Raw genomic sequence first — 144,179 nt, 5'->3', positions numbered from 1 at the left:
TAGGGAATCTGTCAGATCATAATGGGAAAAGACACAGGTGGAGTCTTGTGCAGGCCTCCTTATGCTCGTACCTCCTGTACAGGCCTCCTTATGCTCATACCTCCTGTGAGAGGTCACGTAGAACATCCTCTTCCTCCAGCAACAAAAATGCAACAATGTGTGTGATGTTTCTGCCTGAGGGAAGCACTTTCTGCCTCAGTTTAGGGTTTCTACTGGGGTTGGCAGCATGAGCACCTTCTGACTATCGTGTACCAAAAATTCAGACTCCCAGAAGGATAGCAGGTGCTCAGTACAAACCACATTGTTTGCATAAACAGTTTAGGGACAGTAAACACCCTTGTCAATTGGGGAATGTTAAGTACCCACCTCCCCCCTGCCATAACCTTCCCCCCACCAAATCTAAGCTCTCAGACAGCAGTCATGGGCCAAGCTTACAAGCAGGCCTTTTTTTTTTTTTTTTTTTTTTAATTATACTTTAAGTTCTGGGATACATGTGCAGAACGTGCAGGTTTGTTACATAGGTATGCACGTTCCATGGTGGTTTGCTGCACCCACCAACCCATCATCTACATTAGGTATTTCTCCTAATGCTATTCCTCCCCTCACCCCCAAACCCTCCACAGGCCCCAGTGTGTGATGTTCCCCTCCCCGTGTCCATGTGTTCCCACTGTTCAACTCCCACTTATGAGTGAGAACATGCAGTGTTTGGTTTTCTGTTCCTGTGTTAGTTTGCTGAGAATGATGCTTTCCAGCTTCATCCACGTCCCTACAAGCAGGACTTTCTAAGTCTTGCCATGTTCACTCTTTCCTGCACAGGAGAGTTGGCTTCGACCTCAGAAAATGGAAACAGAATTACTAAGGAACTTGATGGGATAGAATGATGAGGTGAAACCGACAAGGTGAAGCCTATTAAGGGAAATCAAAAGCCTTGCATTAAAGTCTGAAGGATTGATTAGTAGTATTGGATGGAGAAGACAGAGCTTGACAGCAGTTAATGTGGAAAACACCCAGGTGAGTTTGTTCCTTATTATGAATTAACAATCTTAACTGAGTCATTGGAAAACTAATAGAGTCTTGTTCTAAATTAGTGGGAATGTCGTGCCCAGAACAATGGAGGTAGAACTCCCATGATATTCTGAAATGGTCAAACATCATTTGGAAAGATGTATGTGTTTCTAAGGTCCTTATCCTAATAGAGATATGAATAAATAAGAAACGTGCAGTGGGCAGTGTGGGTTGCAAGGCTGACACTGAAAAGGGAGCAGTCTTAGAATTTTCTTTTTTTAATTTTTAATTTTAATTTTATTTTAATATACACCTATATAGTAGGTGTATATATGCATGAGCTCCATGAGATATTTTGATACAGGCATGCAATGGGTAATAATCACATCATGTAAAATCAGGTATCCATCTCCTCAAGCATTTAACTTTTCTGTTAGAAACAATCCAATTACACTCTTTTAGTTATTTGTAAATGTACAATTAAATTATTATTGAGTATAGTCACCCCATGGTGCTATCAAATACTCGGTCTTATTTATTCTTTCTGCATATTTTTGAGGTTTTGAAAACTTTATTAATGAGTCATAACTATTCTCTTTTGCTCTATTTGAGCAGATCTAGGGCCAGTGGTAGTAGCTTTGGGGAGACAGATACAGAGTCAATATAAAAAGCAATTGAATTAGCTGACTTTGGCAGGAAGGTGTTCTCCAGTACTGGAAGTGTTCGTGCTGCTGGATGAACATTTATCTGTAGACTGGATGAGACATTGAACCTGAAGACCTGTAGATTCTTTCTATACTCTAGAAACCTTGACTCTATGGTTAAGGTAATTTAGACATTTTCTGTTGTTCCTATGGCTTAAACACTGTTCAATGAATAGTCAAAGTCAAACAAGAGTAATCTTTGTCCAGTGTCTTTGATTTTTATTCTGAGTGTTACAGCAGGAACCATCAAAATGCTCGCAAGCACTATGAGCTCATTTTGTAACATTTCCTTATACAAATGGCCCCTAAATTTAGAGACAAAACCTTTCACATTGGTGATACTCATGCTTGAAATTTCCACATTGAAAAAAAAATCTTAAAGGATTATGTGACAAATATCAAAATAGTACCTCAAGGAAGGACACTGTTAAATTTAGGTGTGATTTCAGAGGACATCAGCAAGTTCCTTAGTCCCAGTTGACCAGAACTCCTTGGATAAAACCATCAAAAATTTTTCTTGTGCAAATTGGAAATAAGTTGACTTTCAGAAGTCCCTATTGAAAAAAAGTGTCCTCTAGGGGAGGTAATGCTTCAGAGAATATGATGTAAACCAGGTGTTTCTAAACTTTTTGTATCGCATATATCATCAGCATATATGTGTGTATATATATATACACACACACACATACACACACATACGTATTTGAGTGTGTAACCCCAGTATGTATCTATGCATTTATTTACATATATTTACAACTCTCTTGACTCCCTCTTATTAAAACTTACTTCCTTAAAACAATTACAACTCTAGTCACTCTAGCTCTCTGCCTACTCTGCAGTTGTGCCCTGCTACTGCATTTGACTGGAGAAAAATCCATAACCGTATAGATAGGTCTCTCTTTAAATTCATGCTGCAAACCTCAAATGGGCTCTTCATGTAGCTGGTTTATCAGACTGTTCTTTCCTGATCTATTCATGCTCCTCTAAGTGTATTTCATACTTTAGTGTGCTGTAAACCACTTGGGGATGTTGGTAAATACAATTTCTGATGCTACTGTGGACCCTGAGAACCTGCATTTCTAACAAGCTTCCAGGTGATGCTGACACTGCTGGCCCTTGAGTAACAAGTTCCTGGATGACTGTTTTATACCTTGGCATCTCTGTTCAAAGTTTTAACACCTCCTCCCTCATCCCTATTCTCAGCTACTGTCCTGATTCCTACTGCATTGACAAAGCCTAAGCAATCAGAAGGGGACTTCACAGTCTCCACACTATCTACACACCTGCCAGTTTTTGGACTTGTATATTCTGCCCTTCCACCTGTTAATAAACATTCAAACATAACTTGCCTAAAAGTAAACTTCTGATGCTGTCAATAAAATCTCTTCCACGTCCCATGCACCCATTTCAGTGGATGGCACTGTTATTCTTCCGGTTGCTCAAGTAAGAAGGCTTGAGAAAATCCTCTTCATGTTTCTTTCTTCATGCCCTATATTCAACCTCTTACCTTCACCTTCAACATATATCCACAATCTGACCACTTCTCACCAACTCCACTGTTACCACCTGCTCCAAGTTGCCTGGATCACCAAAATCACCTGCTAAATAGACTCCCTGCTCCTATTCTTGCCCTCTTAGGGTCTATTGTCAACCAGCATGAGAGCAATATTGGTTGTTATACCGTATGCTACTAAGATGCCTTTATTTGTACGACGCAGACTTATTGTATGCATAAGTGACATTGTCATTAAATAAATGATGACACTGCGCCTTAATAAGAGTCTTGCGCAAAGCATCATTTAATCCCACCAGATTCTGTCTGCTTTGAAAATGCTTTCACCAATACCAGGATATATATTTTTTTAACTGCGTCTGGATTCATTGCTTGATTCATTGATAGGCAATCTTTGCACACATATATCAGGAACAAAAGAAAACACAAGTCCATCTACTTGTGGATCTATTTTCCTTAGGCTTTTAAAGCACTTACTTGCTTGTTGCTTTGCACGAAATTACAGGTTTTTAATCATACCTCCAACGAGGAACATTCCCTTCACTAGTACCAGATTTATACCCTACTGCTGTTTCACTGCCTTTCTGTTTCACCTTAACTTTCATTTTAATACCAAATCATTGTATAATTTTTGGATGGCATTTCATAAAGCAAATAAAATTAACAGGTGTGGTACTGATTATGCACAGAATGTGACTGAAGGGAAGAACTAAGAACCTCCCTGAACAAGTTCCTCTGTGCCCAGGCAATGACAGCTATGTCTAAACTAACACGTGACAAACAACCATTTTAAGACGGTTTCTAGGAAGATAATCCCAGCAACTCCAATCTAAGATGTGCAAAATTTAGAAAAATTGTATCTTGTAAGAGGTAAAAGTCGATAAGTCAGGTCATGTCACACTCTCCAGGGCTCCCTATTGAGCTTGTCAGAGTCCTTTTCATGTCCTACAAAGTGCCACATTCATTCCCTGCCCCCACCCGCAGCAACTATGCCTTCGTCACAGAGGAGTTTCGTCATTTGAATCGCCAGGGAGTATTTTAAATCTAGTCAAGAGCATATACCTTCTTTGGATTTCTGAGATGTATTCATGTGCCTCACCACTCTACACAGAGTCAAGCTAGTTCCAGTTTTCCCGGTGTAAGGGGTAGCTTCCAGGAATTCTCCTCTTGCCTATTGTGCTGATGTGAGAATGCAAGGCCTACAGTGTTTGATGAAAAGAACATGTGCTATGGCTCTTGCACCTGGAAGTATGTAGATAGCTAGAGGGAAGGAAACAATCATTGAAGTGTATAGGGCCAGGAGCCAGACTCCGGGAATATCTTCTAATCACCAGACATATAAAATCATGAACAGAGTGGTTGATCCACATCAACGCTTGCCTAAACAGAAGTTCTGTCCTATAAGAGACACACAGGAAAGGCAGCACATCCAATTAAACCCTGCACCATACTTCAGGATTTTTGATGTTTTTTATTTTTTCAGCTTTGTAAAGTGTGTAATTTGTCGCCATTTCTTTTGTCACCTACTTATATATGCACCTAATTTTGTATTTGTACATTTTAATTCTTTCTCTTAAAGAGAAGCCTGAAATTGTGTAAGCCTCAGGCCCTCCAAAACTTGAATCAGCTCTGCTCTGATATTTGTACTATGACCCTACTTCCCCCAATTCCACCCCGTCCCCAGACACACATGCCCTTAGCTCCAACCACATGGCCTCCCTGCTGCTCCCCAGCCAATTTTCACTGGAGCTTGAGATGTATAAAGAGGTTGGTAGAAATGGGAGCTGGAGAGCTATCTCTATGTGGTTGTGAGCCTATGATGAAGGTCGTGCTTGTGCAGCAGAGGGAGAAGCTGACCCTTTGTTCTGTAATTTGGGAGAAGGTGTTGAAAGGTTTTAATCCAGGGAGTGAAATTTTAACATACACTGGCCTCTGCACTGGTGATTCCGTTTGTCTGGAGCCCTCGTCATCCAGACATCTACATTGCTTGCTTCTTCCCCTTTGGAAAGACTTTCCCCAGAATTTACTCTGTTTTAATTTTCTCTTTACTGTAGCATTTTTTACATCGCAAGGTATATAGGTAGGTAGGTAAGCTGATTGATAGATACTATCACTATGTAACCATGCTATTGTGCTTAGAGTTTATTGCCTGTCTCTCCACTAGAAGGTATACAATAAATACTTATTAAGTGAATGAAACGCTCTTCATATCAAAATCTGTAGATTATTCACTTATGTAGCATAGAGATATTTACTCTTCTAAACCAAAGTGAAAACAATTTCTTCTTGGTCCTAAAGGGAACCCTTCACTATGCTTTGAAGAAATTTAAGGTCAACATGATAATCTGAGCCCAGGAATATGCAAGTGTGAAGAAAATGTGAATCCTCAATTGAAAAGCCCCCATGGAAATATTGCAGTGTTCGGTGGTAGCCAGTGGTTGCAGTGGTTGCAGATTCCTACTGCCAGAAAATGGCAGCAGGATTTTTACAGTTGAATGACTGCATGAAAATAGGCACAAGCTGCCTTTAACAGGGAGCTTCTCAGAAGCATAGCTCTGACTTCAGGAAACCACAGTATCCATACTATCTTGGTCCTTATTTACAACAATGAGGAAAATGAGTACAGCAGAAAACGTGGAATGCTATGAGCCTTAAGCCAGGCATTTGAAATGATTGTTTATTAACATCTCTCCTTTCTGGATTTTTAGGGGTTTAATTTTTCCTATTGGGAAGTGGGATCACTTTTCTACATCTTCATGACACAGTTGCGTCAAGGGCTACCTTTCCACCTCAGTGTGGGAGGAGATGGCAACAGGACCCTCACAGATGTTCATTTGGCTTAAGTCTCAGATGTTCACACTTCAGGAAAAGCCTTCTTGCCTTCAGCAAAGTTACAGTTAATGTCTATGTCTCTTTTGTTGGCTTGGCTGCCTGCTGCTTCAAGCAACTTCTGCCACTGTGTGAGAGGCTGGATGAGAGGCCATGTTTCTTTTTTTGTTGAAACAAAAGAAAGATTCAGGCACCATGCTTTCACCTTGGCTTAGCATGTAGACCGAGCGCACCCACATAGTTCGCGTAGATATTCTGTGGAAGCTTTCTTTTCAAGAGCAAGCATCTCCGTGTAATAGGAAAAAAACCCAACTAACTTTTCTCCTACTATACTCTCAACACTCAATACTTTCAGCACACTTCAGTTCTGACACCATACTCAACACGGAACATTTCTGTTAACCAGATGCATGAGTTTTTTCTCAAACTAAGCAATTATTCAACACCAGCTGGGTGCTCCTAAAGTTTGTCTCTATTCTGACACTATCTACCTAGAGATAGTGTTCAGATCCCACAGGTTAAAGGCTCTGTGCCACAATTCTGCTCCCCACTTCATGCGTCAATTGCAAGTAGTGAATTCTCAGGTTACCCACAATTTCTAGCCAACCTGGATACAAATTAGATATTTCCACAACCCCCTTCTTAGGTTCAATCATTTGCTGGAGTGGCTAACAGAACTCAGAGGAACACTTTGCTTATGTTTACTGATTCATTATAAAGGATACAGATGAACAGCTAGATAAAGTGATACATAGGTAAGGTATGTGTGATGGGGTGCAAAGATTCTATGCCCTTTTCGCCATGTCACCCTCTCAGCACTTCCATGTGTTCAGAAACCCAGAAGCTCTCCAAACCCCGTAGTTTAGGGATTTTTACAGAAGCTTTATCACATACACATGACCAATTATTAAGTCAGTCCCTAGCCCCTCTCTCCTTCCTGTGCGATGGGAGATGAAGCTGGACTAACTCTCTAAGTACAGCTTGGTTTTTCTGGTGACCAGTTCCTATCCAGGAGTCCACCATGACTCGCCTTATTAGGACAAAAGGTACTCCTATCACCCTGGAAGTTCCAAGCGATTAGGAACTCTGTGTCAGGAACCAAGGTCAAAGACCAAATATCAGAACAAAAGATGTACCTAGCACTCCTATTAGTCAGGAAATTACAGGGGTTTTGGAGCTCTATTCCAGGAACTGGGGACACAGATGAAATATATATTTCTTATTATATCACAATAACACAATCTCCTGTAAAGATCAGCTGAAAAATGAAATGTGAGCGTCAGCATGGTAAACTATGTCGCTCTTCATTTTAATACAAACATGTTTGTAGCTTTGATTTATGTCTCATCCTGACCCATGGCAATTGTCAGCTAGCTATAGCTGTGTAGTCACAGCTTAGTGGACAGGCAAGGAGGGACTCTGATGGGCACAGGCCCACCTGATGCCTTGTGGGGCAAAGGGAGGGACCACATGTGTCGGGGCTTGTGAGGCTGGTCCTGTTAGGTTTGCTCTTCTGTTCATTCAAGTGAATAAGACATGTGTCTCGCTCCTGCTACCCCTAGCTCTCACAGTCTACTCTCAACACAGCAACCAAAGAAATCCTGTTGAAACTGGAATTAGATCATAATCACTCCACTGATTCACACCCTCACTTGGGTCCTCATTTCACTCAAAGTAAAGGAAAATTCTTCACCATAGCCTGCAAAGCCCTCCTTGATCTGACCCATTACCTGCTCTTACCTAGAACCCACCAGGCATACTTCTTCCTCAGGTGTTTGTATTTGCTCTCCTCACCACCTGGAACTCTCTTCCCACAGATTTCCTTATGGTGCTTTCCCTCATCCTCTACAGGTCTCTTCTCAGAAGTCAGCTTCTCACTGAGGCTTACCCTGACCAGAACTTTTTATTTTGCACCCCCACATAGTTATATACCCAGTTCAACTCTTCCTTCTATGCCTTATTTGTCCGATAGCCTTTTATTACTATCTAACATTTTACAGTACTTTTTTTCTTTATTTTGTTTATTGTCGGTCTTCTCTAGTAAAATGTAAACTCCAAGGGAGCACTAATTTTTGCCTGGTGTGTGCTTTTCTTTCTTTCTTTCTTTCTTTTTTTTTTTTTTTTGAGACAGAGTTTCGCTCTTTTTGCCCAGGCTGGAGTGCAATGGCGCGATCTTGGCTCACCGCAACCTCCACCTCCCAGGTTCAAGCGATTCTCCTGCCTCAGCCTCCCGAGTAGCTGGGATTACAGGCATGTGCCACCACCCCGGCTAATTTTGTATTTTTAGTAGAGACGGGGTTTCTCCATGTTGGTCAGGCTGGTCTTGAACTCCCGACCTCAGGTGATCCACCTGCCTCGGCCTCCCAAAGTGCTGGGATTACAAGCGTGAGCCACCGTGCCCGGCCAGGTGTGTGCTTTTCACTACTCTAATCCAGGCCCCTGGACTATCAGTTGGAATATAGCCAAGATGAGTATTCATACAGATTTGCCAGGACAGTTCCAGTCATGCCTGTTGTTCTGGCAGGATTGTTAATGACAGTCTCTTCTCTGTCCCAAGTGTTTTCGCTTAATTTATGGTCACCCTACACAGAAGAAATGTTCAGTGAATATTTTTCAATTGAGAGACTGCTCCCTCAGGGGTAGAACTTTGTCCTGTTTGGTTCAGGCAAAGAGTTAGTACTAAGAGAGAAGCAAAATTCCTGCTGCTGTGAAGGAGCCAAGACTCAGAAATGGCAGTAGAGAAGAGCAGTTGGCATCTAAAAGGTGAGTCTTTGGACTGCAGTCCATCAGTCTCTGATATTCAGGAGCAGAGTTCCAATCCTCAAGAAAGAGCACAGTGGAGTTGCTGCTGTTGCAAAAAGACATAGGGACTAGAAGGTTGACCGGAGCAGAAATGTAAAATAGAATCCAAAGCAGAAATACAACTTTTGAAGCTGGGGCTAAAGAGGGCAACAGCCAGATAATCACAAATTCAGTTAAAATCCCAGCAACTTGCCCAGCTAATTGTTAAGAATCCCAGGATTCTTAAGACTTTACTCTCTTGAACTTTGGACTCATTACATATATTCAAATCATTCTTTTCTTAATGAATCCTGTGGCTCCTGATAGGGTTCAGCACGTACTACTCCAAAATATGGTACCCAGGCATTTGAGGAAATAGCAGAAGCAAGTAATAAAAGCTAGAAAGAATTCCCCCAGGTTCCTTGTTCCCTAAATCAGGCCATAAAACCTAGCTGAGTTTTCCTTGAAAATAGGTCATAAGACTCTCATTCCAGAGGGGTCCTGCCCTATGCCGCAGGAAAGGAATGTCACACAAGGATGCCAAGAAGAATCTGAACAAACAAGCCTTGCTGAATTTCCACCCTCTAACTCCAAAGTTTATTACCATTAGGTCATACCTTTTTTTTTTCCTGAGGCAGAGTCTCACTCTGTCACGCAGTGGCATGATCTTGGCTCACTGCAACCTCTGTCCCCCCAGGTTCAAGTAATTCTCCTGCCTCAGCCTCCCAAGTAGCTGGGATTACAGGCGCCCACCACCACCCCTGGTTAATTTTTTGTATTTTTAGTAGAGATGGGGTTTCACCATGTCAGCAGGCTGGTCTCGAACTCCTGACCTCAAGTGATCCTCCCACCTCGGCCTCCCAAAGTGCTGGGATTGCAGGCGTGAGCCACCTCGCCTGGCCCCATACCCTCATTTTGTCCAATCATGTTTCTCCACAACTACCCACTTCTTCATTAGACTTAGCGTAAAATATACAGTTTTCTCTGGGTCTTTGAGTCTTCATTTCTGAAGCCTCCCATGTTACATAAAACTTATATTAAATAAGTGTGTATGCTTTTCTTTTGTTAATCTGAGCTATGAACCTTGTAATGGGTAAGGAAAGAAATCTTTTTCCCCCTGTACTCCTCTTCAATTTACCTAGTTACCCTTTTTTCCAAAACATGTTTTTAAATATCTTTTAAAATGTATATTTCACTTTCATTTGTTATTCTCTGTATTAGTTTTCTATGACTGACCTAACAAGTTCCCACAAATTTATCAGCTTTAGAGTATACAAATTTGCTATTTCACAGTTACATAGGTCAAAAGTACAGGTTGGATCAGCAGGTTTCTATGCTTTTGGTCCCAGAAGGCTGAAATCAAGATCATGGCCAGCTTGGACACTTCTATGGAGGCTCTGGGAGATCTGTCAATGTTTCATTCATGGCCCAGGATGTGGAAGGTGCTATTACTGATTTGACTATAGTAGCAAGTGCAGGACAAAAGTAAGAGGCTAAACAGCAACAGTGAGCCCTCTCTACACAGTGAGCTTCTCCTTTAGCTGAATTTGGATGTGAGGCTGGCAATCTGTCCAACCAATCAGAGAGTGAATAAATTCATTGTGGCAGGCATAGGGAAAGAAAGGGGTCAAGGACATGGTTGAACTCATACATCTGCCTGGCCTCTAAAAAGAATCCTTTAGAGTCCTACTATCTCTGCTCTTCCTGTAAATTGTGCTATAAAAAATTGACACATGCTGAGACCCCATCCTTAAATACTAAGGTTGCATTCGTTGTGACAGGGTGATTATTCATGAACATGTGATTAGATTGAAAAATATTCTTTTTTTTTTTGAGACAGAGTCTCGCTCTGTCGCCCAGGCTGGAGTGCAGTGGCGCACGGTCTCTGCTCACTGCAAGCTCCGCCTCCCGAGTTCACACCATTCTCCTGCCTCAGCCTCCTGAGTAGCTGGAACTACAGGTGCCCACCACCATGCCCAGCTAATTTTTTGTATTTTTTTTTTTTCTAGTAGAAACGGGATTTCACCGTGTTAGCCAGAATGGTCTCGATCTCCTGACCTCGTGATCTGCCCGCCTCAGCCTCCCAAAGTGCTGGGATTACAGGCATGAGCCACCGCACCCCACCTTGAAAAATATTCTATTAAACATCCCTAGATGAGCATCTTCTTGTTACTATACTCTGTTTCCTTCAGTACGAATAAGTTTGATTAAATAAAGGACTTGGAGACTTGGGCGGAGCAAGATGGTGGAACAGAAGTTTCCACCAATCATCCCCCCTGCAAGAACACCAATTTAACAACTACTACACAAGAAAAAGCACCTTCATAAGAACCAAAAATCGGGTGAGCACTCACAGTACCTGGTTTTACCTTCATATCATTGAAAGAGGCACTGAAGGGGTAGGAAAATCTGTCTTAAACTGCCTTTGCCACCCTTCCCCCTTCCCCTAGTACTGACAGCATGGTGCAGAAAGCATTTCTGTGTGCTGGAGAGAGAGAGAGCTTAGCAATTGTGAGGCACTGAACTCAGTGATGCCCTGTTATAGCAGAAAACAAAACTACACCAAACTCAGCTGATGCCTGGTATTTAAAGGACCATTTAAACCAGACTTAGCTACAGGGGAATCACTGATCCTAGTGGTTCAAACATGAGTTACTGCAAGCCTCCTGACCACAGGCTAAAGTGCCCTGGGTCCCTAAAGAAACCTGAAAGCACTCTAGGCCACAAGGACTGCCACTCCTATGTAAGTCCTAGTACTGAACTGGGCCCAGAGCCAGTGGATTGGTGGGGGTCACACAACCTACTGAGACCTACAGCCAGGGTGGCTAAGAGACTATTAACATCACCCCTTCCCTAACTCCAGGCTTCACAGCTCATGACTCCAAAAGAGACATTTTCCCTGTGTTTGAGGAGAGGAGAAGGAACAGGGGGAAGGACCTTGTCTTGCATCTTGAATACGAGCTCAATCACAGAAAGATAAGGCACTGGGCAGAGTCGTGAGGTCCCTGTTCCATGTCCTAGCTCTTGGACACCCCTTTTGGCCCAGGTGTGTCTAGAAATGTCTTGAAGGAGGCCGGGCGCGGTGGCTCAAGCCTGTAATCCCAGCACTTTGGGAGGCTGAGACGGGCGGATCACGAGGTCAGGAGATTGAGACCATCCTGGCTAACACGGTGAAACCCTGTCTCTATTAAGAAATACAAAAAACTAGCCGGGCGAGGTGGCGGGCGCCTGTAGTCCCAGCTACTCGGGAGGCGGAGGCAGGAGAATGGCGTGAACCCGGGAGGCGGAGCTTGCAGTGAGCTGAGATCCGGCCACTGCACTCCAGCCTGGTTGACAGCGCGAGACTCCGTCTCAAAAAAAAAAAAAAAAAAAAAGAAATGTCTTGAAGGGAAAGACCCAGTCCTGGTAGGATTCATCATGTTAACGGAAGAGCCCTTGGACCCTGAATAACCAGCAGTAATACCCAGATACTATTTTGAGGGCCTTGGGTGAGGCTTTGAGACTTGCTGACTTCAGGTGAGACTCAGCACATTCCCAGCTGTGGTGGCTATGTGATGAGACTACTTCTGCCTGAGAAAAATGGATGGAAAAGTAAATTGGACTTTGCCTTGCATCTTAGGTATCAGCCACAAGGGAGGTAGAGTACTAAACAGGTTTTGGGGGCACCAATGTCTGGATTTGGCTCTTGGATGGCATTTCTGCACCTGCCCTGGCCCAGATAGGAGCCCACTTTCCTGAAGGGTGAGTCCTAGGCCAGGCAGCATTCACCACAACCTGGCTGAAGGGCTCTTGCACCCTAAAGGAACAAACATTGGCAGTAGTCTGGCAGTATTTCCTGTGGGACTGTGGTTTTGGTGGTCTCAGGGTGAGGCTCCACTGCCTTTGGAAAGGGGAAGGAAGAGCGGCAAGGACTGCATCTTGTGGTTTGAGTGCCATCTCAGCTGTAGCACAATAGATCACCAGAAAAATATCTAAGGTTTTGACTCTAGTCCCTGGCTCTAAGACATCACCTCTGGACCTGCCTGGGGCCTGGGGGAGCTAGCCACCCTGAAAGGAAGGACAGGAGCCTAGCTGGCTATGACATCTGCTGACTGTAGAGCCCCAGGGCCTTGAGCGAACATAGGAAGTAGCCAGGGAGTGGTTATACAAAGCCTTGGGCAAGACCCAGTACTGTGCTGTCTGACCCAGTGCAGTCTGTGTGGTGGTGGCTACAGGGGTGCTTGTGTCACTCCACTCACAGCTCCAGGTAGTTCAGAACAGAGACAGAGAAAGATGCCATTTGTTTGAAAGAAAGCAAGGGAAGAGAACAAAAGTCTTTTCCGGGTCACCCAGAGAATTGGTCCAGATCTTGTCTAAAATCATCAAGGCAGTACCTCAATGAGTCTACAAGAAACACAGCATTACAGGACTTAGAGTGCCCCCTAAAGCAGACACAGCTTAGATCACAACACCTAAGTCCTTCTGAATATCTGAAAAGCCTTTCCAAGAAGGAAAGGTACAAACAAGTCCAGACTAGAAAGTCTACAATAAATACCTAACTCTTCAATGCCCAGACACTGAAGAACATCTACAAGTATCAGAATCATGGAGGAAAATATTTTCTCACCAAATGATCTAAATAAGGCACCAGGGACCAACCCTCAAAAAAACAGAGATATGTGACCTTTCAGACAGAGAATTAAAAATAGCCATTTTCAATAAACTCTAACAAATTCCAGATAACACAGAGAAGAAATTCAGAATTCTGACAAATTTAACAAAAAGGTCGAAATAAAAAGAATCAAGCAGAAATTCTGGAGCTGAAAAATGCAATTGGCATACCGAAGAATCTGAGCCTTTTAAAAGAAGAATTGGTTAAACCAAAGAAATAATTAGTGAGCTTGAAGATAGGCTATTTGAAAATACAGTCAGAGGAGACAAAAGAAAAAAAGGAATAAAAAAACAATGAAGCATGCCTACAATATCTAGTAAATGGCTGAGCAAACAACATTTATTGGCCATAAAGAGGAGACAGAGAAAAACACAGGGGTAGAAAGTTCATTCAAAGGGATAATAGAGAACTTCCAAAACCTAGAGAAAGATATCAGTATCCAAGAACAAGAAGATGATAGAACACCAAGCAGATTTACCTCAGTAAAAAGACTACCTCAATGCATTTGACAATCAACCTCCCAAATGTCAAAGATAAAGAAAGAGTCCTATAAGCAGCAAGAGAAAAGAAGCAAATAAGATACAACGGAGCTCCAGTACATCTGGCAGCAGACTTTTCAGTGGACGCATTACAGGCCAGGAGAGCGTAGCATAACATATTTAAAGTACTGAAGGAAAACCAAAAAACAAAAACAAAAAACTTTTACCCTAAAATAATATATCTGCTAAAAATATCCTTCAAACATGAAGGAGAAGTAAAGACTTTCCTAGACAAACAAAGGTTGAGGGATTTCATCAACACCAGACTGTCCTACAAGAAATGCTAAAGTGAGTACTCCAGTCAAAAAGAAAAGGATGTTAATGAGCAATAAGAAATCCTCTGAAGGTACAGAACTCACTGGTAACAGTAAGCACACAGAAAAACACAAATTAATATAACACTGCAACTTTGATGTGTAAACTACTCTTATCTTAAGTAGAAAGTCTAAATAAAGAACCAATCAAAAATAGTAACTACAAAACTTTGCAAGACATAGACAGTACAATAAGATATAAACAGAAACAACAAAAAGTTAAAAAGCAGAGGGGCAAAGTTAAGGGATAGAGTCTTTATTAATTCTCTTTTGCTTGTTTGTTTATGCAGGCAGTGTTGTTATTAGCTTAAAGTAATGAGTTATAAGATAGTATTTGGAGGCCGGGCGCAGTGGCTCAAGCCTGTAATCCCAGCACTTTGGGAGGCCGAGACGGGCGGATCACGAGGTCAGGAGATCGAGACCATCCTGGCTAACACGGTGAAACCCCGCCTCTACTAAAAAATACAAAAAACTAGCCGGGCAAGGTGGCGGGCGCCTGTAGTCCCAGCTACTCGGGAGGCTGAGAAAGGAGAATGGCGTAAACCCGGGAGGCGGAGCTTGCAGTGAGCTGAGATCCGGCCACTGCACTCCAGCCTGGGCGACAGAGCGAGACTCCGTCTCAAAAAAAAAAAAAAAAAAAAAGATAGTATTTGGAAGCCCCATGGCAATCTCAATGCAAATAACATGAAACAAATACACAAAAAAATAAAAAGCAAGAAACTAAGTCATATCACCAGAGAAAATCACCTTCACTAAAAGGAATACAGGGAGGAAAAAAAAGAGGAAAAGAAGATCACAAAACCAGCAGAAGACAAATAACAAAATGGCGTAAGTCCTTACTTATCAATAATAACACTCCATGTCAATGGACTAAACTCTCCAATAGAAAGACGTAGAGTGGCTGAATGGATAAAAAAGGCCCATTGATTGATTGCCTACAAGAAGTACACCTCACCTATAAAGACACACATAGACCAAAAAAAAAAGGGTTGAGAAAAGTTATACCATGGCAAAGGAAACCAAAAAAGAGAAGGAGTAGCTATACTTATATCAGGCAAAACAAATTTTAAGACAAAAACTATAGAAAGAGACAAAGAAGGCCACTATATAGTGATAAAAGGGTCAACTCAGCAAAAGAATATAACAAATTTAAATATATATACACCTAACGCTGGAGCACCAGCATTAGGTGTATACATAAATATAAAGCAAATATTATTAGCATTAAAGAGACAGATAGACTGCAATATGATAACATCTGGAGATTTCAACACCCAACTTTCCACATTGGAGAGATATCCCAGCCAGAAGAAAATCAACAAAGAAACATCAGACTTAATCTGCATTACAGATCAAATAGACCTAATACATATTTACAGAACATTTCACCCAAGAGCTGCAAAGTACACATTCTTCTCCTCAGCACATGAATCATTTGCAAGGATAGACCATATGTTAGGTCACAAAACAAGTCTTAAAACATTCAAGAAATTGAAATAATACTAAGCATCTCTGATCACAATGGAAAAAAACTAGAAATCAATAACAAGAGGAATTTTGGACACTATACACACACATGGAAAGTAAACAATATGCTCCTGAATGATGAATGGGTCAATGAAGAAATTAAGAAGGAAATTGAAAAATTCTCTGAAACACATCATAATGGAAATACAATATAACAAAACTTATGGAATATAGCAAAAGCGGTACTGAGATGGAAGTTTATAGCTAAAAGTGCCTATTTCAAAAAAGAAGAAAAACTTCAAAGAAAAAACTGGGTGATGCATCTTAAAGAATGATAAAAACGAGAGCAAACCAAACCCAAAATTAGTAGAAGAAAAGAAATAAGAAAAATTAGAGCAGAAATAAATGAACTTGAAATGAAAACAATACAAAAGATCAAGTAAACAAAAAATTGGTTTTTTTGAAAAACTAAATAAAATTGACAAACTGTTAACCAAACAAACTAAGAAAAACAGAAGATCCAAATAAATAACATCAGATGGCCGGGCGCGGTGGCTCAAGCCTGTAATCCCAGCACTTTGGGAGGCCGAGACGGGCGGATCACAAGGTCAGGAGATCAAGACCATCCTGGCCAACACGGTGAAACCCCGTCTCTACTAAAAAATACCAAAAAAAAGCTAGCCGGGCGAGGTGGCGGGCGCCTGTAGTCTCAGCTACTCCGGAGGCTGAAGCAGGAGAATGGCGTGAACCCAGGAGGCGGAGCTTGCAATGAGCTGAGATCCAGCCACTGCACTCCAGCCTGGGCCACAGAGCGAGACTCCGTCTCAAAAAAAAAAACCAAAAAACATCAGATATGAAAAAGGAGACATTACAACTGATACCACAGAAATTCAAAGTATCATTAGTGGCTACTATGAACAACTATATGCCAATAAATTGGGATATCTAGAAGAAATAGACAAATTCCTAGACAGATACAACCTACCAGGATTAAACCATGGAGAAATTTTTAAAAAATGAACACACCAATAACAATTAACAAGGTTGAAGCCATAATAAAAAGTTGTTTAGTAAAGAAAAGCCTGGGCTCCAGTGCTTCATTGCTAAATTCTATCAAACATTTAAAGAAGAATTAATACCAATGCTACTCAAACTATTCCAAAAAATAGAGGAGGAGGGAATACTTTCAAACTCATTCTATGAGGCCAATGTAACCCTGATACCAAAACCAGACAAAGACACAACAACAAACAAAAACTACAGGCCAATATACCTGATGAATATTGTTACAAAAATCTGCAACAAAATACTAGCAATCCAATTTCAACGATACATTAAAAAGATCATTCATAATGACTAAGTGGGGTTTATCCCTGAGATACAAGGATGGTTCAGCCTACACAAATGAATCATATCAAGAGAATGAAGGACAAATCCATATGTTTGTTTCAATGAATGTGGAAAAGCATGTGATAAGATTCAACATTCCTTCACAATAAAAACCCTAAAAAAATTGAGTATGGAAGGAACATACCTCCATGTAATGAAAGCCATATACAACAGACCCACAGCTAGTATCATACTGAATGGGGAAATACTGAAAGCTTTTCCTCTATGTTCTGGTACATGACAAAAACGCCAACTTTCACCACTGTTATTCAACACAGTACTAGAAATCCTGTGAGATTCAATCTACCAGATTGCTCTAGAGCAATCAGAGAAGAGAAAGAAATAAAGGGCATCCAAATTGGAAAAGAATAAATTAAATTATCCTTGTTTGCAGATGATATGATCTCATATTTGGAAAAACCTAACAACTCCACCAAAAAAACTACTAGAACTGATAAACCAATTTAGTAAAGTTGCAGGATACAAAAATCAACATACAAAAATCAATAGTGTTTGTATATGCCAACAATGAACAATCTGAAAAAGAAATAAAAATGTAATCCCATTTACAACAACCACAAATAGAGTTAAGCACCTAGGAATTAACCAAAGAAGTGAATTATCTCTATAATGAAACTTATAAAACACTGATTAAAGAAATTGAAGAGGACATACAAAAAATGAAAAGATACCCCACATTCATGGATTGGAAGAATCAATATTGTTAAAATGTCCACACTACCCAAAGCAACCTACAAATTTAATGCAAGCCTTAACAAAATACCAATGACATTCTTCACAGAAATAGTAAAAGCAATCTTAAAATTTATCTAAAACCACAGAAGGCCCAGAATAACCAGTTATCCAAGCAAAAAGAACAAAACTGGAGGAATCATACTACCTGATGTCAAATTATTCTACACAGCTATAGTAACCAACACAGCATGGTGCTGGCATAAAAACAGATACACAGATCAATGGAACAGAATAGAGAATACAAAAACAAATTCACACACCTACAATAAACTCATTTTAGACAAGGATGCCAAGAACATATATTGGGGAAAAGTTAGTCTCTTCAATAAATGGTGCAGGGAGAACTGTATATATCCATATATAGAAGAATGAAAATAGATTCCTATCTCTCACCATATACAAAAATCAAATCAAAATGGATTAAAAACTTAATTCTGGCCGGGCGTGGTGGCTCAAGCCTGTAATCCCAGCCCTTTGGGAGGCCGAGACGGGCGGATCACGATGTCAGGAGATCAAGACCATCCTGGCTGACACAGTGAAACCCCGTCTCTACTAAAAAATACAAAAAAACTAGCCGGGCGAGGTGGCGGGCGCCTGTAGTCCCAGCTACTCGGGAGGCTGAGGCAGGAGAATGGCGTGAACCCGGGAGGCGGAGCTTGCAGTGAGCCAAGATCACGCCACTGCACTCCAGCCTGGGCGGCAGAGCGAGACTCTGTCTCAAAAAACAAAAAACAAAAAAAAAAAAAAACAAAAAAAAACTTAATTTTGGGAGGCTGAGGCAGGAGAATCGCTTGAACCTGGGAGGCAGATGTTGCGATGAGCCAAGATTGTGGCAATGCACTCCAGCCTGGGCAACAAGAGCGAAACTCTGTCTCAAAAATTTAAAAAAAATTTTTTTTAAATAAAAAAAAACCTTAATTCTAAGACCCAAACCATGAACCTACTACAATAAAACATTGGGGAAACTCTCCAGGACACTGGTATGGGCAAAAACTTCTTGAGTAATACCCCACAAGCACAGGCAACCAATGCAAAAAATGGACAAATGGGATCGCATCAAGTTTAAAAACTTCTACACACTAAAGGAAACCATCAACAGAGTAAACAGACAACCAACTGAATGAGATAATACATTTGCAACTATCCATCTGACAAGGGATTAATAACCAGAATATATAAGGAACTCAAACAACTCTGTAGGGGAAAAAAACCTAATAATCTGATTTTTTTTAATAGGCAAAAGTTTTGAATAGACATTTCTCAAAAGAAGACATACAAATGGCAAACAGGCATATGAAAAGGTGTTCGCCAGGCACAGTGGCTCACGCCTGTAATCCCAGCACTTTGGGAGGTCAAGACGGGTGGATCACGAGGTCAGGAGATCGAGACCATCCTGGCTAACATGGTGAAACCCCGTCTCTACTAAAAATACAAAAATTAGCCAGGCGTGGTGGCGGGCGCCTGTAGTCCCAGCTACAGGGAGGCTGAGGCAGGAGAATGGCATGAACCTGGGAGGCGGAGTTTGCAGTGAGGCAAGATGGTGCCACTGCACTCCAGCCTGGGTGACAGAGCGAGACTCCGTCTCAAAAAAAAAAAAAAAAAAAGAAAAGGTGTTCGACATTACTGATCATCAGAGAAATGCAAATCAAAACTACAATGAGATATCATCTCACCTCTGTTAAAATGGCTTTTATCCAAACGACAGGCAATAGCAAGTGCCGGGAAGAATGTGGAGAAAAGGGTACCCTCGTACACTGTTGGTGGGAATGTAAATTAGTGTCACCAGTATGGAGAACACTTTAGAACTTCTTCCAAAAACTAAAAGTAGAGCTGCCATATGATACAACAATCCCACTGCTGGGTATATACCCAGAAGAAAGGAAAACTATGTAGAAGAGACATCTGCACATTCATGTTTGTTGCAGCACTATTTGCAATAGCCAAAATTTCGAAGTAACCTAAGTGTCTTCCAACAGTTGAACGGATAAAGAAAATGTGGTACTTACACACAATAGAGTAACACTTAGCCATAAACAATAATGAGAGCCTGTCATTTGCAACAACACATATGGACCTGGAGGTCATTATGCTAAGTGAAAAAAGCCAGGCACAGAAAGGCAAACTCTGCATGTTCTCACTTATTTGTGTCATCTGAAAACCAAAACAATTGAACTCAAGACAGACAATAGAAGGATGTTTATCAGGTTGGGAAGGGTAGTGAGGGGGTGAGGATGAGGTGGGGATGGTTAATCAGTGCAAAGAAATAGAAGAATGAATAAGACCTATTATTTGATAGTGTAACCAGGTGACTATATTCAATAATAATTAAATTGTACATTTAAAATGACTAAAAGAGTATAATTGGATTATTTTTAACACAAAGAATAAATGCTTGAGGGGTTGGATACTCCATTTTGCATTATGTGATTATTACACATTGCAAGCCTGTATCAAAACATCTCATGTACCACATAAGTATATATATACCTCTATGTACTTGCAAAAATTAAAATTTCAAAAGGCTCAATAATTTAGATCCACTTTTATTTTTTGTAGAATGAACCTTTTTAATGGCCTGCTTGATTTTTGCTATCCAACCTTTACTCATGGTAATTTTATGAGAAACCATGGCAGTATTTACTTGAATAACAGTGACCCATATACTCAAAATGAATTACTTTAGAAATTGCTATTTTGGGAACAAAACTCTCTAGCCTTCTCTTCAGAAATCTAGAATTATGCTCACCAGAACATGTCTCTAACCTCATTTTTTTTTTTTTTTTTTTGAGACGGAGTCTCACGCTGTTGCCCAGGCTGGAGTGCAGTGGCGCGATCTCGGCTCACTGCAAGCTCCGCCTCCCGGGTTCCCGCCATTCTCCTGCCTCAGCCTCCTGAGTAGCTGGGACTACAGGCGCCCGCCACCGCGCCCGGCTAATTTTTTGTATTTTTTTTTTTTTTTTTTTTTTTTTTGAGACGGAGTCTCGCTCTGTCGCCCAGGCTGGAGTGCAGTGGCCGGATCTCAGCTCACTGCAAGCTCCGCCTCCCGGGTTCACGCCATTCTCCGGCCTCAGCCTCCCGAGTAGCTGGGACTACAGGCGCCCGCCACCTCGCCCGGCTAGTTTTTTGTATTTCTTAATAGAGACGGGGTTTCACCGTGTTAGCCAGGATGGTTTCAATCTCCTGACCTCGTGATCCGCCCGTCTCGGCCTCCCAAAGTGCTGGGATTACAGGCTTGAGCCACCGCGCCCGGCCTCTAACCTCATTTTTATCAAAGTCAGTCACTGGTATAACACAACATAAAACTGTCATTTATGAAGTAAAAATTGCAGACAAAATAATTTTATTTATATATATAAATATATAGATATAGGTATCCATATACAGACAGTGCCTGTTTTCTATGTAATTATAGGATTCTGATCAGAGTTTGTTTTCATGTGAACACAAGTCCTTTCACTGACTCTGGGTCTAAGGATAGATCACATCATTTCCCTGTCTACACTCCTGGAATAGATAGGAGAAGATGTCACAGATTTAATATTTATTTAAAATAACATTTATCTAAAATAATTCTCTCAGGTACTTATCTCCCCTTACCCAGCTGTCTAACTACTTGCAGGTTTGGAGGTAAGTGAAAGGTAGCACAGGAGAAGCATAATTGTGATTTGCTTGAAGGCTTATATAGTGATCTTCTCTTCTTTTGCCGATAAATGCCACATCACAATTTCATCATTTCATTTCGAGTGGTGCTATGCACATGGTTGTATTGTAAAGTTACTGCTAGTCCTGCTAGATTGTTTTACATTGAAGTGGAGAGGAGGGAAAAGAAGACAAGGAGATGAGGAGTACATTCTGAACCTTTTGTAGGATATTTATACACCTTAAATTCAGAAGGATGGTATTTCATCAAAATTTTCATGGCCCTTTTTCTATGTATAAACATCCCATAATGTTTGCTTACATATTGATTTAGTTAGCAAACTTTGTTTCATGCCATTAAACTGTTACATGTTGAAATAATCTGGGTAAATAAACTATATCAATGCCACTTTCATTATTTGTCTAACTTGATTTTATATGTATTTCTGTGATAGAGAAGATTCATTATGAAAGTTAAGATATTGGTTCCGTGGTATTCTCTTTTGCCAGTATTATACCAGGTATAGGCTGCATCTGCAGCTAGGGTAATGTTTAAATACAAACAGTAAAATACCTTTCTTGTACACCGCTGAGATTTCAAGGTTATGGCAGTATGTACTAGACTAATCTCACCATTTACTTTATAAACCAAGTTTTTTGTGAATGGAATTGCATTTTCATTTACTACATTTGTGTTTTTAAAAATCCAATAAAAATAGGCCGGGCGCGGTGGCTCAAGCCTGTAATCCCAGCACTTTGGGAGGCCGAGATGGGCGGATCACGAGGTCAGGAGATCGAGACCATCCTGGCTAACACAGTGAAACCCCGTCTCTACTAAAAAATACAAAAAACTAGCCGGGCGAGGTGGCGGGCGCCTGTAGTCCCAGCTACTCGGGAGGCTGAGGCAGGAGAATGGCGTAAACCCGGGAGGCGGAGCTTGCAGTGAGCTGAGATTCGGCCACTGCACTCCAGCCCGGGCGACAGAGCAAGACTCCCTCTCAAAAAAACAAAAAAAAAATCCAATAAAAATATTTTACTACTGCAATACATAGTCTACCTATTTATATTTTGGATAAAACCAAGTTTATATATAAGATGTAGTTAAACTGCAGTGTACTTATTCAAAAACAGCCTGTAATGGTCAGTAATAATATTTGGATCCAGTTTTAACTACAGTTACTAAAATGAATATTTGAAAAATTCTTTTATTTTTTCCTTTTTGGTTTTGACTTTAGTTTGACTTGACATTAATAAATGTAGTTTCAAATACCGAATAAAAGTCCTCTCATAGACGCTTTAATGGGTACATTAAATCTTTGAAGCCATATTCCAAAAATTGTAAACATTTATAAACTGCTGTTTCAAAAGAAATAATGAAAAGCATTTGATATATACATAATGGAATATTATTCAGCCATAAAATCAAAGAATGAAATCCTGTCATTTGCAGCAACATGGATCGAACTGGAGGTCCTTATGTTAAGTGAAATAAGCCAGGCACAGAAAGAAAAATATTGCATGTTCTCTCCCACTTGTGAAAGCTAAAAAAGTGGATCTTATCCAAGTAGAGGGTAGAATGTTGGTTACCAGAGGCTAGGAAAAGGAGGAGGATGGGGGGAGGATGAAAACAAGTTAATGAAGGGATACAAAACTATGGTTAGAAGGAATAAGTTCTAGTATTTGATATTATAGTAGGGAAACCATAGTTTATAATCATTTATTATATATTTCAAAACAGCTAGAAGATTTGTAATATTCCCAACACAAAGAAAAGATAAATGTTTAAGGTATAATGGTTATCCCAATTACCATGAGTTCATTATTACCCATTGTATACAGGTATCCAAATACCACATGAACCCTAAAAATATGCACAACTCATATATACTTATATATATATATATATGAATTTGATATTTAGCAGTATAAAAAGCAGCAATAAACCTGAAATGAATCATTTCAACCCTGACTGCAAACAATATAAATTTGATTTTTTAGTCTTTACTATTTACATGACTAGTATAGTTTTCCAAAACCATTATCATAAGCAGAATGACCTGATTTTCAGATATTTCTGTTTTCTAAGAGAGAACTGCATAAAAAGGCTAGCTTCATTCCTACTTCAGGAAAATCGACAAGTAGAATTTTTTTTCCTGGGTCGTTTGTATCATCTGAAATTCATAAATATATAATTCCTAAAGTACATTTTTCTATAATGTATTTTGTTCCAGATATTCAAAGTGTGCGTACATGTATTTGTATTGCTTTAATTCAAAGTAACCCCTCAAAAATGTACTTTGACTAGCAAGTATGTTTTTGAGAAAGTCTATAAAGTTTACTAGGTTGCAAGCATGGATTATAGAATTTATTTTAATTAATATGGATAGTACCAGCTATACAACGCAATGTTTGTATTTAAAGCCAACTCTGACTCATCCATGGTCATGAAAAACAATGATCATTACAATAATAATTTCTAAAATGTACTAAGCAAAGACTACCCCTATGTGCTTCATATATTTTTAAAATTTAATCCTTTCAATGCTCAGAAGGAGGAGTTGTTATTTTTCCCCCCATTTTACACATTTGAAGATTGGGGATAGGTTAAAGGACTTACCCAGGGTCACACAGTTAGAAAGTGGCATAGAAAGCACTTAAATTCCCATCTCCCTGGCATCAGAATTGGTATTCATAAATCCCACCCTATTCTCAGGACCAAGTTCCCTTTGTGCGCACCAAGTCTCACAAAATGAAATAGGACAATTTTGATTATCCAGTTGAACTTACTCACCTGGGATTCTTTTTTTTTTTTTTTTTGAGACGGTCTCGCTCTGTCTCCCAGGCTGGAGTGCAATGGTGTGATCTCAGCTCACTGCAAGCTGCTCCTCCCGGGTTCACGCCATTCTCCTGCCTCAGCCTCCCGAGTAGCTGGGACTACAGGCGCCCACCACCGCATCCGGCTAATTTTTTGGAGTTTTTAGTAGAGACAGGGTTTCACCGTGTTAGCCAGGGTGGTCTCAATCTCCTGACCTCGTAATCCACCTGCCTCGGCCTCCCAAAGTGCTGGGATTACAGGCGTGAGCCACTGCACCCGGCCGGGGATTCTTGCATAAATAAAATTTTTAAAGGAGTTACTTAGGGCCAGACAAAATACATCCAAGAAGTAACAGTAGGTATGACTGAGCCTGATATAAAGATCTGCATTTAAAGTATTTAAGTAGTAAGTAGAAGGCTTTCACAAGTTAAAAGAAAAACAAACAATTGTGGTTAATTATAAGTAGGTGAATTCTTAATGTTAAAGGAGAAATAACAATTAAAAAATTAAGTTAAACTGATATGTATACTAAAAACTTGTTTACTAAAATTGAGATGAGCAGCAAAGAATGTGGAGTAGCTTCAACTTGCCTATCAAAAAGTGAACTTCACTATGCCATAAAATTTACAGTAGCCAAAGTGTCATAATCGGATTTTAGTTTTAGTAGGGTCAGAGAGAAATTACATTTTAACTCTGATTAATTCCAACATCTTGTTAATTGCATACTTTGACAATCTAGTTAATGAGACCATTGACAGAAAAATGTAGGATCAATTGTTTTTACTGAAGCTTTTCCAATTCTATTCCCTTCACAAAAATAAACTGATAAATTATATGGGAAAAATCTGTATTTGTAACTAGGAAACAAACTGCTAGGCCAATAACTTTGCTGAGGCAGGTAGCCTGCAGTATAAAGGGCATTTATTTTTAGGTAAACTGTAGGTGTTCAAGAATTACCTATTGGCAAAGGCTACCTTGGTTAGCCACTGTGTAGAAAAGAGTTGAGATACCATGCCTTAGCATTCTATCCTAAGAAACGTCTGCTTGTAACTTTGGCCCTTGGCTGACATCTGTTAACTTGGATTTCAAGAGAGTTCCTACCGTTCCCAGAACTGATAACAGCGGCTCGTTGTGCCAAAACTGTACAACCAATGTGGTTTATGCTGAACCCCTGCTTTCCTTCTGCTTGTCTGGAAATTTGGTACATGATACCTACATGACCAGCCTCCAGTCAAAATCCTGGGTGCTGAGTCCCTAGTGGGCTTCCCTGTGCAGAAACATCACACACATGTTGCTGCATTTTTTTTTTTTTTTTTTTTTTTTGAGATGGAGTCTTGCTCTGTCGCCCAGGCTGGAGTGCAGTGGCCGGATCTCAGCTCACTGCAAGCTCCGCCTCCCGGGTTTACGCCATTCTCCTGCCTCAGCCTCCCGAGTAGCTGGGACTATAGGCGCCCGCCACGTCGCCCGGCTAGTTTTTTTTTTTTTTTTTGTATTTTTTAGTAGAGACGGGGTTTCACCGTGTTAGCCAGGATGGTCTCGATTTCCTGACCTCGTGATCCGCCCGCCTCGGCCTCCCAAAGTGCTGGGATTACAGGCTTGAGCCACCGTGCCCGGCCTTGCTGCATTTTTTTTTTTTTCTGGGGAAGAGTTTGCTCTGAGTGACCCTCATGAGAGGAAGAGAACATGAAGAGGCTAGCACATAGATTTGTCCACATTCTGCCTGAATCTTTTCCCTTTATGATCAGGCTGTGTAATTATACTATTTCTCTAGTAAATCTTCTACATATGTACGACTATTTGCTGAGTCCCACGAGTTTTTCTAATGAATCTCCAAATGTGGTTGTGGTCTCACAGACCTTTGACGCAGGCACTTTCCATAGGCATCTTATTTCCACAGACTTTAATTTAAAAAGCAGTACAGGGTTAATATGTTCCATCAGAAATTTGTGGAGAGACTTGGCATTTGGCGACTGTGCTGATAATATAAATAAACTCCAAATGTATTTGCAATATGTGATTTCAATACATCACTCTGCAATGGGCATTTTACACAGTGAAACGGAAGGAAATCAGGAAGGCAGTGGATGCACACAGCAGAAACAATAGTGGACTTTTAAAGAAAAATAAGCACAAGTGTCATTGTTCTTTTATCCTTAGGGCACAATTATTCTTTGTTCTGAGAAATGTGAGAAAAAAAATCTAAGAAGCCATGTAAAGATCTCTTGTGGACTTCCAAAAATATCAGCTGAGGGAGAAAGTAGGCAGAGATAGAAAGGAATCATGTTATTAATTAATGCTATCTTTCAAAATTACAGAAACCACGTTTGCTACATTGTCAGTGTGTTCTGTCTGCTCTTTTTTTCAGATATAGGAGAGCTGTTATTCATTTGTGAACAAAGGAAGCAAAAATATTCCTACTCTGTTTGGAAATTGAATTGAAAACAGAAAAGAAGAAAGCAGAGTGTTCATACAGATCATCACATCAAAAGAAAATATTCCTGCCATCAAATTAAAATAAAATACCGATTCCATAATAAATATGTCACAAAGAGCTACCGTAACACAGTGTAACATGCTGGAGACAATAATTCCATGTACATCTTTTAAGCATCACTGTAATTCTTTCCTCATCCTTTAAACCAATGTGATTTTTTTTTTTTTTTTTTAGAATGAGTAACATGTAGTGTTATTGTAGCAGGACGAGCGGCAGACAAAACTCCTCAGACACCGAGTTACAGAAGGAAGGGGTTTATTCGGCCGGAGGCATCGGCAAGACTTCAGTCTCAAGAGCAGAGCTCCCCGAGTAACCAATTCCTGTCCGTTTTAAGGGCTCACAACTCTAAGGCGGTGCATGTGAGAGGGTCGTGATTGATAGAGCAAGCAGGCGGTACATGACTGGGGGTTGTGTGTACCGGTAATTAGACTGGAACAAAACAAGATAGGGATTTTCACAGTGCATTTCTATACAATGTCTGTAATCTATAAGATAACAGAACCAATTAGGTCAGGGGTCAATCTTTAACTACCAGGCCCAGGGTGCGGTGCCGGGCTGTCTGTCTGCCTGTGGATTTCATTTCTGCCTTTTAGTTTTTACTTCTTTCTTTGGAGGCAGAAATTGGGCATAAGACAATATGAGGGATGTTCTCCTCTCTTATTATGACAGTGTTGAACACATTTCATGTAGTTTCACAGAGCATTTCCAGAAAATGAGTAGCAATTTAAGACAGATTTAATCTATTGAGAGTATGACTCCAAATTATTTTCCTATTCTTTAAGATTCCTGTGACATTTATGCATCCTTGGCATCTACTCCCTTTGTTTTTCCCCTTTCCATCCACTTACTATGTTATGTCACCTTATTTTTTCCTACAAATTAATGACTTCTTAATAGAGAAGAAGTTATTAACACACTGGCCTTAAGGGGAAATGCAAGAGGGCAGAATTCAAAAAAAGGTAATGAGAATGATAAACAGTTCGAGGACTGTAGATTTTTATCATTATGATACAATTACTCTAATTATAATGGCACGCCTATTAAAATGATCTGTCGTTAAAATTGCAGTGTTGTGGCAAATAATTTTGTCTATCAGATAATTTTAATATTGTCCTAAAATGATACTGATACTGTTTTTTTTTTGTTTTTTTTTTTTTTGAGACGGAGTCTCGCTCTGTAGCCCTGCTGGAGTCCAGTGGCGGGATCTCGGCTCACTGCAAGCTCCGCCTCCCGGGTTTACGCCATTCTCCTGCCTCAGCCTCCCAAGTAGCTGGGACTACAAGCGCCCGCCACCTCGCAGGGCTAGTTTTTTGTATTTTTTTTAGTAGAGACGGGGTTTCACCGTGTTAGCCAGGATGGTCTCGATCTCCTGACCTCGTGATCTGCCCGTCTCGGCCTCCCAAAGTGCTGGGATTACAGGCTTGAGCCACCGTGCCCGGCCAAATGATACTGTTTCAATGCTCTCAGCCCAGTTAGAATATATCAATTATTTATAACAATGATATTTTTGTTTCTGTTACACCCTTCTTAATAAAGTTGTATGGATTTGGCTTCACAAAATTTTGACTTTAAACTCCTTTAAGAAAGGGAAATTAATTCATCACTCTTTGCTGGTACTTTTATCTGAACATTCCCCAACTCTCTTCCCAATGCTTACTCCATAATAGGAATTTGAAAGGGAAAAATGTAGGGGGTTATAGGAATACTTTACTCCTTTTGGTGCTCTGTTATAAAAATTATTTTTCCTTTTTAATTCATAATTGGCAGGAGAACAGCAACTGTAATGATTTCAATTCTAGACTTTCCATTGAGTTCTTCTTTATAGTTCCATTTCTCTGCTGAGATTTCCTGTCCTTATATTTATTGTGAGAGTATTTTTATTTATTTTCCTGGGCATAGTTGAAATAGTTCCTTTAATATCCTTGCCTAACAGTTTAGATAATTGCATCATGTTAGGGTTCATCTCTGTTGATTGCCTTTTCTCCTAAAAATAAAATGGGCCACTTTTTTTGTTTGTTTTATTGAGTAATTTTGGATTTTACCCAGGATATTGTGAATGTTATGTTGTGGAGACTCTAGGTTCTGTTATACCCTCCTGAAGAGTTGATTTTGATTGATGTAGTTTTGTTGGCTTGTTTTTTTTTTTTGAGACGGAGTCTTGCTCTGTTGCCCAGGCTGGAGTGCAGTGGCGCAATCTCGGCTCACTGCAAGCTCTGCCTCCCGGGTTCACGCCATTCTCCTGCCTCAGCCTCCCGAGTAGCTGGGACTACAGGCGCCCGCCACTGCGCCCGGCTAATTTTTTCTATTTTTAGTAGAGACGGGGTTTCACCATGGTCTCGATCTCCTGACCTTGTGATCCGCCCGCCTCGGCCTCCCAAAGTGCTGGGATTACAGGCGTGAGCCACCGCGCCCGGCCTGTTGGCTTGTTTTTTAATCAGGCACAACATTTGGTTGGTCTCAAAGTGCATGATCCAAATTTTCTGAAGCGGCAACAGTTCAAATTTCAGTTTATTTAGATTTAGCTGTGTTAACTTGAGCCTACCTGGCACTATTTGTGGTTCAGTCACAGAAATGAAGAAAGTTTATAGAGAGAACTTGGCACACTCCCCCTGGCACACTCCCCCTCTGTCTCCTTTTCCGTGTCACTCCCTCACTTTCCCTTTCCTGTGGTTTCTCTGAACTCTGAATCTTCAGGCCAGGAATACTACAGGTTTCCTTTTCCTTTTTTTTTTTTTTTTTTTCATTATTATCCTTTAAGTTCTAGGGTACATATCCACAACGTGCAGGTTTGTTACATATGTATACATGTGCCATATTGGTGTGCTGCACCCATTAACTTGTCATTTACATTAGGTATATCTCCTAATGCTATCCCTCCCCCCTCCCCCCACCCCATGACAGGCCCTGGTGTGTGATATTCCCCACCCTGTGTCCAAGTGATCTCATTGTTCAATTCCCACCTATAAGTGAGAACATGTGGTGTTTGGTTTTCTGTCCTTGCAATAGTTTGCTGAGAATGATGGTTTCTAGCTTCATCCATGTCCCTACAAAGGACATGAAGTCATCCTTTTTTATGGCTGCATAGTATTCCATGGTGTATAAGTGCCACATTTTCTTTTTTTTTTTTTTTTTTTTTTTGAGACGGAGTCTCACGCTGTTGCCCAGGCTAGAGTGCAGTGGCGCGATCTCGGCTCACTGCAAGCTCCGCCTCCCGGGTTCCCGCCATTCTCCTGCCTCAGCCTCCTGAGTAGCTGGGACTACAGGCGCCCGCCACTGCGCCTGGCTAATTTTTTGTATTTTTAGTAGAGACGGGGTTTCACTGTGGTCTCGATCTCCTGACCTTGTGATCCGCCCGCCTCGGCCTCCCAAAGTGCTGGGATTACAGGCTTGAGCCACCGCGCCCGGCCGAAGTGCCACATTTTCTTAATCCAATCTGTCATTGATCAACATTTGGGTTGGTTCCAAGTCTTTGCTATGGTGAATAGTGCCGCAATAAATATACATGTGCATATGTCTTTAAGCAGCATGATTTATAATCCTTTGGGTATATACCCAGTAATGGGATGGCTGGGTCAAATGGTATTTCTAGTTCTAGATCCTTGAGGAATCGCCACACTGTCTTCCACAATGGTTGAACTAGTTTACAGTCCCACCAACAGGCACTTCTCAAAAGAAGACATTTATGCAGCCAAGAGACACAAGAAAAAATGCTCATCATCACTGGCCATCAGAGAAATGCAAATAAAACCACAATGAGATACCATCTCACACCAGTTAGAATGGCAATCATTAAAAAGTCAGGAAACAGAAGGTGCTGGAGAGGATGTGTAGAAACAGGAATACTACAGGTTTTCTATCAGAGTTTTAACCACTCTGTGTAGAGCTACCTTTGTTTTGTCCTAACGCTAAAAGGTAAAAAGCTAACCCTATCCCCTGTTCTTTCTTTCAAGTTTCAAGCTTCCTTTTGGATATTTTCTTCCAGAATTTTGTTTTGTTTTGTTTTCTGTGGCAGGGTTGGATCTGGTAGAGCTACTCAGCTATACTATTCATAATAGCCAAACTCTATAGCTATATGTGATTTCAAACAGTACAACTGTAAAATAAACTTTGTGACTGTAAAAGTTTCTATGCTGTTTTTGCTAGTTGCTAGTCAGATGCTATAATAAAATAATTTAAATCGTTAATACAGCTAATAAAGCTAATAAAATTCAGCCTTTCTATAAGCTATTTAAAATTTTAAAACAGAATTTTTCAGAAGACCATAAAGTAACAATAGGAAGTAAATGGAAAAATAATTACCTGGTAATTCACATTATAAATTAAGAATGTTTGAGAGAAGAGTAAGTGGCATTACAGAAGCCATAGGTGAGAAGTAAATAGAAAGACTGTGACCTTGATTCTAAGTCATTGGAGATAAAGACATTGTAACTCAGTGCACATTTTCTCCCTCAAAGTCTGATGTGGGTCGGCAGGGGCTTTCCTACATTTGGTGACTCAGGAATCCAGCTTCCTACCATCTATCTTGTGATGGTGCCATGTAGACATGCTACCTCCATAACCTTTGCTACAGGGGAAAAGAGTGCCAGAGAGTTGTACACAGTCATTTTACAGCTAGACCTGGAAATGTCATGCCACTTCTGCCTACCTCTCATTGGTTAGAACCCAGTGAAATGGCCCTAATGCAACTGCATCTGCAAAAGAGGCTAAAAATGATGTTCTTTTGTGTGTCTAGGAAAAGAAGGTAGTTTGGTAAACAAATAGCATGTCTATGCCACATTCTCCTTTCAATCAAGTCTAGCAGCAGAAGTAAAAAGACATGATTTTTACTCCACATTTCTCTTCTCAGTAAGGGTAGAGATAGTACTTTCTTTCCACAAAAAGAAACTTGCTACTTTTGGGGGCTACTTTTTGGGCAATATTACCAAGAACATTGAGAGAAACAAGATTACTTCAGAAAAAAAGTATTTATGGAGTTTATTTAAAGGGAGCAAAGGAATAAAGAGTAATATCTTTATTTATAGACAGACAATATTTTGGGAGTTTCTGGTGTTTTAAATGTCATTGCTGCTCCCTCTTAGTAGCAGTCTTCTTAGCAACCTGCTCTATGTTACAACAGCAATACAGAATCTGTCGTTGTTGTATAATAAGAGACAAAGGGTTTATGATTTCTGTGTTTTTACAAAGGTAATCTATAGCCTATATGGAGGTTAGGAGCACTGGAGACCTGTCACTGAGAGTTGGTGCAGCTGGGACTATATTCATACTGATTGACCTTTATCCCCAAGGAGGCTGGTGGCCTGCTTTGATCTTTCTCTCTCTCTTGGCATGTAAGAGAGACCTACATGGAATCCATTCAGAAACCTCAAAGCGTCCAAAGTTCTCCATTGATTAGATTACCGGATCTCTCCTTAAAAACATTCCTTGCATTAGATTTTGGACTTATTATGCATCCATTGTTTTATTGTTACAGTTGACTTTATTATTATTTTATTTAGAAGATCTTAGCTAACTTCCATAGAGGTTTATCTGGTTGGTTTCTTTGTTTTAACTGTCTAAACTCTTTTTTCAATTTTATTTAGTCAATACTTAACATATTTAGCTTTATTTTTAAAACTCCTTTCATACACACATACAGAGAGGGAGAGAAGTAGAGAGAGAAAGTAAAAGATATACACAATATGGTATTTTTGTAGAGAAAGTATCAAAAATGATTTTTCCAAAAAAGCCATCGTCTCTTCTACAATAGATAATTTTAGCAAAAAAATTATATTATTTTAAGTATAGTCTACAGTATTTTCTACTATAGAATTTATGTAATATAAAGTACTTGAAAAATAATCCCCAAAAGTCAAAAGATAAACAAACATAACTCATAATCCCATCATTCAATCACTATTTAATATTTAGAAAACTTTTGCAATGAAAATTTAATGATGTTTATAAATGGATATAGAGAGAAAATCCAGTATAAAATCAAGAACAGCTGGTTAGCTGAGTAGGTGGTCCATAGAAATCGAGTGGGAGATTTGAGACATTGACATTAGAAGAGCATAAAGCAACTAAATGATTGAAACAGAGTGAAAATGTTATAAAGATATGGGTTTAAAATATTTAAAAGGAAAAGTAAAGGAAGTAGTAAGCCACAAGCAAACTTCCTTAAATCAAGAAAAATCCCTCCTGCTAGTTCCTTGATGGAAAAAGTTAGAGATAACTTATTAGCTTTCAATATAGAAAAAAATGATGTCACCCCTAAACCAAGTAACATTACCCCTAAGAGCCCACTGGGACTTCAGCCTAGCCAAAGTGAGTCAGAGTTTCTTCCCAACTGAAATAAAGAGCATGAGGTAAAACTAATGAATCTGATTTTATGGTCCAAGTTGGGGAAAGAGCAATCTGACAATTTCCTCACTGGATGCAAGAAAAAGAAGTTATTCTGTTTATTTTTATCTTGGTATTTTATATGTATGTCTAGCATCTTTTTTTCAAACGAGTACTTCCATTTAGGACTGACAACAGAGAAAAATGCACACTCAGGCTAGATTTTACTTATTATTGAGTTCAAAATTGAATAAGAAATGGCTGTAAAAGCTCAAGAACTTACATAGAGTCATTAAATAATATGCAGGGGAGCATAACTGAGAGAAGGCAAGGAAGAAGATAGGGAAGAAGCTGAAAACAAAGGAGGGAAAGAGGGAAGGCATGTGAGAAGTAGGGAGGATTTTTCTTTACAATTCAAATAGATGTTGTTTTGAAAGGAAATGGGCCATGTATGCTACAAGTTCACAAATTCAATCTGAAAATCTCCATTACCAAAGTGTCCGGCCTCTGAGCCCAAGCCAACTCATCGCATCCCCTGTGACTTGCACGTATACGCCTGTGACTTGCACGTCCGCATCTCCTGTGACTTGCACGTCCGCCCGCCCAGATGGCCTGAAGTAACTGAATAATCACAAAAGAAGTGAAAAGGCCCTGCCCCGCCTTAACTGATGACATTCCACCACAAAAGAAGTGAAAATAGCTGGTCCTTGCCTTAAGCGATGACATTACCTTGTGAAATTCCTTTTCCTCGTTCATCCTGGCTCAAAAAGCTCCCCCACTGAGCACCTTGTGACCCCCACTCCTTCCCGCCAGACAACAACCCCCCTTTGACTGTAATTTTCCTTTACCTACCCAAATCCTATAAAATGGCCCCACCTTTATCTCCCTTCGTTGACTCTCTTTTCGGACTCAGCCCGCCTGCACCCAGGTGATTAAAAAGCTTTATTGCTCACACAAAGCCTGTTTGGTGGTCTCTTCACAGGGACGCGCATGACACAAAGTTCTTAAATTGCTTTCAAAAGAGATTACTGCTTATTTTCTCACAGTTTAGGCATTCTAGGTATAATCCCTGCTTAAAATATCAATGTGATTAACTTTTTAGTTTACTTTTGGAAATTTGTCTCTAATTAAGCCAAGTGTAGCAGGCCAAATAATGCCCACTAAAGGTATACATGTCCTAGTCTTTGGAACTTGCAAATGTATTATCTAACATGGAAAAAGGAACTTCACAAATATGATTAAGTTATGGATTTTGAGATGTTAAGATTATACTGGATTTTTCAAATGGGCCTTAAACATAATCAGAAAGATTCTTACAACAAGGAAAAAGAAGAGATTTGGTGACAGAAAAGGAAATGTGACAATGGAAGCAAGAAGTTGGAGTGATGTGAGGAAGAGGATGAAGGGAACCATTAGCTAAGAAATGCTGGCAACTTCCAGAATTTGCAAAAGGCATAGAAGCAAATCATCTGATGAAGCCTCTAGAAGAAATATACTCTGCCAACATCTTAATTTTAGACTTTTTTGGACTTTAAACAGTTCTGAACTCCAGAACTGTGAGATATTAAATATATGTTGTTTTAAGTCTCTAAGTTTGTGGTTATTTGTTACAGCAACAGTAGGAAACAGCAAGTCAATTTGAATAGATCTGAAAGCTTTAAAAAAGGCTATTACATACATATAATATGTATATTACAAGGCTATATATATGTGGAGATATAGATGGATAGATAGATGGAGGCATATCATTATCTATCTGTCTATCTATCTTTAAACTATCTGACATGTTAGATTTTTAATATAAAATGGAAAATAAATACAGTGCTGTAGCACATTCCCCTGGAATCATATGACGGTACTGTTATAATATGCAATATTGCTATACCACTTGTGATAGTGGTAAAACGCAAATGAAATATAAATACGGCAAAAACTGTCTTAACTGACCTTCTCTTAAAGTAGTTGTAGATTAACTGATGATCTCCGTTTCAACTGTAACACATAGAAACTTACGTTCACAGCACCTCGAATATTCTTGGACAATAATACTCCTGCTTACTTCTGATTCCTCCACTTAAGTGCTGTGTTCTAAAAACAGTTGTATTTTATCCCTAAACTATTTACTTTCATTGTACACCTGTAATTTGATCATAACTATTGTGATCCTTTATACACAGTTTTAATTACATAATTTGACTAAATGACAGTCAAATTAAGTAATTTGACTAAAATGATAGATATAAATTAAAAAGAAATTTCTTGTTTCCTTAAAAATGCTTTGGAAAGATTTTTTTTTTTTTTTTTTTTTTGAGGCGGAGTCTCGCTCTGTCGCCCGGGCTGGAGTGCAGTGGCCGGATCTCAGCTCACTGCAAGCTCCGCCTCCCGGGTTTACGCCATTCTCCTGCCTCAGCCTCCCGAGTAGCTGGGACTACAGGCGCCCACCACCACGCCCGGCTAATTTTTTGTATTTTTTAATAGAGACGGGGTTTCACCATGTTAGCCAGGATGGTCTCGATCTCCTGACCTCGTGATCCGCCCGTCTCGGCCTCCCAAAGTGCTGGGATTACAGGCTTGAGCCACCGCGCCCGGCCTGGAAAGATTTAATGCTAATGAATAGCTAATAAAAATTGTTGCTAAAGTATGTATGGGGGAGACAACTTAAAAGTTTTGAAAGTGATCATAAAAATCTGGAAGGGTTCCATAGTTAGATTGCTTCCCAAATGTCTTTAGTTTCTTAAAGTTCCTCCTCTAAAAACATCCAAAATTGGAAGTCAGAGATGCTGTTGTCCTGATTAATAGTACAACTTAAGAGCCAGACATCCTGTGCTTTAATTTTATATCTACCATTTACTAATCATAAATTTTAGGCAAGTTTCTTACCCTCATATGTAAAATGAGGATAATAATAGTTGCTACCTCCAAGAGATACTGGGAGGATTAGTAATAGCTAGTGCATAGTAGTGCTCAATTATTAATATTAATATTATTACTGCTACCATTGATGTGGTTAATTCAAGAATGACTACCTGGAACATTTATTGGTGGAGCCATACTGAAAGAAGAGGCTTGGGCTTTACGTCAAAAAAAAAAAAAAAAACACCTGATAAATAAATGCACATGTTATCTTTATGTTAAATTTTTCTATTCTCTTATTTGGCCAACTTTGCCAATTAACAAACCAGTTCCAGTCCTAATCACTTCTGATGAAGGGTTTTCTTATAGACTGATTTAAATTTCTGTAAATTATTAGCTTAAAAACACATATATAAGACACAAATTTTATGAAAATTCAAAGCTCCTGTGGCATATAAGCATCACTCCATCCAATCTTTTCTTCTCATCCTTGTTTTTTAAGATTAATAGTCTAAAACAACGAAACAATATGCCTGCAGCCCATAACACCCCATCTCACTTTGATTCTTCTCTTCTGTTGTAGCAGGACCAGCGGCAGACAAAACTCCTCAGACACCGAGTTACAGAAGGAAGGGGTTTATTCGGCCGGGGGCATCAGCAAGACTTCAGTCTCAAGAGCAGAGCTCCCCGAGTAACCAATTCCTGTCCCTTTTAAGGGCTCACAACTCTAAGGGGGTGCACGTGAGAGGGTCCTGATTGATTGAGCAAGCAGGGGGTACGTGACTGGGGACTGTTTGCACCGATAATTAGATCGGAACAAAACAAGATAGGGATTTTCACAGTGCATTTCTATACAATGTCTGTAATCTATAGATAACAGAACCAATTAGGTCAGGGGTCGATCTTTAACTACCAGGCCCAGGGTGCGGCGTGCCGGGCTGTCTGCCTGTGGATTTCATTTCTGCCTTTTAGTTTTTACTTCTTCTTTCTTTGGAGGCAGAAATTGGGCACAAGACAATATGAGGGGTGGTCTCCTCCCTTACTGTCTCAATGTACCACTCATCTTATACAAGGCTCAAAGCCCTTTCAAGCTGAAATTGCCTTCTGCTGGACCAAAAGGATTCCCTTTGTATCTGCTTTCAAACATTTCAATGTTGTTGAATCTCTGTTGTTATCTTACCTTACAGAACCATACTGAAATAGATGCTTTTAGAGCTATCATGAGACCTAGCTTGCTGTTTTGCCCGGGATGACTCGGAGATGCCTATTGAACAGAAACAGGAAACAGGAAAGTTACAAAATAAACAGAATTTCTTTTTTCTTCTTTGGGATAATAATAACTACTTATGGTTAGACAATAAAGGGCTGAAGTGAAAAGAGTAGTGGGATCCCAGGTTGCATCTGATAAAATCATCTCAATGTTTTAGTAATTAGGAATTGGGCTTTACTCAAATGTTTTATATTGGAAGTTTGTAATTATTTGGGAACAAATTGTTCCCTACTTTTTGGATTGAATTAGGGCAAAATACCCTAAAGTCTACGGCTGATTATCAAAAGGGAAGGAAGAAAGTATCATCCAAAAATATTTATTAAGGTCAGGCTTTGTTGGGGTTCTTCCCAAGGATTATATGAGACTTGGCTCCTTCTTCCAGCACTAATAGATTTAGGAAAATCAATTCAGATTGTGATGAAATTTAAGATACATTAGAGCTGAAGACAGAATGGCCAACAAACATTCAGACTAAGTAGAAAGAAAAGAGAAAATTACTAAATATTGCCACTTTTTATTTTTGTGTTCTGAAAGCTGGATGTTTGTTTGACTAAAGGAATTCAGGATTCAAATATCTTAGATGAAGAATCACAGCTTTTAGCATTAAAAGTGAAAGTAACGGTTTAGAGGTAATAGCACAAAGTGAGATGTCAGAAGACCTGGATTCTAGTTCCAGCTCCACTATGTATCAAGGTGAAACTTATGAAATCTCTTACTCTTTCAGAGATGAGTTAACTGGGACCAAACATTTATTGGACTTTAATCTAGCACATTAGATGCAGTGCTTATCCTTTCCTAGTTTTGGATTCATTATTTGTAAAATGGGGATAATAATAGAACCAAATTATTATGGGTAGAAGTGATGATGATTAGAAGGAATAATGTATGTAAAGAGCATAGCACCGTGTCTGGCATCTAAACAAATATATTAGCTGTAATTTATTTATCCATTTGTTACAGATGAGGTCAGAGAGACTGACAAAAAAAGAACACATGTCAGAATTGATGGCATTAGGTGATTAAAGGGGAGCAATTGTTAAGTCATTATTTATAATTTTATCAACCTCTGAAGAAATGTTGGTACTCCAGAGCAAGTCCTCGAGTGACTACACCCTAGTCAATCAATCAAATTTCTGATCACAAATCTTACTTTTTTATGTGAAGATCCAGAGTCTGTGACTAGCTTTTTCATAGTACCCATTCTGTCTAATTTTAAACAATTAACCTTGGGAATACAAGAATGTGCAGAAACACAATTTATATGTGTGATTATTATTTTAGCTTTCATTCCAATATTAACTATACTGTATTAATACTAGTTACTATCCCACAACAATTCAGAACTGTTTACCCACCAAGAAGATGATCCAGATTAAATGAGGATTAGAAGAGGTTTCAGGGAATGCTGGAGAAATAACTTCTGTGAAAGGTAAATGGGGGAAGAAGCAGGATTGGGCAGAGAAAGCCTTAAGCCTGAGATGTTGATTTGATACCTTTGAAAGGCAAGTGGGGAGGAAGCAAGTCAAAGAAAACCTCAGACACAGGTGCAAATTTGATAAAGTCTCAGCCAACCCAAGAGAGAGCTCAGGAGCAAAGACTGATGTTAGAGAAGTGCTGCACTAGGCAGAAATGGCCAGGCATCAGTACCTCATGGTGCTCAGTCAGTTGGTGGAAATTGTCCAAAAAGTGTGCATTGGCTTTCAATGCATACTTTGAAGATGGTATCACTGGAGGCTGCCAGCTAATTCTACTCCTTGTAACTAAACAGTAGTTTTCTTTCTTGACGAAAGAGCTGAGTGGTGTACCTGAATGAGTGCCAAAGAGAGTTTCCTGTAATATATATACCTTCAATATATTTTATTAGAATAAGAGTTTTTTCTATTTTTCATACCTGACATAATTTTAAATTTTATAATTTAAAGCATTTATATATTTTCTTGTATATAGTTTACCAAAATCTTGAGTTGTTAATTTTAAATAACAAATTACAAATTAGAGTAGAGGAGTTTAAAATATGTATTTAAAGTTGATTTACTTTATTTTTAAGGCAACTAGGTAATATATTCTTTCCTGTATTCTCAAATATAACAATGGAGTTGGCATTTAAAATGCTGAGATACCAAACCATAACATTTCATCCATATTTTTCATTAAATTAAAATTCATGATTTTGAAATAATATTTTTGTTATTGCAAGCTCATTTTAGATGCAAAACCAACATGTTCTATTAGTTTTCCAGTTGTTTGAGAAGAGAAGTTGTATCTGTATATTCCAAGTATATTCTAAGAAGTTCTATGCTGCAATTGTAATGAACAAAGAATCACTGCACATTTTCAGAATGTGATAAAAGAGTATTTATAGCCGGGCGCGGTGGCTCAAGCCTGTAATCCCAGCACTTTGGGAGGCCGAGACGGGCGGATCACGAGGTCAGGAGATCAAGACCATCCTGGCTAACACGGTGAAACCCCGTCTCTACTAAAAACTACAAAAATCTAGACGGGCGAGGTGGCGGGCGCCTGTAGTCCCAGCTACTCGGGAGGCTGAGGCAGGAGAATGGCGTGAACCCGGGAGGCGGAGCTTGCAGTGAGCTGAGATCCGGCCACTGCACTCCAGCCCGGGCTACAGAGCAAGACTCCGTCTCAAAAAAAAAAAAAAAAAAGAAAGCTGTAATCAAAATGTGCCAGGGACGTTAGAAATGAAAAGCCAGGCCCGGCGCGGTGGCTCAAGCCTGTAATCCCAGCACTTTGGGAGGCCGAGACGGGTGGATCACGAGGTCAGGAGATCGAGACCATCCTGGCTAACACAGTGAAACCCCGTCTCTACTAAAAATACAAAAAACTAGCCCGGCGAGGTGGCGGGTGCCTGTAGTCCCAGCTACTCAGGAGGCTGAGGCAGGAGAATGGCTTAAACCCGGGAGGCAGAGTTTGCAGTGAGCTGAGATCCGGCCACTGCACTCCAGCCTGGGCGACAGAGCGAGACTCCGTCTCAAAAAAAAAAAAAAAAAAAGAAATGAAAAGCCATACTCTGATTATTTATTGTAACAGCAAACCAGAGATATTCTCTCACAAATATTTTTACAGAGACATGTGTACAGATAGATTGATGATACAGATATATACTGGAATTTCAAATTCACTTTAAGACATCTTAAGATATGTGAATATTGGTTCCCTGGATATTCTAAAGATTTAAGAAATTTAATCATTATTTAAATGATGATCATCGTTATTATGTAACTAACTTCTGTATTCTGTAGCCAAAAGAAGTTCCCTGTATTCCGATGAGACTTAGTAAATATGGATAGCAAAAACAGTTCATTTATTTAACATTTCCTAAGTACACCACATTTTGCTCAGTATTTTTCCAACGTTTTACTATAAAATTTTTGAAACATACAGAAAAGTGGGAAGAATTGTATAGTGAACACTCACCACCTATATTCTACAAATAGCATTTAACTTCACTTGTTTTATCACATTTTTCCATCCATATGTCCATTTCTCTATTTCTACATCAGTTCAACTTATTTTTAATGCATCTGAAAGTAGGTTGATAAATCAGTATATTTCTCTTAAAATACCTAAGAATTAACTACAGTTTAATACAATCTGCCCTATGTATCCATGGGTTCTACATCTATTAATTCAATCAACCATGGATCAAAAATTCAGTAATTACCAGGCATGGAAAGGCCAACCTTTTTGTATCTACAGGTTCCACAGGGTCAACAGAGGATCACATGGGTAGATTTCGATATCTGCAGGGATCCTGGAAACAATCTTTGCTGATACTGAGAGACAAAGGAACAACTATATTTATTTGTGTGTGTATGGTTGTGTGGTGGTGGTTTGTTTGTTTGTTTGTTTTGACAAGGTCCCACTTCGTCACCCAGACTGGATTGCAGTGGTGCTATCTGGCTCACTGTAACCTCTGCCCCACCCCCAGGGTCAAGTGATCCTCCCACCTAGGCCTGGGACTACAGGTGCGCACCACCATGCCTGGCTAATTTTTGTATTGTTTGTAGAGACAGGGTTTCACCATGCTGCCGAGGCTGTTCTCAAACTCCTGGCCTCAAGCGATCTGCCCACCTCGTATTTGTGTGTGCGTGTGTGCGTGTGTGTGTGTGTGTGTTTCATTTGAGATAAAATTTTCACACAAAATAATGCATAATGCCTTGAGTGTATCATTCAATGAATTTCTACAAATGAACAAATCTGTATAACCAAAATATAGAATATTGATAATACCCCAGAAAGTTATCTCAAGCCTTTGTACTACTTCCCAGCCAATCTCCCAACACTCCACAGGAAAATATCCCTCTGTTTTTCCCCCTATAGATGATTTTTGCTTGCTCTAGAAATTCCTATTAATAGAACAACACATATTCTCTCATGTAAGGCTTTATTCACTCAATAGTTATTTTCAGATTCATCCACATTATTACTTATTTCAGCAGTTCATTCCTTTTTATTTCTGAGTAGTATCCCTTTGTGTAAAGATATCTGTTTTTTTAATCCATTGTTCTCCAGATTATGGCCTAATATAAATAAACCTGCCACGAACCTTCTTGTACTAGTAATTTTTTGTATGCATTTTTCTTGAGTAAATACTGATAAGGGGAATTGATGGATTTTAAAGTAAGTATATGTGTTGCTTTAGAAAAAAATTTCAGATCTTTCTTCAAAGTAATTGTATGTTTCACTTCCACCAACAACATATAAATGTTCCAATGACTCCTTATCTTCCCCAACATTTGCTGGTGTTAGTCTTTTCAAGTTTAGCCAAACTAGTGAGTGTGCTATGTTAGTTAATTGTGGTTTTATTTTGGATTTCCCTTATGACTAATGATGTTGGACACATTTTCATATATTCATTGGCTGTATCTTTTCCCTTTTGAATTTTCTATCAAAGTTTTTGTTAATTTTTAATTTATTTATGGTTGAGTTGCAAAAATTTTGTATGTATTTTGATACCAGTATTTTATCAGATATATGTTTTGCAAATTTTTCTCCCACCCCGAGGCTTGTTTATTAATTTTCTTAATGGTGTTTTTTGATGAGTAAATATATTAAATTTTTAAGGTTTAATTTTTCATTATTTTTCATTTACAATTATTGCTTTCTTTCTTCTAAAAGACCTTTGTCTATCTCCAAATCACAAAGATAGTCTATGTTTTCATATAAAAGATTCATAGTTTCACTTTTTACATTTAAGTCTATTGTTCTATCTCAAATTAATTTTTGTTTATTGCATGAGGCAGGGATTGAGTTTCATTTCCTTGCATATAGATACCCAGTTGTTCCAGCAGTATTTATGGAAAAGGCTTTTCTGTCCCCAATGGATTGCCTTGGCTATTTTATCAAAAAATCAAATGAACATATAAGTGGAGAGACAATTCTAGTTTCTCTATTCAACTCTATTGATGTTTGTTCATTTTTACACTACACTGTCTTGATTGCCATTACGTTATAGTAGATCTTAAAAGGCAATTATTGCAAATACTCTAAGTTTGTTCTTTTTCAAAATTACTTTGCATAATCTAGGTTCTTCCTTTGTATGTCTATATGCCTTTATTTTCCTATATGCCTTATATCGTTGGTCTATTTCCTTAAAAGTCCACTTGGATTATAATTGGGAATGTGTTGACACTAAAACTAATGTTGGGATTAATGATATATTAATAATATTGAGGCTTTTCATCCATGAACATGATATATTTTTTTCATTTAGTTAGGTCTTGATAAATTTCTCTCATCAGTGTTTTGTGTTTTATAATAAAGAAGTCTTGCATATTTTTATTAAATTGACTTGTAGCCATATTATAGTTTCTGATGTTATTATAAATCAAATTGTTCTGACATTGTTTTGAAATTATTTTCTAATTGTATGCTAGTATATAAAACATGTTTTTTTTTTACATTATTTAGTTTCCAAATATAGGACATTTTTCTAGGTATGATACTGTTACACATTTCTAATTTAATTTCATTGTAGTTAGAGTACATGCTTTTTATTTCAATCTTTTTAAATTTATTACCCTGGTTTTATCATATAATATGTCTTACTACATGAATGTTTACTAAGAATTTTTGAGAAGATACAAAAGAAATACAAAAATTGCCGGGCGCGGTGGCTCAAGCCTGTAATCCCAGCACTTTGGGATGCCGAGACGGGCGGATCACAAGGTCAGGAGATCGAGACCATCCTGGCTAACACGGTGAAACCCCGTCTCTACTAAAAATACAAAAAAAACTTAGCCAGGCGAGGTGGCAGGCGCCTGTAGTCCCAGCTACTCGGGAGGCTGAGGCAGGAGAATGGCGTGAACCCGGGAGGCGGAGCTTGCAGTGAGCTGAGATCCGGCCACTGCACTCCAGCCTGGGTGACAGAGCGAGACTCCGTCTCAAAAAAAAAAAAAAAAAAAAAAAAAAAAGAAATACAAAAATTAAACCCTGCTTTCCTGCAGGTAACCAACCACATGGGAGTTAAAAATGTAAAAGTGCCAAAGAATATATGACATTCAGGAAAGGCTAAAATTACATCATTAGTATGAATTGAATACATAAGTGATTAAAAGTCTGAAAAGAAAAGATTTATCAAAGTAGGGGATCATTCAGAGTATACACCCCTCCAATATTTTTACACATGAGTCTTGAAATGGGTGTTTGGCATAAACTATTGAATTGGAAGTTGGTGAAATGATTAGTAACACAAGGGATTTTAAAAAGCATTGGCAAATCATGAGCAGAAGACAACATGGAGTCTTCTTCTTCCTTCCTTTTGTTCTTTTTTCACAAGATTTTTTTCCAACCCAGTATATGTCATGCTTTGTGATTAACGCTAGAGCTACACTGTCTGTCTCTCCACGCAGAGATCTCTCAGTGAAGAGGAAGATGTAGGCATAAATATATTAAGGCATAAGCCTTAAGAAGGGGGATGCAAGTACAGAGATAGCAAGCAGAGTATCAATAGCTGATTTACTTTGCCTTGAATGGCACCAGGAAGAATTTATGTAGTGGCTGTCTTTGAGCTGGATCTGTAAGAACGTGTCCGCCAGAGAGAGAAAACAGGAAAGTCCTCACAGCACGAAAGTATAAGGCAAATATAGCTAGCAGCTTAGGGTGCATATGATGGGTAGGGGAATGAGTTTGCAAAGGTGCAATGCAGCCAGATAACAAGATTTGATTGTGCTGAAAAAGTTTGTATTTTATGGTAAAGTGGACAGGAGTCATGAAATGTCTTTAACTAGTACAGTGGCTTGATCACATTTGTGTGTATAAAGCTATCTGGCAGAACTGGGAAGGGTGGATTGGATTCGGGAGAAACTAAAGACAGGGAAACCAGCTGGGAGATCATGTGGTAGCTCAGGTGATTGGTGATACATCTGAAGTGAGGCAGGAAAGATGAATTAATATGAGAAACATGTAGGAGGTAGAATGAAGAGAAAACTGAGGACAGAGAAAAACTGGTCATGAGGGATTTACCACTTCTAATGTGTTTGACGGGGTGCATAGTATTTTCATTATGAAGAAAATAAAATGCAAGAAGGAAGGCAGATTTTGGAAGAGAAATTGAGTTTCATTTCTTATACCTCGAGGAGGAATAATCCATTAGCCAGGAAACTAGAGATCTGAAAATCAGGAGAAGGATTAGGGCTAGAGATTTGATTTGCAAGTCATTAATATTGACTTGACATCAGTCAAGAAGAGAACCGGATTTACACCTAACTGGTGTGTCTAAGGGAGACTTGGACTATTGGATGGAGATGAGGCTGAGATAATTTATGAGGCCTCTTCTGGGCTTTTGAGTAACTATAAAGTGAAAGGAGGAGTGGAATAATATGGGGTAACTGGGAGATGGATGCTGGTGAAGTAGACAGAAGACCTGGAATACCAACTCTAAAGTCTGGTTCTTAAGCCTGCCTTATTTATTTAACAAAAAACGTATCAGAAAAAAGTAATTGGAGGAAAGTTAAGCTCTCATCCTATATTAATTAGAATATTTTACAGTGTATGCAAGAGAAACTAACTTGAGCTAGCTTCAGCAAAATAAGATACCTTCTTATGAGGATTCAGTGGTTCCTCACAGAAGCAAATGATAAGAATGCCATTGTAACTATGAGGCAGACAACCATTGAGGATCCAGGCTCAGCTCCACTGTGTCTACCTCTTTCTGTCTCTCTCCTCTTCCATCCAATCCAGATTTGTTTTCCTAAGATTCTCCTTATGTTATAGTTCCTAAATTGACACATTATAGTTTCAGACACCCAGTGTTACCAATTCCCTGCCGCTATTCTAAATCCCCAGGGAAGTTCTCTGGCCCAGAATGGGTCAGAGATGCTCCACCCTGATCCAACTAATTCTGTGTGTGTTTAGAGGGGCCAACGGTCTCCAGGTCAATTAAATAATAATATCTGGGGGTAGGATCCAGATATCAGTAGTTTTTTTTTTTTTTTTTTTTTTTTGAGACAGAGTCTCTCTCTGCCGCCCAGGCTGGAGTGCAATGGCACGATCTCCGCTCACTGCAAGCTCCGCCTCCCGGGTTTACGCCATTCTCCTGCCTCAGCCTCCCGAGTAGCTGGGACTACAGGCGCCCGCCACCTCTCCGGGCTAGTTTTTTGTATTTTTTAGTAGAGACGGGGTTTCACCGTGTTAGCCAGGATGGTCTCGATCTCCTGACCTCGTGATCCGCCCGTCTCGGCCTCCCAAAGTGCTGGGATTACAGGCTTGAGCCACCGCGCCCGGCCTTATCAGTAGTTTTTTTTTTTTACAAGTGTTTCAGTTTCAAAACCAGTGGCTTAGGCTTTGTTACCTTTATGAAAAGAAAGACTGTAGTAGGGATATTAATGTGCCCCAAAAGATATCCATGTGCCAATACCCAGAACCTGTGAAAATATGTTACATGGCAAAAGGGAATTAAAGTTACGGATATAATTAAGGCTGCTAATCATTTGACCTTCAGATAGGGAGACTGTTTCGGATTATCTTAATGTGCCCAATATAATCAGAAAGGTGCTTACGTGTGGAAGAGGTAGGCAGAAGTGTCAGTGTGTCAGAGTAATATTATTGTTGGCTTTGAAAATGGAATAGAGCCGGGAATGAAGGAATGTGGGAAGTCTCTAGAATGTGGAAAAGGCAAGAAAAAAGATTCTCCCAAAAAGTTTCCGTAAAGGAACTCAACTCTGCTAACACCTTGATTTTAGTCCAGTGTGACTCTTGTCAGACTTCCTCCAGGACCATATGATAAATTTGTGTTGTTTTAAGCCATGAAGTTTGTGGTAATTTTTGTAGAGTAGCCACAGAAAACTAATACATAGACACCGTTAACCAGCTTTGTTAATATTTGAATATTTGGGGAGGTAGGGAGAGGGAGAGAAAGAGGGGTCAAAGATAATTCCAAGGCTGTATTCCTTAAATACAGATGTTCTATGGTGGACTTTTTTTTTTTTTTTTTTTTTGGTCTGTCCAATGCCTGTCTCTTCTGAAAATGGCATCTCCCTCTTACTGTTTGTTTTCATTTAGGAATTTTTCTCTTTATTTTTTTTTTCTTTAACCATGTGGTTATACTTGGGTCCCATTCTTGTGTCACATATGCATTTTATTTTCAGGAGTGGTTATGGTACTCAATCCTACCCAATCAGATGCTTTAACTGTTGCTTTAAAAACTGGAAGTGAGAGAAGAGAAATACTTTCTGTCTGGTAGCAACTTGGTAGGTGTGAGCAACTTGTAAGAGGCTATGGTGCCAAACCAGCAGAACATGACTTTGAGATGTTCTGTTAGAATGACCCTGTCTGGACTGAGAGCCTGAGCTGGAATTTGAAGCATTCCTGTTGCTGGTTCCATTCAATCCTATGGCCAATCATAGAACTACCCTTTCACAACTTGGGTTACACAATAACTTCCTCTTTTTGCCCAATCTACTTCAATCTAGTTCTTATCATTTCAACCAAAATATCCTGAAAAATTTAGACAAAAAAGAAAAAATAATAATCAAGTGAAAAGTTTAAAAACAACAACAACACATATACACATCTATTAAGGATGCAAATCTTTTATTAACCCAGAATTTTTTTTTTTTTAAGAACCTGTATGTGAAATATTTTACTAGTGAAATGAATAGGACAAAGTCCTGCTACAGATCTATTAATCGTGCAAAATTTGTGTCTACATTACCAATATACCTTTTGGCAATAGATTTCTCTACATCCTCCCTAGGCTTATTTGACAAGTGCAAGATAGAAATGAGTTCTAGAAAATCTGATTTGTAAAATATATCAATGGAAGACAAGAAAGATTAAATGGAAGAATTTCGGGATATTCAGATCTTTAAGGGCAATTACCAAATTCTCCCATAAAATGTCCCCATCACAGTTAAAATACTTGCTGGGGGAGACTATGGGCGTGGTCCTGTGGCAATTCATTTATTCTTAATAAGCCAAATGTTTCTTAATTCCATCACAATTAAAGTAAAAAGAAGGGGAAGTTAGTTTGGAATAAATCACTTCAGGCCCACAGCCCAATTCACTTTGCATTCACTCAGGTGTGTGTTTATTTTAATAGCTGATCTGAAGACATGTGAGATGCCGCAGCTGAGCAGACTGTAAACAGAAAAGCATACAACTTAAAACCAAGCACGCATGCAGCATGGAATAATAATCAAGCTAGGCTCCTTATGATGCAAAATGCCGGAAAACCTCCAAGCATTAGGTCAAAGTTTACACAATAGCAAAAGCCTTTTATTCTGTTTCTTAGAGGGGCCTGTAGAATTCTAAGGTTCAAGTTCTAAGATAGCTCCAGCTCTACCTAAAAAACGAGATCAAAGATGGGTTTTCTTCTCAAGATATTTGGGTAAGTTTGTACAAGACTTTTTTTTTTTTTTTTTTTTTTAAGAAAAAGCAGATACTTGTCACCAAGAGTTGTCCGGAAACAGTGGCAAGGGAATTATTTCTCAAGGAAAGGGCAATTCTCTGAGCTTTAACAGTGGGCAATGGTCGAATAGTCACCAACCACGATCTGGGCTCACACATAGCAAAGAGGTATATTAACTAGGATGCCCTACACAGGCGGTCTGTGGACGAGAAATCCTTATGTCCCTCACTTCACCAGGGCTGAAGAGTACGCGATGAGGAGAAACGACTAGGAAAAGGAATAATGTGTGGTGAGGTATGTATGCGAAAGAGAAAAAGGCTGGCAGGGACCCGCGGTAGCCAGAAGGAGAGACGTGGCGGCCCGAGAGCTGACTACTTGGGCCCGCGCCGAGCCAGGCTTTCTCCATAGTGCGTGTGGGAGTGCACAGACGGGTCTCGACGGCTTTTCTGTATGTGTTATAAATAAACCCCAAGAGTGGAAAGCTCCAGCAGGATGCCCTGAGCGCTGGTTCTTCCCAGCAGAAGCGGTGGAGGATCCGCCCCTCGTTTCCCACCCTCCGCCCCAGCTCGTTCCCGCCCCTTCTCTCCTAACCCCGCCCCAGCCCAGCCCCCGCCTCTTTCCACCTCCCTTCCAGTCCGCTCCCGGTTCCTGGCTCCGGCTAGGCTCAGCAGAAATAGGAGCGCGCAGGCGCGACGTGCGGATCGCAGAACGCCGAGTAGCGGAGCCGGACCCGCTGTGAGTGTGGTGGCCGCGCTGGGTTCCTAGCTGGGGAAACGTGATCGGGGCGAGGCGCCCCAGGAAGGATTGGGGTGTGTGTGGGTGACTTCTGTTCTGCGAGGAGAAACCCGTCAGATGTGCGGTAGCGTTGGTAGCGACGCTGCCTGTGGGCGTCCGGCCAGGGCCGCGTGGGGAGCGGAGTGCATGGTAGCGGGAGTGGGTGAGGGTGGGTATGACGAGAAAAAAATTGAAGGAATAGGGTTCAGAGGCTGGAAGTCCGCACACAGGCTGGGCAGGACCGCGAGGCTTGCCAACGGTGCTGGAGGGTGTCCCAGCTTCAAGTTCAGTTCCCTGCTTGGTGCCTCTGAGGGACGTCCCAGGCTCATCCCCTCCTCCAGCGCTGCTTTCTCTGGTGCCGAGTTGCTAGAAACATTCCCCGTCGGAGGGGAAAGGATTTGGAGGCGGTGGGCTGTCGGCCCGGGCTAGTCCCAAGGAGGGCGTGGCGTTCGTGTGACTTTCCTTTACCCACCCTCGGGAATGTGTCCCTCTTCTGGTCCATTGTGCCCGTGGACATTTTAACAAAGGCTATGACTGTTTTGTAGGCAGTGGCGGGTGACAGTGGGAGGGGGTGCGTGTGAGGTCGGTGGCGGTGCGGCCCTGGGGGACGGGAGAGCGGGGGGAGGGGGAGGCGGCGTGGGGGGAAGTGGAAGGAAGAGAAGAGTCTTCCTGCTTCAGCTTTTTCCTTCTTCCTGGTCCGCTGAATTTGATCACTGGTAGGAACAGCCCCAAGAGGGATACGACTGGAAGTTAGTGTGTGCGCGTTTGGACTCTGGCTCCAGCCACTGGTTTTTGTGATTGTGCTGTGCATGTATTTTCTACGAGTCCCTTTAGGAGAAAAGCGAAGCTAATGGGATTTGAGAGGAAATAATTGAATGAAAGGATGAAGAGGTGGAGTAACAAAACTTAGAGCTTAATTATTTGTCTGTTGATGGTCATACTATAAAGCCAGACTTTGAAGGATGCGAAGGTGTCCAAGTCAGGGTAAGTGAAAAGTTGGTTAGGCTACTGTTGATTGTTTCAATCAAGAGTGGATTATTGGGCATGTGTGTGGATGTGCTGTCAAGATCTTGGGCCGACTCACTTTAGAACCTTTGAAAATAATATTAAGGATACAAAACACTAGGGCAAATATTGTAATATTGGATAAAGCTCCATATGCTTTCATTTTCAAACTTAGGGACTTCCATGAAAGATAGTATATGTGTTCCCAAGCATAGATGTTGATATTTTTCCTCATTTGTTTTAAGTTAATACAACAAAATAAACTGAACTTCCTCCTCCTCCACCCCTTTCCCTTGATTGTAAATCCTGTTTTATAAACGTTTACTTTCTGAAGTATACTTAAAAACACAATTACCCCCCTAACCCCTACCCCTGCACCAACCCCAGGCATGAGGTGAACAGGATTTCTTCTGGTTTTGTTATGTTATTCTTTCTTAAATTTTCCCAAATTTGGGGCAGGTGGGGGACGGGGAGTGTTAGGGATGCCTTTTCTCTTTTCTAGTGCCTGATGAACTCCTATTCATCCTTCTAGACTTAGCCTAATTCACTTCTCGAAAAATTTTGCCATCTACTCCAGAGTGAATTAATCACACCTTTTTCTGTTAAATTTATATCACTTGCCTTTTTTCTCCATTACTACTAGACCCTCAGTCTTCTATGTTACACTTATACCTAGAGCTGCCTGGCATGTAGTAAGCACCTAATATACTCACTTACAGATATATATTAATAAATGCTGTTAGAAAGGTAGTAATTCATAGGCTGGGCGCAGTGGCTCACTCCTGTAATCCCAGCACTTTGGGAGGCGGAGGCGGGCAGATCACGAGGCCAGGAGATCGAGACCATCCTGGCTAACACGGTGAAACTGCGTCTCTACTAAGAATACAAAAAAATTAGCCGGGCGTGGTGGTGGACGTCTGTAGTCCCAGCTACTCTGAGGCTGAGGCAGGAGAATGGTGTGAACCCGGGAGGTGGAGCTTGCAGTGAGCCGAGATGGCGCCACTGCACTCCAGCCTGGGCAACAGACTCCGTCTCAGAAAAACAAAGAAAAGAAAAGAAAGATAGTAATTCATATTGCGTGAAGTTCATGGGATAATACAAGAAATTCAGAATTCTGAAATTATATTTAATATTTGAGCAGCATTATTTGGAATATGGATAAGCACTGAGTGTGGAAATATGTTCTCATGTATTAGTCATAGTTTATCCTTCTAAAAAGAGGTGCAAAAACTCTACAGATAAAGGGAAAATAGGGATCAGAAAAAGGTGAAGTTTTTAAAAAGGCCAATTTCTGATACTAAAACTAGTGAAGTTAACTATTTGTAGAAAGACACAAATAGGTTGCTGCTGGAATTTAGGAAGTACTGCAAATGAATCAAGTTGCCAGATGGTATTCTCTGAAGGGTGATATAACTAAAACAAGCTGTGACCTAACCAGTTGTATTATACTCCTTTAAAATCTTAAAGTATTTTCAGCCTTTGGCTAATGGGTCTCTTCATGTTATAGTTCCCTGATAGGCTTGGTCTAACCATTTCTGTCAACCTGCCTTTGACATCTCTCTTAACTCCGCCAGGATCACTGGCCTTCCAGTTACCTCCGGCTCCTAACAGGAATTATCTTCCCCCTGCTCCTCACCTCCAGCCTTCTTCTCCTGAGTGGATTTATGTATTTGAGAAAATACCGTGAGCAGATGGTCACTTACTTTATAAAAGAATGGAATTGGTTCTTTAGTTTAAAAATAAGTCAGGATTGGCTACCTGCTTAGTCTAGCCTTCTGTGCATGCAAAGCAGACAGAGAACTATGACCATTAGTAACCCTTATTTTTCTTCATTTTTCCCTTATTCATCTAAATGCAAAAGCACTTTTTAAAAATTTCACTTTTAAAAATAACATTAGTCATTGTTCCCAACACACTTCAAGTTAGTCCCTGTTTTATTTTTTATTTTTTATTTTTTTTGAGACAGAGTCTCTTTCGCCCAGGCTGGAGTGCAGTGGCGCAATCTCAGCTCACTGCAAGCTCCGCCTCCCGGGTTCACGCCATTCTCCTGCCTCAGCCTCCTGAGTAGCTGGGACTACAGGCGCCCGCCACCACACCCGGCTAATTTTTTGTATTTTTGGTAGAGACAGGGTTTCACCGTGTTAGCTAGCCAGGATGGTCTCGATCTCCTGACCTTGTGATCCGCCCGCCTCGGCCTCCCAAAGTGCTGGGATTACAGGCGTCCCTGTTTTTTTGACTAAAACTTAAAACTCGGGGAGGAAGAGTAGCATCCATAAAACTTTTTTTAAAGTTCTGCATCATCTGTGGACCTACTGAATGAAAAAATATTTGAAACCAACCATTGTGATTATGCCTTCCTTCTTAAAACATTCCTCACTTAGACTTCCTCCTCATATTTCTGATTTTTTCCTCTAATTCTTTGACCAGTTAACCTCAGTCACCTCCACAGTCTTCCTAGGGTTCTGTTCAAAACTCTTTTTTTCACTGTATGTACAATAGTCAAGGGCATGGAAATTGGAGGAATCGAAAATTGGAGGCAAGACAAGAATTTACACTCTTCTTTCTGAGCATTAGTTTCCTCACTTGTGAAAATGATAATTATAATACCTGATAATTAATATCAGGTATATAGTGATGTGATGCATAATTACATTTTGGTCAACTATGGACAACATGCATGATGATGGTTTCCATAAGATTATAATGGAGCTGAAAAACCTGGTGACTTTGTAGCCTTTGTAATATCACAGTGCAGTGCATTACAGTATATAGCACTTGATAATAATATTAAATAACTATGCTAATGGTTTATTTACTATACTCTACTTTTTAATTATTATTTTAGAGTGTACTCCTTCTACTTATATAAAGTTAAATGTAAAACAGCCTCAGATAGGTCCTTCAGAAAGGCAAGAAGAAGACATTGTTATCATAGGGGGTGATGTCTCTACGCGTATTATTGCCCCTGAAAACCTTCCAGTGGAACAAGATGTGAAAGTGGAAGAGTGATATTGATGATCCTGACCCTGTGTAGGTCTAGGCTAATGTGTATGTTTGTGTCTTAGTTTTTAATAAAAATGTTTAAAAGGTTAAAAAAATTAAATAGATAAAAACTTATAGAATGAGGATATAAAGAAAGAAAATGTGCCGGGCGCGGTGGCTCAAGCCTGTAATCCCAGCACTTTGGGAGGCCGAGACGGGTGGATCACGAGGTCAGGAGATCGAGACCATCCTGGCTAACACGGTGAAACCCCGTCTCTACTAAGAAATACAAAAAATAGCCGGGCGAGGTGGCAGCGCCTGTAGTCCCAGCTACTCGGGAGGCTGAGGCCGGAGAATGGCGTGAACCCGGGAGGCGGAGCTTGCAGTGAGCTGAGATCCGGCCACTGCACTCCAGCCTGGGCTACAGAGCGAGACTCCGTCTCAAAAAAAAAAAAAAAAAAAAAAAAAAGAAAGAAAATGTTTTTGTACAACTGTCCAGTGTGTGTTTTAAGTTCAGTATTATTACAAAAGAGTCAAAAAGTTTACAACATTAAAAATTTTATGTAGTAAAAAAGTTATAGTAAGTTAAAGTTAATTTATTATTGAGGAAAGAATTACATTTTTTATATGTTTGGTGTAGCCTATGTGGAGAGTGTTTATAAAGACTACAGTAGTGTACAGTAAACGTCCTAGGCCTTCACATCCACTTACCACTCACGCACTGACTTACCCAGAGCAGCTTTCGGTCCTGCAGGCTCTATTCATGGTAAGTGCCCTATACAGGTGTACCATTTTTTATCTTTTATACCTATTTTTACTATATATTTTCTGTGTTTAGATACACAGACATCATTGTGTTATAATTGCCTATTCAGTACAGTAACATGCTGTACAGGATTGTAGCCTAGGAATAATGGGGTATACCATATTGTCTAGGTATATAGTAAGCTATACCATGCAGATATGTGTAAGTACACTCTGTGATGTTGATACAACGACGAAATCACCTAAAGAGGCATTTTTCAGACCATATCCCAGTTGTTAAGTGATGCATGACTGCTAACAGCGTATAATGTGTAGCACATAGAAGTACTCTTAAAATGTTAGCTGTTGTTATTTATGTCTGCTTGTCTGCTGTTTCTTGTGAGCTCCCATTATTTCAGTAGCAATTAACTTCAGAATGTGGATGTATTGATATTTCCCACCCTGTTTGAGCTCCAGTTCTGTATTTGTAGATAACTCCCATGTATTTCCAACAGGTTGCTTAGCACAGTGGTTCTCAAACTTCAGCATGTACAATAATCACAAGATGCATAGATTTCTGGACCCCGTACCCAAAGTTTGTGATGTCTAGGATAGAATCTAAGAATTTCCATTTCTGATAAGTTCATAAATGATGGTGATTCTACTGTCCCTGGGAAAACATTGAGTGGCATTTATCTATATGGCATTCAGACAAGTTGGTGGAGAGGAAGGGAGAGGAGACCAAAAGAGCAAAAATTTATAAAAATTAAGAACAGAGTGCACTTGAAGCTGGTAGTGCTTTTTGTTTGTTAGTTTGTTTAAATTGAGATGGAGTCTCGCTCTGTTGCCCAGGCTAGAGTGCAGTGGCGCGATCTTGGCTCACTGCAAACTCCGCCTCCCGGGTTCACGCCATTCTCCTGCCTCAGCCTTCCGAGTAGCTGGGACTACAGGTGCCCACCACCATGCCCAGCTAATTTTTTTTGTATTTTTAGTAGAGACGGGGTTTCACCATGTTAGCCATGTGGTCTCGATCTCCTGACCTCGTGATCCGCCTGCCTCGGCCTCCCAAAGTGCTGGGATTACAGGTGTGAGCTACCACGCCCGGCCGGTAGTGCTTTTAAGACTGGAGTTTAGAGTGTCCTCTAAAATGTGGAGAGGATAGGACTGACGGAAGATGCTTGGATTTCATGACCACAAGGTTTTCTTTTGTTTTTGGTGTGTTTCGGGTGCAGATTGTTGGTTTAATTATACTTCTCAGTTAGTATTATATAATTATTATTATGACCAGGAGAACATATCACAGGTATTTGTTTGTTTGTTTGTTTGTTTGTTTGTTTGTTTTTGAGACGGAGTCTCGCTGTGTCTCCCAGGCTGGAGTGCAGTGGCGTGATCTCGGCTCACTGCAAGCTCCGCCTCCCGGGTTCACGCCATTCTCCCGCCTCAGCCTCCCAAGTAGCTGAGACTACAGGCGCCCGCCACCACGCCCGGCTATTTTTTTGTATTTTTAGTAGAGACGGGGTTTCACCATGTTAGCCAGGATAGTCTCGATCTCCTGACCTCATGATCCACCCGCCTCGGCCTCCCAAAGTGCTGGGATTACAGGCTTGAGCCACCGCGCCCGGCCTACTTCCTCTTTTCCTAATTGAATACCCTTTATTTCTTTCTCCTGCCTGATTGCCCTGGCCAGAACTCCCAACACTATGTTGAATAGGAGTGGTGAGAGAGGGCATCCCTGTCTTGTGCCACTTTTCAAAGGGAATGCTTCCAGTTTTTGCCCATTCAGTATGATATTGGCTGTGGCTTTGTCATAAATAGCTCTTATTATTTTGAGATACGTTCCATCAATACCGAATTTATTGAGAGTTTTTAGCATGAAGGGCTGTTGAATTTTTTCAAAGACCTTTGCTGCATCTATTGAGATAATCATGTGGTTTTTGTCTTTGGTTCTGTTTATATGCCGAATTATGTTTATTGATTTGCATATGTTGAACCAGCCTTGCATCCCAGGGATGAAGCCCATTTGATCATGGTGGATAAGCTTTTTGATGTGCTGCTGGATTTGTTTGCCAGTATTTTATTGAGGATTTTTGCATCGATGTTCATCAGGGATATTGGTCTAAAATTCTCTTTTTTTTGTTGTGTCTCTGTCAGGCTTTGGTATCAGGATGATGTTAGCCTCATAAAATGAGTTAGGGGGGATTCCCTCTTTTTCTATTGATTGGAATAGTTTCAGAAGGAATGGTGCCAGCTCCTCCTTGTACCTCTGGTAGAATTCAGCTGTGAATCCATCTGGTCCTGGACTTTTTTTGGTTGGTAGACTATTAATTATTGCCTCAATTTCAGAGCCTGTTATTGGTTTATTCAGGGATTCAACTTCTTCCTGGTTTAATCTTGGGAGAGTGTATGTGTCCAGGAATTTATCCATTTCTTCTAGGTTTTCTAGTTTATTTGTGTAGAGGCGTTTATAGTGTTCTCTTATGGTACTTTGTATTTCTTTGTTGTCAGTGGTGATATCCCCTTTATCATTTTTTATTGCATCTATTTGATTCTTCTCTCTTTTCTTATTAGTCTTGCTAGTGGTCTATCAATTTTGTTGATCTTTTCAAAAAACCAGCTCCTGGATTCATTGATTTTTTTTTTTTTTTTTTAAGGGTTTTTCGTGTCTCTATCTCCTTCAGTTCTGCTCTGATCTTAGTTATTTCTTGCCTTCTGCTAGCTTTTGAATGTGTTTGCTCTAGTTATTTTAATTGTGATGTTAGGGTGTTAATTTTAGATCTTTCCTGCTTTCTCTTGTGGGCATTTAGTACTATAAATTTCCCTCTACACACTGCTTTAAATGTGTCCCAGAGATTCTAGTATGTTGTATCTTTGTTCTCATCGGTTTCAAGGAACATCTTTATTTCTGCCTTCATTTCATTATGTACCCAGTAGTCATTCAGGAGCACGTTTTTCAGTTTCCATGTAGTTGAGCGGTTTTGAGTGAGTTTCTTAATCCTGAGTTCTAATTTGATTGTGCTGTGGTCTGAGAGACAGTTTGTTGTGATTTCTATTCTTTTACATTTGCTGAGGATTGCTTTACTTCCAACTATGTGTTCAATTTTGGAAAGTGAGATGTGGTGCTGAGAAGAATGTATATTCTGTTGATTTGGGGTGGAGAGTTTTGTAGATGTCTATTAGGTCCGCTTGGGGCAGACCTGAGTTCAATTCCTGGATATCCTTGTTAACTTTCTGTCTAGTGTTGACAGTGGGGTGTTAAAGTCTCTCATTATTACTGTGTGGGAGTCTAAGTCTGTTTGTAAGTCTCTAAGCACTTGCTTTATGAATCTGGGTGCTCCTGTACTGGGTGCATATATATTTAGGATAGTTAGCTCTTCTTGTTGAATTGATCCCTTTACCATTATGTAATGGCCTTCTTTGTCTCTTTTGATCTTTGTAGACTTAAAGTCTGTTTTATCAGAAACTAGGATTGTAACCCCTGCCTTTTTTTTGTTTTCCATTTGCTTGGTAGATCTTCCTCCATCCTTTAATTTTGAGCCTGTGTGTGTCTCTGCACGTGAGATGGGTCTTGACTCTATCCAGTTTGCCAGTCTAAAACAATCAATTCTTTGGAATTTTTCTACATAGACAATCATGTCATGTGTGAACAAAAACAGTTTTATTTTTTCCTTCCCAATCTGTATACCTTTTGTTTCCTTTCCTTGTCTTATCACATTAGATGGGATTTCCAGTATGATTATGAAAAGGAGTGGTGAGAGGGGACATCCTTGCCTTTTTTCTGAGCTTAGAGGGAATGTTTCAAGTCTTACACCATGAAGTATGATGTCAACTGTAGTGTTTTTATAGATGCCCTTTTCCATTTGAGTGAGTTCCCATCTATTCCTAGTTTGTTGAGAGTTTTTTTTTTTTTTTTTTTTAATTCATGAATCAGTGTTGGATTTTGTTAAGTGCTTTTTCTGCATATATGGATATTATTGTGTATATTTTCCCTTTAGGCCTGTTGATGTTCTGGAGTACATTAATTGGTTTTTGAATATTGAACCACCCTTGCATACTTGTCATATATCTCACTTGATCATAGTGTGTAGTTTTTTTGTATGTGGTTGGTGGATACAATTGATAATATTTTGCTGAGGATTTTTCAATCTGTGTTTATGGTAGATATTGGTCTGTAGTTTTCTTTTCTACTAAGTCTTTGGTTTTGGTTTTAGGGTAATTCTGACCTCATGGTATTGCCTTGGCTTCTAACTTCTGGAGAGATTGTAGAGAACTGGTATAGTTTGTTCCTTAAATGTTTGGTAGAATTCAGTGGTAAACCCATCTGGGTGTGGTGCTTTTTGTTTTGTAGGTTATTATTGTTTCAATTTCTTTAATAAATATAGTCCTTTTCACATTGTCTATTTCTTTCGTGAGTTTTGTCACATTGTCTCTTTCAAGGAATTGGTCCATTTCAAGGAATTGGTCCATTTCATCTAGCTTATCAAATTTGTGGGGATAAAATTGTTAATTATATTCCTTTATTAGCCTTTTAATGTCCATGGGATCTGTAGTGATGTCCTTTCTTTTATTTCTGATAATAATTTGTGTCCCCGCTCTTTTTTTCTTAATTACCCTGGCAAGAAGTTTATTGAATTCATTCATCTTTTCAAAAAACCAGCCTTTGGTTTCATTTATTTTTCCCTATTGATTTTCTGTTTTCAGTTTCACTGATTTCTGCTTTAATTGTATTATTTCTTTTCTCCTATTTACTTCAGGTTTAATTTGCTCTTCTTTTTCTAATTTCCTAGGATGGAAACTTAGATGATTGATTTCAGATCTTTCTTTTTTTCTAATGTGTGCATTCAAGCTATAAATTTCCCTCTAAGCACTACTTTTGCTGCATCCCACAAATTGTGACAAGTTGTATTTTAATTTTCACTTAGTTCAACATATGTTTTTAATTCCTCTTGGGATTTCTTCTTCAATAATCCATGTGTTATTTAAAGGTATGTAGTTTAATCTCTACATATGTGGAGGAATTCCAGCTATCCTTCTGTTAATTGTTTTCTAGTTTAATTACACTATAGTCTGAGAGCTGACATTGCATGATTTCTATTCTTTTAAATTTGCTGAGATATGTCTTATGTCCCAGAATGTGATCTGTCTTGGTGAATATTCCACGTGAGCTTGAGAAAAATGTGCAATGTCTATTGTTGGATGAAGTAGTTTATATATATCAGTAATATCCAGTTAATTGATGGTACTATCGAAGCTGTTGAGTTCAGCCGTTTCCTTACTGCTTGTCTTCAAATAACACTATACCCCTTCATAGGTACAACCTCTTTGTATTGCAACACCTTTCCTACAATGGCAAAGTGATTTGGTTATCCTGAAAACCTGAGGGACCATAGAAATAATGTTATCATTGCAAGTTGCCTTTTGAATCTCCTAAGAAAATAACTGTATGTCAAACCTTAGTTCAGCATTTACTGAACACCTTTGGCATGCAAGGGGTGTGTGTGCTAGCTTTACCTTTTGTAAATTAGCGACATAATTACTTCTCAAGATGTCATTGGGAATAATGAAATGAGAATCAAAGTGCCACAGGGTTGGGGTAATCATAGCTCTTAAAAATGGTCAAAGCCAGGCACGGTGGCTCACGCCTGTAATCCCAGCACTTTGGGAGGCCAAGGTAGGCAGATCACGAGGTCAGGAGATCGAGACCATCCTGGCTAACACAGTGAAACCCTGTCTCTACTAAAAATACAAAAAATTAGCTGGGCGTGGTGGTGGATGACTGTAGTCCCAGCTACTGAGGAGGCTGAGGCAGGAGAATGGCGTGAACCCGTGAGACAGAGCTTGCAGTGAGCCGAGATTGCGCCACTGCACTCCAGCCTGGGTGACAGAGCGAGACTCTGTCTCAAAAAAAAAAAAAAAAAAAAAGCTCAATAATTGCTTTGCTTTCTCCATTATTGTGTGGTAATAATTGGTATAGTTATTTTCTTTTTTTTCTTTTTTCTTTTTTTTTTTGAGACGGAGTCTCGCTCTGTCGCCCAGGCTGGAGTGCAGTGGCGCGATCTCGGCTCACTGCAAGCTCCGCCTCCCGGGTTCACGCCATTCTCCTGCCTCAGCCTCCCGAGTAGCTGGGACTACAGGCGCCGCCACCACGCCCGGCTAATTTTTTTGTATTTTTAGTGGAGACGGGGTTTCATTGTGTTAGCCAGGATGGTCTCCATCTCCTGACCTCGTGATCCGCCTGTCTCGGCCTCCCAAAGTGCTGGGATTACAGGCTTGAGCCACCGCGCCCGGCCCGATGATGAATTTTTGATAGCACTTGTTATCTTCTTGAAAGGCTTGGCAATTAAATGCACTAGAATTGAAATAACAATTTCACAATTTGAACTTTCAGGTACATTTTTTCAGTGCCTCAGAATTCGTAACCTATGATGTCTTTGGGAGAATGTGTTATATTTTAATCTTTGAATTTGAGTAAGTTGTCTGTGGTCTATTTCTTCTCTTCTTTCAAAGCTGTGTCTGAGATGTGTGTTGTTTTCTGGAGTCCTAGCTAACCAAACACCTCCTTTTTCAGTGCCTTGTTATTGAAAGCACTTTATGTTCAGTGAATCTCATCCAATCTGTCTCCAGTGTGCTTGTTCTTTGTGGTTTGGTTTCTAATATTATGCATTCCAATTGTGTAAAAAAAAATCCATATGAGTAACTTGCCACAGTAATCCTTTCTGACATGTTTGCTTCAGGGAAAAAGCAAGAAAAGTCAGAAACATAAGCCTAGTTTTAAAATTTGCTGTCACTGCAAAAAAGTGAATAGAATATATTCCAAGTTTCTTTTTCTGTATTAGTATTACCTATGGGACCAGAATAATTATTTTGGCAAGGATATATTTAATTTCCTATGTAATTTTGTCCTGCTTCAGTATCTTAGTCATTTTTCCTTTGATTTGTCAAAAAAAAATTATAGAAATAAAAAAAGAAATTTAATTATTTAGGTTTATAAACTGTCTAAAAATGCAAATATTTTTGTTGCATTAAATATGACTATAGTATAAAATAAATACATGTGTTCTTTGAATTTTAAAATTCCTTTAACTTATAATGCAAATAGTAGATATTAACATGTACTTTTTTATATATTTCATTCTCTAAACTATGAATGTTAACACGGTTTATATACTTGACCTTTGCAAAGTTTTGAATAGTCCACTTCTACTGCTGTTGTCCTAGCATTATTTCCTTCCTAATATGGTAGTCGTTTTTTTTAACTTTTCTCCCCAGTCATTTCTTGCCTGTCCTTAACCCAAGTCTGCCCATCTACAGATATTGAAAGCTTCCAACCTTCAGGAACCACCCTTCACATTACTCCTAGAAAGCCCCATCTAACCCTACAGATCAAACTGTTCACTTTCAAAGTTTGTTTGTACCTAACCTTTCTTCTATTTTTTTCTGTTTGCATTTCTCATTTGCATTTCAGTTCTTCACCTTTTAACTGAGGCTAGTTCTCTGCCAGAATCTCAGCCCCATTTAACCAGGGGTCAGAGCATCCATATTGTCTTTGTCTACTTGGTTTCTGGTTGGTTCCCACTACCAGGAATCAGGATGCTGAATATCCCTAGAATCCTTGCCATTGGAGTGGGTAGACTCTAGTCTACTTAGACTGGGACTGTCAAGAGGAAAAGGATGTTTGAGTCCTCAGCAGACTGGGAGGGGGCCTGGAGCAAATCCTGTGTTAAAATGGGATTTTGTTTTTTCCTCTGGGACCCAAACCCACTCTTGACAGTTCTGTTCTTCACATGAGAGTATAGTGATTGTTCATTATTCAGAAGATTGCCCAAATTATTTTCTCCTCTCATCTGTTGAGCAATTCCTGGCCATATAGATTATCTTCCTTAGTAATAATACGAATGATAACAATAATAATAACCATTCTGTGGTGCACCAGATATTTTATTTTTATTGTTTTTTTTTTTTTTTTTTTTTTGAGGCGGAGTCTCGCTCTGTCACCCAGGCTGGAGTGCAGTGGCCGCATCTCGGCTCACTGCAAGCTCCGCCTCCCGGGTTTCCGCCATTCTCCTGCCTCAGCCTCCCGAGTAGCTGGGACTATAGGCGCCCGCCACGTCGCCCGGCTAGTTTTTTTTTTTTTTTGTATTTTTAGTGGAGACGGGGTTTCATTGTGTTAGCCAGGATGGTGTATTGTTTTTTTACCCTGTAAGATATATGGCTTTTAGGCCGGGCGCGGTGGCTCAAGCCTGTAATCCCAGCACTTTGGGAGGCCGAGGCGGGCGGATCACAAGGTCAGGAGATCGAGACCATCCTGGCTAACACGGTGAAACCCCGTCTCTACTAAAAAATACAAAAAACTAGCCGGGCGAGGTGGCTGGCGCCTGTAGTCCCAGCTACTTGGGAGGCTGAGGCAGGAGAATAGCGTAAACCCGGGAGGCGGAGCTTGCAGTGAGCTGAGATCCGGCCACTGCACTCCAGTCTGGGCGACAGAGCGAGACTCCGTCTCAAAAGAAAAAAAAAAAGAGTTTAAGTGCCCAAGCTCACTTTGGAGGTATATAGTAGAACTGAAATAATCAAATCAGGTTTCTCTGACATTAAAGCATGGAGCTTTTTTTTAGGAGACCCATTTCATGAAGCATAGTTTTGGGCTGTCTCTTCTCATTCTCAGTTTCACACAGTAAGACTTTGTGTTTATGAAGATAAAATATATATTGAGGATTCACTGTGCATGCATTTCATGCATCTAGCATTACGATCTAACATGGATTAGTGCTTAATGAATATTAACTAAAGGAATGAGTGGAGACTCTGTAAATTTGTTAGAAAGGGTAATCTCCTTGTGCTTAACACAGTGGCAGGCATATGGTAGGTGCTAAAAAATATTTGTTGAATTGATGAGATCAGCTACTCAAATATTGTTGAATTAACGATATTATCCACTATACCTTTTCATTAAAAGAGATGGCAGTGAATTTAAGTAGTTGAGCCATTGATCCAGTTGCCTGGTAAAGGAAAAGATCAGTTTAAATGGATGCTTTTTCCTTTGGATGCCTGAAAGTGTACTTGGTATCATACTTCCAAAAGAAGGCTGTCACTTACTTGCTTCATCTTGACCTTTCACTCATTCACCCCCAAAACTTCTTCCTTGACTTTTGCCTCTTCCCTGGATAATGCCATTAATTCCCACAACTTCAACCTCATTCTTCACACTGAAAATTCTCACATCTGTATCCAGTCAAAATTTTTCCCTGAAGATCCAGAGGCATATACTTGACTGCCTACCTTAAAGTAAACTGTCCAAAAACAGAACTTCTCCCCCTGCCTAACACCCCACCTATATGTCTGCTTTTTCTCCTTTTTTTTCTCATTTTGTTAAATAGGAAGGAGGCCCTGTATTCAGGATAAAGACTTCTGGATCCTGGGTATAAACAGGAATGTGACCACATGGGGTTCCCTTCGCCACTCCTTTGGAGCAATCACAGTCCTGGTGCTAGAGTTAAGGCCCCTATATTAAGGAGCTAATGGTAGTCTATATCACCCCCTCCAAAAAAGTTTCTGCTTTTTATTGCTTTTCTGTTAACCATCTACTCCTCCTTGCTGATACAAGCAGGGATGGTAAGAAACTGAGCCCTCTTTCTCATTACCTCCTTTTCTCAAGCATATGTGAGAGAATGCAATCTGATTATCATTTATAGGCTCTCATCCCAAACTTATTTTAAATGCAAATCTTGAGATTAAAACCATTTTGTCTTTTATCTAACATTGGATTGACTGCAATAATCATGTGATTTTGTAGATCACTTTGAGAATTTATACTGCACTGTAGGTTTAGATATCCCGATGTCTATCTGTAGCCCATAATTAGTGAAGACAATAATATTCTCTTGAATTTTTATTGTGGTTTCATGTCCACAGAACTCTCTCAGGGCTTGTGTGGATTTTTTCCCATTCTCCATTTCTTTCTTAGCTGGATAATAGGCCACAAATTGTTTTATGAATTCCTTTTCCTGTTACTTCCATCTTCACAAAGGTAGAGTTGACTCTCACCTCCCTCTCTGGGCCTATCCATGGTTTAATCCTTCTTGTGCTGTAGTTACTGGACTTCAACTGATGGTATTAATGTTTTTTCTTGTTACATTGCTGCAATGGCATGTGGTTTTTGCTTCTCTTTTTTTCCATCATCACACACTTGGCAGGACCAGTTTGTCTAAAACAGTATGTGAATTGTCTCCAAACAGCCTTATTTAAGTCAGATGTTGTCTCTGTAAAACATTGGCAAAGAAATCTTAAGCATTCCCTTCCTACATATAGTCATATTAAATAGAACTTTATGAGGCATTGCATTCTTTTTATTCCAAAAATGTTTAATATAGCCCCATATGTAGTATTGATGGAAACTATGAATTCTATTAAGATGGCCAAAAGTTAATGAACTTCTGCCATGGACCCTGGTGGACTGAGCAAAGGAGGATGAATGCAGGAATAAAGACAAAGACAAAAGAGTATGTTTGGAAGAAGGGTCGGGGGCTCCTTGCTTCTAGTGAACAAGAGCCTTGAGCTTCTAGAGCCCTTCACATTTATTGAGTAAAAGAAATAGGGAGAAGGGGGTGGTTGTCGGTCAGCTGCTTGATGTAGTGCAGGCCTGCATGACTGCTTTCTCTAGATATTCCAGTAGATAACCTCAAGGAGCATGGCACCAGGAAGTGACTGCCCTCAGCATACCTTCTGGCGGCAGGTGCAGATGTGAGTTTGCCCACATCCTGCATTCATGATAAACAGTTTGCTGTTTGATCATATTGCCTCTAGTGGAATGCTGAGTTGGTCACGACCCTCAGGCTTTTGGCTCCCAACAAATTTCTCACCTCCTTTTTGGTGTAGGTAAATCTTAGTTGCTAATAATAATCTGTTATCTGTCCATATCTGCATTTAAAGAAATGTGATTAAAACTCATTTTGTTGGAGGTTCTCCAGCCAGCCAGGGTTAAAGCAGAGTATCTCAGAGAGCTCTGACTTGATCTTATTTTACAGCTTAGGTTCTAGCACTTTCTTGGGTAGATGTTTCTCATTGTAGTGCCTCTGTTGTTTTAGAACCATTGCCTTTGATTTGACCAGAAACAACAGCATTATTTTCAGGGAGTATTACCAGACCTTAAGGGTATCCTTCTGTGGGACCAAGAATGTGTGGTTAGGTAGTACAAGAGCTTCCTTCACTGTGCGTAGCAATATCCTCCCACAAATAGGTACCCTGCTTCAGGGGTGCCTGTATTTTGAGTGATTAATTGCATTAGCCTTTATGGTAGGTGACAGGATATTCGGTTCAAAACTTTATGCTTATCCTACTCCACTACCACTTTCTTTTAACTAATTCAAGTCTCAGCTGAGACTTCAAAAATTTTGAAATTAAATGTTATTCTAGTACTTCTGGTTCACAGAAAATCAAATAAGTTCAGCATATTACAGAACAGCCTTGCTGTGCAGCACTCTGACAACTTTGCACAACTTAGTATAGGATATGGGGGCAATACTTGACTGTAGTCTGACCCAAGTCTTGGTGAAATGCCCTGCAATTCTGGCTAGAGTAAGGAAGATAAGAAGCCTGGTGAGGAGCTGCCGTGAGACAGTTTCTCATCCCTATCATGTAGGAAACGGCCAAAATACCATTTCTCACCCATTTTCTAGTTTCAGTTGAATGCAGAACTTTTCACCTTATACCCTGTGTGGGATAAGCCTATGAATTTTCTTGGGTTTAGTTTAGAGATGGCTCTTCAACAGCACCATGATCCATTGCTTGGACCATTTGTCATCTGTATCTTCTAGTTTGGTGTCATGATGTGAGACTAGGGACTTGGGAAACTGATACCATGCTGATTTAGCTTTTGATGTCTATGTAAGTAATCAGTTGTCTGAATTCATCTGGGCCCAATTTCCTTTACCAGCCAAATCAATGGAAGTGTGGCAAGCCAACCTAACAGCTGTATTAGTAATACTTGTGGCCCTGTTAGCCACCACATTGCTGCTTTGGTAATGTTTAACTGTGTAACAAAGTGGGACTCTTACTGACCAAACACCCAGCTAGTATATGTACTATGGGATATTCCTTGAGCCTTGTACTTGTCACTGGGCAAAATGGAGCCCCCAGTTTGGCAAGTGGACAGAGGCCAGGGCTGTATATCAGAATTACTCTGAATTGCTTTTCTCACATTGTCAGCCCAAGGAAGATACCAAGACCCGCTAGTTGAAAAGTCATATTTACACAACTAGAAGGGCCATACCAATTCTGAAGCTGCCCTCACACACACATCTACCTGAGTGTGGTAAGAAAGGAAGCATGATAACAGTGTTTGGGCCTACTCAGAATGGTGCACTTTGACTATGTGGTTGCCTCCTGCTCATCAATCCTGTGGTCTCCTCAGTCTATGGTGTTTTGTGTTTCAAAGAAACCAAATGTTTGACCATACAAGCATCTGTAAAACGTTTCTAGTTTGGCATAATATCTGGAAAAAATAGAAGGCAACATGGAGAATAATCTCTAAAGTATACATTTTTGTAAAAAAATATTCAATACTTATTGATTTTGCATTATATTCTTTTTTAATATAGGCATTTAAGGCATTTTTGCCTTCTAAGCACTATTTTAACTGTATTTGTAGATTTTGATATGTATTTTTGTTACTATTTAGTTCAACATTTTGTCTATTTTCTCTTGTAATTTATTCTTTAATTCAGTGATTAATTTACAATTGTGTTTTTACTGTCCAAATATATAGGGTTTTCCTGGTTTTCATGTAGGTAAATTTGAGAGGAAATGTTAACATAGCAGATCTGTGTTAACATTCAGTAGATCTCCTTCGTATCTCCAAGGGAACTTGGAATCATTATTGACTCTTGATCAGCCACTGGGAATGTGGCCCTCTGGATGTCTTTTACATAAATGGTGGATTTTTTTTTTTTCTTCTACACCTGGAGCAATGGACCATGTAGGTACCTGCTTGTCAAAATTGCTTTGTACAAACATCAAGATTGATAAGGTATACCTGGTTTCTAAGTCTTGGTTATTGTGGCTGGTCCTATAGCTGGATATGCCTATATGACCAGCCCTGTATAAAAGCTATGAATGCTGAGACTTAAATGCTCTTGTGCTCTTCTTCAAACAGAGATATTCTGTATATGTTCCTATATTGCACTACTAGAGAGAAAGCACGTATAAAAAGCCTGTGTCTGACCTCTCTGGGTTCTACCCAATGCATATATTTTTCCTGCTGCTTTTGCTCTGCTCCTTTTGCTGTAATACATATTTTAGCCTTGATTATAACCTAATATCGACTCCTTCTGATGAACCTCGAACTTGAGGGTGGTCCTGGGTTCCCCAAAACTGTATTCTAATTTAATTCTATTGTGGTCAGAGAATATACTCCATATGATTCCTTTTTTTTAATGTTGAGACTTGTTTCATGACCTAGAATATGATCTTTTCTGGTAAGTACATCACATGCCCTGAAAAGAATGTGTATTTTGGCATTACAGGATGTATTATTCTATAAATACCAATTATATAAAAGTAGCTAATAGAGTTCAGATCTTCTGTGTCTTGCTGATTTTGTTTTTCTAGTTCAGTTAATTGCTGAGACAAGATTGTTAAAATCTCTAGTTAGGATTGTGGAATTATGGATTTCTGCATTCAATTCTGACAGTTCTTGTTTCATGTATTTTAAAATTCTGTTATGGGATTCATATGCATTTGGTATGATCTTTTCTATTGACTTGACCCTTTTATCATTATGAATTGTTCCTCTTGATCTCTTATAATACATTTGGTTTTTATATTTGTCTTCTGATAGCCATTCTAGCTTTTTGCTTAACTCTTTGCAAGGTGTATCTTTTCCATCCAAGTACTGTTGACACATCTCTGCATACTTGCATTTAAAATGAATGTCTTGTAAACGGTATATAGTTGCTTTGGTTTTTTTATTTTTACCTTCTGACAATCTCTGCCGTTTTAATTGAAATCTAGTTCAGTAATTTTTAATATAACTGCCAATATAGTTAGGTTTAGACCTAAGATCTGTTTTTTTTTAATTTTCTACATGCCTCTTCTGTTTTTCTTCCTCTTTTCCAGCTTTTTTTTTAATCTGAAAATGGTTTCAGAATTCTATTTTATTTTTCCTATTGATACTCTAGCTATTCTTTTTTTTTTTTTTTTGCACTAATTTTTTGATAGTGGCTGCCCTAGGGATTATAAGATACAGCTATAACTTTCATAGTCCACTTACTTAGTTAATAATGTGCTACTTCAAGTAAAATATGGAAATCTTACAAATTTCCAGGCCCACACCCCTATTTTGATTGTAGTTATTACATGTAAAACAAACTCCCCTCTACTCACACAGCCCACAAGGCACTATTATCATTTTACTTTTAAACAGTTATTGGTTTATACAGAGGAAAAAAAGGATAAAATAGTATTTTACATTTTCTCTACCATTTACCCTTTCTGATTCTCTTCATTTCTTTTTGAGTATCCCAATTCCATCTGGTATAATTTCTCTTCTATCTAAATAACTTCTAGCATTTCTTATAGTGCAGGTTGGCCAATGACAAATGCTTTTAGTTTTATGTGAAAATATCTTTATTTCGCTTTTACACTTCAGTGATATTTTTGCTGAATATAAAATTCTGGGTTAACATTTCGTTTTTTTTCACGCTTTAAAGATGTTTTAACAGTTTTTCGGTCCTCTTTTTTAATTTAAAATTTAATTGATGAAAATTACATAGATTTGTTTAAGATGATGTTTTAAAATATGTATATATTGTAAGATGACTAAATTGAGCTCATTAACATATGCATTACCTTACATATCATTTTTGTGGTAACCACTTAAAATCTACGTTCTCAGCAATTTTCAAGTATGCAATACATTGTTATTAACTATAGTCACCATGTTGTACAGTATACCTCTTGAATTTATTCCTCCTGTCTAACTGAAATTTTGTATCATGTGACCAACATCTCTTTGATCTTCCCCCACCCAGTTCCTGATAGCCACCTGATATGGTTTGGCTGTGTCCCCACCTAAATCTCATCTTGAGTTGTAGCTCCCATAATCCCCACGTGTCATGGGAGGGACCTGGTGGGTGGCAATTGAATCATGAGGGTGGGTCTTTCCCGTGCTGTTCTCCTGATAGTGAATAAGTCTCATGAGATCTGATGGTTTCATGAAGGGCAGTTTCTCTGCACACCCTCTGTTGCCTGCCATCATGTAAGACGTCCCCTTTGCTCCTACTTTGCCTTCTGCCATGATTGTGAGGCCTCCCAACCATGTGGAACTGTGAGTCCATTAAACCTCTTTTTTTTTTTTTTCCCAATAAATTACCCAGTCTCAGGTATGTTTTTATTAGCAGCATAAGAACAAACTAATACACTACCACTTACTCTCTGCTTCTATTAGTTCAACTTTTTTAGGTTTCATATAAGTGAGATTATATGATACATAACTTTCTGTGCTTGGCTTATTTCACTTAATGCCCTTCAGGTTTATCCATGTCATTGCAAATGACAGGAAATCCTTTCATTTTAAAGGCTGAACAGTATTCCATTGTGAGTATATACCACATTTTCTTTATCCATGTATCTGTTGAAGGATACTTAGGTTGATTCCATATCTTGGCTATTGTGAACACTGCTGCAATGAACATGTAAGTTAGGATATCTCTTTGACATACTGATTTATCTTTTTTTGCATATATACCCCATAGTGGAATTGATGGCAGCAGTGGCCTACCTAGAGCAGTCGCTGCCATGACACTGGCTGCAGTGGGGGAGGTAGGGCCAGGGCTGCTCACTCCATGGAGCCAGCAGGGGCTGGGACTAGGCAGGGGCCCTGCCCTCCTGGGCACAGCTGTAGCCACCCAAGTCATGGCTGTGGACCCTGGCCTTTCTTTGCCCTTGGGGGCTGGGAGCAGGCCGGAGCTCTACCCTCCTGGGTGCAGCTGCAGCTGCCCAAGTTGTGACTGCAGACCCAGGCCTCCCTGTGCTCCTTGGGTCCAGGAGCAGACAGGAGCTCCATCCTCCCAGGCGCAGCTGTAGCTGCCCAGCCATGGCTGTGGACCCAGTAATCTCTGTACTCTTGGTGGTCTGGGAAGGCCCCCCATGCCCCTGCAGGCTCAGAAGTACCTGCTCCTGCTGCCTGGCCTTTCCCCACTCCTGGTGCCCGCTCTGATCTCAGAGCAAAGTTGAGGCTGAGCCCAGGCACTGTTGCAACTGACCAGGTGGGTGCCAACGAGCATGGGAGGGAGGTCAAGGTGGAGCTGAGAGCAGTTTGGTGCTGGCGTGCAGGCACCCCTCAGCACAAACAGCCTGGATGCCATGAACAGCAGCGGGAGGCAGACAGGCTCCTGAGTAGAGAGGGATAGGTTACCAGTGAAGCCCCACCTTCAAGCCAGGGAAGTCCTGAAGCCTGGGAGCCAGGCTGCCAGTCACACAGACTGGAGTGGGAACTTATGGTGCTTCTCCCAGCCCACCCATAGCCACTCATGGACCAGTCAGCATGCACTTCCTCCCCTCTGAAGCACATAAAAATCCCAGATTCAGCCATACTCAAGGAAAGGATTAGATGTCCAGCTGCGGAAAGGAGCTACCCACTCCAGGGTGTCCTCTCTGCTGAGAGCTGAACACTCATCAAGACACCCTGCCTGTGGAGAGGAGCTACCCAATGTGGATCTCCTCTGAGCTGTTCTGTCGCTCAATAAAGCTCCTTTTTGCCTTGCTCACCCTCCACTTGTCTATGTACCTCATTCTTCCTGGATGAAGGACAAGAACTTGGAACCCATCAATGGCAGGGCAAAAAGAGCTGAAACACACCCCTTGCTCACCACATTGTAGGCAACAAGAAGGAAAAAAGAGAGAAGGAGAGAAGAGCTGCTTCCCTTCAGAGAGCCCAGACCTAGGAGTTCCCTGAGCCAGGGCTGTGACACCCTGTTTGGGGTGCTGTGGTTCCTAGCATTTCTAAGCTTCTGGATACCACTGTGTTCCCTGGTGTCAGCCGTGGAAGCTGATTGCAGTACGCCTGGTCCAGCCACAGCCTTGCAGGGAGCCAGTGCCCATGCCAGCATCTGGAGCTTCCTGCCCCACTGCGGTCAGCATGTCTGGCTGTGCACAGAGGCTGGACCCTATACTTGCTCACACACCCCTCACCACTCTACGCCTGGCTTGCCCTTGGCAGGCATGGGAGCCAGGCTGGTAGTGTGAGCTGAGTGTAGCCTGCCAGGCTGAGTGGGTGGAATGAGCTCAGCAGGCCCAAGCAAAACTCAGGCAAAGACTGGCCACAGAGGTTTCTGGCTGGTGAAGCAACACCACAAGAATCCTGTGACAGAACTGCTGGATCATATGGTAGTACTTTTTAAATTTTTTGAGGAACCTCCATTCTGTTTTCCAAAATGGCTATACTAATTTACATTTCCACCAATGGTGTTGAAGGTTTCCTTTTTCTTCATATCTTTACCAACACTTGTTGTCTTTTACCATTTTGATAAGTGCTGTTCTAATAAGTGTGGGGTATATGTAGTTGTGGTTTCAACTTGCATTTCCCTTAGTGATGCTGAGCATTTTTTTTTTATATACTTGTAGACCGTTTGTATGTCTTTGAGAAATGTCTATCAGGTACTTTGCCCATTTTAAATTTAAGTTATTTATTTTTGAGATGGGGTCTTGTTCTGTTGCCCAGGCTGGAGTGTGGTGGCACAATCTCAGCTCTCTGCAACCTTTGCCTCCCAGGTTCAAGTGATTCTCCTACTTCAGCCTCCCAAGTAGTTGGGATTACAAGGTGCCCACCACCACGCCCAGCTAATTTTTTTGTATTTTTAGTAGAGACAGGGTTTCACCATGTTAACCAGGCTGGTCTTGAACTCCTGACCTCAAGTGATCCACCTGCCTTGGCCTCCCAAAGTACTGGGATTACAGGCATGAACCACTGTGCCCGGCTAACTTCACCCATTTTTAAATTGGACTATTTGTTTTCTTGCTATTGAGTTCTTTGAGTTCCTTATATATTCTGGCTATTAACTCCTTATCAGATGTATAGTTTGCAAATATTTTCTCCCATCCCATGGGTTATCTCTTCATTCTGTTTATTGTTCCCTTGGCTGTCCAGAAGCTTTTTAGTTTGATGAAATCTAATTTGTCTATTTTTATGCCTTTGTTGCCTGTTCTTTTGGTATCATGTTCAAAAAACGATTGCCCAGACCAATGTCGTGTACCTTTTCCCTTATGTTTTCTACTAGTAGATTTATAGTTTCAGGTCTTACCTTTAGGCCTTTAATCCATTTTGAGTTGATTATTGTATATAGTGTAAGATAATGGTCCAATTTTACTCTTTTGCATGTGGATATCCAGTTTTCCTACCACCATTTATTGAAGAGACCCTCCTTTTCCCATTATGTGTTCTTGGCCCCTTTTTGAAAAATCAGTTGACCATTAAATGTATGGGTCTGTGTCTAGGCTGTCTGTCCTGTTCTATTTGTCTATGTGTCCGTTTTTATGCCAGTACAATGGAGTTTTGATTCCTTTAGCATTGTAGGATATTTTGAAGTCGAATACTGTGATGTGTCAAGCTTTTTTTCCCCTCAAGGCTGCTTTGGCTATTGGGGGTCTTTTGTAGTTCAACATGAATTTTTGGATCGTTTTCTCTATTTCTGTGAAAAATGTCATTGAAATTTTGATAGGGATTCCATTGAATCTATAGATTGCTTTGGGTGGCAAGGACATTTTAACAATATTAATTCTTCCATTCCATGAAAATAGTGTGTCTTTCCATTTATTCATGACTTTTCCAAATTTTTTCAATGTTTTATAGTTTGCAGTGTACACATCTTTTACATCCTTGGTTACATTTACTCCTAAATAGGGTTTCTTTTTTGGTAGCAACTGTAAATGGGATTGTTTTCCTGATTTATTTTGTAGGTAGTTCATTATCAGTGTATAGCAACACTACTAACTTTTTATGCTGATTTTGTATCCTGTACCTACTTTAACCAAATCTGTTTATTACTTCTAACAGTTTTTTGGCAGAGTCCTGGTTTTCTCTATATGAGACCATTTTATCTGAAAATAGTTTAACTTTTTATTTTCTGATTTCATACCTTTTTTTTTATCTTGCCTAATTGCTCTGGCTAGGACTTCCAGTTCTATTTTGAATAGAAGTTTTGAGAACGGGCATCTTTGTTCCTGATCTTAGAGGCAAAGCTTTCAACTTTTCATCACTAAGCATGCTATTAGCTGTGGGCTTGTCATATATGGCCTTTATTGTGTTAAGATACGTTCTTCTGTACCTAATTTGTTGAGAGTTTATCAGGAAACAATGTTGAATTTTATCAAATGCTTTTCTGTATATATTGAGATGATCATATAGTTTTTGTCTATCATTCTGTTAATGTAGTGTGTCATATTTATAGCTTTCCATATGTTGAATTATCCTTGTGTTCCAGGAATATATTTCATTTGATCTGGTGAGTGATCTTTTAAATATGCTATTGAATTCAGTTTGCTAATATTTTGTTGAGTATTTTTGCATTTGTGTTCATCAAGGATATTTGTCTGTAATTTTATTTTTTTAGTGTCCACGATCCATAGTTTCTGATGAGAAGTTAAGCATTAACTGAATTGTTGTTTTGACTGTGATATATCATTTTTCTCTTGCTGCTTTCAAGGCTCTTTGACTTACAGTGGTTTATTATTTACCTTAGAATGGACTTCCCTATTTATTCTGCTTTGAAATCATTTCGTATCTTGTATATATTAATTGCTGTCTTTCATCAAGTTTGGGAAATTTTCATTTATTATTTCTTCAAATTCAGAAATTATTTTGTATTTTAAAATTTTCTTTTTTATTGCCTTTATTTCTCTGCTGAGGCTTCCTGTTTCTTTACTGAGGTTTTCATGAATTGATAAATCCGAGGTTTCTGTCATAATTGAGGTTGGTTCTGATGTTCTGCCTCATCAAACTGTGTGTTTTTACCTTTTAGTATGCTTTGTGTTTTTTTTTTGTCAAAAGCTGGAGTATTGGGTAAAAGGAACCAAGGTGAATAGACCTTTAATGTAAGGTTTTATATTTATTTGGTTAGGGATTAGGCTGTGTTTAGTGTTTTCTGTAGCTGTAAGTGTCAGGAAATAAAATTTCCTCTGCTGTCTTTGTTTTTTACTTCCCTGTTATATTTGAGTTCCTCTAGCAACTTTTTCTTAAGATTTGAGATATGCAATTCTTTCTGTTGTATCCCCCTGTTACTATACAGGATCCCTATTGATGTAGTAAGGTGTAGGGAGATAAATGTTCTATGGTCCTATGATTGGGTCTCAATCTTTTAGTGAGCCTGTGCCGTAGACTGTGACCTTCGCAAGTGCTTCTCAGTTTTGCTTTGTTTTTCCCACCTTAGGTGAACTAGGAAGGCTAAACAGGAACAGGAATTGGGCATTTCCTTCTTCCAGGTCAGTTAGGGTCTGCTAAATCCCCAGTTGGTTATGTTCTAGTAATACAGATGGCCCTCTGTATCCATGAGTTTCACATGCATGGATTCAACCAACCATAGATGGAAAATATTTGGAAAAAAAGCAATAAAGAGTAACAAAATAACAATACAATACAAAATAACACAAATAAGAATTGCAGTATAGCAACTATTTACCTAGCGTTTATATTGTATGAGGTATTATAAGCAATATAGAGATGATTTAAAGTATATGGGAGGATGTGCATAGGTTATGTGTAAATACGACACCATTGTGTATAAGGGAGTTGAGTATCTCTGGATTTAGGTATCCGTGGATACTCAGGAACCACTATTGTTTCACTTGAGGGCAGGCCTTGGTAAGAAAGAGAATGTTCTTGAGTGCTTCATAAAATGGCTGTTTTTTCACTCTCCCTGCCTGAAGCCCAAGGTAATTTTTTTTTTTTTTTTTTTTTTTTTTTGAGGCGGAGTCTCGCTCTGTGCCCCAGGCTGGAGTGCAGTGGCGCAATCTCGGCTCACTGCAAGCTCCGCCTCCCGGGTTCACGCCATTCTCCTGCCTCAGCCTCCTGAGTAGCTGGACTACAGGCACCCGCCACCGCGCCCGGCTAATTTTTTGTATTTTTGGTAGAGACGGGGTTTCACCGTGTTAGCCAGGATGGTCTTGATCTCCTGACCTCGTGATCCGCCAGTCTCAGCCTCCCAAAGTGCTGGGATTACAGGCGTGAGCCACCGTGCCCGGCAAGGTAATTTTTTTTTGATCTTTACTGTAAGAACCTGATAGGGCTCCTGGAGCTAAAACTCACAGAAGTGGGTATAGGTCTAAGATTGGGCCTCCCTGGAGTTTCTAACTCTCAAACTACAGTTTATGTTTTCTTAGCCTGATACTGGTTCTGGAGTTTTCTCCTAGGCTTCTGCTTCAGAAAGTTGGATTTTCTATATCTGCCTGTCAGTCTCTATAGTTTTGGGGGCAGTGGTTTGCCCTGCAGTTGCAACCTCTAATGGATCTAGGAAGAGTTGTTGATTTTCACTTTGTTTAGCATTTTTCTTGTGAGGATAAGAGTGATAACTTCCAAGCTCCTTACATTCTGAACCAGAAAATGAAAGTCAGTTTTTCATGAATTAGAAACATGCCTATTTGTATTTCATTGATGATAACCAGTTTAAAATCTTATGTTACTTCCAACATCTGGTTCATCATGGAGTTGGACTCGATTGATTTTTTTTTTCCTGTTTATAATGTGTTCTGTTTTCTTGATTCTTTGTATGCTGGGTTCTTTTGAGTTCTATCTTAGATATTACGAATGTTAAATTGAGGAGATTCTGGATTATGTCATTTTCACCTAAAAAGTATTGGTTCCTTTGTTGTAGCATCTAGTTTTGTTGACTGGGCTTGAACAGCTAACTGTTTCTTTTGCAGCAGCTGTTATCTTCATTCAGATCTTTTGTTTTTGGGGCTGCTGAAAGTCTGGACTGTATAAGCATGGTTCAGTGTTTAGTCAGAAATGTGAGTAGACAGAGCTTAAGAATCCACTCTTCAGCTCTTTGTCATCAGTGCTCATGGTTTTCTGGGATTTTGGTTTTGTTTTTTTAGGCCTGAATGACTTTTTTTTTTTTTTACACTTCTGCTGTGCATACTTTGTGTCTAGTCCTAGACTAACACCATCTCCTCTCCTGTAAGTGAGTGCACCAACTCCACCAGTGTGTATCTTTTTCTCTTCACTCACCAGTATCTTCAGGGTGGCAGCTTTAGTCTCAGTTTAGAATTGTTCTTTTGCTTTGTATCTGTTACACAGGAACATGGTTCAAGGTTCAGTGTGTGTGAACAGAGTTTAGGAATTCCCTCCCTGGATCTCTTCCTTCTAGTATTCCCCATTCTCCAACTTTTCTGATTTCCTAAGACAAAAACCAAAATGAGAGGATTTTTTTTTCTATGTGTACCCCCTTCTCCACTAGCTGTTGTTCACCACAAGGGCTGCACTTAGCCCAGATTTAAGTCTCCATTCCTCATAACAATTGTGGGTTCCTCATCTGAATCTGTGTGTTTCTGTTCACTGTCCAGTAGCTTAAGTTCATTTCTGTTTGTATTATATCCATGTTTTATAGTTACTTGCTCTCTCTCTATATATAGATATATAGAGATATATTCTATCATATATTTTCTATATGTATAATAGAATATATCTCTATATCTCTATATAGATATATAGATAATATCTCTATATCTCTATATAGATATATAGATATGTTTTCTATATAGATATATTCTATTATATATAGATGTGTTCTATTTTATGTATTTATTTATTTTATAGCAGACCACATCACTATCCTTTGTCTTATTCTGATATCTCATATCTCTTTATTATCCTTTGTCTTATTCTCATATCTCTGAGATATATATATGTGTGTGTGTGTATATATACACACACACACACACACACATATACATACTGAGGGGGAGAGGATCTTATACATTCTGAGCTCATCATACCCAGAAATGGAAAGTTTTCAGGAATATTTCCTTGAGGGCAAAAAATATCCTCTGCTTTACTGAATAATCTCTTAGAAACCAGGACCATGTGTTCCTTCAGTAACTTTTGGTAAGATAGAAGCTTGTGATGTCCCAGTCTCTTGATTTCCATATAACAGGGAGTGGGGGAGGGAGACATTGTGGAGATAATCAGAAACCTTTGGAGGCTATGAGCAGCCTATGTCATCCCACCTCTCTCAGTTATACTGAAATTTGACTAGCTTTTCACAGAGTCTGGAAATTTTATTAATGTAGTTAGGACTTTTTTGAGCCAAATGCTCGTTTCTACTGTTCTTACTACAATGCCTGTCACAAAGTTAGGTATTCAGTAAATACTAGTTGAATCTATTAATTAGGAATTCACCATAAATTACTCACCACTAATAAATTACCTAAGTGTGAACGTTTTGTTTATCTCAGAAATAAGATGATTAAATAAAAATATTTGCATATTTTTCATCTTGCATTAATGTTGATACACAGCCAATATATTTCAAGTCATTTTAAATAAAAGATTAATCTGTCCATGATATACTTTGTTAGATAAAGCTATTTAAATGAATTGTTTTTGGATAAATCCTGTAATGGTGTTTTCTACTTCTTCTGTTTAACTCATTTGTTGAAAGACGGTAGGGAATAGTGGACCAGGTAATTAAAGAAAGTTCATTTTGTAGTTTCTGCCTCATATGATAGCCAAAGTAAATGAGATTATTAACATGAACACTTTAAAGATATATATCAAAATTAGGAGGCTTGTAGAAATTCTCAAGTAATTAAGAGTGTAGCATAGCAAATAATGAGTTTCTGTAATATTGGGGTTAAGATGTTCAGCAGAGTATGAATTATAAAATCCTCAAAATACAACTTGAAAGACTTTTGACTTTTGGCCCATTATCCTCTTGTTAATGCACATGTAAGAGATTGTGTGGGGTCTTTATGTCATTAGGGCAAATTATAAGCTGTACTATAGGTGCTATTCAGTATTGAATACGAATGAGTTCAAAGTAGCTTTGTTGATCTTTCTCTAAAACTAGGTATTTGGCATTGACTTATCAGTGTGTTATTGTAAAAGAGATGTAGTGTGGAACTGTTTCCTGAGATTAATCCAAGTATTCAGTATCATAATTTAGAAACTCCCTTCAGTTATCTGCCCTACGTTTCCATTTACTCAGTAATGTACGCAGACTGGGAAACCTTAAGAAGGCTTGAGACTTCTGGGTTCATTACAGAGCTGTGGGTAGCCATCTTGCTGTTGTTGACTCTAGTGACCTGTAACTACAGATCAAGCTGTATGCAGCCTTTTTCTCCTTCGGGTAAGTTGGGTTGAAATCCAGTGCTCCAAGCTGCTCTGAGGCTTTAATTGCATGAGTGAGCACTGAAAATGTGAAAAACAATTTTAGACCAGAATAGCAAGGTGAGTAAGGCCAAAGAATGTATTTTATGGATATTCATGAATGTCACCCACAGAATTCAATATTTTTTCCAGACGATTCTGAAAGATTATAATTTAATGGATGTTTGTTTTATTCTTCTGAGGACCCAGTTGAAATCCTGTTGATTCTGTAGCAGACCGCATTACTATCCTTTGTTTTACTCTCATATCTCTGAGGTAGACGAATGCTTCAGAGGTAAGGTGTTATATTTTCAAAGGACTTTTCTTATGTTTTATTGTATCTGTGTGATCAGAAGTACAGGGAGAAAGCCTGTTTTAAAATTAGCAGCATGAGGTATTAGAATCCTATAATGCTTATATGAAGTTTGGTGAAATGGTTAGCCAAAGAGAATTTTCTCCTCAAACTAGTAACTAAATTGATATGTAGGAGCAGCCTTTCCTGAGTGACTTTCCTTGGTAGCTAAAACTGCAGCAAGACATTTCAGTAACAGTTTCCAAGGAAGTGAATGGATAGTGAGGTAATTTTCTTAAGTACTTGGATTCTGATCGTCTCCAGAGGCTTTGAAGCTGTTAGTTACACAATAGACGGATTTGATCTCCTAGGATCTTTGCCAGGTTTGTAATTGCACTGAGATTTTTAATGATCACAAATGACAACATGATGTCCTTCTCTTTATTCTGGGAGTGAGATAATTTGTACGTAAGAAACAAAATTAGGTTTTAGTTTGAAAGGCTTGGAGAATCAGACTTCTTTTAGGCCAGATACAGTGCTATATCTGAGAGATAGTTATACAGCCATTGAGTTGTAATTGCTTGGTTCATTAAAGTATCCTTGAAAATCATTAGTCTGTCGGCAGCATGAGGGCAGGTTTTATGTCATTTTGGTAATCATTGAGTCCTAGCACAATAGTTGACTGTAGTAAGTCCTTATTAATTTTTGTTGGAAGAATGGGAAGTATATTGAATTACAATGTCTTTTTGCAATTTTTTTTCTTTTTTTAGCATGGGATTAGAGGTAGCAGTTTTGGACAGGATGCAAGGTAGAGTGTTCTTTCCCTTCTGCTCCTGGCAGGCAAGTCTTCTTTTTTTAAGACTGTCAAGTGTCACCATGTTTGTGAAGACTTCTTATCTTTTCTAGGTGCAATTGACCTGACTAGTCTTCCTAAAATGTGTCCTTTACTTACTGCTTTTATAGCATCTGAGATGTGTTTATTGCATTTTTATTTGCTTCTTTCTACCATAGTAGAAAGTTCAATTATTATTCATCTGTCTATTCCTGATATATATATTAGTAGAAAAGTGTTCCACTGCAAGTAACAGCAATAATTATCGGCCAAGGAAGTTAATCTCAGAAAATAGTAAGAAATGTGTATAACATATAGGTAGGTATATTTTTAGTGCTGTTTATAATGAAGAAATAGAACCATCCTAAACTAAAACCAATAGAGGACTGATTAAATAAATGATAAATATTTATATAAGGAACTATGAAGTAACAATTAAAATTTATGCATTTTCCAAATTGCCTGCCTTAAGTATACCTCAGTTTGGTGAACAGAAAATATTCTTCACCCATATCATACAATAATCTGTATTCAACCCAATGTTGGTTTTGTGTTATAGATCAAGTAGAAAAGGAGCAGTAAAGAGGAAAATGGGAAATTAAAATACTGTTCAAATCTACAATGAAATAAAGATAGTGAAGTAGGCAACTGGTTTGTTTAGACAGTCCAGGGGATTTGGTATCTTATTCATCAGTTATTGAGTGTATTCTCTGTGCCAGCTAAGTGTTGGATGCTATAACAAATGCAGATAGGCCAAGTCATGGCCACATCCCTCAAAGAGCTTGCAATCTGGGGAGAATAATACACACACAGAAAATGGGTGAGCAAACAAAAGTGAGTACTACAGATTTGAATGCCATAGAAATTCAGAGGACAGAGTGATTACATCCTCCTGGGCTGGTGAAGATACATTTCTAAGGAGGAGAAGAATTATACTGTCATTAACGATGGTTTTAGGATTTAAATAAAAATGGAAGGAATATCATATTTAAACGAAGGAGAATGGGTGAACAAAGGCATGGAAATGGGAAAGTAGACAGCATTTGCAGAGAACTAACTCGACTCAAATTTTAAGATTCTTCTTGTAGTGGAAAAGCAAGGGCCAGAACTCTAAGAGCCTTTCTTAGAACCTCTGATTCATATTTGCAAGTTTCAAAAATGGGCATTTTAATATTAGAAAATCTGTAGGACATATGAAATTAAGCTGAGAGCTGAAAATTTTCCATTCTTGGTTCAGTACTTTAGTGAGGACAGCATTAGATTAAGAATCAGACCTGGAATGTGGTACTACAGGTTATAATAAGTAGTAGCTCTGTAACCAAACTAAGCCTTGGTTTCCTCATCTGTAAAACAGGTATGATTATTCACCTCTCTGGACTCATTGGGTTTTTAATGAGCAGATCAAGTAAAATGGTATAAATGTTCTAGATGCAGAGCTGGGGGAGCAAGAGAAAAAACTCTTCAGACAGAACTCCCTCCATACCTCTGTTCCTGTACCTCAACTCTGATGAAAAGATATGTAACTAGGGGAAAGAAGGGATTTATAGAGAGATTTGAATCCACCTGAAAATGGAGTACTAAAGTGGTAATAGTCCAGAAAATGTTCCCTCCACCCAGTACCAGATCCTTTAGTACATTGTTTCCAGACAGTTAGACTCCAGTATAAGGTTTTGGGGATACATTTTAGCTATAACCATATAATAACAAACATCCTGTTTTCTTGTGGCTGATTGATCCCAGGGCTGCGCTGATTCTGTAAACCAACTTGGCAGGATTTCCACGAACTGCTTCTGGAGAGTAGTAATTCTTAGAGACCCAAGGCTACCCTCAAATGAACTATAATACCTTGCCCTTAATTCTTTAGAATGGAAAAATAATCAGAATTATCTTGGCCCGTGGGGTTGCTTATCAGCAGTTCTCTCAGGACTGCTGTTCTTTTTTGGAGAAGGGCCAGTAGAGTGAGTCAGATCTTTTATGTTTTGTTTATAGAGTGGCCATCAGACGTTGGTCTGAACCACCCAGGTGCAATGAGTTTCCTTTGGCATGGTCATTGCACTAGGTATGCTTTTGATTGTGTCTAAGTTGTTTTAAGAAGCCATTCGAGTGGGCCAATTTCTAAATATGTTATACAAATATAGAGTACATTGCTTCTATGCTGTCTTGCCCTTGGCTGACTTACAAGAAAGAAGTTATAAGAAATTATGACATTAAATGTGTTATTGTATATACTATATGGATGTTGAAGACATGGTTCATTACATTTCTTCTTTTGAGGACACTGGATAATTTTTCTGTCTAATCTCAAAATCATAAGTAATAAAATTTCTGGGCAACTGGTTTATTTTTATCTTAGGGATACCATAGCTCATGTAACATTATTTTTTGCTATTGACTACTAGGAGGTTTACCCCTTCCTTTATCAAAATTACAGAACCTTCTATAACTGTTTTTTTTTTTTTTTTTTTTGTATGCAGACCTGAATCCTGTCTTTGTCTTCTCTCTCTTATTATTGATCTTTCCCTTTGTCATGTTTTTCTCAAATGCTTATTTTTAAACTATTATTTTATCTGCTTTTATTACATGATTTTATGTAAATCATGTTTAATTCTTTCCAGAACAGGCCTACCTAGTGTGAATAAATAAAGTGAATTTGATACAGAAATATTAAGTTTAATTTGTTGAATTGGTGTACGTATTTCCTTTTTTGTTTATCATGATTTGGTGATAATCTAGGACAAAATTAAGTGATATCCAGAAATATATAACAACTGAAATTTTATATAAGATAATTTGTGAGGTAAAACAACAATTGATCATATGCATATAGTAACCCCTGCAATGAACAAACAAAGTATGCACAGATTATATCTTGACCCTTTCTTTTCAAGCTTCCCTTAGTCTTCATACATTTCACCTGGAAGCCTTTTATAGGAGAGGAAACATCCTCCTAAAAATATCTCACATTTGGTTAAGGAACAAAATGGACTTGTCTGTTGTATATTGCCTGGTCGGAATCAGTTATTCCACACTCACCCTTTGTGATCTAACTCTCTCACTGCCATACCATCTCCACTTCACTATAGGAAAGCTTCAATTTTTGTAGTTTATTTCAGTTAAGTATTAAGAGGCAAGCTGGTTAAATTGATTGACACGTGTGAAGAGCTGATAACCCCCCTGTTTAATTTTCCCAGTAGTATGCACATGCTTGCCCCAAAGAATAAGATAGCTCTGTCTCCAGATGTCTTGATACAGGTTTTCACACTCTTCTTCCCCAAGGAAATAATGTAGCAGTGTACTAAGATATACACAGCTATGTTATTTGCAATTACAAAAATATAATCAAATCTTAAAGGCTGCATAATTTTCCAGTGTATGGATATAACAAAGTTTATTTCCAAATGGTAAAACATTTAGGGAATGGTTAAATTATGGTACATGAATATAATGCAACTATTAAGAATCATGTTTATAGGAAGATTCTTATAATGTATGAATAAAAACATAGAATACAAACTGGAATAACATGAGCTCAATTCATTAGAATATCTTTTTAATTCAATAAATTTTGATGCATATGAGGAAATAGCATCAAATAAGATATACATGATTTCTGACAGCATTAACTAAAATAGGACATCATTACAAAATCAAATCTCCCTTTGGGGATTGGTAATTTTTAATCAAATGTGATTAAGCTCATTTTCTAGTTCGTGGACTTTCCAGGACCCTCGTTTCATTTCTCTTCTGCTTTCTGTCTGAGAATTCATAGTGCTCCAGTTCAATTAGATTGAGTTGAAGAGTATAAAAGCAAAAGAAGTGGATAATTCAAGCCTAGAATTCCACATTATTTTTAGATTTTCTTTTCCTACATAGTTAGTGTAACCCAACAGCATCACTTTCTCCCAGGAATCCATCCTTGTAATTTTGTCTGGGCTACTTCTGCAGGAAAAGATACTGGTTTGCAAAGGCAAAAGTGCTTCTGCAGGTGCCTTTTAATTTTATCTTACAAAGAAACCCACACTCATGCTTTTATGGGATGTAATTCTTATTATTATGTAGCTTTATCAATTTGATTTTTTGTTGAGACAAATTTCCTTTGAATAATTTTTAATGATATTTATAGGACATGGATCTTTACTTAGAAAGTCTTTATTGAACATGTAAATCTTATTTAAGAATTCATCCTGCAAAATAGATATTCTTGAGAATTGAGGCTAATATTTTAATTATGTGTGTCAAGTCATTACATTTTGGTTCTCCTGGTAGTTTTAATGTGATATTCTTGAACATTCACTACAGTGACATGATTTAGTAGCTAGTGATGCAACAGTATTACATGTCACAGAAATAACTGTGTCCTTCTAAGGCCTCAGAGGCATATCAAATTTGTCCCATATGCTATTTGCAATGATTTCTCAATGTCATTCTTTTTGTGACATGCTTGTACAGTATGACAATGTGAGAGTTAAAAATATGATAACCTATTTCTCTCTGGTTGATTTGTCTATATTGACCTCTTGAAGTAATTTAGTATATCTGACCTTATTTATTTAAAAATTAAAATACCTGAACTTCTTATATGATCACTTTTAAAACACCAGATTGTTACATTTGGAGCTAAAATTCTGTGCTGTGTTATGCCTAAGATAATACAACCAAAGCCACATTGTTTATTCTTCTACTTTTTTACTTATACATGGTGTCCATTATGCATTGATCTTGTCCAGCAAAATTAACTATTTTAACTGATTGTTCGGCTATCTGAAGAATCTTATTAAAATTTAATCGGTAAACTAAAAATAAGCACCTAATGCCATAGTGCATTCTGGTAACTCATAAAAGAAAAAGAAAAAAAAAAGAAAGTAAAGCCTAATGTAGGCTTGTAAGGTTAAAGGAAGGTTAGTATATACTTATTGGCCATTCAAGGGTATATGTAAATGACCATTTTTCCTCTTTTGAGAAGTGTGATGTAATGCAACCACACTTACAAGTGATATACTTTCCCGTTTGCAGAATATTTACTGTTTTGCCTACTATCACTGAACTGCCCTGAGTTATATACCACTATATAATAGGGTTAAAACTCATCCGTGTCCCTTCTATTCCATGGAAAAGACTTTCTGGACGGTGGCTAAGGCTAACATAAGATTCTTGAGCTATCTCCTATGTGTGGCTTACTTCACACCCACCAAAAAGAAGCAAATTCTGTCCAGATGCATTGTCTTCATAATGGCTTCTCTCTTTTTTTTCTCATTTCTACCTTAAGGATTCCTTCTGCCTTATTGCTATTCTTATTTCTCTTATATTTCTAGAAGAGGCACCTAACTATATTCCTACTATTAGTTTTATCTTTCTTTTATTTTGATGACTGTTCTGTTGCTCCAAGACTCTTATTTTCATAATACCATACAAAACTCATAAGTTTAGAAAATTATGGCCTTTAGCTGATCTGAAAAGTGATGTATGTTTAAATGGACAAAAGACTTGAAACAGGCACTTCACAAAAGATATTCAAAGGGCCAGTGTACAAAAAGGTATTCATTTTCATCACTCATCAGGAAAATGCACAATGTGATACCATTACCCCCACAAGAGTAACAAAGGTAAAAAAGACAATACCAAGAGTTTGTAAGAATATACAGATGTAGAATAATTGGAACTCTGCTGGGAGTGTAAATTGGTGCAACCACATTGGAAAACTGCTTAGTAGTAATGAGTAGAGCTGAATATGGGCAGCATGTGACCCAGTAATTCTACTTCTACACCCAACAGAAATAGAAGTATAGGCATACACCCAAAAGAAATAGATATATAGTTTCATCAAAAGACATACGCAAGAATGTTTACAGCACTACTTGTAGTAAACCTAAACTTGAAATAACTTAAATTTCTATCAGTAGAATGAATAAATGGGGATATATACCTAACATGGAATCAGTAGTGAGAATGAATGAGCTACAACTATATGCAACAATATGAATGAATCTTACAAACATGATGTTGAGCAAAAGAAGCTTGATCCAAATGAGTACATACTGTGATTCCATTTATATGAAATTCAAAAACACACAAAACGTGTAATAAGTCAGGGTAGTAGTTACCCTTATTAGGAAGTAGTAACTGGACAGGAAGCAGAAGTAGGGTTTCTGGGGTGCTAGTACTATTCTGCTAAGTGTCTTGATTTGGGTGCTGGTTACGTGGGTGGCCTCACTTTGTGAAAATTCAACAAGTTGTATACTAATGATTTGTATACTTTTCTGTGTGTATGCCATATATATGTGTGTGTGTGTGTGTGTATATATATATATAATTTCACGAAAGAGCAATACTATATGCTATATTATTTATCTACCACTGCATAACAAATTACCCCAAAACTTAGCAGCTTCATGTAACAAACATTGGTTATCTCACACAGTTTCTGAGAGTAATCTAGGAGCAACTCAGCTGGGTGGTTTTGGCATAGGGTCTCTCATGACATTGCTATCAAGATGTAGGCTGGGGCTGCAGTCATCCGAAGGCTTGACTGGGCCTGGAGCATCTGCTTCCAAGATGCCTTCTTCTTTTTTTTTTTTTTTTTTTTTTTTTGAGACGGAGTCTTGCTCTGTCGTCCAGGCTGGAGCGCAGTGGCGTGATCTAGACTCACTGCAACCTCTGCCTACTAGGCTCAAGTGATACTCCTGCCTCAAGCCTCCCAAGAAACTGGGATTACAGGTGCCTGCCACCATGCCTGCCTAATTTTTGTATTTTTGGTAGAATTGGGGTTTTGCCATGTTCACGAAGCTTATCTTAAACTCCTGACCTCAGGTGATCCACGGGCCTTGGCCTCCCAAGGTGCTGGGATTACAGGCGTGAGCTACTGGCACCCAGCCCAAGTTGGCTTCTTCATGTACCTGTGGAGGGATGCCTCAGTGAAAGCTCTTTGTATTGCCAGAGGCTACAAAATAACCTCACAGATAACATTTTATATATATATACACACACACATATATATATAAAAATATACTCTTTCATATTTATACATATGTAACAAATGATATCATGAATATTTTATAATGTTTACTCAATACATTGTGGACATCCTTTTTTATTTTTTGACTGGCTTATCTATAGATCTATTTCATTCTTTTTTCATAGAGCTCTATTGAGGTATGATTGTCATATAATTGGCATACATACACATATTTAAAGTGTATAATTGGAGATTTTAAAAAATGTATGTGTACAGGCCGGGCGCGGTGGCTCAAGCCTGTAATCCCAGCACTTTGGGAGGCCGAGACGGGCGGATCACGAGGTCAGGAGATCGAGAGACGATCCCGGCTAACACGGTGAAACCCCGTCTCTACTAAAAAATACAAAAAAAATAGCCGGGCGAGGTGGCGGGCGCCTGTAGTCCCAGCTACTCGGGAGGCTGAGGCAGGAGAATGGCGTAAACCCGGGAGGCGGAGCTTGCAGTGAGCTGAGATCCGGCCACTGCACTCCAGCCTGGGTGACAGAGCAAGACTCCGTCTCAAAAAAAAAAAAAAAAAAAAAAAAAAAAAAAAAAAAAAAAATGTATGTGTACAGTCATGAATTTATCATCACAATCTAGGTAATGGGCAAGCAGTCACCTGCAAAAGTTTCCTCCTGTCTCTTTGTAATCCTCTTCTCATACTTTTTAATGGCTGAAAAGCTTTATTTGCATATATAAAGTATCTATAAAATCCATACTTACATTTGCTCACACATAGCTCAATCTAATATTTTGTTTAAATTGTGGAACTCTCACCCCATTTAGAGAAAGAAATGCACTCCCCAACCCCAGTCAAGAACCTGCTATTGTATGTCATCATTGAGCCAGATTACCTAGGTAAGAATCTTAGCCTTGCCACTTTACAGACATTATGATCTTGGGCAAATTGCTTAACCACTCTGTATCAAATTCCTTACCTGTAAAGTGGGGATAATAATAGTTTTATATTTAACTCATAAAATTGCAAAGATTAAAGGAATTAACACAATGATCCGATAACAAAGCACTATGTTATTATCTCCTTCTGTTATTATTCCCATGGTTTGTTATGCTAAAAGCCTCTTTTCAGTTTCTCCTGATGATGTTAAAGCTATGAGTTGCTAGGACCTTGTATTCAAATAGCCTACCAGAACTTATCTCCTCTTTTTTACTCCTACTTCTCTCTCTCTCTCTTTTTTTTTTTTTTTTTTTTTTGAGACAGAGTCTCGCTCTGTCGCCCAGGCTGGAGTGCAGTGGCCGGATCTCAGCTCACTGCAAGCTTCGCCTCCCGGGTTTATGCCATTCTCCTGCCTCAGCCTCCCGAGTAGCTGGGACTACAGGCGCCCGCCACCTCACCCGGCTAGTTTTTTTTGTATTTTTTAGTAGTGACGGGGTTTCACCGTGTTAGCCAGGATGGTCTCGATCTCCTGACCTCGTGATCTGCCCGTCTCGGCCTCCCAAAGTGCTGGGATTACAGGCGTGAACCACCGCGCCCGGCCCACTCCTACTTCTCTATCACCTCCCTCTGAGCATCTTGAGAAAGGTGAGGAGAAGTATGTAGCTAATCATAGGCTGTTTTAGTATTGGAGAGTTTGGCTTTAGGGACATTTCATAAGGTGAGAGATACCCAAAATAGAACACTTAAAACAATTCCAAGACCTTATCAACCAAGATGTCAAAATATGAATTACATTTCTACATTAAAAGCTGTTATTGATCACTTTGATGGTAATGATTACACATGTATAATAACCTTTCCTTGAGCACATACTAAGTGTATATTCTAGGAAAGATCCTAAGAATTAAGGTATTTATTGTCTTTATGAAGGGTACTATATTAGTCTGTTCTCACATTTCGGGTAATTGATAAAGAAAAGAGGTTTAATTGGCTCACGTTTCTACAGGCTGTACAGGAAGCATGATACTGACATCTGCTTAGCTTCTGGGGAGGCCTCAGGGAACTTAGAATCATGACAGAAGGCGAAGAGCCAGCACTTCACACGGCTGGAACAGGAGAAAGAGAGAGAGGGGGGAGGTGCTACATAGTTTTAAACAATCAGATCTCGGGAGAACTTACTATCACAAGAAAAGCACCAAAGGGATGGTGCTAAACCATTCATGAGAAACTGACCTCACGATCCAATTACTTCCCACCAGGACCCACCTCCTTGATTGTGAGATTTGGGTGGGGACACAGATCCAAACCATATCATTCTGGCCCTAGCCCCCCACAAATCACATGTCCCTCTCACATTGCAAAATACAATCATGCCTTCCCAATACTCCCCCAAAATCTTAAGTCATTTCAGCATTAACTCAGAAGTCCAAAGTTCAAAGTCTTACCTGAAACAAGGCTAGCCCCTCCCACCAGTGAGCCTATAAAATAAAAAACAACTTACTTCCAAAATACAATGGGGGTATAGGCATTGGGTAATAAATTCTCTTCCAAAAGGGAGAAATCAGTCAAAAGAAAGGGGCTAGGCTCCATGCGAGTCTGAAATCCAGGAAGGTAGTCATTAAGTCTTAAACCTCCAAAATAATCTCCTTTGGCTCCATATCACAAATCCATGACCCACTGATACAAGGCGTGGGTTCCCAAGGCCTTGGGCAGTTCCACCCCTGTGGATTTGCAGGGTTGAGCACCCACGGCTGCTTTCAAGGGCTGATGTTGAGCACCTTCTGCTTTTCCAGGCTGAGGGTACAAGCTGCCAGTGGATCTACCATTCTGGGGTCTGGAGGATGGTGACCCTCTTCTCATAGGTCTAACTAGACAATGCCCCAGTGGTAACTCTGTGTGGGGGCTCTAACCCCAAGTTTCTCCTCATTACTGCCCTAGTACAGGTTCCCCATGTGGGCTCTGCCCCTGGAGCAGGCTTCTGTCTGGGCATCCAAGCTTTTCTATACATCCTCAGAAATCTAGACAGAAGCTCTCAAGCCTCAACTCTTGCTCTCTGTGTACCCACAGGCATAACACCACGTGGAAGCTGCCAAGGCTTATGGCTTACATCTTCTGAAGCAGCGGCCTGAACTGAATCTGGGCCCCTTTGGGCCATGGCTGAAGCTGGAGCAACTGTGATGTGGGGAGCAGTGTCCCCAGGCTGCACAGCAGGGCAACAGGGCCCTGGGCCTGGCCCATGAAACAATTCTTTCCTCCTAGGCCTCCAGGCCTTGATGGGAGGGGCTGCCATGAAGATCTCTGAAATGCCTTTGAGGAGTTTTTCCCTATCATCTTGGCTATTAGCGTTTGGTTTCTTTTTACTTATGCAAATTTCTGCAGCTTTCTTGAATTCTTCTCCTGAAAATGGACTTTTTCCTACCACATGGCCAGGCTGCAAATTTTCCAAGCTTTTATGCTCTGCTTCCTTTTTAAATGTGTTCCAGTTTTATGTTACTTCTTTGCCTACACATATTAGAATAGGTGGTTAAAAGCAACCAGGCCACATCTTAAATGCTCTGCTGCTGAGACATTTCTTCTGCCAGATATCCTAAATCATCATTGTCAAATTCAAAGTTCCACAGATCCCTAGGGTGGGGGTACAATTCAGTCAAATTCTTTGCAAGGGCATAACAATAGTGGCCTTTGCTCCAGTTCCCAGTTAGTTCCTCATGTCTATCTGCGACCTCTTCAGCCTGGCCTTCACTGTCCACATCACTATAACCATTCAACCAGTCTCTAGGAAGTTCCAAACTTTGCTGCATTTTCCTATCTCTTTCTGATCCCTCCACACTCTTCCAACTCTGCCCCTTACCTAGTTCCAGAGTTGCTTCCACATTTTTAGGTATCTTTATAGCAATGCTGCAATCCTTGGTACCGATTTTCTTTATTCATTCTTGCAGAGCTATGAAGAAATACCTGAGACTGGGTAATTTATAAAGAAACAAGGTTTAATTGGGTCATGGTTCCACAGGCTGCATAGGAAGCATAATGCTGGCATCTGCTTGGCTTCTGTGAAGACCTCAGGAAACTTACAATCATGGTGGAAGGTGAAGGGCAGCCAGCACTTCACATGGCTGGAACAGGAGGAATAGGTAGAGGGGAGAGGTGCTACACACTTTTAAACAACCAGATCTTGCAATAACTCACTCATTCACTCTCACAAGAACAGTACCAAGGGGATAGTCCTAAACCATTCATGAGAAACTGCTCCCATGATCCAGTCACCTCCCACCAGACCCCACCTTCTACATTGGGAATTATAGTTGAACATGAGATTTGGGTAGGGACAGATCCAAACCATATCACATACTATTAATTTAAAGAGATGTGGCTAGGATTTGTAGGGGTGAGAATAGACTGAGATCTGGTGTTACAGCAAAGGAAGTGAGTAGGTCCTACTGATTGGTAATGTTAGATTGAGCCAGGGATATTGCCACTGTTTTAAACCTGTGTAATGGGAGTTTGTTTTACTACTTTCCCTAAACTGAAAACAACCTGTCTTAGTTGATTCAGGCTGCTATAACAAAATACTTTAGGTAATTTTTGAAAAACAAAAATTTATTGCTCAGTTCTGGAAGCTGGAAGTCACAAATTAAGACGACGGCAGATTTAGCGTCTAGTGAGAGCTTACTCTTCTGCTTCAAAGATAGTACCTTACTGCTGTGTCCTCACATGGCAAAAGGGGATGGGAAGCTCTTTTATAGGGATAGTAATCCCATTCATGAGAATGCAGCCTCATGACTTAATCCCTTCCCAAAGGCTCCACCCATTAACACTGTCGTAATTAGGTATTAACTTTCAACATATGAATTTTGGAGGACACCAACATTCAGACCATAGCACAATCCAAGTGTCTGTCACTGGTAGAATAAAAAATGAACAGGGGTGTGTGTGTATGTCCGTGCCTGCGTGTGTGCGTATAATATACAGAGCCAGTGGTAAGAATGAATCTACTACAATTACCTGCAACAGTATGGATGAATCTCACAAACAAGCTGCTAAGCAGAAGCCAAAAATATCTAAAAGTATACACTAATGATTTCGTTTATATGAAGATCAAAAATGTAAAACTCATTTATGGTATAAGAAATCAGGCTAGTGATTCCTAGTGCCTACCATTCCTTTCCTCACTCTGCTAATTCCAAATACAGAGCTTGTTCTCATCACTGTAACCACCACCAGTACTCTTACTGTCACAGAGTGTCACAGTGTCCAGGGTTGTCTTCTTCAGGGCTTATAAGGTCCAGGGAAGTTACAAGGATGGCTACCTACAAGGAAACATTGAATGGGAACTGGCTAAAGCCTCAGGCATGGATAAAAATTGGATGGGAACTGGCTAAAGCTTCACACATGGATAAAAATTGGATGGCAACTGGCTAAAGCCTCAGGCATGGATAGGCATCCTTACAGTAGGGAGGACATCAGCAAGGGAGTGGCTACTGCCCAAGGGAAGCCCTCAGCATATAGCCCCAGGAAAGATTCTGACCATGTGCTTGCTCTTACGGTTTGTAGATGCTGAACCCACCCGCAAGGGGCTCCTGAGCATTCAAGAAATGCCCCTCACTAAAAATGCTTCTTCATTTTTAATCTGTTTGATTCCTTTCTGATCTGACTCTTCCAACCTAGGCCCCACTGATTTCTCTCTTTCCTTCAATCCAGAGGAGCCTTTCTAGCCTGGAAGGTGGGTTTGGTTGGGTAGGATTGGAGGAGGAGCTTCTGCTGTCATTATTTTATTTAATCATTTCATCTGCTAGAAGACTTCTTGGTTTTCCCAAGTACCTTAAAAGACAGAAAAACTTATTTTTTCTCTTTTTCTGACCCATAATTGTCTTTCATTTGAAGCAATGAACACAAAATGGCTTAGGTACTTGTCGGGCAGATGGTAAATACACAATAAAGAAAGAAGCAAAAAAAAAAAAAAATCAACTATTGGGAGAAACATAACTTTAGTAAACATCTTAAAATGTCATTCCATAAGACTTGGGTTGAATTAGGTAATAAAAGTATTATTAATATTATGAAATTTTGAGGAGAAACGAGTTTATATGTGTGGTGGAGAAAATATTTGTTTTAGATTCATGGTATTTCAGGTGGTGGCAAGATATCCAGGTGTAGATTTCTCTGAGGCATTTAGAATTGTGCAACTGAAGGGATGGGTCAAGGCTGAATGTATAGATTTATTGGGATGGAAGGTAAAATTCAAACATCATTGTGGATGAAATAAACTTATTTCTGTTAGAGAATACAGTTGACTTTATGAAGTGATTTATAGGGCATCTAGATTGTTTGATGTGGTGTGCAATGACTTTTTTATTCACTGAGGTGTTTCTATAGTTTTAGCATAATTTATTTAGATGGTTGTACCATTATCTTTAATATTTTATTGTGCACTAGAAATATAAGTCCCACTGTCATATAAAATTAATATCTCTCACTTGAAAGTTAGAGAATTCTCTTCCTGTTGTTATTGATGGTGCTGGATCTCTGTGTTTCAGTACTTACACTGGACTTCCTTGTTATTTCTTTGACTTGTTGACGTATGAAAATTCAGTAAGCCATTTCATTGTATACACCAGGGATTGTTAAATAGTGGCTGGCTGCCAGTTTTTGTGTGGCCATGAATTGAGAATGGTTTTACATTTTTAAATGCTTTAAAAAAATTAAAGAAGGGTATTTTATGATACATGAAAACTATATAAAATTCACATTTCAGTGTCCATAAATAAAGTTTTTATTAAAATATAGCCACACACAAATTTGTTTCTGTGGCTGCTTTCATGCTGTAACAGTAGAGTTGGGTAGTTGCAACAGAGACCATATGACCCTCACAGCCTAAAATATTTATTCTCTAGCTTTTTACCAAAAAAGCCAATTGACCCCTGATATACACCAACTGTTGTATCATTAGAAAACTAGTGCCAGGTGTGGTGGCTCACACCTGTAATCCCAGCACTTTGGGAGGCTCAAGCTTGCCTAGCTTTGCTCAGGCGGGTGGATCACTTGAGCCCAGGAGTTTGAGGCCAGCCTGGGCAACATGGTGAAGCCCTGTCTGTACAAAAAAAATACAAAAATTACCAGGAGACTTAGGTGGGAGGATCACTTGAGCCTGGGAGGCAGTGTCCCCTAAAAATACATAAACCCACAGAAGTATTTCTCTTACACAGGCAATAGTTATTTAAATAACATCTTTTCCTGCCTTATTTTTCTCCTTGATAGGTACCACTATTTATCACTGTTTTACATACTATACTTTTGCTTGTTTAAATAAACAGACACAGGTTAACTATTTCTTCCCTCTAGATTGTAACTTTAGTGAGGGCAGGGGTTTGTGTCTGTATTGCTTACTGTTGGATTCTCTAGCACCTAGGCATGTAGTAGACACACAATGTATATTTTATTTGAGTATTTACATAATATATATCTGTTGAATTGAGAAACGAACGGCTGAATTTGCTACATATTACTGTATCCAACTCTGAGGATGACTGGACGACAGAAACAAAGTATCCTTTGTTCATTTGCATAGCTTGCCTAGCTTTGCTCTAGAGATTGTAGGAGGTATCTCTGAATTTCAGCAATATCTAACAGCATTTTGATGCTGTTCCCTAGTGTATATAGCACTGAAGAACAGCATGTATAAATATACATATTAGATACATTCATTTAAAAAAGTATTTAATAATATACTTTTATAATGTATTTTATATAATTATATTAATATATCATATATTATTTTATATTAATAATGTTAATTATACATAATGTTAATATAAATTTACATATATCTATACCTCAAGCTTTTATATCAATTATTGTTTTTATACATTTGAAACAGTAGGATTTGTGAAGTGAATGGCACATAGTAAATACCTAAAGGTTAAAATAATTGAAGAATTAAGCAAGCTCTTAGGTAATAGGTTATTTTATGAAGACAGAGGTATTGCTTAGTGGTTTCCCACTGCTTTTACAATGAAATCCAAATGGTTTTCCAGCCAGTAAAGCCTTGTATGATTTGACTATTTGTCTTTGTCTCCCACCTTCTCCCTTGCTTGTTATGCTGAAATCAAACTGAACTTTTTTTTTTTTTTTTGAGACAGAGTCTCGCTGTGTCTCCAAGGCTGGAGTGCACTGCAGTGGTGTGATCTTGGCTCACTACAACCTTCACCTCCTAGGTTTAAGCAATTCTCCTGCCTCAGCCTCCTGAGTAGCTAGGATTACAGTCGCACACCACCACGCCCGGCTAATTTTTGTATTTTCAGTAGAGACGGGGTTTCGCCACGTTGGCCAGGCTGGTCTTGAACTCCTGACCCGAGTGCCTCGGCCTCCCAAAGTGCTGGGATTACAGGCATGAGCCAACTCACCCGGCCCAAACTGAACTTCTTTAAGTTACTCTATTACCTTAAGGTCCTTTATTTATGGTTAAACAAAATATAATGACTCCCCCATAGACCCTAAGCTCTATTAGGGCAGGGATCACAGATGCCTTATTCACCATTAACAACCCAATGTTTAGCAAAATAACTAAAATGTAATAAGCAGTAAGTAAATATTTTTTGAATGACTACATATGTGATTAAAAGAACACTGGAGTTGATGTCAGAAACCCTAGGTTAAAATCTTGGGAATGCATTCTGAATCTTGACCTAGGTACCAATTGCACAACTGTGTTTGTCAAAAGTCATCGAGTTTTAATGTTGGCATTTTTTATGTAAATGTGTTGATAAGTTTTAAAAAACCCAATCCTAAGATCCTCCTATTTACTATGCGAACATGAGTAAGTCCATTTCTCTGAAATTTAGTTTTATCATTTATCAAGAAGTCTTTTTGTACCTATCTCAGAGTTGTTGCAAGCACTGATAAGATGACATAAAGTGAAATTGCCTTATCATAATAGACATACAACAAATACCAGTTGAATTTCTATTCTGTGAAGGATGTAGAAGCAGAAAGATGCAGAGGTGAAACTCCCAGAGGCCAAATAGGATGAAACTTTCACTTACAGAAGAACTCTTAGATAGCCAAAGAGAGTTGTGACTTTAAGAGACACCACAAGGAGGGAATGAACTCCAGGGAGCACCTGCTCTAGAGTATGCCACAGGGCCCTTAGATCCTTTTACCCTTAAAAATTAGAAGGGCCTTGGGGTCTGGGGAAGAGCAAGAGCCTGGGACTGGTAAAGCCTTAAGGAGAGTAACCAGAGATTATAGTCATGGTGTATCCAAGCACCGTGGTAGACAGTGAAGTGATTGACCTGCCTAATCAACCATGAGAGAGCCATGTGGCTAAAAAGTAAAGTCAACATAGAAGTCCTCTACAAATTAAAATGTAGCCTGCAGTGTTTCAAAACTAATAAAGAGCTAGATATAATTGAATCTCAGAGGATTACTGGAAGAAGAATAACTACCAAGAATGGGAGTTGCCAGTCTATTGTCATGGGAAGGCTAAGAAAAGAGGGGCAAGTGCATTTAAGGAACATCAAAAATGGCAAAGGAACTCTTAGAGAACCTACAGTTCTCTAAGAGTTCCAAATTTAAATCATTCCAAATTTAAAACATCAAAGCAACTGAAGCCAAATCATATTTTAATTTAAAACATTCAGCTCACAAAATATACCTTATGTCACTCTCTTCTCTGTCTGAGGTAGTAATAGTTACACTTAATGTATTGAACCATATTGACCAACTAGAAAATAAACCTCAAGAACCAGATTGTACCAAAACATTTTGAGGGGAAAAATACCAAATCTTTGTTAGCATCCTCATAGGTCCTGCTTACTGTTATTAATAACTATTAAAACTGTTATTTAATCCTCCCTCAAAGCCTGTGAAATTAGAGCTACTATTAATAACCCCATTATGGTTGAACAAACTAAGTCTTAAAGAGGCTAAATAACTTTCCCAAGATCAGATAGATGGTAATTGGCAGACCAGGCCTCAAGCCCACATACGTATGATAGCAAAGCCCATGCTCTTACCTGTTGTTGGAACTCTTTGTTGGGATGTATATAACATGTCATTATTTAAAAGGTCATGCTTGTACGTGTCTATTAAGATAAGTATATCAAGGCTGGGCACAGTGGCTGACTCCTGTAATCCCAGCACTTTGGGAGGCCAAGGCGGGCGAATCACGAGGTCAGGAGGTCGAGACCAGCCTGTCCAACGTGGTGAAACCCTCGTCTCTACTAAAAATGCAAAAAAATAGCTGGGTGTAGAGATGGGTGCATATAATCCCAGCTACTCAGGAGGCTGAGGCAGGAGAATCGCTTGAACCCGGGAGGCGGAGGTTGTAGTGAGTTGAGATTGCACCACTGCACTCCAGCCCAGGTCACACAGTGAGACTCCATCTCAAAAAAAAAAAAAAAAAAAAAAAAAAGACATGAAAACATCAAGTTATGCACCTTAAATATATACAATTAAGGAAGACTATAGTAAAAAAAATTCAGATTGAAAAATCAACAGGAAACCTGATATGGTTCTCAAAAAAGATATACTTTCCAAAAGGTAGATAAAATATGATACAGATTCTATTATTGTCCCAAATTAAGGAAATTTTAGCGTCTAATAAGATAAGTAATATATAAAAGAACCTAACATTTTCCCTAGTATATTATAACATAGTAATTATTCAATCAACATTCAAATAACTGTATATTATACAGTGGTATTTTGTTTGGTGTTTTCTGAACTGAAATGATAGCAGCTCCCAGGACATTGATATAAAGTCAGTCTGGATCTCCATCTAAAACATAGTGTCCACTTTGCAATCTTCAGCCTGTATTTGGGGATGCATACTTCTGTATGTAGTTCTTTGACAGTTTTAGTGATGCTGGGGTCCTAATAATGTGGATATTAGCTTGCTCTACCTAAGTACTGTACTGAACACTGCATTTCTGCATTGTTAAGTTGTCATTTCTAAACTGTATGAACAGTATAAAGATCAATAAAGTCTTCCCTTACAATTTTTAAAGCTGTGGTACTGGAAATCTGTTCAGTGCCAATATGACTTTCATGTACAAGAAATGCACACAGAGAAGAAATCCTGAAAACTGTAGATTGTTGACTCTTGAATATATACTTGATATGGTTTGGCTGTGTCCCCACCCAAATCTCATCTTGAATTCCCATGTGTCATGGGAGGGACGCAGTGGGAGGTAATTGAATCATGGAGGGCAGGTCTTTCTCGTGCTGTTCTTGTGATAGAGAGTAAGTCTCATGAGATCTGATGGTTTTATAACGGGGAGTTTCCCTACACAGCTTTCTCTTTTTGCCTGCTGCCATCCATGTAAGACGTGACTTGCTCCTCCTTGCCTTCTGCCATGATTGTGAGGCTTCCCCAGTCACATGCAACCATAAGTCCGTTAAACCTCTTTTGTAACTTTCCCAGTCTCAGGTATGTCTTTATCAGCAACGTGAGAAGAGACTAATACAATACTGAAAGAGAGTATCATGTATAACATTGTTACTGAATTGTAAACTCAAAAAAAAAAAAAAAAAAAAAAGAATTTGTCTCTCTTGTTTGCCAATTTTTTCTCTAAGGCAGGGTTTTTTAACTTTGACACTATTGACATTTTGGACTGGTTAATTCTTTTTTGTAGGGGACTGTTCCATGCATTTGTAAGATGTTTAGCAGTTCCTGGCCCTAACCTACTAGATGTCAGCAGCACCCGTCTCCAGTTGTGACAAACAGAAATACCTCTAGACATTGATAAATGCCCCCTCGGGGGAAAATTGCCTCCATTTGAGAACCACTACTCTGAAGAATAAAATAGCATATGGCAAATAAAAGACACTCACCAAATATTTTTGGATTGACTGAAGACAGGAAAGAACAGTCTTCCACAAAATGTACCACTTGTGATATGCTTTGAATATCTAGGTATGACCTGGAAACATTTCTATAACCTTAAGAGTTATGTATTTTATATACATTAGAAAATATAGAACACGACAAACCCATATTTTTGCGTAGTGTTTTATAGGACAGCGCTAAAGTGGATACTGAAGTTAAAAAGTAACTTAATGGAAAGAAACATTAAGTAACTGTACACAACAGACACATTAAGCACAACTGATCAAATTGATTAAGGTGGTATGTGAATTACTGGAGTTTGAAGCACTCATTTATACTAAGGGAAACTTAAGCACAAATGAACTTCCCCTAAGTCTGGTTTGTGTGCACCACTAGAATCCTCTTTGGGAATGATCTAGTGCCTTGCCCAGGCTAGATACAGGTGTTGATGACAAATTGCTTACCCTTTGAGAATTAGTCTGATAGACACTATAAGATATTAACATCTGGATGAGGTAGCATTATGAGAGTTCAAAGGAAAAAGAAATTACTTGCTACTCAGGTAATGAGGGAAAGTATCACTATTGATATTGAAGGATGAATGGAATTTTTGTAGTAGATAATACGGAGGAAAAGAGTAGAGGCAAAGAGTTGGACCAGTTCAAAACATATTTAAGGGATGAGTAGAGGCTGGTTTGGCTGGAGTGTAGTATAGCTATTAAGGAAAGTGGAATCTGGTTGTAGAGGGTGTGTAATGCCAGGGTGGGTTAATCCATGGAACAAAGATTATTTGATTTTCTAATGTCTGGCTAAAAACTACTTTGTTGTTATTGTTGTTTTTAAGTGTATTGCCGTTATTTTAGAAGTAACGTTTAGTTTGGGATGGGGACCTGACTAAGAATCAAGATAAATAAATACTGCTGCTTAGAGAAGTATTAAAAACTAACACACACACACAGACACACACGCGCGCACACACACACACACACACACACAAGCTGAAAGAAGAGACCAGAGACTAGAACAGCAGAGGATCAGAATGGAAAGATCATGACATCAGAAGAAGCAAGGAGGTAACCTGGGCCTGGGGGAGTTTGCGGTTTGAGGTGATATGGGTAATAGGCCTTGAGCCTTTTATCGCTGTAAGAAAATTGTCTTATTTAAAATAAGATGCTGATCTTTGGAGGTTTATTACTGAAACGCTAGATGAGGTGGCTGACATGTAGTATTGATTTTTGCCTCCTTGGTTTTATCTTCCCCTGGAAGATAGCTGCCTCCAATGATGCTTGTTGTTTACACCATGCTGACCTCTGGAGCGGCAATTCCTCTTTGAAAATCCTGGCCCAGGCCTGACAGCCCTTTCCTTTGTGGTTTCTTCTAACACAACTGAAATAGGCTTGATTCTTTTCTAAAAGACTTTATTAAATATTAAAGAATAAACAAGAAATAAAATACGAGAAGTCCTGCCAGATTTACCTAGCATCTCTGATATCACTGTCCCTGGTCAAGCCACTCTCATACCTCAAATCTCCTTTCCCTACTGCTGCCAGAAGTGTCTTCTTAAAATCCCAATTTAGCTATATCACTGCCCTGCTTAACTCTTTCATGGCTTCTCATTTGTACATGGATTACATTTTAGTATATTAACTTTCTTTTGGTATTTCCTGGAGTAAGGATGGTTTTATAGTTATGTTGACATAATGATTATTTCATTTATGTGATTTGAGTGGGTTACGGTTAAAGTTGAGATAATACTTGGGAAGGGTGAGAACCTTCCTGTAAAAAGGTATGAGTTCTAACACTTCCCTAAAGGTTTCCCAGACTAGCTTTATCTGAAGGGTCAGGAGTCACTGGATTTCAAATTGTGCTTCCTATAGTGCTAGGTTTCTGATGAGGTATGTCCAGGTCACCTCCAGAAAAAAATCTCAATGGGTGAGACTACAACCCACCACCCCAATTCTGCCTGAAGAGTTCCACCCTAACCCATTTTTTATATATTGGTGGTCCACATAAAATTTTTTGAGGGCTGTCTGCTGCTTTCAAAAAAGATGCGTTGATGAGAAGTCATTAGATGATTTCTAAAGTTCCTTTCAACTCCAAAATTATCTGAGAATCCAGCCCCCTTGACGTCTTTCTTGATTCACTTTATGCTAATTTTGTTCCATATGATTAATGCGTTGTTAGAAAATAACAGAATTTCAGAGCTGCAAGAAACTTTAGCAGTTATCTTGTCCAGTTTTCCAAAAGAACAAGACTCCTGAGAAATGCCCGTTGCTTACAGAAAGGACTATATAGCTAAATACTTTGAGACTGTACTTCTGTCCCATTGCTCAGTAGCATTTTAAAGGCTCTGAAGTCTTATAATAAAGAAACCTGATTAAATTACGTCAGTATTTCCTACATTGGAAGCATGGGCTCTATTTCAACTTACTATGACCTTCTTTATCTGGGACTAGTTTCTGCCCTATTACCAGATCAGAGAGCCCTGTTTTTGAATAACACACTTTTTAACATACTGTGTCATGTGCGTCCATGTGAAGAGACCACCAAACAGGTTTTGTGTGAGCAATAAAGCTTTTTAATCACCTGGGTGCAGGTGGGCTGAGTCCGAAAAGAGTCAGGGAAGGGAGATAAGGGTGGGGCCATTTTATAGGATTTGGGTAGGTAAAGGAAAATTACAGTCAAAGGGGGTTTGTTCTCTGGCCGGCAGGAGTGGGGGTCACAAGGTGCTCAGTGGGGGAGCTTTTTGAGCCAGGATGAGCGAGGAAAAGGACTTTCACAAGGTAATGTCATCACTTAAGGCAGGAACAGGCCATTTTCACTTCTTTTGTGGTGGAATTTCATCAGTTAAGGCGGGGCAGGGCCTTTTCACTTCTTTTGTGATTCTTAAGTTACATCAGGCCATCTGGGTGTATATGTGCAAGTCACAGGGGATGCGTGCAAGTCACGGGATGCGATGGCTTGGCTTGGGCTCAGAGGCCTGACACTGTGGAGAATAATTTGGGAAAACTCATATAGTTGAGCCTCCTCCTTTTGCAAAGAATTTACGATAGAAAATGATTGATCAGGTGTCACACAGTTGGTTATCAGGTCTCAGTCTAATATTTATTCCTCAATGGTCTCTGCTTAACTTCAAGTAGGTTATAGATTCCTTAATGGACTGATAGTTTATGTCTTATAGCTTTACCTTTCAGGTGCTTAGTTTCATATTGGGAACATGATAAGTGAATAATAAATGCATGATAGCTCTATGATTGAACCCTGTGAGAATATGAAGCATTATGATATGAATTGGTTTCTGTGTATGTATGAGGGTTTTTTTTCCCATCTTTTGGAAACAATTTCTGTTCCCCTGTGTATACCCTTTCTCTGTAATTGCAGTGTATGTTTTTTGTTTCTCCAGAGTTTCTGTTGTCAGTAGTTTATGGTCATTGATTCATACTGTTTATTGGAAATAACTCTGTGGGCTGCTTTGCCTCAGGGCTAATTTGATTAGGGATGCTGTTGTTTTACACCATTTGGGAAAATGTTACGCTATAAAGGCTATTGAATTTGTCACAGAATGATATTGAAGGGAAGCCAGAGACAGGAGAGCTAGTAACTTGCTGGCCTGGTTATTAGCATTGGGCCTTTTGGGATTTTTGTCTGCCATTTGTGTTGATATTGCTGTTTTCTGAAGAGATAAGTGTGTGACCAATTTGGGGATTGTTACTTGGCACGGACAGAAACTAGTACCAGATAAAGAAGTTCATAGTTAGTTGATATAGAGCCCCTGCTTCCAGAATATTGTGCTTCTGTCCTCTGAGGTTAGATTATCTGTTTGTGAGGGAGAAAACATTTATGTAAGGGAGAAAGATTGGAATGTACTGAAATGAAATGCTCACATTGACCACATCAGCTGTACTGGAGCTTATCTGATGGAACCACTCAGCCTCTGTCAATCTGACTGTATGTATGTGCTCTGTTTTGTACAGGGAATCGTCATCCAGGGACCTGCCAGAAACCACAAGAAAACATGGGGAGGGGTAAGTTTCTCTTCCCTTTTAAGTAATTTAGACTGTCTCTGTAGCTATTATAGTCAGGAAATTAAATTTCTAACTCATAGTATATTTGTGGACACCTAAATTGTATTTCTTGTTAGTGTTAAAAAGTTTTTGTCTGAAGCAGGGCTTTGCAGAGAAAGACCATCAACCACATTTGTTCTCTGGATCTTTGATTTTCTTCTTTTGTAGAGACCTCCCAGTACAGGGAGAGATGGATCAATATATATATATACTATATATACAGTATATATTAGTATATATACTTATATACTATATATATTAGTATATATACTATATAATACTATCTATACTAATATATAGTCTGTATATATGTATTAGTGTATGTATATAGATATATATACTATAATATATAGTGTATATATAGATATACTCTATATACAGACCTTCCCCAAAGCCAGCTTCTTTACAACTTTTTTCTGTTTTCTGTTTTCATGCTAGTAACATAAAATAGTCTACTATGCAGCCAATGAAAGTAGTAAAAATAATCATCTGTGAGGCTGATCTGTAATTTTTTTTTTTTTTATTTTAAAGCCCAGCATTACGAACCATTAGATGAATTCCTTTTGTTTATTTTTGCCTTCTCATAAGGCTGCTTATGGGCAGTGGACAACAGATAAATTTCAGTTCATTTCCTTGTTAATATTAAGCAGCCACCAGAGGGACTTCATAAATAATTCTGATTAATGTATATCATGGTAACCTAAAATAATCAAAAGGGTCAGAATCTAGTTTAAAGAGTTTATTCGAGTGCAAAGGTTGAGGACGAACTCATCTGGAAAGCACTGATTCCAAAGAATGGAAATGACTGTTTCCAATTGTAGAAGTTTGGGGATCACTTGAATAGACAAAGTTTAGGATATTTTAACAGAATTTTAACATCTTTCTATGTAAGGCTTACTGCATAGTTACAATGACCTGATTGATCCAGGTGGTCCTTTTCTTTCAGGAAAGGTATATTTAACATTCCACAATGAAGATGTGATTGTCATGGGGTCTCGGTTTGGGGCACCATCTGGTCTGAGTTAGGTACAGGATAATAAAGGAAGAGTAGCAAAGATCAGTGACTGAAAGGGGGAGGTCTGGCCTCTGGTCTTTGCTATTCATTTACAAAACAACAGCAATGAGGAAGAGTGTTAAACTATAACCTAAGAAGCAGAATTGCAAAATATGTTATGTGACTGAAACCACAGTCACATCTCTCCCAAGGTTTAAAGTGTTTTGGGGGGTTCCAACAGCTTTTAAATTTTATTAATTTTCACAATCATAAAATTAGAATGCTATGAAGGACCTCAGAGGAAGATTTGGTGTGTGGTGTGGTATAGTATAGTGAGAAGAATACTGGATACAAAAGACCTGAATTCAAGCTCTACCTCTACTACCTTGATCAAATCCTAGAAACTCCCTAAACTTGTTTGTTCATCTCTGACGTGGGATTAATACATTCTGCACTTCTAGCCTCAGAAAGTTGTGGTTGGCATAATGTGATAATACATGTAAAAGTGTTTTGAGAGTTCTAAAGTGTAATGGAATACAGCAGTGGTATCTGCCCATTACTGTCCTTTTTTTTTTTTGAGACAGAGTCTGGCTCTGTCGCCCAGGCTGGAGTGCAGTGGCGCAATCTCGGCTCACTGCAAGCTCCGCCTCCCGGGTTCACGCCATTCTCCTGCCTCAGCCTCCTGAGTAGCTGGGACTACAGGCGCCCGCCACCGCGCCCGGCTAATTTTTTTTGTATTTTTAGTAGAAACGGGGTTTCACCGTGGTCTCGATCTCCTGACCTTGTGATCCGCCCGCCTCGGCCTCCCAAAGTGCTGGGATTACAGGCGTGAGCCACCGCGCCCGGCATAACTGTCCTTACTGACTAACTATATCTTCATTGTTTTTTTAATGGGTAAAAATGAAGTTATTTGACCAGATGCTTCTGTAGGCAGCATGACTGGGACTTGAGTCATATAAGCAACTGAGAGTTCCTCCTTCTGTTGCATTTTGCTTGCCCCACCCTTGTATGGGCCCTGGTAGGAAGCTCCAAGGATTATGGATCAATCACGGAAAATATCTTCTTGAATCTTGCTGAATCAGCTTTTGTTCCTGTTTTCTCCAGAGCTTCCCTTGGAAATTGATTAGGCCTAGCTATTCTGGTTCTTTCCAAATCTTCACAAAAGATGGCAATCTCTGATGGTTTGGAATTTTTAAAACTAAATAAAATTTTTAAACACTATTCAGAATTCTGGGACTAATCTATGCCACGGCCTGCCCGCAAATCAGCTGTCAGTGGAAGCTTCCAGAGTAGTGATACAGCTCCAATGGCTGGGGGAACTCCAGGGTCCTTAGTCTCACGCCGAGTTAGATAAAACGACACAGACACACTTGGAGTGGTTTTAAGTAGTGGAGAGTTTAATAGGCAACAAAGAAGGAAGAAGCTCCCGCCTACAGAGACAGAGGGAGAGGGGCTCCCAGCTGAGAGAGGAAACCTGGAGTGTGGTGGAAAACAGCCAGTTATATGAGGAGACTGGAGGAGGCAGTGTCTGATTTGCATAGGGCTCAGGGGATTGGTTTGACCAGGTATGTCATTCACATAGCCTGTGAGAAAACTGGCCCTCCCACCCTAGCCTTTTAATGTGCAAATGTAGGGTGCCGTGATGTTCTACACACGTGGGGATATGTGGGGACGGCCATGTTGCCAGGAACATGTTGGGGCAAGGGGAAGAAGATGGTGGGAATGGCCATGTTTGTGTGGACCCAGTTTCCAATGGCCTGCATTTGCATATCAAAGCTTGCTGGCCCAACTCTAAGAGCCTGGGCTTTCCTGCTAGACAAGAAACGTTTCTGGAGCTGCTTTAAAAGAAAGAAAAACTTCCCAAGGACCCCTTTTCCTATCTATCTGCCTAAAATAATTTCTTAGTAACTCCTATAACATTAGCACATCATGTTTGGTCCTCACCCAATCCCAAAAGCTTCAAGTGGATTTGGAGAATGCTGTGGTTGTTGGATACTGCCATAGCCATATAGAGGAGAGAGCTGCACTGAGACAAGGAAACCCATTCTTTCTCATTTCCTCTATTCATTTTTAGACTGCTCATCAGGTCACTAGCAAAGGGACTATTAGGTGCTTAGTTTAGAAGATGTCTCAGCAACTTTTTGTTCAAATGGTCAGGCAATTAGTATATAGTTGACCTTTGAACAATGTGGGGGCTAGGGATGCTGACTCTGTTGCGTAATCAAAAATTCATGTATAATTTTTGATGCCTCCAAAACTTAACTACTACTAGCCTACTGTTGACTGAAAGCCTTACCAATAACATAAACAATTAACACATACTTTATATGCTATATGTATTACATACAGTATTCTTATAATAAAATACACTAGAGAATAGAAAATATTATTAAGAAAATCATAAGGAAGAGAAAATGTATTTACTATTAAGTGGAAGTAGATCATCATAAAGGTCTTCATTTTTGTCATCTTCACATGGAATCAGTGGAGGAAGAAGAGGAATTGGTCTTAATGTCTTAGGAGTGGCAGAGACTGCAGAAAATTTGCATATAAATTAACCTGTGCAGTTCAAATATGTGTTGTTCAAGAGTCAACTGTAGTTCTTGCTAAAGAACAGGGCATGGTAATGTAATCTGCAAAGATAGGCATGTTTCCAAGCTGGTGATGAGATAAGGGAAGTGCTTCAAAGAATGCTGCTTTTACAAATACAGAAGCTTGTGATAGCATTTTCACTGTGTTGACCACTTTGAAAGCATTTGTAATATCCTGAATCTCAAAGAGACTCTATCCTTTACTCTCTAAGCTTTGCTTAGTTTGCCTGATTACGTTTGTTAATTGCTGACACTGTTATTGGGGAGAAAAAGATGCTACTGTATGCTCATTTTTCTCTTTTCTGGCACTGTACAATGAAATTTTCCCTGCATTTGGCAAAGATTCTCACAAACGTAGCCCAATGTATCATGCAGAGGGACACAGAGGAAAAATATTGCAAAGATATGGCACTAGCCTTGTTACATAAATTAAGGATGCATGAAAACAAAAAACACGGTTGGATAACTGTACAGTTTAGGTGAGAAATTAAAACTGAGGTGAATTTCTTTTAGCATTCTTTGATACTAGATGAAGAAGTTATTTGTACATATGTGTTAGAAGAATCATTCATTTATGTGACATGAAGGATTATAAACAAAATTTAAATCTTGAGGTGGGGAAGATGAGAACAGCCTTGTATATTTAATTTTTTATTAGCCTACTACTACCAGTGTCCATTGTGTGTGACACTGAAATCCCATTTACTATGTATGAATTCTTAAACAGGGCTTAGTCTTTGGGACTCTTAAGAATCTGTAATTATTCTGATATTAACACTGTAGAGCACTTTATAACTCACAGATATTCCCTCTACATTATCTTGAGTTGCAAGGCAACCCTATGATGTAAATAGGAATTATTATCCTCATTTTATGTGTTATAAAACTGAGGCTCATAAGAAAAAGTCTTATCTATAATCCACAGACTACTAATGGAGAGCCAAAATGCAAATCTAGGTCTTCTTATGTCACGTCCAGTTTTTTTCTTCCAATAAACCATATTCTGAATGTCTTAATCATCAATAGTGTGTAAGTCAATTAAAAACTTTTTTTTTTTTTTTTTTTTTTTGAGACAGAGTCTTGGTCTGTCGCCCAGGCTGGAGTGCAGTGGCCGGATCTCAGCTCACTGCAAGCTCCGCCTCCCGGGTTCCCGCCATTCTCCTGCCTCAGCCTCCCGAATAGCTGGGACTACAGGCGCCCGCCACCTCGCCCGGCTAGTTTTTTGTATTTTTTTAGTAGAGACGGGGTTTCACCGTGTTAGCCAGGATGGTCTCGAACTCCTGACCTCGTGATCCGCCCGCCTCGGCCTCCCAAAGTGCTGGGATTACAGGCTTGAGCCACCGCGCCCGGCCCATAATTTTTTCTTGGCAAGTTTTTCTCACTAGAAAAGAAAAGAACTGAGAGTCAGGCTACTTTTTAAAAACTCATTATAGTGCTTGATGCTTTTTGTGTTTGATGCAATCCTCTCTGCCATTTACTTATTAAAGAAGAAAATAACCTTTGGCACATAAGTTTAGAAAGGTTTCTCAACTTTAGCACTATTGATTTTTTTTTTTAATGGAGGCAAAATTTATATAACATAGACTTGACTATTTTAAAGTGTATAATTCAGTGGCATTTAGTACATTTTGTAACCAGAAGGTTGCTGTGCTGTAAGGAAAATAGTTACAAAATGTACTAAAGGTTGCTGTGCAACCTTCTAGTTACAAAACATTTTCGTCACTTCCAAAAGAGATCCTATTCCCATTAAGCAGTCACTTAATCCCTTCCCATTATCAACTTCCCTTACCAGAGAGGTACATTTGTTACAATCAATGAAACTACATTGACATGTCATTATCACCCAAAGTCCATAATTTACATTAGGGTTCACTCTTGGTGTTGTATATTCTATGAGTTGGGGTAAATGCGTAAAGAATGACATGTACCCACCATTATAGTATTATACAGAGTAGTTTCACTGCCCTAAAAACAAATCCTCTGTGCACCACCTATTCATGCCTCCTGCCCACTCCCCCTCCATGCCTGGCCATCACTGATCTTTTTATTATCTGTAATTTTGCCTTCTCAGATTGAAGAGAAAGAAGCCTTCTCAGATTGGCTTCTTTCACTTGGTATTATGCATTTAGGATTCTTTCCATGATTTGATGCTTGTAAATTCTCAACTGTTTGGGGGTAAATATCAAGGAGTACAATTGCTGTATCATATGGTAAGAATATGTTTAGTTTTGTAAGAAACCATGAAACCATCTTCTAAAGTGACTGTACTATTTTACATTCCCACCAGCAATGAAAGAGAGTTCCTATTGCTCCATGTCCTTGACAGCATTTGATGTTGTCAGTGTTCTAGATTTTGGCCAGTTAAATAGGTGTGTAGTGGTGTCTCCTTGTTTTAACTTGCAATTCCCTGATGATATATAGCCATGAGCTGCATAATGATGTTTTCTTCAATGACAGACCACATATATGAAGGTGGTCCCATAAGATTATATACCACATTTTTACTGTACCTTTCCTATGTTTAGATATGTTTAGATACACAAATACTTACATTATGTTACTTACAGTATTCACAGTATTCAGTAAGTTGCTTATAGTATTCAGTACACTCACATGCCATACAGTTTTGTAGCCTAGGAGCAATGAGACTATACCATATAGCCTCGGTGTTTAGGTGTATAGTAGGTTATGCCATCTAGGCTTGTGTAAGTACACTCCATGATGTTTGCACAACAACAAAATCACCTAACGATGCATTTCTCATAACGTTTCCTGCCGTTAAGCAACACATGACCATATGCTGTGGAGCATATTTTCATATGTTTATTTGCCATTCACGTATCTTCTTTGGTGAGGTGTTTGTTAAGATCTTTGGCCCATTTTTATATGCTTGTTTTCTTACTGTTTTAAGAGTTCTTTATACATTTTGGATAGCAATCTTTTATCAGATGTACCTTTTTCAAATGTTTTCTCCCACTGGGTGGTTTGTCTTTTCATTCTCTTGATATAATGGTGTTTTTTACAGAAGTAAGTTGAGTCTAAAGGAGAGCAGAGTATGATTCTGGAGACCAAGGTATAGTCCTTGTCCTATCATCAAGTAGCTGTGGCTTTGGGTAAGTCACTTAACCTATAGATTTCAGTATAGTGTTCTGGTCAGTAAAATGAAGGGATTAAGATGGATCAGTGGTTTCCAATGTATTTGGTGAAACCACAGGTCTTCTAAAGGGGCCCCCGAGGGGCCACCATGAGGGAAGGGAGGAAAAGGAAGTGCCCCTGGTATATAACACCTCTCCTTCAGACAGAACAACTCTACTACGTTGTATTTTATCTGTTTTTATTTCATGATAGGTTGATTTGCAGAGGATCCTATGACTAATAAAATTTGGAAAGCTACCAGATCTCTTTCAGTTCTGAAAATCTGCGACTCATGACCATTAATTACCATCCACATTTTGAGGCTGTATTAATGTGTGAACAGATAGGAAAGAAAGTGATAGAAGAACTAGTGGAATAGCTACTATTATGTGCTTCTCTGATGGTGACAAATCATTCACTCTCTATTTCATGGTTTTGAAGTATATAATTCTTCCAGTGTTTCCAATGTGGCCTGTTTTAGGTTGAACCATATGAACCTACACTCAATGTATTAGGTTGAACCATGTAAAATGGCTGGAAGTCATGATTTTGGCCTTCAAAAACTGTAATTTCATGTACTTCAACCAATATCAATGCAGTATGCATTGAGTTCAGAGGCTTCTTAAAGCATCTAGCTCGTATATATATAAATGAATTAATTAAAAATGTGTCACAGCCAGATGCGGTGGTTCACACCTGTAATCCCAGCACTTTGGGAGGCCGAGGCGAGTGGATCACTTGAGGCCAGGAGTTCGAGACCAGCCTGGCCAACATGACGAAGCCCTGTCTCTACTGAAAATACAAAAATTACCTGGGCACGGTGGTGCACCCTGTAGTAGTCCCAGCTGCTCGGGAGACTGAAGCAGGAGAATGGCTTGAACCCAGGAGGCAGAGGTTGCAGTGAGCCGAGATCACACCCCTGCACTCCAGCCTAGGTGACAGAGTGAGACTCTGTCTCAAAAAAATAAGCTAAATAAAAATGTGCTGATTTCATGGGTGGCTAACAGTCCAGTTTGGAAGCAAATGAGATTCCAGAATTCTACGCATCAGCCCACCACCTCTTTTGGGATTGATGTACATGTAGAATCAATAGCAAGAGTTTATTGAATATAATCAAAATCAATTTGGCTTTTACAATTACTACATTCTTTTTGGCAAATGTCAGTAGCTGCCAATAGTTAAAGGCATGTGAGGTCTAGGCTTCCCACAATTTGACTACCAGGTTACAACTAAGTCTTAGGCCGAATTTTGCTATACACAGACATTTATCAACGAGATGGCACAGTTCTGCCATATAACTTATTATATAAACTCTATGAAATCCTATTTCTTTCCTCATTTAGGATCTCCCACAATATCTTGGATAAAAAGTTCCTCTAAGGCATATGTGACAGCATTCTAGCAATGGTATTCAGCTAACCCATCTAGTTAGATTAAAGCAATCAAGAATCCTTCACATCATCAGCTAAACATGAGGCCTTTTAGGAGTCAAGTCTTGGCCACCATTCCTAAGAGTACAAACTGCAGAGGCTTTAGATTTTTATACTGTGTTCAGGCAAACCCTTGACTGCTGCTGTCATTTCTGGAGGAAATTCACATTAAAACAACATTTCTTTCACCAGTGAAAAGTCATTTGTGAAATTCATGTTAGTGCTTACTAACAGTAGCACTAAACTCATCAATGAAACTCTATTTCTTAAATCCATTATGCTCTATTGTGGGCTGGAGAGAAATATAGCCAAATGCTTTTGTAGTAGCTACCTTTGAAATGTGGCTTTTTGGTTAAATGTAATATGTGTCTAAGTCTAGAGTCTAGATTACAACTATCACATATAATACCTATCCTACAGTCTATACTGATGAGTTGTAAAGTTGTAAAGCAATCATTACAACATAAAATTATGCACTACAAACTATAGTTCATCTTATGAGTTTTATCTACCTGTCTTTATTTTCTATTAAATGGTGATTATTAGTCACAGCTATTGCCATAGTCTTCTATATGAGATAGAATGTAATCAGTATAGATAGGGTCCATAAACTAGAAAGGAAATCTTATGGTTGTAACAATCGCAAACATCAAGACTACTGATATTGCTGCTGGTATAATTGAGGCACCAGTAAGAGTAGAACTAGCTGTCTTTGGAATTCTCCTGTTTTGGTGATTCCACCTGATTGTGTGCTTAATCATGCCAAATTAGACTAATAATTCCATATTTGTTTGTTTCTTGTGGGCAAAGCATTGCTCTTGGTTCAGAAATGTGTATTAGAATACCATGCCTTTAAATCAATTTGCATAATTGCTATTAATTTGATTGCTGTAATCTGCCATTTCATGAATAATTCTTTTTGATAAGAAGTAGTTATAAATTTTAAAACCCCTTCAAAGAAAACTTTGCCTTTTGCCTTCCTCTGTGGGAGAATATATTGTGCCATTTCTCTCTATGTCCTTTTTCCTTACAAAGCATGAAATCATTAGGTGGGAGACATCTGAATGTATGCCCTGAAATTTGGCTTTTACGAATACCATACTGAGATAGTTAGTGTCACTCTGGTGTGAACCATGTTTGTTTTATTTTTAAAGAATACTGACTTTATAGACACACATTACCTCTTTTGTCATCTCTCATATAGAAATCCATTTCTGGCATATTATCCACACTTTTTCCAGGAAACCTACCTGTTATCTGGTATTTCATTGTATGCCTCTGGTACTACAGATTTGTTTTAAGTTTTAGGTAATGATCATAACTACTATATGGTCCTTAGGGGGTAGATTTTAGGTATTAAATATATTAATAATCATTTTTTTTCCTCTCAGTCTCTTAGACTTCCCACTCCCACTAGCTCAATCCTGCAACTTCCAATTATTTTTTAAATATATGAGCTTTTGAATGGGTTTCAGTTCCCTCATTCCTGTGTAAACATATACTATATGCTATACTAAACTAAAAGTTTGCAAAACTGGTTGGGCACATGGACATCACCATACAATAAATTCTGAATTTTTTTTTTTTTTTTTTTTTTTTTTTTTTGAGACGGAGTCTCGCTCTGTCGCCCAGGCTGGAGTGCAGTGGCCGGATCTCAGCTCACTGCAAGCTCCGCCTCCCGGGTTCACGCCATTCTCCTGCCTCAGCCTCCCGAGTAGCTGGGACTACAGGCGCCCGCCACCTCGCCCGGCTAGTTTTTTGTATTTTTTAGTAGAGACGGGGTTTCACCATGTTAGCCAGGATAGTCTCGATCTCCTGACCTCGTGATCCGCCCGTCTCGGCCTCCCAAAGTGCTGGGATTACAGGCTTGAGCCACCGCGCCCGGCCCTGAATTATTATAAACATATCAGCTATGAAAAGTTAACTTTTAATTTCCAGAAATAGTTTAACAATGGTGAAATAAATGGGGACATTGTATGTATTGCCACCTTCCTAAGTAAAAATAGGAGGATGATTTAAATAGTGTCTTTTTAGTTTGCCTAATTTTGTTTTTTAGTAAGTGAAATGTCACTTCAGAGTGTGAGACTTTGATTTCCTAGGAAAAGTTGTTTCCATCAGTCTGTGATAAGAAGTACCTATTTAACACTTATTTTAGCAGGGGAAAAAAAAAAGCTTGAAGGCATTATATGCAGGCACAACTGAATAATAGTATCAAAATGACTTAGAAGCCAGAAAACAAAGAATTATGAGTTTGACACTTCATAAGATTTTTAAAAAATATAGCTAAGCACAGGATTGGGTGGGGTGGGTGCTTTTTTGATTTTCTCTGTTTGTCTATTGTTGGTTTGGGGTATGGTGATTGCTTGGCTGGATAATTGTGTATTAATATCCCAAAGGGATTTGGATCCAATACACTACTCCCACTTTCTGAAATTCTTTCCAATTATAGAACTCTTTTTTTTTTTTTTTTGAGACAGAGTCTCGCTCTGTCGCCCAGGCTGGAGTGCAGTGGCCGGATCTCGGCTCACTGCAAGCTCTGCCTCCCGGGTTTACGCCATTCTCCTGCCTCAGCCTCCAGAGTAGCTGGGACTACAGGCACCCACCACCACGCCCGGCTAGGTTTTTTTTTTTTTTTTTTTTTTTTTTTTGTATTTTTTAGTAGAGACAGGGTTTCACCGTGTTAGCCAGAATGGTCTTGATCTCCTGACCTTGTGATCTGCCCGTCTCGGCCTCCCAAAGTGCTGGGAATACAGGCTTGAGCCACTGCGCCCGCCCTAGAACTCTTTATGATTACAACTGAAAGTACTTAAGAAATCATATCCAACACCTTTGCTTCATCAATTAGGAAACATGTTCAGATAAATTAAGCAACAAATGTAGTATCAGAGAACCAGTTTACTGCCAGAGCTGCAACAGGAATCCATATATCCTGACTACAAATTCAGGGTCTTTTTACCATACCACACTTTTTCCTTATCCTATACTTTCACTTGCCTCAATACAGGGTTGGTGAAAATGGTTAATAGATATTGGCTCTCTTAGACTTCAGCAACATATCTCAAAAGGCAGCTTTCATGTGTCAAACAGAAGGCTTGAATAAGCAGAGAGCTTTGCATGTTCTACAGTCTTGTATGAGAAATTTACAGTTAAGCCAGATTACTAGAGATTTATTCAGAAAAGGAATCAGCTTCCTGGTTAGTTTGTGGACTCTGTAGATTTAGTCTCTAGTACACCAACATTTATACAACACTGGGAAGAAATTTTCCATTTGAGCAAATATATTTTGCAGATTGCGGATGCTTACCTTTTTAAACATGATTTAAGATATTTTTAAAAACCATATTTTTATAGAAATAGTTCTAAATTAGATTGTATAATTTACTGCCTCCTTGAACATTATCCTGAACATCATATAGCCCTTTATTGGTGATTCACATTCACCATGATAAACATAATCATTGATGTCTATAGCCTTGAGAGCTGTCAGTGTGCTGGGGTTTAGATCCTACTCTAACCCCCAAAGAACCTTCTGACTCTCTTCTTCCTTGCCTTCAGATTAATTAGCTTTCACTTCTGTTTGCTTTCAGTGTGTTGATCTAGTTCAGCCCACCCTGTCCCTTCTGCTTTCCAGTTTTCATGTGCAATGAGGCTTTGAAGTCATGCATAGAGGAAACTGACCTTTGGTTAGTCTAAGAAGTTGAGGTTTCCCTGTAGATAAAGCATCGGGTGAGTTGTAATGCATGACCTTGGTTGTCTCTTGTTTCTAAGTTCATGAGAATGGGTTTATTTCAGCAACTTTTGCATTTCTGCATAAATGAGGTGTTACTGTCATTCATATCTGTAGTGATTATGTAAAACCTTGAATAGCCACCCAAACTGTCAACCTAAAATTCAATAAAGCATATTTTGTTATAGTTACTTATGATTATCTAAACATACATACCTGTCATGTATGTAATTTTTCTTCCATAATCTATCCTTTCTAAGAGCTTCTTTGTGGTCTGTTGTTAAAATTTCAGTGATGATAAGCTATCAACGTATATTTGGCCAAAGTTGAAGTTAATAAAAGCAAGCATATACATTATGGCAAAGGCTGTTTCCTCACAAGTTTGTTACAAGTATCAAGTTCTTTTTTTTTTTTTTTTTTTTTTTGAGACGGAGTCTCGCTGTGTCGCCCAGGCTGGAGTGCAGTGGCCGGATCTCAGCTCACTGCAAGCTCTGCCTCCCGGGTTTTTACGCCATTCTCCTGCCTCAGCCTCCCGAGTAGCCGGGACTACAGGCGCCCACCACCTCGCCCGGCTAGTTTTTTGTATTTTTTAGTAGAGACGGGGTTTCACCGTGTTAGCCAGGATGGTCTCCATCTCCTGACCTCGTGATCCGCCCGCCTCGGCCTCCCAAAGTGCTGGGATTACAGGCTTGAGCCACCGCGCCCGGCCTCAAGTTCTTATAATAAGGACCACTTCTCGACTATTTCTTGAGAAGAAGTTCTGAAATTTTAAAATCTCATGATATACCCAAAATATTTATGAATCATAAAAGTATATTGTAGCAACTACACAGCATTGGTTAACTGAAAGGACTTACAAGATTCTACGGGGTATATTCTCATAAGGCTTTAATAATGACTCAAGGTATGGTACAGCAGGAGAGAGATCACTCACAAGGCCATTTTTAGTTGCACAGGACACATTTGTCTTCTAATTGTGAACCACCAAGATATATGCAAGATAACCTTGGTATTGGGAGCTAAGGCACACATTTACAGAAGATGTTTGATATCCCACTGGTCATGTAGCTGAAACTAGACTATGTAATCAATTAGTCAGGTGCAATCAGCCTATATGTTTTCCAAAAATAGTTCAGACAAGCTACTACAGTGTGCCTCCAAGCGAATTTGAGACATTAAATAGCACTTTGTAAAGCTACTACATTTCATTCCAGACTTGACCAAGGAGACCAAACTCCCAGGCATTCCTGAAGTTAAGGAGACAGACTCATGGCAAGTTAATCCTATTTATTCTATATTTTCTAAGTGTATTTTTATTATCAACTTGATAAATATCATTTTTTTTTCTTTCACGTAATAACTGCCACAATGGTAGTGACAGTGAGTCACACTACTACTTATTGTAAATTTGTTCTTTTTCAAGCCCTGAGCAAAGCACTTATTTATAACTTATAACTTGAGATTGGTGCTATTTTTTCAGTTTTACAGATGAATAAGTGACACTTAGGTTTTTGTTTTCTTCACATAACTATTTGTTCTGACAACCCTTTTTCTAACTAGTGCACACTACTTAACAAGCTTGGGATATCAGTAAGATTAAATACATTACTCAAAACAACCACAAGGATCCCCCAATCAATGCCATAATGTCTTTATTCCTTTTCTGACTAACCTTGTTCCCATGAGAAATTCAGTAACTCCAGGGTTGCACAATAGGTCAATAGGCCTTGACTCTTGCATTGAAGAAGAGACATGGAATGCTAGGTTCATTTGTAGAAAGTCCTCATTCTCTGTTCTTGATGTTCTTGCTACTGTTGCTGGTGTATAGTTTTATATCAAAAATAGGGCACCTATGGCCAGTTGCTGTGGCTCATGCCTGTAATCCCAGCACTTTGGGAGGCCAAGGTGGGAAGATGGCTTGAGCCCAGAGTTTGAGACCAGCCTGGGCAACATGGAAGAACCCCGTCTATGCCAAAAAAAGAAAAGAAAAGTCGAGTGTGGTGGCACACACCTCTAGTCCTAGCTACTCAGGAGACTGAGGTGGAAGGGTCTCTTGAGCCCAGGAGGCAGAGGTTGCAGTGAGCCAAGATCGCATCACTGTACTCTAGCCTGGGCTACAGAGCGAAACTCTGTCTCAAAAATAAATAAATAAATAAGTTAAGTAAGTAAGTAAATAAATAAATAAATTAGGGCATCCAAACCACAAACTCACACACCCACCAGAAATATGCCTGCCTTTTGACCTTGAACATCCATCATGTTCAGTCTTACAATAGAACTCTTTGTGTATCTCTTTTATTATATCTCTGTTACCTCTTGCACTGAAGAACCTTGAGGGCAGAGGTCACCTGCTACTCATCTTTGTGACTTGTTGCATCTACTTATGTCATTTATTTTTATTATTTTCTTTTGAAGAGAAAGCATGGGTGAGAGCTTATTTATTTTGAAATTATGAAAAAGTGGTTACATTTTTTGAATAAATATACTTATTTTGTGTGTATGTATGTGTAAATATGCCTTGGATTTGAAATATTTAATAAGAGTGTTTCCTAACTGAATCTGCAGAAAAAAGTTTAGGTTTTTCTTTATTTCCTTTAATGGGAAACCTTCGTGTGTTAAATAACACCCCAGTATTGTGTTCTCAAGGCACATTTACATTCTGTATACTTGTCACATCATGTAATCCTTCATTAAGGCATGCACATGATTCCTGATAGCTGTAATTTAACTCACACAATTTAAGGAGAAAGAGGCAATTAAGGAAGTGATCACTCAATTTAAGGAAGTGATCAACTTTAGTTTCAAACATCATGGCTTTAGTTAAATGTCCTAACGCAAGACCTTGCATCCTGGAAATTGCCCCATGTTTTTAGAGGAGGTAGTCTGATTTCATCCTAGAGATCAAAGCTGCCACCTTCTCCTTTATTTTGTTTTCACATTTTAAAAAATTCTAATTTTAGGGGCACATGTTCTCAGGATCTCCTGAGGGCTGTGTCATGGGCAAAAAAGAAAATAATTTAGTTCTGGTATCATCATTTAGGGTCCATTAGGCTTCCAAATACTTTGATGAGCACTGGCAAATTCTCTGCCACTACTTCCTGTTCCCTAATATGTGGCAGACATAACTAATCTATAATAGTATCTTTCCTACAGGTCAGATTCTTACTTTAAGTGATATCTTCTAATGGACTGGATTTGGCAAGTGAGATAAAATCTACTTGCCAACTGAATCCATGTAGAGTTCTCAGTATTATATTACCTTGCCGCCCAGTACAAGAAATACATAGAAGATGATTATGGAATGCTTGGTAATTTGATTAGACTTGGATTAGAAGCTTTGTGTCCTGCTATATTACCTTCCAATTGCTTATTCTTCTAAATTAGACTGCTTTCCGGTTACTGGAGTTAGTGGCTTGCTTTGACTCACCTTTTTGAGTTGGATAGCATATAAGAAAATAATTGTCTCTTAGAAGCATTTAGCTTTCTTCTCTTAAAAGTTCAAAATACGGCCGGGCGCGGTGGCTCAAGCCTGTAATCCCAGCACTTTGGGAGGCCGAGGCGGGTGGATCACGAGGTCAGGAGATCGAGACCATCCTGGCTAACATGGTGAAACCCCGTCTCTACTAAAAATACAAAAAACTAGCCGGGCGTGGTGGCGGGCGCCTGTAGTCCCAGCTACTCGGAGGCTGAGGCGGGAGAATGGCGTGAACCCGGGAGGCGGAGCTTGCAGTGAGCCGAGATGGCGCCACTGCACTCCAGCCTGGGCGACACAGCGAGACTCCGTCTCAAAAAAAAAAAAAAAAAGTTCAAAATACATTAATGTTGATTGTTTGATTTATCCTCAGAAAAACTGATTCAAAACCCAGGGATATCTTAGACCACATTAACATATGTATTGTCTTTAAAACAAGGAAGCCAATAATCCTGATCAGTTTTGCACTTGTCAGACCAAACACAAAGTATTGCACTCAGCATAGGTCACTGTATTTTCAGAGGAAGATGATGCAGACTCAAATCCATTTTCTATGGCAAACAGATGAAGAAACAAGACATGTTTATTCTGGAAAAGAGAAGTCCCACGGGAAACCATTTACTGTCTTTCTTCCTGTATTAGTTGGCCTGTTATATGGAGGAGACTTACGTGTTAATTCAGAGGGTATAAATAAGACCAATGACTAGGAAGTTGTTAAATCAGTAAAATATCTCTTGAAAAAGGGTACTGTAGTCAAATATCACAAATGCATGTATCATGTTCCGTTTCAGGAGACTTACAAATACATGCATGCATAATGATGTTTCAGTCAACAATAGACCGCGTATACAATGATGGTCCCATAAGATTAGGAGCTGAAAAGTTTCTATTGCCTATTGACATCATAGCATCACAGTATAACACATTACTCACATGTATGTGGCAATACTGGAGTAAACAAACCTACTGCACTGCTAGTCATATAAAAGTATAGTACATACAATTATATATTGTACATAATACTTGAAAATGATAACAAATGACTATGATGCTGGCTAATAATGTATTTACTATTTATTGTCATTCTGGAGTAAACTCCTTCTACTTATGAAAACAATTAACTATAAAATAGCTTCAAGCGAGTTCTTCTGGAGGTAGTACAGAAGAAAGCATTGTTATAATAGCAGATGACAGCTCCATGCATGTTATTGTCCCCGAAGACCTTCAAGTGGGGTAAGATGTGGATGTGGAAGACAGTGATACTGATGATCCTGACCCTGTGGAGGCCTAGGCTAATGTGTGTGCTTGTGTCTTAATTTTTAACAAAAAAGTTTAAAAAGTAAAAAAATACAATAAAATTTTTAAATAGGAAAAAGGCTTATAGAATAAGGATATATATAAAGAAATAAAATATTTTTGTACAGCTGTACAATGTGTGTTTTAAGTTGTGTTATCACTAAAGAGTTAAAAAGTTAAAAATTTAAAAAGAGTATAAAGTAAAAATGTTATAGGAAGCTAAGGTTAATTTATTACTGAAGAAGGAAAAACATTTTCCTTCTTTTTATTTTCATTTCATTTTATTTTTTATTTTTTAATTTAATTTTAATTTTTTTGAATGAGGTCTCACTGTGTTGCCCAGGCTGGTCTCGAACTCCTGGGCTCAAGCAATCCTCCCACCTCAGCCTCCCAAAGTGCTGGGATGACAGGCATGAGCCACCGCTCCCAACCAAAATATTTTTTTTAAGAAATATATTTTTCTATATTTAATGTAGCCTAAGTGGACAGTGTTGATAAAGTCTAGGGTAGTGTACAGTAATGTCCTAGGCCTTCGCATTCGCTCACCACTCACTCAGGCCAACTTTCAATCCTGTTAGCTCCATTTATGATAAGTGCCCTGCAAACTCCTTTTATGGTAAGTGCCCTGTACAGTACCATTTTTTATCTTTTATATCATATTTTTCCTGTACATTTTCAATGTTTAGATATACAAATACTTACCATTGTTATAATTGCCTATAGTATTCAGTATAGTAACAAGCTGAATAGATTTATAGCCTAGGACCAACAGGCTATATCATATAGCCTAGGTGACTAGTAGGCTGTGCCATCTAGGTTTGCGACAATACACTCCGTCCTGTTTGCACAATGATGAAACAGCCTAACGTATTTCTCAGAATGGATCCACATTGTTAAGTGATGCATGACTGTTTATACTAAATATATATTAAGGACCCTAAAAAGTCATTCAGTGAAAGATCTCTTTAAATTTGTTAACCCTAGCATTCCATAAATACTTCCTCAGAATGTTTCCAAGGAACTTTCATTAGGATAGTGATTCTCAAACTGTGGTAATGGGAGCAGCAGCAGCAGCAGCATTTCCTGGGAACTGAGTAGAAATATAATTTTATAGCCTTACCTCAGATCTATGGCATCAGAAGCTCTGGAGTGGGACCCAGCAGTCTGTGTGATAGTCCTTCAGGGATTCTGATGCGGCTAAAAGGCAAGAAGCATTGTTAGAAAATTTTACTATTATTCTCCAACTTAACAGTAACCTTTTGCTTTCCTTCATTGCACTTACCACAATTTGTATTTTCTAAAGTTTGTTCTAATGATATTCTATGAATCTGTGAATTCATATTCCATAATCATAATCTGTTCTCTGAATTTCCTTCCTTCTGTACCTCATAAAGGGTCATAAAGGCAACCCTTTCTGAGGTACAGAAGGAAATACTCATTGAAGGCCTATCATGGTTTTCACCCTGGTATAAGTGCCATCTAGCTGGTATCAATTTGGATACTGTAAAGAATCCTAAATAATAAGTCCATATATTCTATAAAGTAAAATACTCATTTCTATAACAAAGCAAAACTTTACTCCATTGCTGGCTGTCATTGTCATTTTTAAAAGAGCACATAACTCTTTTAAAGTTTTTCATTTCCTTCAAAATGTTTTTCAGAAAATGTAGACTTTTTTAGCATCTTGAAAGATCCGTAATATGCCTTTTCTCATGTCAGAATTCTATAATTTAGGAAATATTCTAATCTCTTGCATTAACAGAAATGAAATTCTGGTGGCATAATATTTGTCTCTCCAAACAAGCAACACTCTTTTAGAAAAATGTAATTGAAATTGAACTTAAAATCTATTTGTATTTAAAAATAAAAAATCTTATTTTTTATTTTTATATTTTATTATTAAAATAAAATAATCTTATTATTTTACATGGTTTCATAAATGTATTTTGAATGTTTATTTTGAAATGCCTCTGTAAATCATGCAGAAGAATTTTCTTTTTCTAAAGGACAGTGAAATGAGGTTGAATGTGTTAAAAAGCATCACACTGTATTTAACTCAAGTACATTTAGAACAAAATTATTATTAGGATTTTCATAGAATGAATCATGGCCAAATTTAACTTCTCAATTTTTTTTTTAAAACCTATTCTTTTCATACAAGTAAGAGCTCTCTGGGTTTATATTACTAGGTCAACTGAAGTGTTATTTATTTTTAGGTAGACGGACAAAGACTGATAATCTAGAGACTGGATTTGATTTGGCTGCTGCTGTCCGTCAGCAGAATGCCTTGGGGTATCTACTTACAGTAATGAGAATAAGTAGTGCTATCATTATTACTATATTTAAATACCCATGGTTTGCAGGAATGTGCTAAAGTCTGAATATCACATAGTTCGTTATGTCACTGTCCCTGCCCAGGGCAACTGCTATTGAAAGCACATACTCACATGATGAAGAAGATAGCAGATACAGTGGTTTGGAGCTGAGTGTTACTTCATTGCTGACTCACCGAAAGAGGCTTAGGATGTTGGCTATGTTTTCTAAAGAGCATCTTGCAGTTTTCATCTGGTATATCAACTTCCCACATAGGTTTTTTATTACATTTTTATACTTCTTATTATATTTCTTTTTAGTTTTCCTCACGGGAGAAAAAGCCAATTCCGTATTAAAACGCTACCCAAGAGCTAATGGGTTTTTTGAAGAAATAAGACAGGGCAACATTGAGCGTGAGTGCAAAGAAGAATTCTGTACATTTGAAGAAGCAAGAGAAGCTTTTGAAAATAATGAAAAAACTGTAAGTATGTTGGCAATTTAAAAAAATTTGCCCTAATTTGCCTACCTTTTTGATGTATATTTGAAATCTGCATCCCTGAATTATGTACATTGCTAGCAATTAAAAATTCCTTTGTTAGGAGCTCGGGAAGTGGCATCTAATTAGTAATATTCTGTGGGTTGGAGAGCTAGGTTCACCTCCCCTTGTGCTGGACTGTCTTTGAAAGCCCCGTTTCTATAGGACTCTGCTGAGCTAGGATTTATCATCTTGACAAGTAGGAAGGATTTGATTTGCACCAAGCTTTGTTCTAGAAGGTTATAGATAACATCACTTTGCCTAATTACAGAGAAAGTGTGGAGGAAGCTAATGGATGGTGTTTTAAAAGGTTTTACAAAAGAAAAGACATCCAGACATACCTTCCCACTCCACGAGAATACTCTTTACTTCTCTTTACTCTAGACTATATGCTATTCAAGGAGAGCAGGAATGGGACAGCACAAGGCAGGGGTGAAAATTCTATAGAACTGCTCCACAGCTGGAAATTGTTACCAGAGGTAGCCATTGTGTAAAGATTCAGTCCTGGGCAGCAGGAAAATAACCCTAGATGCCAAACAAGTGGTGTCACTTAATGCTAAAAAGATACTAAATATACCTTAAGAGCAGCAGATGCAAAAGTTTTAAAGAAAGGGGTAAGAGGAAGAAGTCACATCTTAGTCAAATCACAGGGTTAGAAATAGGGAAAGAAATATATCATCCATGATAGCATCATGCAATCACAAAGCACTGTTGGCCTTTATTTCCCTTCCAGCTTTTTTCCTTTGCGTCCGCTTAGTCATTGTTGGTTTTATTTTATTCATTTTACTTTTTAAAAATAGTATATGTTCATTGTAGAGAAATTTAAAAATGTAGTAACATAAAATCACTTGAACCATGGGCCAAGCTGTACCTTAGCCCCTTTTAGCAATGGCTGGAGTGACTGGGATTCAGGGCACCACGTCCCTAGGCTGCACACAGCGTGGGGACCCTGGGCCCAGCCCACGAAACCATTTTTTCCTTCTGAGCTTCCAGGTCTGTGATAGGGGTTGGTAGGGGCTGCCATGAAAACCCATGACATGCCCAGGAGACATTTTCCTCATTGTCTTGGGGATTAACATTTGGCTCCTTGTTACTTATGCAGATTTCTGAAGCCAGCTTGAATTTTTCCTCAGAAAATGGGTTTTTCTTTTTTACTACATCATTAGGCTGCAAAATTTCTAAACTTTTATGCTCTGTTTTCCTTTTAAAATAGAATACTTTTAACAGAACCCAAGTCACCTCTTGGATGCTTTGCTGCCTAGAAATTCTTCCGCCAGATACTCTAAATCATCTTTCTCAAGTTCAAAGTTCCACAAATCTCTAGGGCAGGGGCAAAATGCTGCCAGTTTCTTTGCTAAGACATAGCAAGAGTCACCTTTGCTCCAGTTCCCAACAAGTTCCTCCTCTCCATCTGAGACCACCTCAGTCTGGACCTTATTGTTCATATCACTATGAGCTTTTTTTGTCAAAGCCATTCAACAAATCTCTAGGAAGTTCCAAACTTTCCCACATTTTTCTGTCTTCTTCTGAGCCCTCCAAACTGTCCCAGCCTCTGCCTGGTACCCAGTTCCAAAGTCACTTCCACATTTTCGGGTATCTTTTCAGCAGTGCCCCACTCTACTGGTACCAATTTACTGTATTAGTCGTTTTCACGCTGCTGATAGAGACATACCTGAGACTGGGAAGAAAAAGAGGTTTAATTGGACTTACAGTTCCACATGGCTCGCAAGGCCTTAGAATCAGGTGGGAGGTGAAAGGCACTTCTTACATGGTGGCAGTAAGAGAAAATGAGGAAGAAGCAAAATGGAAACCCCTGATAAACCCATCAGATCTCGTGAGATTTATTCCCTATCGTAAGAATAGCACAGGAAAGACTGGCCCTCATGATTCAATTACCTGCCCTGGGCCCCTCCCACAACACGTGGGAATTCTGGGAGATATAATTCAAGATTCGGGTGGGGAAACAGCTAAACTATATTATGCATATATACCACATTTTCTTTATACAGTGATCTGTCAGTGGGCATTTGGTTATTTTTAGTTAGGAGTAATATTTAGAAACTGAGATCTGGGAGCTAGAATATGCTCATTGCTACCAGAATGTCATTACTTCTGGATCTTTCAGCAATAGAGCTAGGAAAAAAAATCACATATATGTATACATGCATACAAATTCTATATATGTCTATATGTAGACATGTAAGCATATGTAGACATGTAGACATATATGCGAAATAACTAATTCATTATGCTGATCTCCAATTCCAATCCAACCCCTCAGCACTCTTCCAGCCATTCTATATTTGTAGATATGTAAAAATTCCTTACAGATGTTCTTTCACAGTGAGAATTCCGGCACCCAATAACATCAATATATTAATAACTCATTTGCTTAGTTGTATAATACACACACAATGGGTTTGGAATTGTAATATCTCTAATGTAATGGGGAGAGGGAAAACTTTTATATTCATTCATACATGCATGCATGCATTTTTTTAGCATCTTACTTGGAAATAATTATAGATCCACAAAAAATTGCAAAGATAATACAGTGAGGTCCCATGTAGCCTTTACTCAGTTTCCCCCAATGGTTACATCTTAAATAACTGTGAGATCAAAACTAGGAAACTGACCTTGGTACAGTCTGTATGTATAGTTCTATGTCATTTTATCACTTGTACAGATTTGTGTAACCATCACTGCAATCAAGTAGCAGACATATTACATTACCACAAAGTTTTCCCTCATACTACCCTTTAATAGTCACACCTACCATCTTCCACAACTATCCCTAACCCTTAGCAATCACTAATCTGTTTCCATCTCTATAATTCTGGCATTACAAGAATGTTATATAAATGGAATAATATAATATGGAACCTTTTGATACTGGCTTTTTAGAGTCATCATAATGCTCTTGAGATTAATCCAAGTTATGTATATCAATAGTTCATTTATTTTTGTTTCTGAGTAGTATTCCATGGTATGGATATACCATGGTTTGCTGAGCCATTTGCTTATTGAGAGACATGTGTGTTGTTTCTAGTTCTTGGCTTTTATAAATAAAGCTGTTACGAACATTTAATAGGTTTTTGTATTGACATACATTTTCATTTCTGTGGGGTAAGTCACTGGGAGTACAATTCTTGGGTTGTATGGTATATGTGTAGTTTTTTAACACACTGACAAACTAATTTGTCATTGTATAAATTGCCATCTTACATTCTCACCAACAGTGTTTGAGAGATCCAGTTTCTTTACATTCTCATGAGCACTTGGTGTTTTTACTATGTTTCGTTTTAGCCATTCTGCTAGGTGTGTAGTGATAACTTCTTGTGATTTTAATTTGCATTTCCTTAATGGCTCATGATATTGAACATCTTTTTATGTGCCTATTTTCTATTTATGTATGTTCTTTGATGAAATCTCTCTTCATGTCATTGGCTTACTTTCTGATGGGATGTTTTATTTTATTTTACTATTGAGCTTTGAGAGTTCTTTATTATCCTAGGTTTGGATCTGTTTTCAGATATATAGTTTCTAGGCTATTTGAGTTTTATATATTCATTGTATATTCTACTACTCTCATATTGCTTAAGTTTTATCATTGAGTCTCAGGGTGAACAGTGTTTTTTTGTTGTTGTTGTTTTTGGAGACAGATTCTTGCTCTGTCGCCCAGGCTGGAGTGAAGCGTCGCAATCTCGGCTCATGGCAACTTTTGCCTCCCAGGTTCAAGTGATTCTTGTGCCTCAGCTTCCTAAGTAGCTGGAACTACAGGTGCTTGCCACCATGTCCGGCATATACACACACACACACACACACACACACACATTTAGTAGACATGGAATCTCACCGTGTTGCCCAGGCTGGTCTCGCAATCCTGAGCTCAGGCAGTCTGCCCACCTCAGCCTCCCAAAGTGCTAGGATTATAGACGTGAGCCACCATACCTGGCCATCATGGTGAACAATGTTTTTAATGCCTACCTCTCTGGCCTTTTATCTGTCTCAGTGCTTCTATATATCATTTCCCACCCACAGAGACAGGATGCTGCATGTCAGCGATCTTTGAAGCAAGTAGAAGAAATTCCTTCAACTGTGAGAGAATTGCTTGAGAAATTTTCTGTACTTCCAGCATCACCTTTTCCTTCCTATGGAATCATTCTCATCTCATTAGCCTACATGCCTTTAGAAAGGAAAAAAAAAAAAACCTCTCTTAAGACATCCCCATGCAACAACCACTTCATTTCTTGAAACTCTGCTCAGCCTACAATTGCTCCCCTAGTGAGCTTTCCTCTTCTCATACTTTAAATGCTAATAACTTCCAAATTTATATTTGTAGTTCTTGGAGGGCTACACTGAACTACAGACTTGTATGGCTAACTGCCTACTCAGCATGTTATCTTAGAATCAAATATGGTTCTCAAACTAAACAGACAAATTTGCATCCCTTCCCCCAAATATCGACACTTACTACAGCCTCTCTGATCTCAATAAGTAGTAAGTCCATCCACCATGTTTGCTGATCTCCAAAGCTTTTTGCCATCTCTGACTCCTCTTTTTTTCATATCCCACACCCCATCTGCAATAGTTGGTTCTAATATGAAAATATACTCAGAATCTAGCCACCTTTCTACTTGTTACCACTTTATGTCCAAGCCACCACCACCCTCTCATCTGTATGATTTTTTGGCCCCTGCCCCATAGTTGATTCTCAAAACAGCAGGTTAGAGTGATCCTTTAAAGTCTCTTACTTGCAAGGGCTTCCCATCTCCCTCAGTAAAGGCCAAAGTGCTCAGAATCATCCACCAGGGTACTACACGATCAGTCCTCATCTATCTTCATCCCACACCTTCACTCCATATATAGTTATTTCTTTACCACATCTCCTATGACACTCCACCCCTTTGCTGTGGCTTTCTTGTGCCTCCTCACATACACAGACAGCACATGCCCTGCCTCATGACTTTGGCACTTGCTCTCTCCTCTTCTAGATGGATATGTCTGAGTTCCTTCACCACTCTCAAGTCTTCACTCAAGTTCACTTTCTCAGTGAGAAAGTATCCTACCTTAAATTGCAACCTCTTGTCCCTTCTGTGACTTTTTTCTTTCAAGCACTGACATCATTTGACATCTATTTATTTATTTATTTTTTAAATTGTTAGCTCCATGAGACAACATTTCTCATCTGTTTTGTTCATAGCTATGGTCCCTAGCATATAAAGCAGTGCTGGTACATAATAGAGGCCAAATAAATATTTGATGGATGAAGGAAGGAATGGATCGGCAAATTACAAAGTAAACTTAATTTATGGGAAGAACCGATTTAAAACTTGTTCCCAAGTTGGCTGATAGATAATAGACTTTAAAATGGTTTTTATTATGTTGTTGTTCTATTTCCTTCTTTGTGCTTTAAAGTTTGTCATCTGAGTTTGTTCATGCCATTAAAACAATCCCATTTAGGATAAGGTGTGCTAGCCTTTGATCTAGCAAATGTAATTGAAGTGGCGTTCTCATTTTTGGAACCATTCTTCAACAATGGGATGGAATGAAAAGGCAGCTTTTAGCCTACTCGTGATGATCAGTGATTGGTATCAAATATTAGCTTTTGGAATTGGATACTATCTTAATATTCAAATAATGCCATTTTAAGTTATAGCATTAGTATGACCCTCTAAAATATACAGTTCAAGGAAAACCAGAGCCTTCTTTGGAACTACTGGTTGTTGTAGTTCACTAGGAGATAGATTTCCTGTTTCAGTTTGACAGTACCCAAGACTTGGGCTAACAACATAGGGCTATGACAAAGTTACAAATTATTTTGCAATTCCTTTTATTGTACTTTGGAAATGGCTAAACTGAATCTTATTTCTATAGTTACTGATATACCAACCATGAGAGTCATGATCAAATATTCTGCCCTAGGGGGAACTGTACCCTAACATTGGAAGAAAGAACTAGTGAAACCCCGTTATTAAGGAAATGAGCAGATACCCACTATAACAATAATTGAATTACAGTAGTCACCCCATCCAGATCAAAACCTCTGAGAAGTGAGCAGCAGTGATGACTGGTTGCTGTACTTTATCAAATATAACATAGCACAAATTAAAGAGTACACCATTTTTATGTATTAAAAAAGAGAAAAGGGCTGGGCATGGTGGCTCACGCCTGTAATCCCAGCACTTTGGGAGGCCGAGGTGGGTGGATCACCTGAGGTCAGGAGTTCAAGAGCAGCCTGGCCAACATGGTGAAACCTCGTCTCTACTAAAAATACAAAAATTAGCTGGTCATAGTGGCGGGCACTTTCAATCCCAGCTACTCAGGAGGCTGAGGCAGGACAATCACTTGAACCTGGGAGGCAGAGGTTGCAGTGAGCCGAGATCATGCCATTGCACTCCAGCCTGGGCAATAAGAGCGAAACCCCATCTCAAAAAGAAAAAAAAAAAGGAAAAAATACTGCTTTCAATGAATCCATACCATGTCATAGTATGTAAACTGCACCTCAATTTCAGAGAAGTTAAAATGTGAATAAATGATTGAAGAATCAATGAAATATGATGTTTAATTGGTTTGGTCATCTACTGCCTGATTTGAGGATCTCTCCCCTCCCTGACTTTGTCTCAGATCATATATATATTTTCTCTCCTAGATATGAGGAAGAACAAAGTGAGCATCTCTTTATGACTGTTTACATTTTTAAAAGAATTCATCTCTTACTTTCGTACTTTGGAGAGACAGTTTGCTATAGTGGTTTCTTAATTTCAGATTGCCTGGGTTCAAATCCCAGCTTAGCCATTCATCTTGACTTGCTCAAGTCATTAAATTTTTTTCTGCCTCAGTTTCTTCATATATAAAATAGAGATAACAAAAGCATCAACCTCATTGGGTTGCTGATATTAAATAAGTTAATGTATGTAAATCACTTACAGCAGTGCCTGGCATGGTATAAATACATTATGTGGTAGCTGTGAGTTACCACCATAATCACCATCATCACCCTCCACTCACTTCTAAGATCCTTTGTATTATTTATGCTTTGGGGGAAAGACTTCACTGTATACATTAGCACTGCATTTCTACCCATCATGTCACCCTGCATACAGAGATGGGAAAACCCTTAGAACCTGGTTTGGTTGTCAGGTGCCACCAGAACTCAGGAGGGTACATGGCTGATTTTGCTGTCCCACACACAGGCTGAAGACTGGAGGCAGGTTTTGTTGTGATAGCTTTCTGTGGTAATCCCCACCAATTCTATCTCAACCAGCATAAAAATGCTGATAAACTTAAGGTCTCATAATCATTCTTCAAAGTATATGAAGAACTAAGCTGCAATAATTCATTCTCTTCTTCAGGTACCAAGTTTAGCTCAATTATTGATTCAGGGTTTCAAAAAGCAAATGCATCTTTTACCCAACTGTTTTCCCTTAATGTTTCAAATTTTTCTTCTGGAAAGAAATGGCTACAAGTTTGAGATAGAGAAGTGAGATGCAACAATATCTCTAATTTTATTTCTTTCAAAATGTTTTCATTAATAATGTTCTCTTCAATCTGTTGCAAAAATCTTGGAAACATGTAGTAGCTAGGACAATTACTTTTAAGTCTGGCTTGCCATAACAATAATGTCTTTAGAAATCCCTGGATACGTTCAACACCAACATGAGTTTTAGCAAGAAGAAACCACATCCAAACTATAGCACTTACAAACTTTTGTTTTATGGAGAAGTACACATGCATGTATATATACCAAATAGTAACATAATTCACAGGATCCTGCACCTTAGTCTCTCTCCTTAACGATATAAAAGAATGAGTTTTCAGCAGTCAATTTACATACTGGTCACTAGTGATATTCTGGGACTTGGGATTCCTCCTTTTGCTTATTACACCAGGACAGGTACCAATCCCCCAACTTCTTTGGTTCCGTTACCATTGTAGGGTCTTGACGTGTCATCTAGGTTCTTGATGTGTTAAGCAGAGGATTGGACAAAACACACAAACAAAGCAACAAAAGAATGAAGCAACAAAAGCATAGATGTATCGAAGCAAAAGTACGCTCCACAGAGCAGGAGCTGAAGAAACAGGTGGCTAAAGAGCACCGGTTGCAAAATCTTCTGGGGTTTAAGTACCCTTTAGAGGTTTCCTATTGGTTACACCCTGTGTAAATGAACACCTGACCTGTGACCAGTCAGAGGCTGAAGTGAAGTTATACCCTGTGCAAATGAAGACTTGTCCTGCAACCAATTGAAGGCTAAAGTGGAGTTACACTCTATGCAAATGAAGACTTGGCCTGTGACCAGTCACAGGCTCAAGTGAAAGCTCCTTGTCTCCAGACCCTATTCTCCTGCTTCAGTTCCATTCAAGTGTCCTGAATCCAAACCATAACCATTTCCAAATAATTCCATCTAAATTATGAGAATTTTCTTTATGTAACCTGTGTGCCACCTTGCAAAATATAGTGCCCATAATTAATTGAAACAGCATGCCACCAACCTTTGGTCTTCTCCATCCCCCAGCCATATCATCTTCAACTGGTAGTCAATTGAATTGATGCTTATCATGCCCAGCATAATATTGTTTCCCAGTAACTTGACCATCTTCTACTGACAGTTTTCAAGATAATACCTTACTTTTTGACAAAAGAATACAAAACATGTCTTTTAAGATACTTTTTAAAGAGCTGGAATCTCCCTATGTTTCCCAGGTTTGTCTCTAACTCCTGGGTTCAAGGGACCCTCACACCTCAGCCTCTGAAGTAGCTGAGGGTACAGGTTTGTGCTACCACACCTCCGCATTATGTATCAATTTAAAAATTGCCTTTTCTACTTTTTCATAGCTTAGATATACATGTAACTACCTTAGAGACAAAGAAATTGACCCGAAGATGTTAAGTGACTTGTAAGTCCGGCCATTTTCCCTAGAGTATCACTTTTGGTAAGGAATCTTAAAACGTTGGACTACACTTGCTTGGATTTTCCAAGTTGGGTGTATTTCTGCCCTCTACTCTCAACAAGGCAGCTTTTGGAGTTAGGATTGGTTTTTAGTCCCTCGTCTCCTAAGGTCCTTCCTCCCCTTTAATGGCATTCTCTTTCAAGGATAGGGAGAAGCTGTAGGAGAGCTGTATATAAATGCTGCTAGGCCCTCCTCATCAATACAAACTCACTGGGAAAATCATCCACTTCCCAACTTTTTTATGTAGGTTCTGAGCTGATTGATCAGATTGCAAAACATGCCCCACTCTACTATCTTTCCAATTATGAAAGCCTTGAGGTCAGGCCTTGAGTCACTCAAATTCTGTTCGTAAATGGCAATGAGAACATTCAAAACAAAAAAGCACACATTTTATAAAAGGGAAACAAATATTCTTTGTAAGAATCTTCCACCTACTGCATTTTGTTCTAGCACTCAGCTTACAGGATGAAACGTCTACCTCTTGCGACTCTTCCCTCTGAAACGGTTGTTGGACCTCTCTGGCAGCTCCAGATTGTGTTTATCACTTGTTTAATTTTTTCCTGAGCTGAAACTATAGAGTCCCTATAATGACTCTTTTCTTCATTCACTCTTTTACATCATGCTTAAGATTGCTATAAAAGTATGATTCAATTATGATAGTAATTCTTGTTTAGGCACACACGTTTGTGCCACATTATTGCCTGCCACTAATGTTAAATCCTTCTAAAGCACTGCTCTACCAAGTCTTGAAATCATTTGCTTATTCTAAATCTATTGCTGATTTGAAAAGAAAAAGAACTGTATAAATAGCTTACAGAAACATACTTTGAAATTATTTGTTTGAATGATAATTATTAGAGCTGATTTCACATGAATTTTCTTCTGACCCTCTGGCCTCAAGGACATAATATCAGTCTCTTTTCCAAATAAATCTGTCATTGTGTTTTTATTTAGATCATTGTTAACTTAGTTGAAAGCATTTAATCTGTAAAATGAGGCAGCTTGCTTTTGACTACACATTGAAAATGATGGAAGACTGAATTTTAGGAAAGTAGCCAAACTGATTCCAAATTACTTATACATCAAGGCAGATTGCTTATTGGTTTGCTCTGGTGGCAGACCTCTTAGGTTGAAATCCCAGCTCCAATGTTTAGATGTTAAATGACCTTGACTTTATCATTATGTAACCTCTCTGAGCCTCCATTTCCTCATCTGCAAAGTGAGGATGATAACAGAGCCTACAGTATTTTATATGTTAAGGATTAAGTAAGTTACTACCTGTAAAATTAAAATCTGGTTTACTCATTCAGTTTTTGCCTAAGCTTTGTTTTTATCCATTGAAAATAAATGCCCGATTATTTTTCTGTAATTTTTTTCCGAAGTGGAAAGAATTAGACTAAAATTTTATTTCCCAGAATGCCAAAAAACAGAGAAATTGAATTATGCAAGCAAGCGTGCAAAAAAGATTCATGTAGATTAATCCTTGGGTATTCCAAAGTAATGTGGACAATATAAAAGAGTCATATTTTATTATATTTTTCTAAGATTAGCATCATATAATTATTTAAATCACATATATTTATTGGTATTTTTGGATAAATTGAAATAGAGTAAAAGAAAGTGGTGACCTGAGAGACTAGGAAGAGAGAGGTTAAAGTCTCACCTGCAGATAAAGGAAAATTTACTATGGATCAGATACTTGATAAGTTTATTTTATTTTATTTGGTGCAGTTTGATTCCAAATTTGTAAAAGAGTCTGTTGTTTTTTAGGAGCGCAACTGTGATTGGCAAGTGTACAGGAGAAAGAGATGTAAAGCAATTTTTTAAATGATGTAAACCTAAATGTTAATACTGCTTACATCTTTATGATGGAACTACAAGTGATTTGTTTTCATTTTTGCTGTTTTTGTTTTGTTGAGACAGAGTTTCGCTCTTGTTGCCCAGGCTGGAATGCAATGACGCAATCTCAGCTCACCCGCTACCTCTGCCTCCCAGTTTCAAGCAGTTCTCCTGCCTCAGCCTCCCGAATAGCTGCAACTACAGGCATGCGCCACCGTGCCCGGCTAATTTTGTATTTTTAGTAGAGACCAGGTTTCTCCATGTTGGTCAGGCTGGTCTTGAACTCTTCACCTCAGTTGATCCGCCTGCCTCAGCCTCCCAAAGTGCTGAGATTACAAGCGTGAGCCACCACACCCGGCCCCATTTTTGCTGTTTTTACATGAGTGAAGTTTTATATAATTAACTTTTTTCAATCCTAAAAGTGACAGTTATATAAAAAGTTAATGATGTGCAATTTTAGGAGCAAATTTATTGTGTAAAAAGTCTTCATATATCTATATTTAATAGTTTTCACCTGTGAATATATTTCCATATTAGTGAAACAAATGAGTCCTTTGACAATTTCAGCTATTACATACTATTCCTGAGATGATTGCTGTATCTAGACTCTACTTTTTCTTCTTTGGGCTTTTTAAAGTATTGGATCTTGCATATTTTCATCTGGATTTTTAGGTGAAATTCATTGCGAACCTGTACAGCCTTTAGTAAATCATACAATATTTCTTACAACATGTCCAGTTCCTCTTAGAATTATAGAATGTTGGAGTAATAATGTACCTTAGAGATCTCATTCAGGAGTCATTATTATGACCACAGGGTTCTTTAAAAGGTTATATGACTAAGTGAAGTAAAATATATGACTATAAAACAAGCAGCTTTAGTGCCCATAGTATTAGTTTGGACCTGATTTGGTGTTTTATCTAAATTCCATGCCCCCATGGGACATCTGAGTTCAGAATTCCAGGTGTAATCCAACTCCATTTGTCCATTCGTGTAGTGAGCTAACTCCTCTCCTCAGCTCTTCTTTTTCCAATTTGCATTCCAAGGGCTCCCTCCCTTGATGCCAGATAATTAAATAATATGAAATGGAAGACATTTCAAATATTATTAGTGACCCATAATACCTGCGAATAAATATGACGGTGAGAAAAGCACTTTGATAAATGGAGTCAATAGCATTGCAATTGTGGGTGATCTTTGTATCAAAGTAAGGGATAGGTAATCAGTCATTTTGAAGCAGAGATTTGATTGTAATATATAAAATTAATTATAATCACTAATATGTATTGAGTATTTATATGCCAGGGGCTTAATTAGATGTGTTATAAATGTTATCTCACTTAATGCACAGACAACCTATCAGGTAGGTTTGTATTATACCATTTTACAAGTGAGGAAACTGAGGCTGAAAGGAGTAACTTGCCCAGGTTTCATAACTAGTAATTGGGTCAAGTTTCTTTTTTATCTTTTAAATACTTCCCCCTACATACGGTAAAGTCTTGAACTACTGGATTACTTTTCATTTGGGATTAAGGTCCAGGTTTAGAAGTAACCTAATGCAGTTTCTTCACTAGCCTGAGGTCTCTCCTAGGAACAATATGTAATTTTGACCTTCAGTCACCATCTGTGTACTAAACTCTAGGGGCGGAGAGGGAGCTGAGGAGGAATGTCTGGTGGCAAGAAACCCCAAACAGAACCATTAGAAAACAAGGTGTTTCTGGAGTGTTTGAGCACTGAAAGACTACAACAGCCTAAACTTGTACATACTGTTAATGATTATAGGGATCATGAGATGAGAATCTTGTAATTGGATATGGAGAGCGATGATATTTAACATATTTTAACAGTAAATTATTTGGTATAATTAGTAAAGGGGAAAACGCTCGTTACTTATTTTTCCCTCTAAAGTGTCATAGCTGAAAATATAAATAACTCCAAGTCGTAAAAAACACTCTTGGATTCTGATTGACCATTTTATGGAGGATCCAGAATGAGTACAATAATGTATTTGTAATTTCTTGTCACATGGAAAATATAGACTGTAGGTCCTTTGATTCAGCAAATTTGGTTTTGGGTTTTTGTTCATTATGTTCATTGAACCCAGACATTTATTCATCTGGTATTTTCCATCTTTTATTCATACTGATTTTCTATTTATTTTGTATTGTATTTTCAGAAGGAGTTTTGGAGCACCTACACAAAAGCGCAACAAGGGGAGAGTAACCGAGGAAGTGACTGGTTTCAATTTTACCTTACCTTTCCATTAATCTTTGGCCTCTTCATTATCCTCCTTGTCATTTTCCTAATCTGGAGATGCTTCCTAAGAAACAAAACTCGTAGACAGACAGTGACTGAAGGCCACATTCCTTTCCCTCAGCACCTTAATATTATCACCCCACCCCCCCCACCAGATGAAGTGTTTGACAGCAGTGGATTGTCTCCAGGCTTTCTGGGATACGTAGTTGGGCGCTCAGATTCCGTCTCTACTCGCCTGTCCAATTGTGATCCCCCACCAACCTATGAGGAAGCCACTGGCCAGGTGAACCTGCAGAGGAGTGAAACAGAACCTCATTTAGACCCACCCCCAGAGTATGAGGACATAGTCAACTCCAACTCAGCCAGTGCCATTCCTATGGTGCCTGTGGTCACCACCATCAAATGAAGCTGCAAACTTCTTTTTACTCTAATCATTTTTAAAATACTAATGAAAGAACTTTCTAGCACTTTACCACTACATAAATGTTCATTGACTTATTTTATTGGACTCTTACAGCATACCACTTCATACTTTCTGGTTTTATTTTCTTTAGTTTTGTTTCTTGTTGTAGAATCATTATCCATGCTCATTTTTGCTAGGGGAAATATATGAAGAGGGAAAACACTAACGGGGTCTTTCTGTGATGTGATGAGACATACATGTAAGTGTATATATGTGTGTATAGGCATATATACATATGTATGTATCAACACAGTATATGTAAAACTGTCTTAAAAATCCATTAACTTCTACCTAAATCACCTGGAAAGAGAGCATTACTCACCAAAATTGCAAAACAAGGGTACCAAGAATTTGTGTAATAGCCAGTGACATGCTGTAGATTTTTGCAAACTGGATATACTTAGCATGTTTTCTAATTCTGACTGGCTTTTGTTAACTTGATAATTCTTCATCTACCTTAAAAAGAAAAAAATTACACATACTCATTCTTGATGTTAGAAAGAGAAAGAGTGTGTGTGAGCAATAATGCGTAAGCTACTGATAACTTGCTTACAGCAGATAGCAATAAGGTCTTTGTTAGCATTCCGCTTGTTTTGTAATAGGGATTTTCTTTTTGGTTGACCACTCCCCCCCGACTTCCAAAATTAAACAGTGTTTTCTTAGCATCTTGAATATCTCCTGTGGTGTATATTAACATCTTGATGAGACAGATTTCCAGGCAATGAAGTAATTTCTAAAATGGATATATGTGTGGATTAATGATAGGCAGTAGATACCCATTACTCCTTTACTCATGAATGGTAAAATTATTCTCACTGTTTTATTGCCTTTTACTGTACGTTCTACACTCTCTCCTACTGCCACAGAATTTTCAAGCCCTTAAGAGTTTAGTTAAAATAAAATTTTTGAAATTATTTTCTTAATATTTTTATATAGGCTGATGTCTTTGCCTCAAGATTGTTAAGAGGTAATTTTCCATTAAATTATGAACTGTGATTTTTATATTGCTCTCCAATTGGTATAAGAAGATTGCAAAGTCCGTGTTATGCTAGGTTCACAATAAATCTAGTAATAGCCCCACACAGATCTCATCATTGTTGCGACTTCCTTTTGTATTTTCATCAGGTATTTTTTTAACTGTAGGGTTTTTACTTTTTTCTTGGAGCAGACAGAACAGGCTGTCAATGGGTTGCCAACATAAGCTGGCTGAGAAATAAAAGAAAACAAGACAGTTGTATCATAAAGTTTCATTTTGTATGCACTGATGGCAAATTCATTAGGTCAGTTAAGGGAAATGTTTGTACCACTTCCAAACCTTTTCAGCGTTGGATAAAATGATTGATGAGGCAGGCAGAAGGAATATAGGCTTCAGGTGTGTCATTTCCTGCTGCTTCCAGCTCCATCCCTACGGACGCCTCCCCCAGTCCTGCCCTGGAACCAAAGGAAGGAGTAACACTGAGGGGAATCCTGAAGTAGGAGTCAGATGACCTGAACTCAGATCTCCTCCATCACATACTTGTCACCACTGTACCTTGAGCAAGAACCATATCTGACCCTCAACCTCCTCAACTCTAAAATGGGGATAATATCATCTTTACAAGGATCAAATGAGATGGTATATATGTAAGAAATTTGTAAAATGTGAAGAGCTATCTACACTAAGTTCGTAATGTTATTATTATTGTGCTTCAAGGATAATTTTCCCGTTTTCCTAAATTGTATGAGATCTTTCAGTGGGCTGTTAGAGAATCCCTGTCATGCTCTGGTCTATTCTGAAAATGTGCCAACTGAAAGATGATAGCCCATGCAGCACAAACAGGTTTAAGCAAATGTTGGAAAGGGAACTAAGGCATGTGTGCTTAGTTAATAGGTTTAGCAGCTTTCATGGACTAAAAATGATTGATTATATCTTGACCCTGGTCTCAGAAATGGCATTTTTAGTTTTGCCATGAGCACACATCAATCTTTGGCTTCTATTTAAAGCTAAAGGTAGAAGTGTTTGACCCAGTGAACTGTGTATGTATGTGTGGGGTATTTTTTTGTTTATTTTTAAATAAAAATTAAGACACCTTTTGTGTGGACATTTTTTTGTCTTTAATGTCAGGCTTTAGATTAGATCAGCAGTTGTCAAAGCATCGCCCGTGGACCCCTGGGTTCCTTGAGAGCCTTTCAGGGGGGACTATGAGATCAAAATATTTTTATTATAATGTGAAGACATTAGCTTTTCACTCTATCTCAAAAAAAGTGTTGCAAATGTAAAACATTGCCATCTTCTCACAAATCTCTTTTTCTGTTTTTGAAAATATGGCTATTTTTCATAAAATGTTATTTGTGTTAGCATGTAATGGGTTTATTATGTTTAAATAAATTAATACTTTTAAAATTTTCAGTTTTTTTTTAGTATGGTAAATATTGATAGATATAAACCTCATGAACAAAAGCACTTTGGCATCCAGATCCTCAATAAATGTTAAGGGAATAAAGGGGTCCAGAGACCAAAAGTTTTAGAGCTACAGGATTAGACATAGGAGAAGGATATTCTGTTACTAAGTGTGATTTCTTGCAACTTTATTTTACATTTTAAACTCCTGATATTGGATATAATGCTGCCTTTTAGAGACACTTGAATTGTAGTATCAGAATGAATGTTGATGTTTGAAGCCAAAAAGCCAAATGCTTAAACTGATCAATGACTATAGCTTTTTAGACTGTTGGTCAAATAACATACTACTTCACAGTAACAGCTTTATCAGCCATAGATCTCATGGTGGCTGCTGCATGATAATGATAGGAAAAACAAAATACCACTGTCTTCAAGAAACATTATCTTAGGTTTGTTTGTTTGGTTTGAGTTTGATTTGGCTTTTATGTTTTTTAAAATCCCTTTTGCTACCCCATCTGGTTTTATAAACTAAGTTTCTTAGCATTTGTTAAAATTAAGGGGTTTGTTTGGAATAATATATATTTTTTATGCTTTTGCCTTTCTTACCTGATTGATATTTCATTCACCTTTGATTGTTTTTTAAAAGTTTATTTTTACAGAATATATTTAGTACCTTTCTTAAGGAGTAACTGAATTGAATCAACCAGTTTGCATTTAAATAAAAGAACAGGCTCAATGGTCTTCTTGTGGAATGGTTTACACGTCTGCATGTGCAGTAGTTGTGTCTGGAATCCTAGAATTGGCACTTTCTGCCTCTCTGCTCTAAATGTCACAATAAATTATACTTGCTTAAAGTAGATATAATGATTTCTTCTTTTCCTATTGACCAGTACAGATAGAGATGTTGTGTTTGTTTCATTTTTAATGATGACTTCAAGATTGATGATCTGATCAAGTGACTGTGGAGGTAGCTTTAACTTGGTTCTGTGTAAATAGTATGTATTTTATTATAATATTTCACATTTTAAGATGCTTGGTTTACATTAAATTATGGTATTTAACTTTTTACGTTTATACTAGGTAGGGTCTTTCTTATATTTCTGTGTTTTTGGTATGCTAAATAAAGCTATTTTTAAACCCAAGAGTTTTTTTCTGCCATGTGTTAATCATATTTTGGTTAGGTGGTAAATATGCTGCATATGTTCTTATTAATTATGTTCTTTTTAATAAGGTAAAATGGTTATGTTTCTTTTTTCTTACACATTTAGGGAATATAGCTCAGTAAAACAACAGAAATCATCTGATCAAAACCTCAGAGTGTTCTCAGCACAAGATAGAATTTTCTATACTACTTTTGAATGATTTTGGCATGATACAAAATGGAAGCAATTGCTCCAAAGGAATAGACTGAGCTCCCTGCATAGTGTAGTTTGTCAAGTCCTGGGAATAGTGTTGTCTATAGATGCCAAGGAGCCAGTTGTTTCCTGCTTAGCAGAACAGCTTGTGTTTGAAAAGAAAGCACAAGATGAAAACATTGTGACCAAAGGGCATCTTCCCATGTGTAGAGCTACCTCAAAGATTAAAAGCTGGTTTGTCACATCACTAACCAAACATATGTGAATATGAGTTGATACGATAAAAAGAATTAAAATTATTTACTCCATATTCAAGGATGAATTTTAAATATAAATTACAAACCTAAGTATCCATTTAATAAGCAGAAGTCCTCAAAGAGTTGTCCAAATAGTCTTTAAAAGGTACTTTAAAAAATCTATAGCAATTTCTAAAAGTTATATAACTTACACATTGATGACTACAATCATAAAACCCAAAACCTAGATCAAGAAATTTCTAGCACTCCAAAAGGCTTCCTCATTCCCCTTTCTTAAAGATACCATGATTCTAACATCTGTCATAATAGATAACTTTTTAAAAGTTCATACTTGGCTGTGGCCATATGGACTTGCCTTTTTTTTTTTTTTTTTTTAATAATTCTTTTAACATATTTCAGAAAAGTTCAAGCGAAGATCCAGAGCTGCTCTTCCACCTCTCGGCCCTCCTTAAATTCAACTATTTGTTTTCTCTGAGACTTTTCAACATTCCTAAAGCTCTTTGAGGGCAAGACTTGTGTTTAATCCTTTTAACTCCCCTAAATACATCAAAAAGTGAGGGCTGTTTTTTTTTTTTTTTTTTTTTTTTTTGCCTACAAATCGACCAAAACACCATTAGCTTTCTGGCTGGCCTCAATGCTTGTATTTCTGCTGTGATTCTTATCCCCTGCCACTTCTTCAAACTTTGTGTCATCACATTCTGTTCTCAGTAATTTTATTTACTTTATCTACCTCTATGTTAACTTGTAACTGTCACATGCGTCCCTGTGAAGAGACCACCAAACAGGCTTTGTGTGAGCAATAAAGCTTTCTAGTCACCTGGGTGCAGGCGGGCTGAGTCCGAAAAGAGAGTCAGCAAAGGAAGATAGGGGTGGGGCTGTTTTACAGGATTTGGGTGAGTAGTGGAAAATTACAGTCAAAGAGGGTTGTTCTCTGGTGGGCAGGGGTGGGGGTCCCAAGGTGCTCAGTGGGGGAGCTTCTAAGCCAGGAAAGAAATTTCACAAGGTTAATCGCTCAGTCAAAGTGGGGCAGGAACAAATCACAATGGTGAAATGTCATCAGTTAAGGCAGGAACTGGCCATTTTCACTTCTTCTGTGATTCTTCACTTGCTTCAGGCCATCTGGATGTATATGTGCAGGCCACAGGGGATATGATGGCTTAGCTTGGGCTCAGAGGCCTGACATTCCTATCTTCTTATATTAATAAGAAAAATAACATAAAATAGTGTTGAAGTGTTGGGGCAGCGAAAATTTTGGGGGGGTAGTATGGAGAGATAATGGGTGATGTTTCTTAGGGCTGCTTCGAGCAGGATTAGGGGCAGTGTGGGAACCTAGAATGGGAGAAATTAAGCTGAAGGAAGATTTTGTGTTAAGGGGTGATATTGTGGGGTTATTAGAAGAAACATTTGTCATAGAATGATTGGTGATGGCCTGGATACGGTTTTACATGAATTGGGAAACTAAACAGAAGACACAAGGTCCGAATAAGAGAAGGAGAAAAACAGGTATTAAAGGACTAAGAATTGGGAGGACCCAGGACATCCAATTAGAGAGTGCCCAAGGGGGTTCAGCATAATTACTTGCTTGGTTGGTGAGTTTTTTTGGGCTCTATCCTTGAGTGTTTCTATGTTGTCATACACCAGGCCAGATTGATTTAGGTAAAAACAACACTTCATTTAAAAATATACAGAGTCCCTATTAGCAGTGAGTAAGTCAAGGCCTTGGCGATTTTGGAGAAAAGAGAAATGCAAAGCCAGCAATTGTTTGTTAAAGAAGGGTTAGAAACAGCTAGGAGAGAGTGAGTGAGGTTGATAGTGTGGTGGAGATAGCTGGGGAGAGGTAGAGGGTGGTATAAGAACGGGAACAAGAATCAGAGTGAGTATAAAAGTAAAGAATAGGACTTCAGGGTGAAAGTATTGGAGTGTACCCTGTCAGTAAAGATCATTTATCCACTTTAAGAGAGACTTAAGGGTGGCGCTTTGAGGTAAGACCAAGAGATACCAGTTATGATGGTTTGAAGGAAAAGTGTAAACTGGCAGTGTAAACAAGGGCAGGGCATTTGCAAGTAGTTGAGAATGGTGAATAGGAGTATGACTAGACAGAAGATAGTAGGGATGACAAGTCTTTGGGGTGTAGTTCAAGTTGGGCTGGTGTCTGGAATGAAACTGGGGCCTAATAAAAAGGAGTATCCATACAGGAGCTCAAATGAGCTGTATCCTGTAGCATCCCGAGGACAGGCCCAAATTCTGAGAAGGGCAAGTGGTAAAAGTATTGTCCAGTCTTTTTTAAGTTGGAGGCTGAGCTTGGTGAGGTGTGTTTTTAAAAGACCATTAGTCCGTTTTACCTTTCCTGAAGATTGAAGATGGCAAGGGGTATGAAGATTCCACTGAAGACCAAGAGCCTGAGAAACTGCTTGGGTGATTTGTCTAATAATGGCTGGTCCATTATCGAGCTGTATAGAGGTGGGAAGGCCAAACCGAGGAATTATGTCTGACAGAAGGGAAGAAATGACCGTGGAGGCCTTCTCAGACCTTGTGGGAAAGGCCTCTACCCATTCAGTGAAAATGTCTACCCAGACCAAGAGGTATTTTAGTTTCTTGACTCAGAGCATGTGAGTAAATAAATTTGCCAGTCCTGGGCAAGGGCAAAACCCCGAGCTTGATGTATAGGGAAGGGAGGGGGCCTGAATAATCCCTGAGGGGTATTAGAATAGCAGATGGAACACTGAGAAGTGATTTCCTTGAGGACAGATTTCCACAATGGAAATGAAATGAAAGGTTCTAAGAGGTGGGCTAGCAGCTTGTAACCTATGTGGAAGAGGTTATGAAATGACAACAGAATAGAATGGGCCTGTGAGGGTGGAAAGATATTTCCCTTGGTCTAAGAACCCTTTGCCTTGTGTGGGAAGAGATTGATAGGTGGAAGTTTCAGTGGGAGAGTAGGTGGGAGTGACCAATGAGAAGGAGAAAAACTGGACATGAGGGAAAGAAGTTGGAATGCTAGCTGCTTCTTTAGTTACCTTATCAGCATAAGTATTGCCCTGAGCCAAGGGATCTGATGCCTTTTGATGGCCCTTGCAGTGAATGACTTCAGCTTCCTTTGGAAGTAAAGTGTCCTTGAGAAGAGTTTTTATTAAAGAGGCATTAATGATGGAAGATCCTTGCATAGTGAGGAAACCTCTTTCAGCCCATGTAACAGCATGGTGGTGCAGGATATGGAAGGCATATTTAGAGTCAGTATAAATACTGACGTGTAGTCCCTTTGCAAGAGTGAGGGCTCAAGTTAAGGCAATGAGTTCAGCTTGCTGAGAGGTAGAGGAGGAGAGCAGAGTGGTAGCCTCAGTGATAGATGTGGAAGATATTATAGCATAGCATGCCTTTGCTGGTGAGTGGCAATTAGGCCTGGTGGAACTGCCATTGATAAACCAAGTGTGATCAGGGTGGGGAACAGGAAAGAAGGAAATATGGGGAAATGGAGTGAATGTCAGGTGGATCAGAGATACAGTCATGGGGGTCAGGTGTGGTATCCGGAATAATGTGGGAGGCCAGATTGAAGTCCAGGCCAGGAACAATGGTAATTGTGGGAGACTCAACAAAGAGTGAGTATAGCTGAAGGAGCCGGGGAGCAGAAAGTGTATGCATCAGGTGTGAGGAAGGAAATAGATTTTGGAAGTTTAAGAACTGTAGAGAGTGAGTTGAGCGTAGTTTGTGATTTTGAGTGCCTCAAAAAGTATTAGGGCGGTGGTGCCCGCTGCACACAGACATAATGGCCAGCCTAAAACAGTAAGGTCAAGTTGTTTGGACAAAAAGGCTACAGGGCACAATCCCAGTCCTTGTGTAAGAATTCTGACTGCACAGCCCTGCACTTTGGCTGTGTGTAATGATAAGGGTTGGGATGAGTCAGGGAGAGCTAGTGTGGGAGCAGTCTCTAAAGCTGTTTTCAAGGAATGGAAAGACGAGTGGGGAAAGGATTTAGGATCTATGGGGATAGCTAGGTTTCCTTTTGTGAGTTTATATAATGGTTTTGTTAGGATGGTAAAACTAGGTATCCAAAGGCGGAAGTACCTAACCATGCCTAGGAAGGAAAGGAGTTGTTGTTTTGTAGAAAGGGTTGGGGTTTGGGAAATTAGCTGGACACCATCAGCAGTGAGAGCATGTGTGTTTTTATGAAGAATTATGCCAAGATAGGTAATGGATGAGGAAGAAATTTGGGCTTGACTCAAGTAATGGGGGCTTTCCATGAAGCCTTGCAGCAGTACAGCCCAGGTAATTTGCTGAGCCTGATGGGTGTCAGGATCAGTCCAAGTGAAAGCAAAGAAAGGCTGGGATGAAGGGTGCAAAGGAATAGTAAAGAAAGCATGTTTGAGATCCAGAACAGAATAATGGGTTGTGGAGGCAGGTATTGAGGATAGGAGAGTATATGAGTTTGGCACCACGGGATGCATAGGCAAAACAATTTGGTTGATAAGGTGCAGATCCTGAACTAACCTGCAAGACTTGTCCGATTTTTGAACAGGTAAAATGGAATTGTAAGGAGAGTGTATAGGTCTTAGAAGCCCATGCTGTAGCGGGCAAGTGATAACAGGATTTAATCCCCTTAAAGCCTGTTGTGGGATGAGATACTGGCATTGAGTGGGGTAAGGATGATTAGGTTTTAATGGGATAGTAATGGGTATGTGATCGGTTGCCAAGGAAGGAGTAGAGGTGTCCCATACTTGTGGGTTAAGGGCAGGGGGGATACGAGAGGAAGATGTGAAGGAGGTTTTGGGTTTAGAAGAAGGATGGCAATGAGATGTGGCTGTAGTCCAGGAATAGTCAGGGAAGCAGATAATTTGGTTAAAGTGTCTCGGCCTAATAAGGGAACTGGGCAGATGGGGATAACTGAAAAAGAGTGCATAAAAGGATGTTGTCCAAGTTGGCACCAGAGTGGGGGAGTTTTAAGGGGTTTTGAAGCTTGGCTGTCAATACAACAGTTTCGGGGGCAAGGGAAACAGGCCCTTGAAAAGAAGGTAATGTGGAGTGGGTAGCCCCCATATTGATTAAACAGGGGATGGACTTACCCTCCACTGTGAGAGTTACCCAAAGCTCAGCGTCCGTGATGGTCCAAGGGGCTTCCAAGGCAATCAGGCAGCATCAGTCTTCAGCTGTTAAGCCAAGAAATCTGGGAAGGAGTCAGTCAGAGAGCCTTGGCCCAGAGTTCCAGGGACTCTGGGAGTGGCTGCCG

The 144,179-nt window shown here is 39.0% G+C and overlaps 1 protein-coding gene across 2 annotated transcripts; it reads left to right on the top strand.

Moving 5' to 3' along the window:
* The first annotated feature begins 48,832 nt into the window (after window positions 1-48,832).
* LOC105499031 (proline rich and Gla domain 1) lies at window positions 48,833-137,037 on the top strand. Of its 2 annotated transcripts, none has more exons than XM_011771432.2 (4): window positions 48,833-48,939; window positions 101,871-101,921; window positions 121,239-121,399; window positions 134,421-137,037. In XM_011771432.2, the coding sequence occupies exons 2-4, from the start codon at window positions 101,912-101,914 to the stop codon at window positions 134,904-134,906; spliced, it is 657 nt and encodes a 218-aa protein (XP_011769734.1). In that variant the 5' UTR covers window positions 48,833-48,939; window positions 101,871-101,911; the 3' UTR covers window positions 134,907-137,037. The 2 variants fall into 2 exon arrangements, with proteins under 2 accessions (XP_011769734.1, XP_011769735.1); XM_011771433.3 differs by lacking the exon at window positions 48,833-48,939 and adding an exon at window positions 48,943-49,013.
* Window positions 137,038-144,179: the final 7,142 nt, after the last annotated feature.

The sequence above is a fragment of the Macaca nemestrina genome, chromosome X (genome assembly GCF_043159975.1).
Source record: "Macaca nemestrina isolate mMacNem1 chromosome X, mMacNem.hap1, whole genome shotgun sequence".
Classification (NCBI taxonomy): domain Eukaryota; kingdom Metazoa; phylum Chordata; class Mammalia; order Primates; family Cercopithecidae; genus Macaca; species Macaca nemestrina.
The sequence above is the reverse complement of the archived record's forward strand: the minus strand, read 5'-3'. Positions and strand labels throughout refer to the sequence as shown.

Coding starts and splice junctions, on each gene's coding strand:
- LOC105499031 (XM_011771432.2), top strand. Junction 121,400..134,420: donor TTGAAAATAATGAAAAAACT/GTAAGTATGTTG, acceptor TTGTATTTTCAG/AAGGAGTTTTGGAGCACCTA.